The following is a 144179-nucleotide window of genomic DNA, read 5'->3' as shown; positions in this document are numbered from 1 at the left end:
CTGATACTGACATGATACTGACATGATACTGACCATGATACTGACCATGATACTGACCATGATACTGACCATGATACTGACCATGATACTGACATGATACTGACCATGATACTGACCATGATACTGACATGATACTGACCATGATACTGACCATGATACTGACCTGATACTGACATGATACTGACATGATACTGACCATGATACTGACCATGATACTGACCATGATACTGACATGATACTGACATGATACTGACATGATACTGACATGATACTACCATGATACTGACCATGATACTGACATGATACTGACCATGATACTGACCATGATACTGACCATGATACTGACCATGATACTGACATGATACTGACCATGATACTGACCATGATACTGACATGATACTGACCATGATACTGACCATGATACTGACATGATACTGACCATAATACTGACCATGATACTGACCATGATACTGACATGATACTGACCATGATACTGACATGATACTGACTATGATACTGACAATGATACTGACATGATACTGACCATGATACTGACCATGATACTGACCATGATACTGACATGATACTGACATGATACTGACATGATACTGACATGATACTGACCATGATACCAACATGATACTGACCATGATACTGACATGATACTGACATGATACTGACATGATACTGACCATGATACCAACATGATACTGACCATGATACTGACATGATACTGACATGATACTGACATGATACTGACATGATACTGACCATGATACTGACCATGATACTGACCTGATACTGACATGATACTGACATGATACTGACCATGATACTGACCATGATACTGACCATGATACTGACTATGATACTGGCATGATACTGACCATGATACTGACCATGATACTGACCATGATACTGACATGACACTGACCATGATACTGACCATGATACTGACCATGATACTGACCATGATACTGCCATGATACTGACATGATACTGACCATGATACTGACCATGATACTGACCATGATACTGACCATGATACTGCCATGATACTGACCATGATACTGACCATGATACTGACCATGATACTGACCATGATACTGACCATGATACTGACATGATACTGACCATGATACTGACCATAATACTGACCATGATACTGACCATGATACTGACATGATACTGACCATGATACTGACATGATACTGACCATGATACTGACATGATACTGACCATGATACTGACATGATACTGACCATGATACTGACCATGATACTGACATGATACTGACCATGATACTGACCATGATACTGACCATGATACTGACCATGATACCAACATGATACCAACATGATACTGACCATGATGGGCATGCCTGACACAGAACTCCCTACATGGGCATAAAAGGGACACAGACAGACAGACAGACAGACAGACAGACAGACAGGTACAACGGGTACTCTGACAAAGGGTACAACAGGTAATGCACGCATAACCAGGTGGGACATGCATCTCCACCTTGCATTGTTCCTGGTCTATTAAGATGTTAGTTCTGAGGTCATTTTTTTCTAAATATATTTTTGTGCCTTTATTGATAGTAGATAGTGGAGATGGACAGGAAACAGGGAGAGAGAGAGACGGGGAGTGACACGCAGCAAAGGTCGGCTGGATAGGGATTCGAACTGCATAAGAGCCTATATGTGGTATGCGCCTGGACCGCTAGGCCAGCGGGCGCCCCCCTGCTGTGACCCTATTGAGCTCCCCGGAGAACTGGGAAAATCAGACCAAGACTTACACAACCAACAACAGGGTATGGATTCAATATGTCTTTTCTATCATTTGGAAACATCTGCAGTCAACATTGAGGAGGCTGAACACCCTCGATATCAGAGAGAAATCCTCTGTAATGGTGCGTTCACACGGGCCAGATACAAAGATACAGATACAAAGATACACAGCATCTTTGTAGCTGTGTCGCTTTGTATCTGTGTTGCTCAACATGGTCGTTGACGTCATCTTCATCAGAGCTACAGTTGTAGTTTTGTATCGTTGTATCTGGAAGTTGAACCCAGCTCAACTTGAATTTGTAGCTTTGTACTGTATCTTTGTCGCTAGAGCAGGGGTCTTCAACGTTTTCAGGCCAAGGACCCCCTACCTGAGAGAGAGATGAAGCAGGGACCCCCTATATATTGTATAAAATTGTGTTTCAGATTCAACTTTTTTTGTTTACTTGGTCTGCTCTTTTTTCTCTCTACATAGATACCTCTTTGCCAAAAATAGCCGATCTACAAGCTCACAACGCCTCGCAGCGCGAGGCGTTGTGAGCTTGTAGATCTGCTATTTTTGGTTAAAGTTCTCCTCAGAAATGGGATGCTAGGGTTCAAGTGGATAAGGAAGAAAAAAAATCATATCACACAAAGATTTGGCGGACCCCCTGTAGTAACACTGAGGACCCCTTAGGGGTCCCGGACCGCCTGTTGAAGACCCCTGCGCTAGAGCTACAGCTACAAACGTCAAACGTATCTTTATATCTTCATGTCGCTGGCTTCTATTGTAAAATGAATGGTAGCATGTATCTTTTTATCTGCCCGTGTGAACGCACCATTAAAGTAACACTGAGAGTGTCTTAAATGGACCCACCGCCATCATCATAGCCTGTGATGATGAGGTATGCAAATGCAAATGCGATGGCTCCACCGCCTCCAGTTCCCCACGAGCTCTCATGTCAGTGCTCTATCAAGAGGAGGGGGGAGTGATGGCAGAAAGGCCTGCTGTTTGTTTAACATGTCAGTGGTACCATGTTGTGGAGAGTATAAGAGGGAGCAGACGGAGGAGTATGGGCAGGAATTCCCTCTAGAGAAGAGGACTTGTCGTCGCCCTCAATAGCTCCAGATTTAAGCATCGGAACATTGGACAGAGCGTCACGAAATTAGATTACACCAATTGTTTTGTGTTTTTTGATGTAAACACGGGGGCCCCAATGCGCTTTTATCCATCATTTTGCAAAGAATGCAATGTGCGTAGGCAAAGGAAATGGAGTATCCATCACACTTTCTTTCTGCTGCCCTTTACACATACACACACACATACACACATACACACATGCGCTCATGTACGCGCAAAATGCAAACAGACATACTTAAGTATGTGCCTCTCGTCTTGAGAACGGCACCCTATTTTGTTCTCATTTAATCCTTTTGCATTCAGTGAGAGGGCGAGTTTACAAAGGGCCTAAAGCTGTCTTGGGTCATTAAACCACATTTTCTCTTCTTTCAGAAAAATAACAGAGAGAGAAAAGGAGAGGGAGAGCAAGAGAGAGAAAGAGAGAGCGAGAGAGAGAGATTGGAGATTTCTGGCACTTCCCGCGACAGGGGGGGGGGAGGCTGACAGATTAGACAGAGGTTCCTCTCGGCGAGCTGGCTATATGGTGCTTCCAGAGGGTGGGCCGCTGCTCGGTGGTGCGTGGGGGCAGCGCGCAGCCCAGCCTGTCATCGTTTGACGGGCCTATCCGGAGGTGCGGTCACAGGCAGGCATGATTGATGATAAATATGTACTCACACAGGATCTAAATGCCAGCACACTCTTGGTGATTTAATCCCCTTTTCCCTCATCAAACATTCAGCCGCAGTGGATCGACTTTGTACGGCTGTGAAAACCCAGACCTTCCACTTCCCCCCCGAGGCAAACACCATAAGGCTGTCACGACTGCCGATATATGTCACAACAGAGGAGAGGGAATATGCAATGTTCTTTGATTACACACTACTACGGCTCGGGTATAGTGTAGATGCACTGTGTGCTGAACCGCACAATGTTTTTCCAGCAAAAACTCAAGGTGAGTTGATAGTGTCACATATTTTTTTTTATAAAAAAACTATTTGGTGTTTTTCTGCTTTATTTAGATAGGATAGTAGACAGGATGGAAACCAAGGGTAGAGAGGGGGGCAGAATCTCAGTGGTTCTCAACCAGTGGTCCGGGGACCACCAGTGGTCCTTGGTGGGGGGTACCAGGGGGTCCCCAGCGAAATTAGTTAACATAGCGTCACAATCATTTTTAACCACTTAGCTTTGGCTATTCAAAAATAGCAGATATACAAGCTCATAGGGCGGCACTCAAGCATGTAGATCTGCTATTTTTGAAAAATCTTTAAAGAGAGAGAGTGGAGATTTCTGGCACTCCGCAAGTGCGGAGTGAATATATATATTTTTTTTTTTAAAGCAAACATTTTTGACTCAAATCTTTGCTTCTGGGGGGTCCCTGGCACAAAACATTTTCAGATGGGGGTCCGCGGCCAAATGTATATCAATTTAGGGGTCCTTGGCATGAAAAAGGTTGAAAACCACTGAACCTGCTGGGGATGCTGTGACCACATGGTCAACACACCATCCGGTCACCCATACTGGTTGACCCCCCCCCCCCCCTCCCCCCACTTCCACACGTAATGCAACAGAGTTTTAAAGCGTAAAACTCTGTTTTAAGATGCAAATAACTCTCTCTGTGTCACACAGGAGACAAAAGAACGAAGCCTTCTGACGTTGACTTTTCCTTTAAACAATCAAATGCTAATATGCATTAAATTGTCCATGACAGTTTGCATTGATGTATCTTGGCACACAGGTATGGATGGCGTGGTGCCATCTCTTCAGCATTACCATTATACAGCTGGAAATCTAATTTGTTGTAAGATTGCTCTGAACAGACAAAACGCTCCCAGTGTCTGACTGACTGACTGACTGAGAAGACATTACAGCAGTGGCTGTTTGACAAGATTGCCCCCTAGTGGTAATTCATGGAATATATATTTATTTCCCTTTTTTCCATTTAACCACTTAAAACCTAGCATCCCCATTCTAGACATGTCTTGATAATAGGCAAACATCCATTAAAATAAGTGAACATTGGGTGAAAATAGCCGATCTACAAGCTCACAACGCATTGTAACACACGAATGAGTTGTGAGCCAGTTGTGAGCTTGTAGATCATCTATTTTCAGGAAAGAGATTTGGTGCAGAGAGGGGGAAAAAGAGAGCAAAGACAAAGTATAAACCCCTGAGGGACCCCCTGGTCAATTAATCCCCAGACCCGGTCAATTATATAAATATATTAATAAATAATGACAATTAAATGAGACATGTAATAGAATATCTGTTCTGGGCCATACATTAACGTTGAGTCTGTGAATGCTAATTTCATCATGAAAGTCGGACAGGCACTAAACCCAAGAATAAGATGGGGGTCTAGATTAAACCAACCACCCCCCCCCCCCAATCAGAACCACAAAGGGTTCATTGTGCTTGGATAGCATATCAAAAGGAAAAGAGGGGAGTGATTTTGGCAGTGATTTTCAATTACAGCTTGGCCCTCCTTGGGTTTCTGGAATCCCTCCAATATTGAACGTTAACAGTGACTTTAATAGGTTATATCAGTATTCCAATGATACAAGGACGGAGAAATGACACGAAGTAAGAGAATGTGGTTTAGAGAATGGATTACACTGCAAAGCTCTGGTCCTCACACAGTAGATCCTTGTCTAATTATAAAAAAAAGACATCTAAATTAACGGATTTGGACATTGTCTGGAGAAGAGATGCTAAACTGCAGAATATCTTCAACAGCAAAGGCAGGAGCCACTTCTATGCATCTAATTGAAAGGAGTAGTTCACCTATTTTCTGACACACCCCCATGAAGCATTGCATTCATGGAGATATTTGTTTTTGTCACATTCCTAAGCCAATAATTTGATGACAATAATAAAGATGCTTATGTATCCGGTAGGACACACAAAGTAGACTTGTGTCTCCTACCGGAGAGACTGCCAGTCATCGAATTAATGGCTTAGAAATGCGACAAAAACAAAGAAAATCTCCATGAATTCAATGCTTCATGGGGTGTGTAATTGTGTGTAAGTGATTCATTTTTTGGGTGAACTACTCCTTTAACATATTACTTTTGGTTATTAAATGCAATGAAAACAAGTGTACCAATATGAACAAATACACCATTTTACTCACACTTTCCTTTTTCTTTTACTATCGGCCTATAGAGCAATTTGATTAAGGTTTGTATCATAGGTCAATGCTTTGCAATATAAAGTGACTTTGATGTCAATGAGTCGATACAATGAAACCATTTCACCTCAGGAGAAAACCTACCTGAATCTCCACACACACACACACACACACAACCCCCAGATCAAAGACAGAGGTGGCCTTTGATCCATCATTGGGAATGACGGAGGAGAGATTACCATCAATCTCTCTCTCTCTTCCTTCTTCTCATCAATCTAGCACTCCCTAACACACACACACACACACACACACACACACACACACACACACACACACACACACACACACACACACACACACACACACACACACACACACACACACACACACACACACACACACACACACACACACACACACACACACACACACACACACACACGTGTCTTGATGCAACATGCAATCAATGCAGTCGCAACCCTCAGAGGACCGGCTCTCTCCCTCATGATCTGTGTGTTTGACTAATGTGAAATCTATGGTAAGGTTAGTCCATGTGCCCCCAGTGCAGTGGTGGAAAAAAACACTATTTTTTTACTTAACCCATTAAGACCTGAGGCAGCGTCTAAAAAAATTCAAAATCCTAACAATTTTTCGGAAAAAAATATAAAAAAAATATTTTCACGATTTTTCAAAAATAGCAGATCTACAAGCTCGTAGCGCGGCACTCGGTGCCGCGCTATGAGCTTGTATATCTGCTATTTTTGAATAGCCAAAGACATCTAAAGTGACACAGATGCGTTCCGGGTATCAATGGGTTAAAGGGATAGTTCTCCCAAAAGATAACTTTTTCTATCGATTAGTCACCACATGGGGACTTGAATGAATGGATGTTTTTTTGTTTTTGTCACATTCCTAAGCCAATAACTTGATGACCAGTGGACCGGTAGGCAGCGGTTCCGGTAGAAGAGACACAAAGGAGACTCTTTGTGTCTCCTACCGGAACCACTCAATAATTGTCTTAGGAATGTGACAAAAACAAAAGAAAATCCATTCATTCGAGTCTCCATGGGGTGACTAATCGATAGGAAAAAAAGTCATTTTGGGGGTGAACTATCCCTTTAGGTAAAAGTATCAATACATACTGCAATGTTGAAATACTCTGTAACAAGTAAAAGTCCGGAATTCAAAATTCACTTTTAGTAAAAGTACAAAAGTATTGGTATAAAAATGTACTCATCATACAGAATGTCGTCCCATTGTACACGTTTTCAAATGTATAAAATGTAAAAAAAAAACGTTTGAAAATAGCAGATCTACAGTACATGCGTCGCATCACGACGCATTGGGAGCTATTTAAAGTTTTCAAATAATTGCAGTGGAGTAAAAAAGTACAATATTTGTCTCTGAGATGGAAAATTAGAAAATGTTAAATACTCCAGTAGAGTAAAAGTACCTCAAAGGGATACTTACAGTAAGTACAGTACTTGAGTAAATGTACTTAGTTACTTTACACCACTGCCCAAGTGTAGACTAAACACAAGACCTTCACCAGCCATTGCAAGTCCTGTACACCACCAAGAGTATATATATAGATGATGTATGGAATGCCAACTACAGAGGTTATGCAGAGAAATGGAGAAGGAGAGCATGTCATTATGTTCCAAAATGAATCAATTTGTCCCCAAATGAGATACCCACCATTTGGAAGGGAAATACTGACAGCTCCTCTTACTAAATAATTGCAGAGCGCAAATGTGAAAGCAATTATGGTACTGTACATTTAGAGAAGATGGTAGATAACTTCCTTGACTGACACAATTATAACGGTGCATGGAGCCTCTATATTTTAGAGATACTGAATAAGCAGGTGATGATATTTTCATTTTCCAACAAAATGAATATACTATATGAAGTTGTTTGAAGTTTTGTTCTAAATCAAATTGAATAGTGGCCTCACAGATCCGTGATTTCATACCCCCCACTTTTTGAAAAAAGACAAAATATATATATTTTTTGATAATAAATTGGTAAAATCAGGCAAAAATAAGAATTAAATAACCTAACCCTAACCTTAAAACCGAAATAAAGTAACCAAAACATGAAAAAAACTAGGGTTGTGATATTGGCTTTTTTACCGATAACCGATATATCGATATTGTCCAACTCTTAATTACCGATACCGATATCAACCGATACCGATATATGTGGGGATTATTGTGATTAGGGTAAGCTCAAATTTCATATCACACACACCATATACAGTAAGAACTCCTGTAACTTATTTATAAAGCAAAAAAAAAAAAAAATGTTGTTTTTTTTTCAAAAACCGATACCGATATTTTCCCGATATCAATTTTCATGCTAATATCGGCCGATAATATCGGGAGGCCGATAATATCGGACATCCCTAAAAAAAAACGAACAAAATCCGCCCAAAAAACGCAACATTTTGAAAATACAAAATTTGTTTACATTTGACAGTTACAAATGTTTTTCACGCTTTTTCAAAAATAGCAGATCTACAAGCTCATAGCGCGGCACTCGGTGCCGCGCTATGAGCTTGTATATCTGCTATTTTTGAATAGCCAAAGTGTAAAGTCCACCGAAAGTCCATCCCCCCCACCTTCTGAGAGCCCGTGACGTCCCTGTTCCATAGTCACATTCTTGTCTTGCTGCCTGCATAGTATACAGTAGGTCCACCATTTTGATGCATACAATAGGGCTGGGAAATATACACATTTTATATTGATATTGTGATAGTAGATATGATAGATAGAGTAGAGTATGGGTAGAGTAGAGTATTCGTCAGGTAATTTGGATTTCATTATATCGTGATATGGCATAAGTGTTGTCTTTTCCTGTTTTTTTCTGTGTCTTGTATGCCTTACTTGATAGGACAGTAGTCTGACAGGAAATAGGGAGAGAGATGGGGGGTGACATGCTGCAAAGGCCGTCGGGATCGGGAGTCGAACCCACGACACGCTGTCAGGCTGGATTACCAGCCTAGGTGCCCAGACCGCCAACCGTCCGGGCCGTCTTTTTCTGGTTTTAATCATTCGATCCCCATTTTATTCTTTGAAAAACGTTCACTAATGTTCAAAAATAGCCGGTCCACAAGCTCACAATGCTTCGCATTGTGACACGCTGTGAGCTTGTAGATCGGCATTTTTTGCTATTTTCAAAAAAACAAACAACAGCGCCCATTGATTGCTGTTGCTTGGTTGGTCAAAAACCCTCTCAGTCCATCCACTACCATTGAAAAAAAAACCTCATTGCTTCAAATAGCCGATCTACAAGCTCACAATGCGTCGTATCACGACGCATTGTGAGCTTGTAGATCGGCTATTTTCAAAAGATTAGTCTACCTTTTATACATTTAAAAACTTGTGAAATGGGACGACATTCTGCATAATGAGTACTTTCTACTTTTGGTACTTTAAGTACATTTTTAAACCAATACTTTTGTTCTTTTACTCAAGTAAATTTTGAATTCTGGACTTTTACATGTAACAGAGTATTTCTACATTGCAGTATTGATACTTTTACAGTACAGTAACAAATGTGAGTACTTTTTCCACCACTGATGTTACGTAAGATAGTTGACACGGTCTTAGCAGAGCTGTATAAGAGAGTGATGACACTAGCGTTGACTCCCATTGTAACAATGGAAGGCGGAAGTGCTCTGTCTATCTCAATGAGATAGTTCCAATGTTTGGAACCGTAGCCCATAGGAGCCCGCTTTGCGGCGAGATCAAAGAGTGACGTTACTCTCTCTTCTACACTCTGGGTCTTACCTTAGGCCACTTGGGGTTGAGTTGCCGGGCCTTGGCAGCGTCGTCCAGAGCCGCCTGGTGCTGTCCTAACTTGAGAAGGGCCGCCGAACGGTTGCTGTAGAGGATGCAGTTCTGCGGGTCGGCCTGCAGGGCGTCGCTGTAGAGATGGACGGCGGCCTGAAAGTCCCCGCGTTGACACGCCTCGTTGCTCTGCTGCACCTTCTCCATGAACTCTGCTTTGCTGAGGCCACATCTGGTCGCTTCTTCGCCGACTACTATGCGACGGACCGGTGGTCTTCCCGCTGTCCGAGAACCAAAGATTGAAAGCTGCGGAAATTGAAACGGAAAAGTGTAAAAGATTGGCAAATGAATTAACCCATTAAAACCGGGAAAGCGTCCGTGTCATTTTAGTTAATATACTGTAGCATCACAATCATTTTAACCACTTTAGCCATATTTTATACTTTGGCTATTCAAAAATAGCATAGCTACAAGCTCATAGCGCGCCACTTCGTGTCGCGATTTTTGAAAAATCATGAAAATGTGTGCAAATCTTTGAATATATATATTTTTAAAGCGAACATTTTTAACTCAAATCTTTGCTTCTGGAGGTCCCTGGTTCCTTTGGGGGTCCTTGACATGAAAAGGTTTGAGCACCACTGGTTAATTGGAATTGTATAAAATGTATTGGTTGAACATTCTATTCAGTGGGATATGACCACAGAATAGTGGCCTTGTGGTTAGAGTGGTCAATCCCTGGTCGAGTCATACCAAAGACTATAAAATGAAAATTTTACCCAATGTCACTGAGCTTGCATTCAGCATCAAGGGTTCGATTGGGGGAAAAGTCCCTGCAACATACTAGCATCATATCCATGGGGTGTACTTGTAAAACAACCTGCCTCATGCTACAGAAACAGGAGATACTAGGCTCATGTGCTGACCTCTCGGTCACATGGCTCGGGATCGGGAACGGTTAATTCCCATGACTACTTACCTTAGCGGGACAAGACTAACTCCCTTAATACAGTAGCTACCTTGAAGGTGCCCTCCAGCAACTCCACCGTTATTCTGCCGTTTCTGCTTTGTGACCAAGAGTAGCGCTGACTACAGTTATACTGGTCAGCTGAGTGCTGATTTGTGTTACCATGGGAATGTGAAACAAAGTACTGTAGTAAAGCAAATTACAGGTGGAAAAATAACGTGTGAAAATGAAAGAAGAAGAAATATCAGACTGAATAAAATCCCTGTAATTTGATGTTCTTAAGTAGGATTAGGATTCAGCCACAAAGGACTATTATTTTGTAATAATCGAAAATGTGTTGCACATTAGCCTGAGGTTATTTGACTCAGCAAAAGAAACATTTAATGAGCAAAACATTCGCCGTAAAGATTTTCTTCTGTCCTGGCTAAAACAGGTTACTATTTCAAAACGTTCTTAGTTGTGTTGTTGAGTGACTCTTCTATAAAAATGTTCTAAGAATGAAAAAGTCATTTTGAAAAGAGAATTATTTGTGGGTTCATTAAGATAAACCAATGGCAACAACTACTTGTACTTCATACTTAAGTGCATCATTTTGAAAGTGAAGCAATCAACCCTCTGTTTTATATTCTGCAACAGGAACTACACTTAAATTAGGCATTACCCTAGGCGTTTATGCGATTCAAAATGATTCTGCGTGACATAGTATACCTTCAATGATATGCTAATCATATTAACATGCAATTAATCACTCACTTTTAGAGTTAATCCAGGCCTAGGGAGAGATGTAGCATGGCAGTGCTACATCTGCCACCATTGTTTCTTTATCAAATGTCCAATGTACTCTTACACCCCTTACTCAAAGAAAATGCACTTTACATTACATGCTGTTTTCTACAGGGGGTTTAGGCAATGAACCAGAGTACTTGGGTATCTAAACGCATAAGGAACCTCTGAGGGGGTTCAGCACTCTGATAACAGTTCTCCTTGTCTAGCTAACACCACCTCCTTTGGCACAAGACAAATTGTAGTAGAGAGACTTTATCTACTATTCTGCAGAATCTGCACCATTGCATTCCACCTCTGTGGAATGCGATAGGGCAGAATAATCACTCCAAGCCCTAACCCTGATACTTGGAGGCCACTAACCATAACCATAACCCTAACCAATCTCCACGTCATCACTGACTAAGTTATCGTCACCCACATTAATCAAAGTAGCTTCACTGGCCGAGGTATTCTCATACAGGGGCAGGCAGAAGAAGCAGAACCATTAGAGATCTGACTTTGTCTCTGTCTCTTTTTATTCAGAGAGCCGTTGATGTGCTATCTGCACTGTATCTCTGTTCAGGGATCCTCTGCCAGGTATTACTGAAATGAAAACAATCTTGAGAAGAAGCACATTGGTGGGGGTAGCTTCCATTATAATACCTCCTTCACACCACACCTCCTCACTCAGACTGAATTCTGGGATAGGGCATGCTTGGTAATTACTTCCAGAGGCAGAGAGGGTGAAAGAAGAAGCAGACATGAAGGCTTTTTTGGTATAAGGCAGAGTCAACGTCAAGCTACGGTACTACTGTAACTGTACCGTTCACTGTGTCTCTGTACTTGTATCTCCACTGCGACATTTCCTCTTCTTGTATTGTGTTATTCAATTATGAGCCAATAATGTAGTTACAAAGTCTCATACAATAACTATGATATACTGTTAAGTAGCCTAGATCTTTAAAGATTGCAGTACAGTAGCTATGATTCAAAATGTCTATGGTATTGTGCAATCGCGTTTACTGCCAGCACTATTTTACATGCTTTGGTACATTTTCACTGAATTACATCATATTAACTTTGAACGGTACTATGATATGCGGATATAAGGATACTGTTTAAAGACAGGAGGCAGTGATGGAGAAGAAGACAGCATGTCAGCCATGGGTAAAACACTGTGCTGCTCTGAGAGGGAGGCTGCACTGTGTTGCTGCACAAGCAGCAAGTGTTAACTGTTTGGGTTTGTGTTGTTTTGAGTTAGTTTAGAAGGGCTACCCACCTTTTAGACAAAGATAGACAACTACAGGCCACACCTAGAGTGAGAGTCCTAGACTAAAAAGAACATACAGTCTGTTTCTTTTTATAGCGGAGTGAGACGTCCGTCACATCCACTACCTTTAGTAAAGGACAATGAGAAAGCTCAGACATTTAATGTCTGCAGACTAGAGGCACAGGAGAGAAGCCTCTATTCTAGTGGGATTCCCTATAACCAGCCAGGGTTTCATGTGATTCTATAAAGGAGAGTATCTGAACCACTATGCCGTTGACGTGAACATGTTTTTATAGCTCTTCAGCCCTCTACACTTCATTGGCTGGGGTCCCCCAGGGGTCTGTACAACAAATCTATTCACCAAAAAACATGCCTAATGTTTGCCTTTTTTTACGATATGCCCAGAATAGGGATGCATGGGTTCATGTTTTAAAGAATTGTCAAAATAAATAAATAAAACAGTTTAGTGGTGTTTAGAAGCATATGAATAAAATAATACCAAAAGAAATGTCCTGCCTCCCCATAGTGCAGTTAGTTCATAAATATGCGATGAAGGGAATGTCCTCTGTGTGCAGTCTAGTCTGGCACAGTGCATTTGGGGCTGCCTTCTATGTGGGCACTGGGCCGGAAGGGTGGAGAGAGAGAGAGAGAGAGATAATAAGAGCCTACACCAATGGGGCTCCCTGTCGACCAATAAAGAAAACACCCTACCAACTTAATCATAAGGACAGAGAGGAGAGAGAGAGAGAGAGAGAGAGAGAGAGAGAGAGAGAGAGAGAGAGAGAGAGAGAGAGAGAGAGAGAGAGAGAGAGAGAGAGCGAGCAGTGGTTCTCAACCTTTTCTTATTGAACTGGGGACCCCCCAATAATCATATTTGAACTGGGGACCCCACACCCTGACAAGCACTTGGAATTGTCGGAGTTGAGGCATTACATTTAGTTTGACTCGGTTCCACAGATAAATATTGCAAAAACAGCCGATCTACAAGCCCCCCAACATCATGTGGGGATCTCCCGGGGGGTCCTGACCCACAGGTTGAGAACCACTGAGTTGGAGAGAGAGGGAGAGAGGGAGAGAGAGAGCAAGAGAAAGAGAGAGAGATTAACTCATCACTCCAGAAACACACACACGGTCAGACAATCATAACTGTCATCACTTCATGTCAAAATCTTGGAGCTATATTGTTCATGGCAGCACGCACGCACACACGCGCACACACACACACACACACACACACACACACACACACACACACACACACACACACAGAGCAGATGTGGTGTTATACAGTTCCAGGAAAACTATACATAGATAGACGTGTTTTTACCACTGTATCATCTTGTGAAACTTGACATATTTTGTTTGTTTAAAAAAACGTATATCAGTGCAACAACAGTGTCTTTATAGAGTATTGTATTGTCAGATACAATATATCCATCATATACATCATAGTACTGTGCTGATGCTGCTACTGCTACTATGCATGGATACAATGTATCCATATAGTCATTGTACTGTGTCTGCTGCTATGCATGGATAAATATATCCATATAGTCATTGTACTGTGTCTGTGCTGCTATGCATGGATACAGTATATATTGTACTGTGTCTGTGCTGCTATGCATGGATACAATATATCCATATAGTCATTGTACTGTGTCTGTGCTGCTATGCATGGATACAGTATATCTATATTGTACTGTGTCTGTGCTGCTATGCATGGATAAATATATCCATATAGTCATTGTACTGTGTGTCTGTACTGCTATGTGATGCATGACTGGAAAATCGATACAAAAGTTTACGAGGTTTTCGCAGGAATGGCTCAATTGGCATTTCCTGTCGATGGCCGAAAAACAGAACGTGACGTTTAAAAGTAAATGAATTGTTGTTAACGGTCTTAATTAATGGCATCATGCTTACACACACGTGCACCCAAATGTCCATTTTTGACTTTATTTACCTTTTCTTTCAGAGTCGCTTGCTTCTCCATCCTGGTCTTATTGAGTCTTTGGTTTGTGCAACGGGACTCACTTCTCATCCCATCATACAGTCATCTTGGTTTAGAAACGCACAGCTTTAGGACTGTTTGTGGTTCAAATCCTTCAAAGTATATGCACGTTAACAGTGTGAGAGTCGACGAACTGGGAGGAAATCCAGCAGAAAACGGGATGTTTTGGTGTTCCGAAGAAACTTTTCTCAAGGAAAGTCCTGCGCCATGTTGTCAAATCTTTTCCTTTTTTCTCCTTGCCCTTTTTCTCCCCTGTTGCCATAGAGGAGTTTCTGGCACAGATTTGACTCTAGTCCGTTATTCAGGGGAAACTATGGAATGCATTCATTATTTACCGCGTTCTACTTCTTATTATAGCCTAGCTGTTTATTATCAGATGTATGAAAAATATGTGTAATTTTATGAATTATTATTTATTTATTTGTATATAGTCCTAACACAAAGTAATGCGTCAGAGGTGTCACATGTAATTGGAAACTGGAATGTATTGATTATTTACCACGTTCTACTTCTTATTATACTGTTTATTATCAAATTTATGAAAAATATATGTAATTTTATTCATTATCATATATATTTTTTATAGACCTACCATATAAGGACGCTGATAGAGGTGTCAACAATGTAATTGTCTGGTGACATTCAAGTTCACCTGCGCGTGGCTGACTTGAACTCGTTTGCTTCAGTTCACTGCCAAACAAACTCCATTTGGGGGAAATAATAGACTATTTAACATCCATTTACGGGCCAGGGAACCTGTTTGAGAATTCACTCAGCAGGCAACCACCAAAATGATCAAATGACCCCCATGCCCCCTCAGCGGGGTGTAATGCAGGGAATGCCAATTTCAACTGGCAAAGGCACAAAGTGGAAAATATTACTACTAGCTAGCTAGAGGAAGAGAAGGCTTGTAGATTAAACAGTGGCCAGTGGCCACTAGAGAACGCTGTCACACTACTAAGTCCCTATAGCCTGACGTGGGCTAGCCATGGATCCAAGACGGTCATGATGACCGTCATGGATGAACTTCAACATAGTGTTTACACATTCTCTCTTTTTGACCCGTACATCTACATTAACGTTCACATTTTAAATATAAAGTGCTTAGCCCATGGCCATGGATGTTACAATTATGTTCGGGCCTCCAAAAGTACCCGTATCTTCCGTATTGTTCAATAAAAAGCATTTTAATCCGATTGGTGGCCATTTTCTCATAATGTGTTTGATTGCAATACACCTTCTTACCGATAGAGTTGCGCAGTTGAAAGCGTGGAGAATATACGGAGAAAATGGCCACCAATCGGATTAAAATGCTTTTTATTGAATAATACGGAAGATACGGGTACTTCTGAGGTCTCGTACATAATTTTAACATCCGGTGCCATGGGGTAAGCAACATTATATTTGAAATCTGAACGTTTATGTAGATGTACGGGCCAAAAAAGGAAAAAGTGCAAAGATTCCGTTGAAGTTCATCCATGACAGTCATGTATCAGGGCTAGATGTGGGCTATACGTACGACGGTGGCGCGCTCCAAAAGTAGCGGATCTGTATTCTGCAACCTCACTCAGGGAATCCATAGATGGGCCAAACTAATAGCATACCGACAACCGCGATTGATGGATTGATGGATGGATGGATGGATGGATGGATGGACGGATGGATGGATGGATGGATGGATGGATGGATGGATGGATGGATGGATTGATTGATTGATTGATTGATTGATTGATTGATTGATTGATTGATTGATTGATTGATTGATTGATTGATTGATTGATTGATTGATTGATTGAATACTTTATTAACGGTTTGCAAATACAGTGGTACAATTATACAATGGTGCTAAAAGGATAACACAAAAAGGGCTTGTTTCCATTGTGGTCAACACTAGTAGCAATAAAAACGTGTATGTACAGTAAACAGTTGGGGGGGGGGGGGTCTGAAAGGCCTATGGCCTATGGGCCTTGTTTATTCAACAAAATGTTTTATCATTTTGGTATATCCTAAAAACATGAGCTTTCTTTTTAATTGATTCAATACTTTAACAGTTTGTAAAAAGTACAGCATATACATACAATGATGCTAAAAGTATAACACAAAAAGCCCCGACGGCTTGTTTCCATTGTGGTCCTGTGTATTAAATTCATCAAGACATTTAAAGACATACAATAATATAGCCTACAAGAAATCATCAACACTAGGAGCAATCAAAGTATATATACAGAAAACATTGGGTTGGGAGGGGGTCATTTCTGGTGTCAAGCATAGAAAACTTGTCTAGGACCAGAGGTGCTCTTTTATGGCGGTTTTGAAGGGGGATATAAGCAGTCACACTTTTTGATGTCTGTTGGTATAGAGCATTCCACATTTTGGTAGCATAACAGTAGCCGAATCTGGGTTGAATGAGATCTGGTGTTGTCCCTGTGGGTGTCTCTCGCGTTATTGAAGTAGTTTGACAGGTACATGGGCCTTGAAGACCAGGCCCATTGCAAGTTGCTGTAGCCTATACTCTGTCCTCGACCCCAGTGGTTCTCAACCTGTGGGTTGGGAGCCGGGGGGGGGACAAACTATAGTATAAAAACTGGTCAAACATTGATTGGGCAAATTGTCAAATAATATAAGAAAGAGGCAACAATTTTGAAAATAGCCGATCTGCTATTTTCACAATATTTATCTGTGGAACCGAGTCAAAATAAATGTAATGCCTCAACTCCTACATTCCAAGTGCTTGTCAGGGTGGGGGGTCCCCAGTTCAAATATGATTATTTTGGTGGGTCGCGGCCTGAAAAGGTTGAGAACCACTGCTCTAACCCTGAGCCATCCCACCCTAGCATAATGAGCAGGGGTTAGGTGGGTCCTAGGTGTGATGTATGTTTAGTAGTCACCTGATCTGTTTGTTTTGAGAGGTCTGATGTTTTGCTTTTAATGCCTTTAGTACCATGAGGTGCATGCATAGTCAAAATGACATTGGATGAGTGCTCCAGTTAGTGTCCTCAGTGTATTCCTGCTGACCAGTGAGGAGATCCTGTACAAAAATATTGTTCTTTGGTTTACTTTCTTGATTACTTGTATTGCCATTTTTTCACTGGAAATATTTTTCTCTAAAATACAACCCAGGTAGGTAATTACTTCTTTCCTTGTGATAACATTGTCAGCCACTCTGACCATAAAGTCTTTGGCCTTTGTGAGGTTACGTAATTTGGGACCCAGCTGCATTCGCTGTTCTATCCTATGAATCTGAGGATGCCATGTCTAGGCACGGCCACATAGCCACATGCTGCCAGACAGTACCTAATGAAATGTTCACGAGTGCCCACTATCTTCAATTTATTCAATTATGAAAGGATTAATGAACCATTTCACTGCATGGTGTCTTTGAGTTGTGTTGCAGGGCAAATATGTTATAAACAACACATCCTATTTTTATATATTGCTTTTAAAAGGATCCTTGGCTAATAAGCCTTATGTGCCTCAATATATAATTGCCCTCTATAACGAAATGTTCAAATTAAAAACACCTTAAATATTTTCTTTATTTTCATCAAGGTGGACAATGCCCAGCGGAAGTTGATGATGTCATTTGTCCATGTTAGGTCCAGTCCTATGGAATGCATGTGATAATAAAATAATAAAAATATTGTTTTGATGCTCATATTAACCGTAGGAAGTATTATGTTTTTTTTTAGTTATGTAGGTTAAGTACGATTGTTTATTGCTGGACCACATGGACAAATGACATCATCAACTTGCGACCGGCGTTGTTCCCCTTGAGTAAAAGATGATGTATTTAATTAAATAAAGACAATATTGAAGGTGTTTTTCTTTTTTAATTTTAGTTACAAAGGGCACTTCTAATGTATTAAGGCATATAAGATGTATTAGCCAGGGATCCTTTTTAGTCCTAGTAACCAATATGTTTTAAGCATCTAAGCTTTTAACCTATTGCATTTAAAAACTGTTTTTTTTTTTACTCTATGTGCAAGCTATGGTATAGGCTACCTGAATTTCCCCTGAGGATGAATAAAATCTGTCTGTCTGTCTGTCTGTCTGTCTGTCTGTCTGTCTGTCTGTCTGTCTGTCTGTCTGTCTGTCTGTCTGTCTGTCTGTCTGTCTGTCTGTCTGTCTGTCCAAATCAATCAATCAATCAATCTATCTATCTATCTATCTATCTATCTATCTATCTATCTATCTATCTATCTATCTATCTATCTATCTATCTATCTATCTATCTATCTATCTATCTATCTATCTATCTATCTATCTATCTATCTAATAAAAAAGTGAACTATTGAATCCCTGAACAGGCCTGTGTGGTCAAGAATACTGCTCCAGAACCAGAACCTGAGTAGGTCCTATTTGTTGATTTTTGTTTCTTCTAAATCTCTGTGTTGTTATTCATGTCTTTACACTGTTTTGATTGACTCACTGCCTTTTGTTTTAGCCATTGTTTTTATGCCATTGTTCTATTTTTTGTGTTTTTTTTTCTGTTGCTCTGAAAAGCACTTTGAGCTGCATTTATGTCATGAAAGGTGCTATATAAATAAAGTTTATTATTATGTTTTGAAACATTTTGTTCACCAGTCCTTTCTGATTATCCAAGAAAGACCTCTGGACCTATTAGTAATAGTGCACCTGGTTGAACCTATAGGTCCAGGGGCCTTTCTTGGGTAACCAGAAAGCCTGGTTGTTGATGCTGGCACATGTCTGGCACAAGCCTACAGTATAAGACCTGATGTAGCCTACAGCAGTGTTTCCCAAACAGTGGGTCGGGACCCATTTGTGGGTCGCGGATCCATTTTTACAGGCTGCAAGTAAATATTGGTGTTTCCCAAATGTTGTCATTCATTAGTATTATTTTAAAAAATGTCCACAAAAATTCACACATTTTCATGAGTTAAAAAAAAGAAGAATTTCATAAATAAAATAAAAAGAATGAAAGAAATTCCCTAAATTAGAAAACAAATGTTTAAGAAGTATAGTGAAAATAGCAACGTGTCGCGAGCTTGTGGATCTGCTATTTTCACTAGTTTCACAAGCTCACAAGGCATCTTGTTGCAACACCCTATGAGCTTGTAGATCTGCTATTTTTGGCTAACCTTCCACCCACAGAATAGGGATTTGATTGATTGATTGATTGATTGATTGATTGATTGAATACTTTATTAACAGTTGAAAATGGTAGGCTACAGAGGTACGATATTACAATGAGTAGGGTTTTACTGTGTGCCTCTACCAGATCATAGGTCAGGCTCAGATCTTGAGCCTTTTCTGGTGTTAAGCTTAGAGGACTTTTCTAGGTGTGACAGAGATTAGTGCATAGGACCATTTAAAATGTGCAGACAGGATGCTGGGCTGGGTTTCAAGTGGTTAATAGTAATGCACTCTTTGATAATAAGCGCACATATAGCCTACCCAGCAGTAGCCTACATTTTGTTTGGGTCCGTCGGGGTTCAGTGGTTGCTGTGACATTTTGCTGTATAACGGCTGTCTCGGGTCACTAGGCCGAGGAGGAGGACTGTCACCCCGCTTTTGGTAGTTGGGATGTGGAGCCAAAATAGTAGCGACTCTTTAGGTAATGTCTCAGTGTCTGTAACTCCTTTAGAGGTGAGGAGGACAGCCTGTGACATTGTTGTCTGCCCAGTCCGCACATATTATGTAATAAGACTTCTGTTCTGTCCAACAACGACCTTTGACTTTATAAACAGCTATAAAGAGAGTGAAACTAAAATATTATATAATACTAGCATTGGATCAAGACCAGATCATAGATGTATTTGATCGAGTCTGACTTTTACTTTCATATCAATGATAGTCGTGGGCTTGTCGTGGCCGCACAGAAAGCCCGTACTTCTCCGTACATGTACCAAAAATATATAAAAAGTGCTGTCCCTGTAGTCCCGGATGTTAACTCCACATTCGGATTCAGTGTTCACTGTATTAGCCCGTATGTTTCAATAAATATGTGTTTTAATCCCGTCTGTGTCGGATTCTGTCGGAAATTCCCTGTATTCCTCAATAGGTATTAGTGACGGGGCGCATCAGGTGAAAGCCAGTATTATACGTGATGTAAACAGGAAGTAAACGAGGAGGGAGAAAAGGCGTTCAGGCACAGACGGAATTAAAACTCATATTTATTGAAGAATATGCACTAATACGCCGCGCAAAGATTCCGAATACCGAGTTAACATTTGGGGCAATCGGGTAAGCACCTTATATTTTGCATTTGTACATGTTTGGGGAAATACGGACTTTACTAGTGAAAGTCCAGGGCACTCTGGGGGTGCAGCCCAAGACTATCATAGATTATGCAAAATGTAAAAATCGATAAAATACATCTAATTTAATAAAATACAAAATACGAAGGGAAATATTTTATATCTGTCAGTTTTAGGATTTTGCTACGTCTTGAGCAATGAAATGTAGGCAATAGAGACACACAGCGTCTTCTACTCCCGGCCATTCACTCATTATTACTTAATCCTTTTATTAGATGGAATTTCATTTATTTCCACCTGTCGCTTCCGCATAGTAAACAGTAAATGGGCGTGGTCACGGAGTGCTCAGTGGTGATTGGTCAGGAAGTAGGGGTGCCCTTTGCCAAGCCCCCCAGCAGCATGTATATAATATTATGCACATAATATGAAGGAACAGAAAGTTTGGAATTATTACTTCTTGTACCTACTGTACCAAGACTTCTCTATTGTACCCTCAGCCATCAATAATCAGGTTGGTAATCATCTATTAACGTTTATTTTAACTTAAAAGTATTTTATAAAGTCTTGATTAATATTAACATAGCCTTTAATATTTTAATTCATCTCAATATTTTATTTCAATTCAACTCAATACTTATGATAAATTTGAACAAAAGCTATTTCTATTATTAACGTGATCAAGCATATTGCTTTGCATTGCTCTGAGATCACAGCATAATGGTATATCCTTGGATCGAGATCATTTATCTATCATAGATAGAAAGTCTGACTTTCGTAGCATAGATATGCAAATGTAAGAATCGATAAAATACATCTACGATAGTCTTGATCCAAGGCTAATATTTGTAGTGAAACAGTCAGACAATTATACAAGATGCTTGCCTTGAATCCATATGCCTGAATACAGCTTCTCTGTCTGTAAACCATTGATTGCTGCCTGGTGTGAGGCTGAGCACGTACACACATCTTCATCATTCACTCTTGTTGAGACATATTGGTCTGTTCATCTGTCCTGTACAGAAATGAAGATCAACCAGGGACCTCTTCATGTCGCCACCCCAGTGAGGGAGAGCCTTGCCCTGACCAAAGTGGCAGGGACCTCTGTTTTCCTCAAACTGGACTCATCACAGCCCACAGGGTCCTTCAAGATCAGAGGCATCGGGCATCTCTGCAAAACGGTGAGCGAATTAAACTCTCATTTCCCAGATCCCGTGAGTCAGAGGAGTGTATTGTTTGGTTCTGACCATAGACTGTATGGTTCTGACAGGGTGATGTCTGGCCCCAAGTAACACTTGGTTATACAATAGGGGCCCAAAACAGCCCAGAGAGAGGGGTGGTGGTGATAAACCAGCGCAGACCAGTTTAAGATTGTTGTTACTTCCAGTCTGAACTCTTTGTTTGTAGTGATCATCATCATTAGACAACAAGCGAGTGTTCTGTGTGAGTCATTCATTTATTTTGGTTGTTTCGCAGTGGGCTGAGAGAGGTTGTGAGCGGTTCGTCTGCTGTTCAGGTGAGCAAGCAAGTCAGAGGCTGAATGTTATGAATAACAATAAACAGCAGCATCAAGGCATTACATAAAATACAAATAAAGACAGTAGTCTTAGCAAAATTTAACATGCCCTGTCTTTGGCCCCCTGACAGGAGGAAATGCCGGCATGGCCGCTGCCTATTCTGCTCGCCAGCTTGGGGTTCCTGCTACCATAGTCGTTCCAAGTGTCACCCCAAACCAAACCGTAGAGAGACTCAAGGATGAAGGTGCCCATGTGATCGTTCACGGCAAGGTGAGCTCATCATGCATGAGTCATTTATTTTCCAACACATCATTCTGTTCAACTATGTTGATTAGATTATTTCAGATTACACTGATAGGTCTGTAAAGATAATAGAAAACTTGAGGAATGCATCTCAATGGCTTTTCTTTTAACAGGCTCTAGATGAAAGCATTGAATATGGCCGCCAGCTTGTGGCTAATAACCCCAGATGGATTTTCGTCTCTCCCTTCGACAACCCTCTCATCTGGTAATTAATTGATCTCAAGGTGTCAGTTCATCACAATTTCTGTCTGCATAACATTTACATTGCACGTACTCTGTGCACTTGTACAATAACTAGTCTATCATGACCAAGATACAGAGGTGATAATAAGTGATAAGGGAGATCCTGAAGTATTCCAATGGAAGCTATATCTAAATGTACACATTTATGATGGTCATATCTGTGTTATCGTGTCTTTTCAACGAAACACATTATTGTGCCATTGATAATAACCCTTGAATGGGACAATACTTCTTGAATGAGAGTGTAACATTAGCGTTATCTTATCATGGTCATTTGTCCTAGTGCTAAACTTGAAGGGATGCCAAGTACTGTAAAACAAAGCATCACGTACAGTATATATCATTAAGCCATTAAGACCTGAGGACGATTCTACAAATCGTTACGGTTACTTGTCAAAAAGTTATTACAGAACACAATCAGCCCTTTATGGCACATTTGAAGCACCAAATAAAAGTTACATTTTAAATGGCAGGTGGTAAAAGGTTGTTGAAATGAAAACGTTTAGCAGATAATGGTCTTCGGTACAACTGCATTTAAACTCGTTACAATACAAACAGATCTTTATTTTCCTAAGCACTGTTTGTTGTGTGTTTTTACAGGGAAGGTCACACGTCCCTTGTGAGGGAACTGGAAGATGACATGCAGGAGAAGCCAGGAGCCATAGTGCTGTCAGTTGGTGGTGGTGGTCTGCTGAATGGAGTCGTGGAGGGACTGCGTCGCGCCAGCTGGGCCGACGTGCCCATCATAGCCATGGAGACCGTGGGAGCGCACAGTCTCAACGCAGCAATGAAGGCCGGGGAGCTCGTCACTTTGCCCGAAATCACCAGGTAAAAAGGCCTTTTTATTTAGATGCGATATATAATACACAATATTGTCATAATTCAGCCTTCTTTCCCTCGTGACTTGGACTTTTTGTGGTGGAGTAACATTCACGTTTTTTCTCTGTAGTATCGCCACAACGTTGGGCTTGACGACAGTCTCTGCACAGACTCTGAAACTGGTAGGTGAGCACCAAGTCTTCTCAGAGCTTGTCACAGACCAGGAGGCTGTTACGGCTGTGGAGCGCTTCGTTGGTGAGTAGCAAGATGTTAGTCCACACAACACTTCTTTTATCTATATTTCAACAGAATACCTGAGGCTTATATCTATCTTCCTCCCCCTCTCTCCTCTCTTTATCTGCAGATGATGAGAAGGTCCTGGTGGAGCCTGCCTGCGGCGCGGCCCTGGCCGCCGTGTACTCTGGTATCATCAAAAGGCTACAGAAGGAGGGCAAGCTCGCACAGGACCTGGGCCCCGTAGTGATCGTGGTGTGCGGGGGCAACAACATCAGCATGGAGCAGCTGAGGAGTTTAAAGAAGCGGCTGGGTATGATCTAAGACGGGTTTTCCTCGGGTCATGAAGACCTTTCTTCTGTCCCACTCCATTCCACCATCGACTGGACACTTTCGGCTGTTAGATCTCTGTCTGCAGCACGTGCACTGTAGCTGTTGCAATGCAGTTCGCCTGTGACAGCGTCCAAGCAGGAGCTCTGTGTAGGGCCAAATCATTCCCGACGTAGTGTGACACTCTCCTTGATGCGGAGGCTGACTGACTGATGGGCAGGCCTGATGGACCTTACAAGAGGCCTGTAGAATTAAATAACCCTGAAGAGAGATGCTGCTCTGGCAGCGGTAGTCTTTGAATGACCTCTTCAAAATATTCAATTATAGTACAAAAAAAAAAAAGAATACAAAAATATATATTGTTAAGTTTATATGTATATACTTTGAGGTTGTATAGCCTACGTGTTTGTACTTGTATGTATTGCTCACATGTTTCTTTGTTCATGTAAAATTGTTTGCACATGTTCTCTTGTTTTTCTTTTGTACTTCATTAATTGTATTTATGTGAATAAATTATATTTCCTGAATGTTGTTGTCGCCTAGAGGATTTATTCTTTAGCCTTTTCCATGACAATCTCCTTCCTCACGACTGCAGTGAGGATATATAAAGTACCGGACATTCCACACTACGAGATTCTCAGCCACCACTACAATGCAGCGCTTTCATTCCTGTCTGCTTCCCATTTGTTTTATGCTTTCTGGAGCAAGTTATTGAACAATATAACATTCCAGATGGACTTTGCCAACAGCCAATTTTTTTTTTACTCTCTGCCTGAGCAGCGAGTTAGTAATATCTGGACACAGACATGAAGTATGGAATATGTACTCTAGCTGAAATGCCAAGTTGGCAGGCCTATCTAGCATATAATTATGTTATCTCTCTCATCCCCAAATCACATTGGTGTGACATTGGGGAGGTGATTCTGGCATCTAAAATATCATGAAGATTAAACCTGAAATAGTATTTTATTTCACAAAGTGAGAAATCCTAAAAACCACAGCAACAAAAGTTGACAAAAGAGACTTTTTATATTTTCCTGATGGGTTTTATATAATTTTTTGTTGTTGAAAATTTCAGTTTTTCAGACAAATACAGCAAGAGAGAGACAGAAAAGGTGCGAAATAGGGGTATATATAGCCTTATTTATAATATAAATGGTATGGTACGCACTCTTACTCTCTTTTTCCACTTGTTTCTTTCCCTTATTGTATGGTTTCGTCTCACAGTTTTGTCTCAAATTGCACGGCGCATACAGTATGTCGACTCAGCACATATACTCTCATAGGCAAAGTTCAATATGAAATAGCCTTGATAGACAGAGAGGACATATTTTCGCATCAATTTTAATCATTTAAGAAGATAAGGATGACAAAGTCTCCCATATAGTACAAACCAGCCTGTGACGCAAGTATGAGATTTTGTGAATTCATCGGGTACATCTTGAATGAATGTTCTGAGAAAGATGACCTCTGGTCTCTTGGGTTGTTTTTCCATGTGCCTTCACACACACAGTGCTCCTGTAGGAGTGATGTTGTGATGTTTGGCGTTGGCATTTCAACGGCTATGTGTCCCCCGGCCATATCAAAATGTACTTAAAGTACAAAAGTAAAAGTACTCAATATGCAGAATGTCCCATTTCACAAGTTTTCAAACGTATAAAATGTACAAAAATCTTTTGATGCGACGCATTGTGAGCTTGTAGATCGGCTATTTTCAAATGGCCGAAATGTATATATAGGGCTGAAGTGGTTAATGTATGTTTTGTAATAATAATGAAAATCTAGTAAGTAGTAACTAGTAACTAGTAGTGGAGTAAAAGTACAATATTTTGCCTCTACCTGATGTAATGGAGTAGATGTAAGAGTAAGTAAAAATAGCTCAAAATTTTACTTAAGTACAGTACTTGAGTACATGTACTTAGTTACTGTACATCACTGGTCAACATGCATGCTTCACTGCATAAATCTTATGTGTGGCTGGCTGACCAGAGAGAAGCGTGTTAATGGGTCAACCTCAGCTTTCAGAGGGACAGAACAGAGCACAAAACCTATCATTCTATTGGCTGGGTAGTTGGGGCTGTGACCCGTTCCTCCTCGTTCATTGGCCCGCAGCCCATTAAAGGAGGCCGGGGTGGAGGGGGTCCTTTTCATCGGGATGAGAGGAGTCAGCTGTGAAGGGATCAATAATAGAAGGGGACCCCCTTTTCAGACCAGACCAGTCTCGTCGTCAACATTCTCGAAAACAACACGTCATGCATTTATGCAACCTCGTACAAATGTAAACTGACCACAAATATGTCATCATTAATTAATTTTACGGTGTTGTTTTCCTTATGTTTTACACATTGTGAGGGAAACAGCACCCTAAAATGAATTCATGACATATTTGCGGTCAGTTACATTGTTTAATAAGGGAATAGTTTACATTCTATCACATTGTTGTATTCTAGAAATGTCAATTAAGCTTCAATTTGTTCAACAATAAGAGAACCACTGTACCTCGGTGGTACCACTGCTACTCTACTGTGTACATTTTCAACAGGTGCAATAATTCATATTTATTCATCTACCTACTGTAGGTTGCTATACCAACCTCTCCATTCTATAGTGTACTGTCTGTACATTGTACATCGCATAGTTTCCAGCTTGTTTTTGGTTGTCTTTATATTTGAGCATAATGTAAATAATTGAGCATGTTTCTATAGGGTTGCTGTCAGCGAAATGCACCAACATCACACAGAAAAAGCTGTCCTTGCGTGTGCATGGTGCAAACACACGGGACAATAGAAATAATGATGTTCTGGTTTAGGAGAATGGAGATGTACTGTACATTATTGTTTGTCCCATGCAAGTTTGAAAAGACCTGAATAAAACATTAACCAGACCATATCAATTCCCTTGGCTTTCTTTTTTGTTTATGGCATGCAACATTGAAAAATAAATCTTATTCATTCTAGGGACCATTCCTCTTGTAATGTAGCATTTAATGAGGCACAGAGTGTGTGCCATGGGGTAAATATGGGGGTGAGGGGGGCGGGGGGGAATTGTCGAGAGAGGAGTGTGTGACTGCGATCCAGCTCGAACTGGCCGAGCCCGGCCACTTGCTGCTCTCAAAAGGTGTCTGGTTTACAGGCAGTGTGGTGGTGATGTAACAAGGCTATGGGAACAGGGCCTTACATAAAAAGCATGTCCAAAAGGAGGTGAGAAGATAAAAGAAAGGCCAGCCTCGTTCTGCATTATCAACATTCAGACATTGTCTGCATGCTCATGACTGGACTGTTACGCAATTCCAAAGCCCTTTCAGGACGCAACAAATTTTATTGCCGCATATACAGTCAACACCTATTCTTTAAAAGGATAGTTCACCCCCAACTATCGATTAGTCACCCCATGGAGACTTGAATTCATGGATATCGTTTTGTTTTTGTCGCATTCCTAAGCTCAATGATTTGATGACCGGCAGCGGTTCCGGTAGGAGACACAAAGAGTCTTGTTTGTATCTCCTACCGGAACCGCTGCCTACCGGTCCGCTGGTCATCAAATGATTGTCTTAGGAATGCGACAAACCAAAAAAATATCCATGAATTCAAGTCTCCACGGGGTGACTAATCGATAGGAAAAAAAAGTACTTTTTTGGGTGAACTATCCCTTTAAATGTGAAAACAGCTGTGACCTGACTACACTGTGTTTTAGTAAATAAAACATTGTTAAGAAACATTAATTAATAAGTTTGTAAATTAATAGTACATTTTAAAACTGATCAAGTGTATTTTGTTTGGTAACGTGCAAAAATGGTACAAAACACGCCGGTGGTCAAACACGCCATCTGTACATCAAGACATTTCTTTATTGTGACACAGAAATCTCAAACGCCATCCGATTCTTTACATCTGTATAATCCATTTTTAGATATGTGTTAAGTTTCTGATGTGCAGAGGTAAGACAGTAAAAGTTAAGTTAATGCAACCATAAATAATTGTAATAAATATCAAGTAAATGTACAGCACACATTTTTCTTTATCGCAAACACCTCTTTGTATGGATATGTCCTTTTTATAGTCTTCTCCGCCTCCCAAAAGAGGAAAGGAGAGAGGGAGAGAGAGAGAGAGAGAGAGAGAGAGTGCTAGCGTCCTCATTAGCAGCGGTATACCCTTCAAGAGAACAAAACCAAAAACTAAACCAGCAAGCAATTCAACCATCCCATACATGTCCATCAATCAATCAACCAAACCGATCAGTCAAATCAATCTTCTATAACGTTCGTCATGTTCGTTAGTTTCAATCCAATCCAAGGAAGATGGCGTTTTTTTTTTTAAACTCACACAAGAAAACATGTTTCACCATGAGTAGTAGAGTCTGTCTGAGTACAAGACAAAAAATGTGATCGATTACTGGTCATTTGAAAATTTGTAAAAAATAATAACCCAAAACAAACCGGATGTCGAACAGACATCGTTTTGGTTTGCTCCATTTTTAGATTCTTTTCATGGAAGAGTAGTGCAAAGCAAACCAAAAAAAAAAAGAGGAAAATAATTATAATATCAAAAAATTATAACGATGATTTTGAATTAGCAATTAATACAAACTGCCATCAGACATAACTTATAAGTCTATTTACATTTGTTTGTTTTTCTGCTGTGTGTTTCTTTAACACAGCTGGAACATTTGGTTATGGGTAAAAGCAACAAACAAAAAAAACAAAAGAATCCTGTTCTCTCTGGACAGAAAACCTTTTAAAAGGCAGAACTTAAGATAAGCCAACCCCCCCCCTTACCCACCGGTTTGTGTGTGTGTGTGTGTGTGGATTGAGTATGACATGTTCGGGGGGGCTCGGAGCAGGGGGGGGGGGGGGGGGGGGTTCGTTGCACATTCAGTAGCAGTAGCACACAAGCAGTGCAGGGAGAGCAGCTCGGGAGAGACCGACGTTCCCCCTCCCATTTCACGAAGCAACACAGGTTTCCTAAACCCGAAATGCAAGTAATAGCAAGACCTGGCACCGAGCCGGGCTCTCCTGGGAATCCAGGCAAAGCCCCCGTGTCCCAAAAAGGCCGGTTTTGAGTCGATCTGACCTACCATGCCGCCACAGCTACTAGGATATTTAAAACCAAATAGCAATTTTCATAAACTAATAGATTAATATGACTTTTTACATGACTTAAATACCCTCTCTTCGGAGATTCGAATAAAATATATTCACGGTTTATATAGGCAGATAAGTTAGTTTTGTCCATTAGCAGTTCTTTTTTTCTTTACAGGCAGTAACTACATAATTTCCTATACAGCACTTTGTTCACATATTCCGCTTCGATAGCTGACGTGGTCAGAACTAGGCGGCGGCATCACAGAGTTTTCTTTCCTGTCCTGACAGTAGATGCACCTCCGTCTTACACATCACATAAAAGCTCGATTCATCCTATACGATCCAGATGAATTAAATCATTTGGAATTCCATTTCACACAAAAGCCAGCGTCTCCTACCCCCGTCTAGAGGAAGTTTAATGTAGTAAAGGCAAGTTTTCAGAGCGTTCTCCACAGAGGGAAGCGGCTAGGGGTAAGGAACTGGGAGATTAAAGACAAGCTTTGACACCACTGGCTAAGTTCTGCAACTGTGAGACTTGGTTAGTTACTCACGTTGAGAATGTTTGATTCAAGCCAAAGTACAGTTAGAGAGCACAGTGCACAGGAATTGAACTTAACTTTTACTACAGTGCTGCTGGCACAGTGTCACTCATTTGGTATCACAAAACTTGACTTAACCTGTACCACGCCCCCCCCCCCCCCCCCCCCCCTCCCCTTACTGTGAGAATGTCAGATCAACGATGAACCTCAAAGCCGCTCGAAAAACGCAGTGCAACCAGAACAGACACTCGGGGTGACAGTGTCAAGGGCTGGTGGAGATAATCTCCTGTGAATCTCCTTAGAAAATAAAATGCTTCATCTGTGTATAGTACTGTTGTTCAAATGAAGCACTGGCACATTGCAGTTACAAGTTTTGTAAAGAGAAAGAAATTAAGGAAAGCAAGTAAAATAAAAAAAATAAAATGAAAGAAGGTTGAGTGAGCTGTCTCAAGAGTTGGGCAGGGGAGAGGGGTTATGGAGTAAGGGGGACAGTCAGAGATTGGACATAAGCGTTGAAGCGGTTAAGGGGGAAATGTTGTCAAGTCCTTCCTAGCCGCTCAGCGGGTCCTCGCGGTAATGGATAGCATAACGCAGTTTCTCCAGCATCACGTCCAGGGAGGTGTACTGGGGCAGTTTCACCATGAACATGCAGGTCTCCACGCGGATGTAGCGCGAGTCCGGCGAACCTGGAGGACACAAAAAAACATCTCTTTGCATGAGCAAACATTTTCTGCTTCTCTTAATTAAGACCTGAGGCCGATTCTACAAATTCCTTCTAAATCAGTTTTCTGAAAAACGTATGATAATAATACATTTTATTTGTATTGTCCATTTCATTCACAGTATGTTGTTATATCAGTGGTTCTCAACCTGTTTCATGTCAAGGACCCCCTGTGAGCTGGAAGACCGGCTATTTTCAGCAAAGAGATTTGGTGTAGAGGGAAAAAAGGAGGGGGCCAAGTACAGACCCTTGGGGAACCCCGGTCAACAAAGTATGTAGGGTTTAGGTGGTTAAAAGACAGTTCTAAAAGAACAGTTTAAAAGGACACTACTATCGCTGACCATCTCCGTTCTATTCCTGCTTTCACTCTGTTATGAAATCCCATCACTGCCAAAATTCCAAAGTATTGTGAACTGTCACTGACTCGCTGCGGGCGTGGCGTTCCAGATGTGGGTGAGTCAGCAAAAAATCTGTTGACAACAACTCTGACTTATGCAATATCGGCCATAACAGCTACTGTATCTCCCGGAACTGACAAACAGATATGATGTCCTTCTTCCCCTTCATTTTGAGAACCACGGACAACACGTAGAGCACCATGCACGACACGTACAACACGCGTTTCTTCAACAAGTAAAATGATAGCCTGCAACGTGCATTCAAACCTGTAGTGTGAATGTGTAGCTACTAGTCAGTATGGTCATGTGATTTTAACCCATTCAATCCGGGAACGTATATGTGCCATTTTAGATTTTAGCTATAGCCATTATTTTATACGTTGGCTATTCAAAAATAGCAGATATACAAGCTCATAGCGCGGCATGAGCTTGTAGATCTGCTATTTTTGAAAAATGAAGGAAATTTGTGCAAATCTTTGAATATATATTTTTAAAAGCGAACATTTGTAACTCAAATCTTTGCTTCTTGGGGTCCTTGGAACTAATTTTTTAATAACCCGCAACCAAATACTTGGGGGGCCTTGACATTAACAAGTTTGAGAACCACTGATATTACAGCAACATACGTTTTTCAGAAAACTAATAGGATTTAGAAGACATTTGTAGATAGATGAGTTCCCGGATTGAATGGGTTAAGACATCCTGCTGCTGGCTAAATTATATAATTTAATTATATAATATAATAACAGCTTTAATCTGATAGGGTGTATCTGAACATATCTCTACCCTGATTCCTGCATGATAATGCTAATCTGCATTAATTACTTTTCTAATACACATACACTATTTTCCAGGACATTTGAACTGTTTTGTCATTTTCCATGACTGGAAAACTGCATACAATTTTCCAGGTTTAACCGAATGCGTAAGAACCCTGCGGAGTTACTACTACGTAACAAGTGCGGCGTGAGATAAGCTCATCTTGTTCTGGTGATAAAAAGTGGTTAACAGGGTCGGTCTCTTATCTCGAGCGGTTATGAAGCCTGTTCCTGTTAGGTCTAGAGGGAGACATCGTTCACGCTAGTGCACTGTATGCTGATAACACTCAGTGAAAAGATACACGGCGGCACGCATCGCAGTTGCTTTTCTCAGTTCATGCCTCCCTAATCCACAAAACCCACTCTGTATCTCTCCATAGAACAACACCAATTTAGAGACGCTACAAACAGTGCGATGGATAAAAATAGTAAACATGATGTTCAAAGTCTGTCTGGGAGGTTGAGACAATGCCCAGTAAGCAGGCATGATATAATCACTATCAGTGTTTTCTCACGCTCTCTGCACCGCCAGCACAAAGACGAATTGTACATCAGGCTCAATATTCAATAACTGCCTGTCTGAGGGAATTAAACTCTTGTCAAGTGCACGGCCGTTAACTTACTACACGAAGAAATCAAGCGACTACATGCCAAACACCCTGTCGCTGATGTATACAGTAGATCATTGGTTCCCAAACTTTTTCATGTCAAGGACCCTCAATTTGACACACATTGGCCTGCGGACCCCCTTTTGAAAATATACGCCATGGACCCCCATAAAAGACGACCTTTTTTTTTTACAGCCATAGCAGTGATTCTCAACTCTTTTTAGTTTCAAGGACCCCCAGTTTGATATGCATTCCATTTGCACACTCTTGGAGTTACAGACACATAAGGGTCAATTTAGTTCCCTTCCCAACAATCAATCATTTGGCTGGGGACCCCCTGGAATCCCCTCAAGGACCCCTGGGGGTCCCCGGACCCCACTTTGAGAACCAATGCAAAGTAGATGTATAGAATACCTGCAGTATAGATGCACATCCCGCACATTTTATAACCCCCATAAAAAAAACCATGAACATGACCATCCCCCATTGCTGCTCAGGTTAACGTTTTTCTTCCTTTCTTTTTTCTTTTAGAGGTTAGAGTGCATTTCTTGCTTGTATGTTTTAACCGTATTGCCCTGTCTCACACACACACACACACACACACACACACACACACACACACACACACACACACACAGGCCTACAGTACATGGCATCTGTCATTGTACCTGCTGCTCCGTCGGGAGGGGCGATCTTCATGGGGTACGGGGGGACGTGCGCCGTGTCGGGCCCGCCGTCCTTGCAGGGGCAGGTGAAGGGGATGCGCTCCTGGTTGCAGGCAAACTTGATGAACTTACAGAGCTCTTCCTGAGTGAACATCTCCAGGGCGCTCCAGAAGAACTCGATGTGCTGGTCCGTCTCCATCAGGCCCACCTGGTACATGGTGTGAGCCTATTGGGCGGGAGGGGGGGAGAGCACAACACACACCGGGGGGTTACACAGGGTTTAATGAGACTGATACTATAAGGTTCAAAGATAGTTTATAGTATATATTATAATAGTTTATACTAGTATATCACCCAGGGTCGCAATGGAATTTTGTCTTAGTGTGCTGAGGACAAACACAGGACAGGATATTAGGTACACATACAGTATATATGCCCTGCACAATGCCCACCTACTGTATATATGCAGTGATAAAATACACAAATCACATACAGTATATAATAGAAATAATAATAATAAACTATTTGTATACAGTATATGCCATGCACAATGCCACCTTACTGTACAATATATATGCAGTCACAAAATACGCAAATAACACATTTTCAAGGAATGATGATAATGGTATAAGTTAACCCCTTTCAACCTAGTATCCTTATTTTTGCCATGTTATCGTATAGGATGTCACCTAAATCAGTGGTTTTCAACCCTTTTCATATCAAGGTCCATTGTTTATTCAGCATTTGAGCCACGGAACCACCGTTGGATGAGATTTAGACTCTCAGACCCCAAGACATAGAATATTTTGTTATCGTTGGATAAGATTTTGTCAAATTAACAATTCTTCTACATTCTGTAATTGTGTATATTTCTTATAAATTAAGTAATGCAGATGTTTAACGATAGTTTAACTCTTGAGAGCGTAAAATGAAACCAAGTGGACCCGTAAGGGTCCGTTTGGTTGCATTTTACGCTCTCAAGAGTTAAAGATCTATAAGGGTCAATTTGGTTACCAACTCTTCCATCATTTAGCTGGGGGACCACCTGGAACCCCCTCAAGGACCACTGGTTGAAAACCACTGGCCTATATGATAGCATTTTCAACAATAGCAGATCGGCCATGTTCTCCGCAAGACACCATCATACGACAAAGTATAAAATAGGTCTTAAGCGGGTTAAAAAATGTCATTTATTTTACCCATGAAACACATTCCAAACTTGTGTAATCATTCATCATCATACATTAATGTGGTTTACCTTGAGGAACTCCAGGTTGATGTACGGTAAGCCGCAGGTGCGCAGCTCCACCTCTAGGGGGCTGAGCATGGTGAGCAGCTGCAGGGGGATGATGGAGCCCAGGCCGGCGCGCACGGCCGTCATGCACTCCACGTTCTGCAGCTCCCTCAGACGCAGCCCGCGCACCGCCCGCGCATAAACGTCCTTGTTCTCCCAGCTAACGCACACGCGCGCACACACACACACACACACACAGAGTTCAGACAAAGATGAAAAAGACATACAGCATGTATACAAAATCTATCAAAATCTCATCCTCAAAAAATGCATCGGAAGATATATTTGGCACCCTGAAAACCTGAAAAATATACAGGAATTCCTTATTTTTTTTACCAGCCGTAATATTTTGAGTTATTACATTTCTTTTTGGCATTTTCAGTATATTTGGAACTATATGTGAAATATATATATTTTTTACTGTATAGTCATTTAGAAGTTGAGCAGCATTTCATTATGCACACATAATACACATTAACCCATTAAGACCTGAGGCCGATTCTACAAAATGTCTTCTAAATCCTTTGTGTTTTTTGAAAAAACCTTTCATGTCAAGAACCCCAAAATGTATATGTATTTGGCCAAGGACCCCCATCTCAAAATATGTTGTTCCAGGGACCCCAAGCAAAGATTTGAGTTACAAATGTTCGCTTGAAAGAATATATATTCAAAGATTTGCACACATTTTCACGATTTCTCAAAAATAGCAGATCTACAAAGTGTAAAATAATGCTTTTTAGCTCAAATCTAAAAATGACACAGATGCTTCTCCCGGTCTTAATGGGTAAAGACCTGAGGCCAATTCTAAAAGTGTCTTCTAAATCCTTACAGTTTTCTGAAAAAAATATGTATTTGGCCAAGGACCACAATCTCAAAATATTTTGTTTCAGGAACCCCCATTAGAAAAGATTTGATTTAAAAATGTTTGCTTAAAAAAAAAAAAAAACATCAACGATTTGCACACATTTTCATGATTTTTCAAAAATAGCAGATCTACAAGCTCATCCGTAACTAAAATGAGTTACGGATTGCAGTGGTCTACAGACAAATATATATATTTATATTAAAAAAAAACATACAAGCATGCGAGAGCTCATCATACCTGACGCTGAGACTCCGGCCTCGCTGACACAGCTCCACATCCTCTCCCGTCATGGTGACGTAGGTGAAGGTGCAGCAGGGCCTGCTGGGGGAGTCAGGGCTCTCTCCTGAGTGGTGCTGAGAGGAGATCTCTGCACACAGGGCCTCCAGCTCCGCCTCATCGCTCACCTACACACACACACAGCAGGGTTGGGATTACCCACAGCGTTGTTATAGTGAGATATTCTGCTGCTGCTGCTGGTACTATATAACAGTGGTTCTCAAACTTTTTCATGTCAAGGACCCCCAAAATGTATTTGGCTGTGGACCCCCATCTCAAAATATTTCGTTCCAGGGACCCCCCCCCCCCCCACCCCCCAGAAGCAAAGATTTCATTTACAAATGTTTGTTAAAATAAATAAATATATATATATTCAAAGATTTGCACAAGTTTTCAAGATGTTTTACGGCTATAGCAGTGATACTCAACCATTTTAATTTCAAGGACCCCCCAGTTTGATATGCATTATGCCATGGACCCCCATTTTATGTGATTTTGATCTCCAGCACCCCCAATAAGTCTGTAGTATCATCAGTGTTAATTTAACTCAGAGAGTGTAGAAAATGAGCCAAATGTATACACTCTCTGAGTTACAGACACATAAGGGTCAATTTGGTTCCTAACTATTAATTTGGCTGGAGACACCCTGGAACCCCCCCCAAGGACCCATGGGGACTGTACAGAACTGATATGCATGCTTTTAGAATGGGAGGAACAACAACATTATGGGACCAATTACATTCACTGTCTTTGGTCCTGTGTGAAGCTTCGGAACTATTGGTCTGATATTGTAACAGAACTTTCTTTGGTGTTCCTTTTGATTTAAATCCCATGTGTCTTCTACTTGATGGTCACATTGTAAATGTCAAACACAGAAGGTTATTCAACTTGCTAACGTTCGCTGCCAGATAGAATATTCTTTTGTCCTGGATCAAGGACGTTGCTCCATCCAAAAGATCGTGGCATAATATTAAAATGAATTATATCCCTTGTGAATACATTACATGTATGTTGCCTTCCAAGTTGGACACTTTCTATCAGATCTGGGATCCATATTTAGTTTATATTGGACCTACGCTGTCCAACCACTGTGCTTGGAGGATCTCCATACCAGTATGCCAGCATTTTGTCCTAACTAAAGTCTTAGTGTCACTGGTAACTAGTGTTTTCACAAATGTTATTTCAATGTAAATGGTGTCTTTCCTTTCCTTGTTAGGAGGCTATCGATGGCCAGGAGGCGATTCCTTCGATCATGTTCTTATTTTGTCTTTGTAAACTTCATTTTTAAAATGTATTTTATAATGTTGTGTCTGATATGTTTTATTGTTTCTTTTTATGTTTATATATTGTATGTGTATTGAAAAATCAATAAACATATTTTGCACAAAAAAAAACATTATGGAAACAAATCTCTCTCTTACATTCTCAAACTTCTTGACGTAGTTGTAAGTGAGCAGGTCGGCCTCCTGTAGGTCCTGCTCCGGGTCCAGGGGCTCGCCCACCAGACCCTTCCAGAAGGAGCCCAGGAGGTCCAGGGGAAGCGGCACGTCGGCTCGTATGGCGATGCCCAGCAGCTGGCCGAAGAAGTGCAGCAGCTGCTCCTCCGTGTAGCTGATTGGGCACGGCGTCAGGATGTATTTACCCTGTGGGGGAGAAATCAAACACGTTAACACTGTGCTTCTCAAACTTTTTAAAGGAGTAGTTCACCCAAAAAATGACTTGTTTTCTATCAATTACACACCGCATGAAGCATTGAATTTTCATGGAGGTTTTTGTCGCATTCCTAAGCCAATAATTTGATGACCGGGGGAAAGATGCTAATGTATCCCGTATGAGACTCAAAGGCTGCGTTTACATGGACAGGTTTATTCCACTTCAATTCGGAATGAATGCTCATTCAGAATAGAATTGCTCATGTAAACGCATCGGTATGGCCATACCGGTCTGATCCGAATGAAATTTCATTCGGGTTTGAAGGGCTGGTATATACCGATAGAATCGGGCTACATTGCCCATGTAAACGCACTGGTATCAGACTGGTATACATTTGTTCTTTTGCGCATGTGTCATTGGCTAGCGCGGTGCTTCTAGCGGAGCAGATAAGTGCTACGATCTTTCAGTTGATGATAAAAGCGTGAAAATTGGCATGAGCAGTCTCCATGGGTCACTTGACAAGAAAATTGTCCGAGGCAGTTGTAATTTCAAGATGGCGGCCATTTTTCAAGATGGCCGACACCTTAGTGGGCAGTTAAGTGATATGATGGTTTATTTGGTGATACAAGCATGAAAATTGGCATGAGCAGTCTCTGTGGGTCACTTGACAATAGGCCACCCACAGCTACTTGAAATTCCAAGATGGCGGCCATTTTTCAAGATGGCCAACACTTTAGTGGAGCAATTAAGTTATATAATGGTTTATTTGGTGATACAAGCATGAAAATTGGCATGAGCAGTCTCGGTGGGTCACATGACAATAGGCCACCCACAGCTACTTGAAATTTCAAGATGGCGGCCATTTGTCAAGATGGCCAACACTTTAGTGGAGCAATTAAGTTATATAATGGTTTATTTGGTGATACAGGCATTACAATTAGCATGAGCAGTCTCTAAGGGTTGCTTGACAAGAAAACACTCACATCCACTTGAAATTTATATTTTCAAGATGGCCGCCCCCTGGATCCTCAAAAGGTACACTTCTTTTTTTATTAAGGACAATTATACGATTATTGTTATTATGCTAAAGAACAACTTTTAACACATCACAATACACTTGTGTTGATTTGTTGATCATAGATAGATTAGATAAGTCCGCACTACCAGGGCACACTGGTGATATATCACTGCTGTTAAACTCAGAGTGGGGTTCAATGTCAGCTAATTTAAAGTTAGTACCCCAAATGCTGTCTTATTTACCCCAAAACAATTAGATAGCCGCACCTGAATTGACAGGTTGTGCCAGCACCTGAGAGCCGAGCCAAGGTTAATGGGGTTTTAGTTAACCGGATGGTGTACAGATCGCACGGGATTGAAATGGCATTGGATGAACGATCGGACTAAGTGTAGGGTTAAGGCACGAACTTAGTTGTTTCCTATACATCAAAGTGCTTGGTAAAAGGTGGTAAAAGGATAAACCCTCGGCCTCTGCCTATGCTGCAGACATGGCAGAAGCCATCATAACAGTTGAGAAAACTAACTGGGACAGATGTTTCATTTGTCAGCAGGTCACCAAGGAAAAACTCATTCAGCCGAGTTTATTCAACATAGAGCACGATTGTACTGGTTATGATACCATTGCAAGAAATGTTCCATTATTTCATAAGATCAATGCTCTGTCTATCTTACTTAGTCTAACCCGACTAGATGAAGGTGATGGCATAGAAAGCACATTGACAAGAAACAGAGCAAAATATCATTTAAGCTGTAAACTTAGGTTCAACAACACAGAGCTGGAAAGGGCCCAAAAGAGAGCATCTACATCTTGATCTCTTTGCCAGAAAGCAAAGACATTATGACTTGATCCCACCAACTCAAGCAGCACTCAAAGAGCATGCCAAACGTGCTTCTTATGAGGCTGGACACGTGTGGGGACAGGCATTGAAGCGACATCCACAGATGCCGAGCCCATCTGACTGGGGATGGGTGGAACCGGACGAGAAGTGGAAAGTCTTTTGGACTCCACTTCCACCTATTGCAGAGAGTTGTTGGGAGTTGACCAAATGTGGGTGCACCAAGGCATATACTGGAAGGTGTAAGTGCTTCAGATATGGACTCAGTTGCACATGCCTATGTAGTTGCCCCTGCTAGAACCTATTTGCATGTTTATTTTGCCAGAGTTGTTCCCTGTTGTCCTCTGTGTTTTCAAGTGTAGCCCTATGGCTCGGCTTCCCCTCACCACATCAGTGCATCATGTTTTACTTTGTCACCAGTCTATTAGTGTGTAATGTTCAGTTGTTACTTTGTAACATTGCTTCCACTGCCTTCCACTGCCATACGTAACAGTGAAGCACATTTTCAGTTTAGTTCCTTAGTATAGTTTGTCATGGTTCCGTGGCTACTGCCATTCAGTATTAGCCATTGCTCAATTATAATTTTGGAGCACTGTCCGTTCAGCACCACAACTGTGCTAATCAGCACCACAACTGTGCTCATTTATTAGTCATGTTTTTTGTTTCCCCATTTCCCCAATCCTCCCTTGTGACTGTTACCTTGTCATGGTAAGGGAGCTTGTGTACCTCAGTGAACCCTGAGAGCTATGCCAGTGGGAGGCAACTCCTGACAGGTTTTACCAAACCGGACAGGTCGTGGGCGAGGAGTCAGACAAAACACAGTCAAACAACCTCTCTTGACAGAGCTTTTTGAGGAACCCAATACATTTCTATGAGAAAAGGTATCATTTAAAGATCCACATGGCGGGCGGCAGTCATCTTGAAATTTCAAGTGGTGGTTGTGGGGTTTCTTGCCAAATGACCTTTTGAGACGGCTCATGGCAATTTTCATGCTTGTATCACCAACTAAATGATTTCTTAAGCTTAACTGCTCCACTAAGGTGGTGGCCATCTTGAAATTTCAAGTAGCTGTGGGTGGCTTATTGTCAAGTGACCCACAGAAACTGCTCATGCCAATTTTCATGCTTGTATCACCAATTGAACCATTATATAACTTAAATGCTACACTAAAGTGTCGGCCATCTTGAAAAATGGCCGCCATCTTGAAATTTCAAGTAGCTGTGGGTGGCATATTGTCAAGTGACCCACCGAGACTACTCATGCCAATTTCCATGCTTGTATCACCAAATAAACCATTATATAACTTAATTGCTCCACTAAAGTGTTGGCCATCTTGAAAAATGGCCGCCATGTTGAAATGTCAAGTAGCTGTGGGTGGCCTATTGTCAAGTGACCCACAGAGACTATTCATGCCAATTTTCATGCTTGTATCACCAAATAAACCATCATATCACTTAACTGCCCACTAAGGTGTCGGCCATCTTGAAAAAAGGCCGCCATCTTGAAATTACAACTGCCTCGGACAATTTTCTTGTCAAGTGACCCATGGAGACTGCTCATGTCAATTTTCACGCTTTTATCATCAACTGAAAGATTCTGCCAATAAAAAGCATTTACCCGCTCCACTATTCTGGGTGGGGGGGGGAGAGGCGCAAGCCATGTGGAGTCTGGCGCTCCAAGCCCAAGTCGCAGACGCGCGTAGTTCTCCGCCGACCGGCTCCTCCTCCGGGTCAGCAGCAAATATAACAGGAGCTGATTTTGCTGCATTAAACTCATCAATAGCAGACCAATGGCCGTAGCCAGGATACGGTGTGCTTCCATTATCAAACCTTCTCTCTCTTAACTTGTTTTATTGTCTCTCTTCTCTTCTTCCTCATTTACATTACCTATATAGCTGGCAGCTTTGATTGAGTGTGAGCTGTGGCTTGTTATTATTTCTCTCTGGCAGCCGTGACTTAAGGCCTTGGCTACACGTACATGGATCTTTTACTAAACGGATATTTTAGTCCTCCGTTTTTAAAAAGAATCCCTGGCCACATGACAAAGATAAACAAAAATCCCTGTCCACACGTAGACGCAGAAACGCATCGATCAGCTGCATGTTTCAATTTTATATCAGATTTTATATTTACATTGATTTTATAATTATATATATGAGGGGCCAAATACAATAGCTGCATTATTTTAATAGCATACGTGAACAGCATACGTGAACATAAACGAAAACAACATTATTAGGGCTCAGCTGCAGCGCAAACAGTAGCCATGGTTCACATGACGCTGTCGAGTCTCTGGTTTATAGTGGTGTTCGTTTTTTTTTTTACATTGCCAACTCTCACATGTACATAAACGTTCAGATTTCAAATATAAAGTGCTTACCCCTGAGCCATGGATGTTACAAGGCAATCCGGACCGTGATAAGTACCCGTATCTCCCGTATTGTTCAATAAAAAGCATTTTAATCCCATCGCCAGCCATTTTCTTTTTCTGTTCTTTTATTTTGGTAATGTATCAGAGTGCAATACACCTTCCAACCATTGGTGTCGCATGGTTGAAAGCATCGGAGAAAATTTGGAGAAAATGGCCGACGATCGGATTAAAATGCTTTTTATTGAACAATACGGGAGATACGGGTACTTATCGCGGTCCGGATCGCCTTGTAACGTCCGTGGCTCAGGGGTAAGCACTTTATATTTGAAATCTGAACGTTTATGTACATGTGAGAGTTGGCAATGTAAAAACATCGAACACCACTATAAAGCAGGGACTCTCGGCACCGGGGCGATTGTGTTTTAGGACGACAGACCCCACATTCAATCTGTGTGCGCGCCGTGTGTTCTACTTGGCGCAGAGAAAGAGGGTTTCGTCACACAGTGAATGAGCTACTTTTCCCACCACTGTCTTATTATTAAGTATGACATTATTTAGCCATAAATGAGCGTGCCTTGTTTCATAGACTGTAAGTGTTGCTCTCTCTCTCTCTTCATGTATTATTATAATGACCATGAGCGGTCCGGTTTATGTATTATTGTACTATTTATTATTATAATGACCATGTGCGAATGCGCGATGACGTCATCGTTTCTCAAAATCTCCGGATTACATGTCCACACAGATCCACTGAAACGCATGTTTTGGAAAACCTTCACTTATTTATCCGTTTACAAAAATATCCGTTTTAGCGGCCAAAAACACCGTTTGCGTGTGGCTGAAAGGCCCAAACGCACACAAAAATGTGCGTTTAGAAAAAGATCCATGTACGTGTAGCCAAAATTGTTATTATTCATTACCAAGGCTGCCAGAGGTAAATAATACATATTTTTACCTGTCAAACACCCCCGCCCCCTCCCCCTCCCCCCGTCCCCAACCCGGCCCGAAGCACTCTGCGCATGACCAGAGTTCTATTCCGAATGAATGCTTTGCTCATGTAAACGATTGAGGAACAGGAATACTTTTATTCAGGTGCCATGTAAACAGTTGGGTATACATTTCTATTCGGAATGAGTTCATTCTGAATGAATAAATATTGTGCATGTAAACGCACCCAAAGAGTCTCCTACCGTAGAGACCGCCAGTCATCAAATTATTGGCTTAGGAATGCGACAAAAACAACAAAATATCCATGAATTCAATGCTTTATGGGGAGTGCAATTGATAGAAAATATTTTTTGATAATTTGGGAGAACTAGTCCTTTAATTTCAAAGACCACCCATAACTCTCAAGAGTTACAGAACCTGTAAGGGTCCATTTGGAACCCCCTCAAGGAACCCTGACGGGGATCCTTGACCCCACTTTGAGAACCACTTGCACTAACACATGGGCTTTCTGTTCCTTTGCAATTGGCACTAGGGCTGTCACGATTAATTGTCACTCAAATAATTGCGTGTGTTTGTCATTTATGGCACATATGAAGCCAATTAGGCTTCGTAATCAAACATTGCACATGGGGCAGATATGACAAATAACTGAAACATACAAAGAAATTATTGACAAATGCAATAATTTTATACATGTAAAAAAAAAAAAGCATAAATAGCTGATCTACAAGCTTACAACGTGCCACAAAGTGACGCGTTGTAAGCTTGTAGATCTGATATTTATGCTTTTTTAAACATTTGAAAATGTGTGAAAACTTTTCAACATGGAAACGATTATGACGATTATGCAAACATAATTGCGATTAGACGATTAGTAATAATTGTGGCAGGCCTAATTGGCACTCCCCCCAATTTGTAAAACTGTGGTTTAGGACAACAGTCCAAATTGGCTGAAAATAACTTTGAAGTGTGATTACATTTTAACGCTGCTAATGATTAACAAAAAAGAAGCCCCATGTTTTCATATGGTGGTCATTAACGAACCAGTAGTGAAGATTTATTTACGGAATGTGGAATTGTGTTTTCACTGACGTAAGTGATGGAACAGATATACAGAACCACCGCCTCTTCTCTCCTCCCAGAAGAGGAGTTCACTGAAGCAGCGCTAGCAAGCCTGACAGCTGTTTCTCAGCAGTTACTGGCCCAGCCCTGCTGTTGCACTATTAGCCAACTTGGCTTTTCCATGATGCCTGGAACATTGTAACTTAACATCAATTGTTTAAATCCCATAATCCCAACAAAGCTCAGCGGCGGTGCGTCATTTAAAGTTTGAATCAAAGTCGTAACTAACTTCACAAAATCACAAGCAACATCAGCTGGGGTGATTACTGCAAATGGAGCACATTGACTGCTCGCTGTGAATTGGTTATTCACTGTTTGTCATTCTATCACAGTGACATACTGTACTTGCAGAGTGGAATCACCCATCTTGCATTTTAATGACTATTAGTCTATTTCGAAAGGCCCAAACTATGCAAAACCACAAAAAAACACTCCCCCGTTGCTGTGATTGCCACAGTGCAGCTAGATTAAGTTACCACACCGACATAACATGGGTGAGTATGCTTTGGATATGGCAGCGATAGAGAGACACCAGTAGCTGCTGGACAGGTTAGCTCTCGGCAGTGTTCTTAAAACAATAGAGCCGATTCTGGGGGCCAACATTCGGTGAAAAGAGCAGATCTACAAGCTGCATTGCGTGTCTGTGTACCTTGTTGACCTGTGTCCCCTATAGGGATACATGTGCTTGGTGTGGATGTCTCTTTAGACTACAGTAAGTTCCCTGTCATCTCACTGGATTAGGTTTTAATGTTATTTGATAATTAATCTCATCCAATGAAAATAAATGTTATGGAGGAGATTATGTTAAAATACTATATCAAGTATTTCTTATTATATTTTAGGGTAAAACCATCTGTCCTCCATCACTGACTCAAATCATAAGGTGACAGCAAACTTAGAGATGCTGCTTCACTACCTCCCACTAGGACAGTAGTTCTTAAACGTTTTAATTTCAAGGACCCCCCATAACTCTACGAGTGAACTAAATGGAACCAAATGGACCCATAACGGTCAGCAGCTGATTACATTAAATAAATTCACACACCTACTCTATTCAGAACCAGGTCATCTTATCTTGTACCACATGTTGAAACTCTCAGATGGTCCTTGACTTTATTTAATGTCCCGCTTAATGTCCACTGGGCAAACCGATGTTGGTTTATCAGGTTTGTCTATATATAAGGACATGAATTTGCCCAATATTCTGAGACACTCTGTTTCAGAATGAAGGGCTGTGGGGCTGTGCTTGTTTTACTGTTCTGCCTGTCTGAGGCTGGGGCTCAGGGAGAGAGTGGATGGGTCAAGGAGATAGAGAGCCATGTTGAACCGGGTACCCTCTGGGCTGAACTGAAAGCAGTGAGAGACATGGTGCATAGCCTGGGAGCCACCGTGGTAGAAATGAGAGCAGAGACCAGAGAGAAACTGAGGAACATGGAGGCCAGGGTGGCAGCCAGTGAGGGAGAAGCCAAGGAGCAGAGGAACTTGGTGACTGATCTTCGTTTGGAGCTGAGTGTCACCAAAAACGAGATGGAAGGAATGGCAAAAGAAAATGCAGAAATGGCTGTGCAATTGGGTGCTAGTGAAAGCAAGGTGGAAGCCCTTACGACCAGACTGGGTGTCAGTGAGGGCCAGGTGTTGGACTTGGTAGACCAGGTGTTGGACTTGAAGAAGGAAAGTGAAGCCCATGGTGCTCAGCTGTCTACCATACAAACAGAGCTAACTGCAACTGAGAGCCAAGTAGAGGAACTGTGGAACAAACCAAAGGTGGCCTTCTCTGTTGGTTTGACTGATTCTGGATACGTTGGACCATTTAATGTTGACACCACTCTGGTCTACACCAAGGTCTTCACTAACATCGGCAACGCTTACAATCCAGTCACAGGTATCTTCACATCACCAAAGAAAGGAGCCCTTCAGATTTACTGCATTTAAAAATGCCACGGGGGAGTATTTCTGTATTCATATGTATAAAAATGAGCAGAAACTCTTTCGTAACATTGGCTACAATGCTGCGGGTTATGAATATATATCTAATGGAATGATCATAGAGCTGGAGGTGGGAGACGTAGTTTACATGCGTTTACCTAGTGGGTACAGGCTCTTTGATACCTCAGACAACCACATGATATTCAGTGGTTTTCTGCTCTATACTATGTAACACTGGTACCATTACATTATAGAGATGAGTGTTTGTTGGCCTCCATAAGGCTCATATTTATCCCGTCAATAAACCCGTATTCAAATAAACACGTATTTGGCAGTCCATTTGAGGTCCTGGAAGATGTGTGTACCTGTAGGACTCTCTCCACAAAACGTCCTCCATTTGTAAAAGGGAGCACGTTCCATTTATTTTTCCTAATGTCAATTATGAGCTCTTTTGTCTTGGAGACATTAACCCATTAAATCCGGGAAAGCAGCTGTGCCATTTTAAGATCTGCTATTTTTGAAAAGTCTTGAAAATCTGTTCACAAAAAAACGTATGTTGCTATATAATATCAGTGATTCTCAAACTTTTCATGTCAAGGACCCCCAAAATGATATGTATTTGGCTGCGGACCCCCATCTGTAAATATTTTGTTCCAGGGACCCCCAGAAGCAAAGATTGGGGTTAAAAGCTTTCGCTTTAAAAAATATATATATTCAAAGATTGCACTAATGTTCATGATGAGCAGATCTACAAGCGCATGCCGTGCTATGAGCTTGTAAATCTACTATGTTTTAATAGCCCAAGTTAATAATGGAGCACCATTCTGACAGGTTGTGCGTTTCATCTCTCTAGGCAGACTCATCTCCGTCTTATATCAGTCCAACTACCGTGATGTCATCCACAAACTTAATAGACTGAAAGAACGAGCCCAATCGATGGTCTTGAAGGGCGGAGCCAAACCCAGGCGCTGGATTCCAGCGCCTGGGTTTGGAGCACTCTGATCGGTTAGGAGATAACAAGGTCCTAAGACCAGCGTTCCTGCAAGGTTCTCCCAGGCTTTTTTTCTTTTGAAACAAAAAAAAAGGCATGGGTTTCCGAGGCTACAAACTTAATGACTCCCTAGTCAACCGAGGTTCATTGTTTGGAAAGCAACTGATAAGTTGGTCAATACAGTTCTGTATATAAAACAGCACAGTGGATGATGTACAGTCTTCTACGTCTTGTTGTGCAAATAGATCCCAGTGAGTACGCTCAAAACAGTCCTGTAATGGAGTGTAAGCCCCCTCAGGCGTTATTATGTCCCTCACACAGGACCTTGTTTTGCTGAGAGGTCACATGCTGGGAGGAGGAGGAGGGATAGATAGTCGGACTGACCTACTGTAAAGTGAGGAAGGGTGGAGACTTTATAACCTTCCTGTGTATTTTGACCCCTCGTTGTACATGTTACGTCATGCTGGTAGAATTTAGGAGCATAGTTTTTCAAATTTGCTCTGTTAAAGTCTCCCGTAACAATGACAATCTTGTTTGTTTCTTTTGTATTGTCTTTTTTCTTTTCTTACATTGGTCACTTGGGGTATATAACATGTATCCTTAGTTGTTTATACATAAACGTGGACTGCAGATGCGAATTAATGTAAAACTGCTCACTGATCCTAAATGTTTCATGGAAAAAGTACATAAAAATAATAATTGCATAAAAGACAACAATAAAAACTCCATCGGGGTGAGCAGCTTGCAGTTTACTGACGGCTGTTCGCAGGATGTTCAATGCTATCTTGGTGTTGTCACTTGGTGGAATACACACAGCAACAACAATAACAACCGTAAACTCCTGTGGCAAATAAAAGGGTCAAGCCTCAAGGCCATTCATTGCCTGCCTTTTATTTGCCATTGTGTGTTCTTGGGAGTTGTGGAGGATGAGCTGCATTTTGTTCTTCACTGTCCACTGTACAATGACGGAAGAAACTATTTATTTGAAAAAAAATCCAGGATAAGAATCCAGATTTGTTTTGGATGTCTGAAAGTTGTAACTTGTATTGGCTGTGTTGGCTGTTCACTAGGGAAGTTTTTGTTTTAGGAAAATTCATAGAGAAGGCATGGCAGTTGCTTTGGAGAACTATGTATCCGTAACTTACAGCCTGGGCACTCAATATGTTCATGTATTACTGTTTGTGGTGTATTTTGGTGGATGTACTGTATATTTTGTGAGTGTCTTGTAAAGCCTGTGCGGGCTGGGCATCTTGTGGACACTATAATTCTATCTATCCATCTATCCTTTGCACATACACAGGACATTGAGTGAACCAAAACAAGCGCACCCCTCTCGAAACAATTGGCTTTGTAATAACACACACACACACGCTTTATATTCCCCCACGGTGCAGAATAGTGAATACTATGTGGGTTTCTGAAGGAGTGCTGCTGGTTTACCTTGTTCCGGTTGGCTGCAGCGCTGGGGCAGGGAAGCAGCAGGGAGAGAGCTGAGCTCTGGAGCTCTTTACACACCTGCCACAGGAAGTGTCTGAAGGAGCCGCCTGTGGGGAGACACATGTTTATTATCACTATATCTGATATATCGTTACTGTCAATGTGGAAAACTGAACCTCATGTCCAAAAAAAATTAACTGTAGTATGAACAGTGGTGGAAAGTAACTAAGTACATTTACTTGTACAATTTTGAGGTATTTGTACTTTACTTGAGTGTTTCCAATTTCCAATACTTTTACTTCTACTCCACTACATCTCAGATCCAAATATTATACTTTTACTCTACTACATTTAGTTACTTTGTAGATTTAAATTATTATTACAAAACCTACATTAACCACTTCAGCCCTACATTACATATTTTGAAAATAGCCGATCTACAAGCTCACAATGCGTTACGATGTGACGCATTGTGAGCTTGTAAATCTGTTATTTTCAAAATTGAAAACTTGAAACGGGACATTCTGCATAATGAATACTTTTACTTTTGGTACTTTAAGTACATTTTGATGCCAATACTTTTGTACTTTTACTCAAGTAAATTTTGAATTCCGGACTTTTACTTATAACAGAGTATTTCTATATTGCAGTATTGATACTTTACTTTTACATAAGTAAAACATTTGAGTACTTTTCCCACCACTGAGTATGAAGTAGGGCATTCATTTATGAAAAAAACACATCAAAAGTGGAGATAAGAATTTTCTGTGAGCTGGAAAAACACAAAAGAAAATCACAATCTGATATGGAGTCTGGGCTGGAAAAGCAGAAAACGAAAATCAACAAAACCACTTCCCAACTAAAGGTAGTGTTAAGGCAGCAGTGAAATGGAGAAAACAGAGGGGTTTTGTACTGACTTGTACCGTGGACCTCCTCTCCGGTGAAGCGGATGTTGAAGGCGTAGGTGGGGTCTCCCCCGCTGGCCAGCTTGACGCACAGCTGAGACGAGGGCACGCACGCTAGCTGACGAGCCGCCTGGCAGAAGTACGTGTTCTCTGAGGTTCGAATCTCTCCTATGGTGCACATACGAGACACACACACACATATATAGATCGTTTATAAAACGGTTGTCTGGTTTTAGCACAAACAACATAAAGTGGCATTAAAGGGATAGTTCACCCAAAAAATTATTAAATAAATAAATGCCGACCTCCAACAATCTCCAGAGGGTCCAGTGTGATCTCTGGAGCGGCGTGGTCGGCCGTCCGCTGCACGGTGGCGTTCAGCACTCGGTTCATTACCGTCACCTTGGTGTCATAGAAGACTAGGCCTGGAACAAGCACAGCACACAAAAACAATAGTATCTGAGTCACTCTTCTTTCTTCCGGTTCAGACATCTTTGAACGGAATCCTCCGTGATAACATTTGACATGTAGAGTATACTGTACATGTCAAATGTTATCACGGAGGATTCCCACCCATTCAGGTGAACACGCTGATACAGCAGCAGCCAGCACTCCCACCTGACCTACATAGTTTGCTTTAAAGCTGCATGGAAAGCTGGACGGACCTCACTGGCATAATCTGGACACAACATTTTCTTTACCGTACGCAATGAAATATTTAATTGCGTTGACTTGATTCTTAATCAACCGTGTAATAAGCAGGATTCAGGCTGACAACATGCCCTAGAGTAGTCTTGACGATCTTGCAGGCTTATGCAAAGGCAAAAATGTAATTTAGATAGCATGTTATATAGACAGATGCCAGGTTCATTTGAAGAGCTGGCATCCTATCCTATGTGTAAAGTTGTAATGTACAGATTTTTGTTGTTGTTGATATTATACTGTTTAGACTGATGATAGGTTCTTGGTTTACCTATGATCCTATATACTATTTCTATGCATTTGATGTATTACCTTGTGTTTTCATTGCTTACTGTAAGTCGCTCTGGATTCAAGAGCGTCTACTAAATGCCAAAAATTGTAAATTGTAAATAAGACATTCATTCACCCTGTCAAGTCCGCTGTTCATATCTCACGAATTGCAGCTTTAAGCTTCGCGTCAGGTGCCTTGTGACATTGTGTAGATGTTGCCATTTTCCAAATCGGGGGAATTATCCCCCCTGACCTCTCTAGATGTGTGCCGAGGCACATTGTAGATGTTGTTTCCACTCACCTTTGGCCTCACACAGCAGCGCTGCGATGCTGTTCTGATAGGTGAGTGTTTGCCGGAGCTCCACCAGTGGAAGGAAGAAGCTCTCCAGGGTGTTGTTGAGAGACTGCAGCAGGGCGAAGCGCAAACGCAGGCTCTCCACAGGCACGTCTATGGAACACAAACACCACCACAGACATAAATCACGCTGTGTAAACAAGTGTGCAGAGTAAGCAAGCTTGCAGAGGGGTAAAAACTAGGGCTGTCGGGAGCTCCCGCTGGCCTAGCGGTCCAGGCGCATACAGTACCACATATAGGCTCTAAGCCTGACAGTGTGTTGCGTGTTCGAATCCCGTTCCTGACGACCTTTGCTGCGTGTCAATCCCTGTCTCTCTCTCCCTGTTTCCTGTCATTCTCTACTACTATCAATAAAGGCAGAAAGGCCAAATAAAAATATCTAAAAATCTAGGGCTATCGCGATTATGAAATTTTACTTGACGATTAATTGTCAATGAAATAATTGCCATTAACAATAATTGCCATGATTATGACAATTATGCAAAAGAGAATTGCAATTATCTCAAATATTTGCGATTAGGCGGTAATTGTGACAGGCCTAGGTAAAGCGCCAACGTGCTGCTTACTAAGGAGACAGGTCACGCGGGGGTCGGCGGCGTCGCTGGGGTCCAGGTAGACTTCGTGCGGGTGCAGCCTGGCCGGTGTGATGGCCAGGTGACGACACAGCCTGTTGATGTACTGGACCAGCGCCACGTCCATCTCCAGACTCCACTTCCTACAGGCCTTCTGGGCATGGCGAGTGTCTATGCACGTACACCTGGAGCACAGATAATATGACATTTCAGTGGCTGCTGCTTACATATAATAGTTCAGGCAGACACAATTCGTGAATAGATTGAAACATTTTATTAATAAAATGCAAATACAAGTGTGAATATTAAATTTGATGTTGGAGATCAGGCTCTGCTGATGTTTACTTACTCCCTGCTCAGCACATTAGAAGAAGACAACCATTTAAGAGCAAGGATACATACTGTACATCAGTGGTAACCAACCGGTCGATCACAATCGACACATCTTCAAAGTGTGTGTGTGTGTGTATATATACACTATATAGAAAGATATAGATAACAAAACCCCCTAGGGGAAAACGGAACCCTTATGGAAAGCCGAGCCCACTGGTGCTGGTTTGGTGGTTGGAGCAAACCAGTGCATACCAACCCTCAGTGACACTGACAGCAAGAGGAACAACAGTGAATGAGGTGAGTCTAAATAGATCGCCAAATTTGCTGCTTGACGTCAGTGTTGAAGACATATACATCGGTCACATAGCATGCATGCATGCATGTAAACTTCCGGTGTGTATCTGCCTGAACTAGCTCGCAAAACTACGCATCATTTTGTGAGGACCTGAAACAGGACCAGAATTCTTCGTAGTGTTCTTCAATTAAGAGCTCGCACTATGAAGCCACAGTAACTGTGTCACCCGTACATAATGGCCCAGTTTTATCTATTTGCTGTCAAGTACCTCATTTAAATAATAGGCACTATACATCAAAAAGAAAATACATTTACTTTAAAAAAGAAAGAAAGAAAAATGTATGGCTTTCTATGAAGCCCATGTCTATGATGCATTATAAACATAATTATAATGCATTTTCACAAGTACTCATGGTGCTTTATTATAACAATAAACCATAAAATATTTATCAAGCATTTTATAATTACTATTAAGGTCAAGTATAAATGCATTATAATCTGCCTATAACAATGTGTATGAGAATTATAACACACACTACACAAAAATTAGTGACCAGCAATTATGAAGTATTTTATGATACTTGGCCGTATAAGTCAAAAATTCTTTATAATGTGTTATGATTATTGTCATAAAGCATGACGAGTCCTTATGGGTGCTTATAACTATAATTATACAGCATTATAAGCAGATTGCAGTGGATTATAACTATATTTCTGATGAATTGCAGAAAGGGGCTTCATAGAAAGTGTTACCAAATATTATTGCCAAGAGTGCACACGCAACTGAACACATGTACAGGCGTTTTCCCACGTCATCATGGGTACTGTACGTAACACACAATCACGGCACGTGTCAACGAGGAATGTTAAATATGAGTGGGTTGGGGTCGGGGTTGAGGTTGGGGACGGCCGTGGTCTCACCTTTCAAAGTGCAGGTCGTAACCACACGCCAGAATGGCCCTCCACACGCTACGGATGTCCAGCTTGGCGCGGTCCACCGCAAACTTATGGAAGCCATCTAATGTGAGGTACTTCTCCTCTGGGACTGGAAGAGAACGCAGAGACAGTGGCCTCTGAGATGCTGGGTTTGTAAAAGAAACTCAAATTTAACAGTACAGTAAAATATGTATTATATTATTATTCTTTAACCCATTCAATACGGGAACGCATACTGTGTCATTTTAGATTTTTTGCTATAACCATTCAAAAATAGAAGATATACAAGCTCATAGCGCGGCACCAAGTGATATATATATATATACTGTATATATATACACAATGTGAAGCTCATAGCGTGGCACTTGGTGCTGCGCTATGAGCTTGTATATCTGCTATTTTTTAATAGCCAAAGAAATCTAAAATGACACAGATGCGTTCCCGGATTGAATGGGTTAAAAGGAAATATCATTATGCAACGAATTGAGTTTGGTGCCTAACACATTTCAAGCCCAAAGGAAACAAAAGTCCAGAGTGCAGTTAGTGACCCACAAGCTGGTGAACTGTGTGAAGCAGTGGTTCCCAAACTTTTTAGCTCAGGACCCAAAAAGAGAAATTAGACGTTTGCCCCGGGACCCAAACTAGTGAAAATAGCAGATCTACAAGCTCACAACGCGTGCGTCGCGCCGCGAGTTTATAGATCTGCTATTTTCACTACTTCTTAAACAATAAAAAAAAATTGAATTCTTTAGATGTTTTGACTTCATTTATAAAATACTTTTGGAAAAATGTTGGAATCGTTTTTAATTGATGAAAAGTTGTGATTTATTTGTTCTAACTTTTGAAACGATATCTTAATATATTTTCTTTAAATGCAGGAAATGAAAAAAAGAGGAATATTTACTAGCGACCCATAAAAATGTGTCCCATGATCCAAAGATGGGTCCCGACCCAGTGTTTGGGAAACAGTGGTGTAAAGAACCTTGGAGGAGAACCATTTTGTAGAGGATAGAAACCTTATAGACAGTTTGGTACACTCAGATTGCCTCCATACTACCAACTTCCATAAACCATCTCAACTGTTGTTGTCGTCACCCTTACCGGAAGGTAATTTATTATGTGGTCGATGCACACAATGCCAACACACAACTAAGTGCATTTCCTTCTTCCATCCTGTAACAGGAAAAGAGTACAAGATTCTGGGCACAATTTTCTGTATAACTACTATTCATAACGTCATATTATGACTCCAGTAGTAGTTATACAGGAAATTGAGGCGTATTATACCTCATCAAGTGTCATTGTGGTAAAGCACGCATCGGCATGACAGCTAGAACTTTGAAGACTAGAATGGCGGAACACCCGTTTTTCTATAATTAGAAATGATAACAGTCCAGTTGTCCTTCATTTTGCACATACTGTATGAAACATCCCCCGACCTCACACTGATATACTGCTATTGAGAAAGTTCACATTTGAAAGCACAGCGGACTCACCCAACCCATAGATATAGAAACCTAGATACCTCATTGGCCTCTGCAGTTCGTTGGAGCAACTGGTATCGCGGCCGCCATTTTAGAGAAGGCAAGCTGACACTCAAAGTGACTACTGGCCAATCACAGCGCTCACAGCGTGTTGACTACTGGCCAATCACAGCGCGTCTAACTGACTTTTGCTGCGCGGCTGCCTCTTACGAAAAGACCCTCCTCCATCTGCCTCTGATTGGCCTACCAAACGCCCCCTTCTGTGACTCACGCGGAAGCTTGCCTACTCTAAAATGGCGCCCGAGATACCAATGTCTCAGAGCCGAAGGAGGCGTCTACCTTTATATGTCTATGACCCAACCTACTGCTAAATCTCTTAATAGACGTTTTATAATTGACCTGTATGTTTTATACTATTGTATACTATATGTAGTTTTGTAACTATTCTATGGTGATTCCTAAACGCTGTACTGTATCAGTACTTTGTGCTCACTCATTCCCCAACACAGCGGCAAATTCTGTACCGTAAAAATAAATATTTTAACCACCTTTCCACCTGGCGTCCATATTTTGGGCATGTCATTAGGCTCTACACAAAAAAAAATATATATATTTTTTTTTTAAATTTTTATCGGCTATTTTTGACTCCCGGCTACAAAAACTAGTACGCCTTGAGATTTTTACTTGACCATTGCTGTGTCTTGGCCACTACACGTTTGAAACCATTGGTCTAGAAGAATTAAACCATTTTTGGATAAACAAATTAGATCTTGATGCCTTGTGTAGAAAATTCCTAGTAGAAGCAACTGAAAAAAATGACTTTGTTTTCTACTGGTAACGCTGTGGGAACAGATGTAGCCCCAAACTATGCAAACAAGGTTTGCAACCACCAAAATGCCATAATGCCTTGCTGCTCTCCATTAGAATGCTTGCTAGAAATACTGTCTGCAGCTGAATCCTATTTTAGCACTAACCTCGTTCTCTCGCTATTTTTATTTTTTTAGACATCTGTTAATTGAAAAGAATTTTAAGGCATCTTGTCAAGTGTGTCAAACATGTCAAGACACACACACACGCACAGAATACGTTTTTCTTTGTTTTTCTGTTACCGTTTTTTGGGTGGGACTATAATCCTGAAAATGTGTTTGGTATGTATACTGTATATTTTGTATATTTGTACATCAATCTGAACATATAGGACCTCATGGGGACATTTGTATACTGTAGGATTGGGCTCATTGTCTCATATATAATGCCTGGAAAGAAAAAAATGTGTCTGTTAGTAATATCCAAAAGATTTCTAAATGTGTACAACCAAGGGCGCCGAAACCGTGGGTGCCCGGGGGCTAAAGCACCCACTGTGGGTGAGGAGCACCCATTGGGTGCTGGTCAAAAAAAAAAAAAAAGTTTAAAAAAAAATATATTTTTCAAAATCAGATCGCCTGGTTCAGATCGCCACTGAACAACCGAATTAACCGAAATAAAGTTACAAAACCCCCCCAAAAAGTCAATTAACCGACCAAAACCCGCAATTTTTTTTCGCGCACGCGCCTTGTTGGGCACCCGCTAGAGCTTATAAATATCGGCGCCCCTGTGTACAACTATAGACAATGTTATGTTATGATAGCTGAGGGAATATTGAAAAGGGTGAACGTGTGCACGTGTGCGTGTGTGTGATTGTGGAAACACCTCCAACACAGCTGTGGACCATCATGTGATTATGGGCTGTATTTCAGCACTATGTTAGCCTGGGATCCAGCCTGATTCACTACGTTCTGCGGATTTTTGTGTCGAGAAAAAAAAGAATCTGCCGAACGTAGTGAATCAGGCTGGATCCCAGGCTAGCACTATGTCACTTTATAGTTGGAATGTCTTGAGAAAGGTCCTTGGGAAGACATTTTTTCAATAAATCAATGAAGAGGTGATTAAGTGTGTGCGGGAAATTAACTTTTTTCTTTTCTTTGGAAATTGGTTCTTTGGCGATAATGATTCCCTGCACTATGGAAGAGACACGCCGTGTTGCTTTGTATTTATCCTACATTTTAAGCCCCTTACAACGTTCCTAGGACACGACATGGTTCGCTTAAAGGAGCACTTCACCCATTTTCAACCTTACCTTCATATACAGTTCACACTAATGCTCATTATAAGAGGGCAGCATTTCTGTCCTCTCGCTCTGTGTTTCAGAGGTGGGCTGTAGACAGTTCTGAAACCTGCCTACCAATAACATCATAGATGGGGATGCCAAGCTAATGGAAACTAAAGCCTTTCTCTTCCTAAAAGGTTAGCACACACACATAAAAGCGTCTGTTACTGCAATTCTTTTCCGAACCGTCCACAGCCCACCTCTGAGCCACAGAGCAAGTAGAGACAGAGATAGAAATGGTGTATTCTTATAGAGAACATTGGCGCGGACCAATTATACGAGGATAAGGTTGAAAATGTGTGAAGTGCTCCTTTTTAACACTTAATCCCGAGTGTATACTTCATACGATGGTGTTTGCGAAGCCTTTAATGATATGCCCAAAACAGGTATGTCAAGGTTAATGTGGTTACATTGCACAACAGTGTAGCTTGCTGAAAATCTGTGATAGCTAGAACAGTGGTTGTCAAACGTTTTCATGTCAAGGACCCACAACTTGACACTAATTAGCCCACGGACCCCCATTTGAAAAGATATGCCAGGGACCCCCATAAGAGAAGGTTTTGCAGTGATTCTCAACCGTTTTTATTTCAAGGACGCTCAGTTTGACATGCATTAGGCTACGGACCACCATTTAATGGCATTTCTATCTAGGTGTTAATTTAACTCAGAGATTGTACAAATGGACCCATTAGGGTCCATTTGGTTTCATGTGTACACTCTCTAGAAGCGCTAGAAGATTCCCACGTTTTCAAATGCAGTCGTGGTGAGCCAAGCAAGAACAATGGCTGAGACAAAACAGACAACAAACATAAATAGACAACATAACAAGGACTCCTCAGAGCATGTCTGCAATAGAAATACACTCATTAAAAAAATTAAGAGCTTGTGGCATCGGGGAAGGAAATTCACTATATTAAATCTACCTCAGGAGCATTTAGGGGAACCATTGTTGTTTCCCCTAAATGCTCTAATCTGCATCATTATTTAACCTCTTTATTATACCGTCTGTCCGTAAATGAAGATGTGACAGTCTTGTTTTTAATTTGATGTCTGTGTTTAACTAAACGGTGCAGATCGTGGCCTTACCTTCAGGCTTCTTGGCAGGAGATTTCTCCACGTCTTTCTCATCAGGTCTTGATTTCTCAGGAGACTTGGGCTTCAGAACTGCCTTCTTCTCGCTCAACGCAGTCCTGGCAGAGACAAACACACTGGTATGATTACAGACGCAAAGCTCCTCAAAGCCTGGGTGTTCGAGTACCGAAGTGAGCTTGATTGAGTCACTAAGTTACAGAACGTATTTGCTTAATTTCTTCAGGTCACAGGTTTTTAAAGTAACAAATTTGCTCAATTATACCAAGTCCAATTGGAAACATATCTGGCAAAGCGTGGAAGAAAAAAAAACGTGCTTAATATAGCAGTGTGGGGAATAACACCTCAGATTTAAATAGCGCTTTACATGGGAAAGAACAAACAAAGAGAAATAAACTTTATTGGGTAAATAATCAAATAAGTAAAAACAAGGGGGGTAGGTAGGGGGTTAGCAGGGGAAATCAAGTCTGAAGAGGTGGGTTTTGAAGGCAGTTCTGAAGGATGGGAGGGTGGGGGCATCTTTGATGTGGTTAGGGAGGGGGCAGCAACTGAATATGCCCCATCTCTCTCTCTCAGTTTCGGCACTTGGTACTGGGGGTCTCCAGGAGGTTGGCATCACTAGAACTGAGGGAGTAGGAGGGGACATGATGATGGAGGATGGAGAGGTATGGGGGGGGCAGGGGTTGAATGACTCACCTGACACTGTTGAGCACAGATTTCTCCTTTGTGGGAGGCTTGGTGATGGGTCGTTTGGTGCTCACCACTTTGCCCTGGTGTTGTTCTTTGCCTGCCTTACTATACTTGTTCTTGTTGGGTTTGGGAGTGCCATACTTTCTCAGAATCTGTGGAAGGGACACTTTTGCTTATTAACTGGGAAATAATGTTGTGTTCTGACAAAATGTAAATGCTCTGACAATACTAGAAAGATTACAATAAGATAAACATAGGAAAATATAGCAGGGCATTCTTATAATCCCCCACCAGACAAAGCAGTGGTTGTGATTCGGTTTATAGGGTCACAGCGACCGACTTTTGGTAAGCCACACACCGCCTTCTCTGCATATAACCACATACCAATTGGTATATATTATACACGGGCAACTGGCGGCCCGGGGGCCACGTACGGCCCCCACCTTCACTTAACTATATACATATATACATATATTATTGATTTCAGCTGTTCCAATTCCAAACATGACCCGCATTAATTACTTCAGTCTATACTGGTTGTTTAATGATTAGTATTAAAATGTTATGGTCTTTTTTATGTCCAAATGAATTTGTATTTAAGTTCATAAAGTAAACATAAGTATAACTTGTGCATTTGAAATTAAATAAAAATGTTACTTTTCCAATTAGAAAATAGCAAAAAACAAGAAATGACTAAAGTCATAATTTAGCCGCGAGCGGCAGGCTTTTTTTGCCCCAATCTGCCGTTGAGAAATTGAAATTAAAAAAAAAAATGAAAAAAAAAACTTTTTGAAAAAACATTAAAAAAAAAAAAAACTTAAAAAAAAAAATATATGTCCTTTTGAATATGATTTGACATTCATATTATTAGCAGCTGTATTGTGTGTGTGTCCCCCCCCAACTACTCAAGTTAAAGTATCAATACTGCAATGTAGAAGAACTCTGCCAAAAAATGGCATACCTCAATATGACATTTTGCGGCTATATTATGACTTTGTCATGTCTTGTTTTTGTATAGTGCTGTAACATGTTATGGCCTAATCACTGTCATTCAAGCATAAATGTCTTAACATTAAAATAAAAATAAGTAACCGGTATAGGACTAGGCTACCTATTGTGGTACAAAACAAGTCCTTCTGCAGTGAATTACAACATTAGGATTGTGCAGAATTCAAGAAGCTTTATTTGTTACTGACTCATAAAGATACAAGCAGCGAAATGTTGTTGGAACTTGTACCACAGATGGTTCTACATATAATTGATATAATGAAGAAAAGAAAATATTAAGCAAGAAAATAAAATGGACAATAATAACTAAATAAAAATAGCCTACAGATATATACAGTTTTAGGAATACTCTGGGACTTGTCTTAGACAGGCATGTCATCAGTGGTGTAAAGTAACTACATGTACTCAAGTACTGTATTTAAGTACAATTTTGAGGTATTTTTCACTTTACTGTGGTATTTCCAGTTTTCAGTACTTGTACTTCTACTCCACTACATCTCAGAGGCAAATATTGTACTTTTGCTCCACTACAATTATTTGAAAACTTGAGTTACTAGTTACTTTGCAGATATAAATTATTACATTATAAAACATACATTAACCACTTTAGCCCTATTTTATACCAAGGCTATTTGAAAATAGCTGATCTACAAGCTCACAAAGTGTCGCATCGCGACACGTTGTGAGCTTGTAGATCTGCTATTTTCAAACATTTGTGTACTTTTACTTTTGGTACTTTAAATACATTTGGATACCAACACTTTTGTACTTTTACTCATGTAAATTTTGAATTGCGGACTTTTACTTGTAACAGAGTACTTCTACATTGCAGTATTAATACTTTTACTCAAGTAAAACATTTGAGTACTTCCACTGCTCCTCAGAGTTAAATCAACACTGAAGCCCTGCGGCTGTTGTAAGTCACAGATGATTAGAAGATTCTCCGCTGGCCGACTTTTTATGACTTAATGACTTTATGACTCTCAGCCTCTCACTCTGTCCTCTCACTATTACGGTTAGCATAGCATGTTGCTAACACATCAACAAAGCAACCACAAACTTTTCGCTGGAGCTGGTGTGTGTGTGTGAGAGAGAGAGAGAGAGAGAGAGAGAGAGAGAGAGAAAGAGAGCGTGCGCGCGCGTGTGTGTGTGTGTGTGTGTGTGTGTGTGTGTGTGTGTGTGTGTGTGAGAGAGAGAGAGAGAGAGAGGGACTTGGGAGAGGGACAGATGGAGACGGAGGGGGGGGGGGTGCTGCGAGGGGAGGCGGGTGCTGTGAATGTCGGCCGTCCATTGGCCGTCCATGGGCTTTAAAGTAGTGTCTCCCCATTGGCTGTAAAGTAGTGAAGGACAGCCAGGACAGCCAATAGACAAATAGGTGTCCCGAAAACATGTCGAAAACATGTCGTGTCGCGACTGACGATGTCTGAGGCTGTCTGTAGAGCCGCAGCGCTTTCAGCTCGCGGCTAATAACCGATCTACAAGCTCAAACGCTATTTTTGCTACTTTTGAGTGACATAGTAGAATGACGAGGTAGGACATTCATTTACGAAATAAATCAAGTTAAAATATGGAGAAAAGGGGTTTCTAAACGACAGCAACAATATGCAATATGGCCCCCTGGAGTGAGTTTGGAAATATAGTGGCCCTCTCCATCAAATTTGCCCACCCCTGGTATATATATATAATATATTAATAGCCACAGAGCGAGTAGAGACAGAGATAGAAATGTTGCATTCTTATAGAGAACATTGGCGCGGACCAATTATACGAGGATAAGGTTGAAAATGTGTGAAGTGCTCCTTTTTAACACTTAATCCAGAGTGTATACTTCATACGATGGTGTTTAATGATATGCCCAAAACAGGTATGCCAAGGTTAATGTGGTTACATTGCACAACACAGTGTAGCTTGCTGAAAATCTGTGATAGCTAGAACAGTGGTTCTCAAACGTTTTCATGTCAAGGACCCACAACTTGACACTTATTAGCCCACGGACCCCCATTTGAACAGATATGCCAGGGACCCCCATAAGAGAAGGGTTTGTAGTGATTCTCAACCATTTTAATTTCAAGGACGCTCAGTTTGACAGTTTGGAAATATAGTGTCCCTCTCCATCAAATTTGCCCACCGCTGGTATATATATATATATATTTGATGATGTTTTAAATAACCACAACCATAATGTCTTGCTGCTCTCCATTATAATACTTGCTGGAAACACTGTCCATTCTGAATCCCGTTTTACCACTAACCTGTTTCTCATTAAAAAAAAACAGTGCCCACAACACTTTATATTTTCCTACATACCTTTCAGTTTGTGTCACCTTTTCATGGCGATAAACACACCTTCTTCCAACATATTATTAAAAATAATGTCCAACTGGATTCAGTACAGTTCATAATTTGGTTGGAAATGTGGTAACCTTTGTCATTTTATAGCGGCGGCGCTGGATCGTTGGGATTGAACGATCTATCCTATTTAACCCATTAAGACCTGAAGCCGATTCTACATGTCTTCTAAATCCTAACAGTTTTCTGAAAAACGTATGTTTCTATATCAGTGGTGGTCAAAATTTTCATGTCAAGGACCCCCAAAATTATATGTATTTGGCCGCGGACGCACATCTCAAAATATTTTGTTCCAAGGCAAGGACCCCCAGAAGCAAAGATTTGAGTTAAAAATGTTCGCTTTAAAAATATATATATTCAAAGATTTGCACACATTTTCACAATTTTTCAAAAATAGCAGATCTACAAGCTCATAGCGCGGCACTCGGTGCCGCGCTATGAGCTTGTAGATCTGCTATTTTTGAATAGCCAAAAGTGTAAAATAATGCTTTTTTAGCTCAAATCTAAAAATGATACAGTTCCAGGTCTTAATGGGTTAATACCTGAGTTAGCTGATCCTCCAGCACTTTCTTGGGAGGCCTGATGTTGGTGAAGAAAACGTGCAGCAGGTTTCCAGGGGTCTGGGAGTTGATCTGCTCTTTGCTGAGGAAAATGTCAGACACTTTAACTGGCTTGGCTGGTGTGAGGCTCAACATCTGTTCGGAGTGAACGCAGCTCTTAAAGATGTCCGTCAGGATATCTCGAGCCCCTGGTACAAGCTTGTCCCCTTGGATTAGAAAAACAGGATAATTTAATAAGGTTTTTGTTATGAAGAGTTCCTTTAGGCATTCCTGCTTTATTTAGGGAGAGGAGGACCGAATAAACATGAATGTTGGGATAGGACAGAGGGTAAATACTGTTTATCCCATTCTATCCGGGAACGTACCTGTGTCATTTTAACATTTCTTTGGCTATTCAAAAATAGCAGATATACAAGCTCGTAGCGCGGCATCGAGTGCCACGCTACGAGCTACGAGCGATTTTTTTTTAATCGTTAAGATTTGAGCACATCTTTAGTTTGAATAATATTTTTTTTGTTTTGTTTGAATAAATATATATCTTTTAAAGCGAACATTTGTAACCAAATCTTTGCTTCTGGGGATTCTACAAAGGTCTTCTAAATCCTAACAGTTTGTTTTGAAATAAAAACGTACTGTATGTTGCTATATATAAACTCTTTTCATATCAAGGACCCCCAAAATATGTTGTTCCAGGGACCCCCCAGAAGCAAAGATTTGAGTTACAAATGTTTGCTTTAAAAAAGAAAAAAAATATATATATTCAAAGATTTGCACAAATATTCACGATTTAAAAAAAATAGCAGATCTACAAGCTCATCGCTGAATATCCAAAGTATAAAATAATGGTTAAAGTGGTTCAAATCTAAAATGACAGATGCTTTCCCGGGTCTAAAAATGGATTAAAGTGTATGGAAAGAAGGGAAGTATAATAAAGACCTCTGATGGACTTATCGACGAAGTAGTCTTCGAGTGCAGAGCTGCCCTGTGTATCGAACAAGCTTTGGTTAACACTGGAGGCGGTGAGGATCTCCTCATTGGTCAACTCCATCAACTCCTCTTCACCCTCCAGACTGGACAGGCCAATCAGGTCGCTGCTGTTGAAAAGGCTGGCGCGGATCTTCTCCACTTTAGCCCGGGAGCGAACCTATACATGCGAGAAAAGAGAAAAGACATGGATGTGAGGACTCTACACGGCCTTAAAAAGTTAAATGCTGTTTTTCCTACAAGCTGGTAATTACTATCATGCCAATGAGTTACTGTTAGGCATGTAACGATTTATCGTAAATCGATTAAAATCGATTCAAACTGGTGACAATTTAAATCGATTTAATAAAAAATGTATCGTGATGCAAACAGCAGGGGAAAAAAAGGAAAAACAGGATCTTTGTAAACTTAGTAATTTGGTATTTGTGTGATATGAGGACAGTGGAATTAAAGACATGGCTAATTCTTCCATTTCAAAAGGACTTCAAGCTTAACTACTACAGAAGAGGATCAACTCATTGACCACTGATCTAAACAACCGATTTAAAAGTGAAAATGGGAAATGTTTAATTATCACCTGCATTTTCCATTATAATGGTCCACTGCATTGGTCACACATTTGTTTGTTTTTTTGTTTTGTTTTATGGCTCACCTTTACACAAGCTATTGTGTCAAATCTAAAACCTAGTAAACCGGCAGCAATGGTTTATTATTCATTGGACAATTATGAGAACCCTGATGAGTCTTAAAACCTGTCTGAGGCTTGTGTTCCGTGGGCCCAGCAGACACCTATATGTAAGGCTGTGTCTAGCAGTGTTCCTGTGTCCAAAATCTCTATAATGAACTCTTTGAGTTCATTGAGTTGAATACTTTAGGACCACAATTTGAGTCAACCTTTTAGCATTATTGTATAACTGTACCCACTGTACTTTTTGCAAACCGTTAATAAAGTATTCAATCAATCAATCAATGAGTATATATCATTTTGAAAATGTTCACCCATAGAGACATGCCCAAAATAGAGACGCCAGGTTGAAAGTGGTTAACCCATTAAGACCTGGAACGCATTGTGTGTCACTTTAGATTTCTTTGGCCATTCAAAAAAAAATGAAAAATCTTGATGTTTTTTTTTTCAAAAAACTGTTAGGATTTAGAAATCATTTTTAAGAATCGCCTCAGGTCTTAACACATTCCCCGCCAGAGTTTTTTTTTTTAATTCCCCCACTGCTAGCATTTTTTGAGTTTTTGTAACCTTTTTTAACCATTTTTTAAGTAATCACAACATATTTTCCGTGATCACCGTCCTCACGGTGATCCCCTCATTAAACACACACAGGAGTCTCGTAGAATCGTGGAAAAAAATAATCCGATCGCGGTAATCCGTTCCATAATTGCAGCCAGTTGAAAATAGCATGTTTCACCCAAAATAACATGGTAAAAAAAAAAGTACACAGGAGCCGAGATACAGGATTTTATGGAGTGAATGGAGCTAGAAATCTTTGGATCGTGATATCTCTGGTTCTGTGTGGATAAATTAAAAAAAAAAAATAAGAAAAAAAAAAATATATACTGTATATATATTTTGAAAAACGGATATTGTTGGCGGTAAACGGGTGTATTTTTAAACAACGGGTATACCCGTGTTCGGCAGGTAATGTGTTAATGGGTTAAGCAACAATGACACACAAAACCCACCTCAATCACAGCATAGCCCTTGATAGGCCTGGCCATGATGGCGTTACTGTCCAGCGAGGTGACCGTGTACATGGAGCCCCCGTCGGACACCGAGGCCGTCTCCGCACTGTCCAGAGGCTCTCCCAGGCTGCCCAGACTGCCCAGGCTCCCCGTGCTGCACAGGGAGATGTCCAGGCTCTCCTGACTGGACACGGTGTGGGGGTCCAGGGGTCCCCCCTGCGCCGGCGGGTAAGGGACGGCCGAGGCCGCGGCGCCCGGGGCGGGGGTGAGAGGCGGGGCGGCCGGCGACGACGACTCCTGGTCCACGGAGAGCTCGCTGGCGGTGCGAGAGACGCCCTGCGAGGAGCTACAGATGGACGTCTGGCTGGTGGAGGCCGAGGCGCTGACGCTCATGGCCGGCGTCGCGCTGCTGGAGCTGTCGGGACTCTCGGGACCCCCGTTGTTGGGGAAGGGGCGCTCGGGGTGCTCGGGGCCCGCGCCCGCCTTGCCACATTCCGGAGGGCTGCACACCACCACGGTCGCGGCGGCGGCCTTGGGCTTCTTGGGGTCTTCCTCCTGCAGGGGGATGAAGATCTCGTCCTTGAAGAGCCCCCCGTGGGCGTTGCAGGCCCTGCGGATGGCGCTGCGGACCACCGCCTCCTCCAAGTGCGTGGGGATCCCTGAGAGCACGAGCAGGCGGCTGTGCGCGGTGGGGCCGACCAACGCCTGGCAGGCGTCCGTGACGGCGTCGCTGGTCACGCTCAGTCCCTGGGGGTAGGCCTGTCAGAGTTATTGCATGACCGTCTAATCGCAATTATTTTGGCATAATCGTCATAATCGTTTCCATGTTGAAAAATGCTCACACATTTTCAAATATTAAAAATAGCAGAAATAGCAGATCTACAAGCTTACAACGCGTCACAAAGTGACGGGTAACAAATTACTAAACGACAATAATTTCTTTTTATATATTTAAGTGATTTGACATAGTATCTGCCCTGTGCAATGTTTTATTACGAAGCATAAAAGGCAAACAAAAATAATGTTTATTCACGTTCCAATGTTCAATGGCCAAACACACAATTAAATCGTTAATCACAATTAATTGAGTGACAATTAATCGGCAACTTTGTAATGGTGACAGCCTTACCTGGGGGTCCTTGTTGGCGAGGTGTCGCAGGATCATGAGCAGAGTGAGTCCGCGGTGGAACCACAGCATGTCTTCGGGCTTGCTGCCCGCCATGTTGAGCAGGGCGCCGTCGCTCTCCGACAGGCGAGTGCCTCCGCTCCCTCCACGTTTACCATGAGAAGCCGCGGCCGCCACGGCTGCCGCTGCCCTCTCGCGCTTCATCTTGACCTTCTTGCGCTTAGACAGCAGGCTGGGGCTCTGGGGGGTCTGGCCCGGGGAGGACGAGGACGACGAGGACGAGTCGCTGAGGTTGGGGGCGCTGGTGGAGGACAGGGCGCCCACCGCCGAGCCGCCCACGTTGAGGGGCAGCGTGACCTCCGCCACCGCCAGACACACCTCCATCAGGGCGTGGAAATAGGTGGAGAAACGGCTCTGTTCGGCGCCCAGGGCCAAGGCGGCGCCGCTCCCGGAAGAGGAGCAGCCGCCACCCGCTCCCCCTCCGGCCCCTCCTCCGGCGGCCGCCGCCCAGCCCTGGGTCTCGCGGTCGTAGAGCTTGCGGAGCTCCGTCTGCAGGGCCATGAGCACGGCCAGGCAGGGGTTCAGCAGCAGGGCGATGGAGCTGGACAGGCCGGCGGGGCTCTTGCGCTGCTCCAGGTGGTGGATTTTGCGGAAGAGCTCGGCCAGCAGGTGGAAGGTGAGTTCCTTTATGGAGGGGGCCAGGTCGGTGGTCCACAGCAAACCGCCTGAAATAAAATGAAAGAGACAGAAATTATTTTAATTATATTAATTATTTTTTTTGATTGATTGATTTAAATGAACACAGTTGGATTTTACTGTGTACAAGTCAGTGTTGATTTCGTCGACTAAAACTATGACGAAAATCTTTCGTCGACTACCTTTTTTCACTGTCGAAAACTGTCTGTATTTTCAGCATGCAACCAAATGTAAAATCAGCCATTACGACGCCATCAAGGCCCGCAAAATACATTTTAGTCGACTAAATCAACTGTATATTTAGTCGACTAAAACTAGACGAAACATTTCAGATGACTAAAATATGACTAAAACTAAATGGAATTTTATTCAAAAGACTAGGACTAAAACTACATCAAAATTTGCTGCCAAAATCAATATTGGTACAAGTACCATTGTACACATAAATTTGCAGATAGCATAGAGTGCATTCCACCCACCTAGCAGCTCTACCACCTGCAGCAGTACAGACGATGGCACTGTATCCAGCTCCTCCTCGGACCGGTCGTCTCTCTCGCCCAGCTTCCACGTCAGCAGCTGCTCGGCGAACGCCAGGGCCAGAGGGAACTCCAGCGGCAGGGAGTGCAGCACCATCACAGCACCAGGAGGGGGCGACACTCCTGAAATGAAAAGACAAATGTGACTTACTAAACACTTACGCCTCATTATCCCCGTCAGGCCGGAACGGCTGGGGCCAGGGATTATGTTTTCGGTCATGTCCGTGTGTCAGTGTGTCAGTCTGTGTGCCAGCAAATCTTCGGTACCGATCAGCATGAAATTTTGCGCTCACACTCCCCGTAGTAGGTCAAGGAAGAACCTCTGCCCCAAATTTTTCAAATTGGCCTCATGGTGGCGCTTCACGTTTTTGGCCTATAACTCTTGAACCGTAGGTCATACAATCCTAATATTTTTTTCCCCTGGATTCCTTGGATCATGTTGCAACTCCCCATTTAGGCCCCAAAAAGTGTGTTTTGTGCCAAAACACACTTTTTGTTACTACCCTACAGATTCTGCCCAAACTCATGCAAATCAATACACGTTATCTCTCTTGTCACGTGATCAAGATGTATCCGATCAGATTCCATTCCGATTGGCTACGATTGGCTTTCAAAACTTATAAGAGGGGGTCTTTTGGGCCCCCCCCCCAAAATGAAAGACATCCGTCTCCAAATGGATGGTGGATGTTATGGGAATTTGTTCTTGAACAGGGTAGGACCCTCACCTAGTTTGATGTGGACCTTATCGGTGGGGATGATGACAGCGGGGTACTGGTTGGTGGTGGGAGGGAGAGTGAGGCCTGTGTTGGTGGGCGAGGCGTCCAGGGGATAGCACATGGCCTCCATCAGGTTCAGCTGTCCGTTCCTGCGTACCTTGTGACCCAGGCCGTACACCATGACCCGCGCCCAGGGAGCCTTGTATAGGCTGGAGCTGACCATGTGGGAGAAGACATGCAGAGAGATGAGAAACGGCAATAATGAACAGTGGTGGAAAAAGTACAAAATTAAAGTAACTTAAGTAAAAGTATCAATACTGCAATGGAGAAATACTGTGACAAGTATAGGTCCGGTAATCAAAATTAAAAGTACAAAAGTATTGGCATCAAAATATACTTATACCAAAAGTGAAAGTACTCATTATGCAGAATGTCCCATTTCACAAGTTGTCAAATGTCTAAAAAGTATAAAAATCTTTGGAAAATAGCAGATCTACAAGCTCACAACACGTTGTGAGCTTGTAGATCTGCTATTTTCAAATAGCCGAAGTATATATATAGGGCCAAATTGGTTAATCTAAATTTTGTAATAATAATCTAAATCAACAAAGTAACTAGTAACTTCAAAGTAGTCTTCAAATAATTGTAGCGGAGTAAAAAAGTACACTATTTACCTCTGTAGTGGAGTAGAAGTAAAAGTAACGAAAATTACTCCAGTAAAGTAAAAGTACTTTTTTTTTTTTTACTTTAGTACAGTACTTGAGTAAATAAAAGAATAGTTTATAAAAGAATAAAGTCTGCACACTGGGTCATGCTCCGAAGCTTAAAAAAAATATTTTGGTTCCTTTACACCAGGGGGTTTCAACTGATTGTGAACCAATGACCACCGCCCTGACTAAGAATCAACCTGGGGACCACTGTTGTGTTGGGTGGGGATATGTGGGCTAATTGCTTGAAATGTGCTAGTGGTCCAGAGCTCAAAAAAGGGTTGAGAACCAACCACTGATCTATTCCTCTTACTTTATCCAACCTTCCATATTAAACTCATGTTACCATGTTACTAACTGATACTATGCTGATTTGTAACATTCATGAGTGAGCAAACACATTTCCTAATAACAATGAAACTTTATCTTCTTGAGATTCTAACTCCCTTCTCTGTGCCAGTTCTTGACCTCAGACTTCCCAGAAACTGACTTCATTGACTCGTCATCTTCGGTCACCAGGGCATTTAGCGCATTGCTTCTCAAGTAGTGGTCCATGGACCACTAATGGTCCATGGCATGATTACAGGTGGTCCATGTCTGTCTTTTCTTGGGTAATAGTGGTGGTCAGGGACAGAGTCTTATGTCATTTTGTGGCTCAAACTTTGCCCTGTACATAATACCGTTACATAATACTAATATTCTTCAGGTATGCCAGTGTGGCAATACCACTCTCACAGAGATACGTCATTACAAAAGGAAAATTACATTGAGCTTTTACTGTCTGGAAACACACCCAGAACTTCACAAGGGACTGTGTTTCATACATGTGTCTCTTGAAAGAGTCTGAGGACCATGAGCTGATCCTCTTCTGTAGTAAAGCTTGAAGTACTTTTGGAATTGAAACACAAGCCTCCTCCAATTACCACTGATAATGTTTTTAATTCCACTGTCCTCATATCACACAAGTACCAAATGACTAAGTTTCTCCCCCCCAAAAAAACAAACTTCACTGTATACATTACTGAATGGATGACCAGGGACCACATGAAATACCTTCACGGACCACCAGTGGTCCACGGACCACCAGTTGAAAACCTCTGGTGTAACGGAACCAAAATAATCTTTTAAGCTTTAGAGCATGACCCAGTGTGCGGACTTTATTCTTTTTGGATTCTGACCTGAGCCCAGCACCTGGTTTTCAGTGAGTGGATGACGTGCGTGCTTTATTGTTTGTTTCAATGACACATGTGTAAACTGCTGTTCGTGGCGACTGAACGTGGCTCATGGACTCACTCTTTGCGACAGCCCAGTGTGCTCTCCTTACAGGACACGATGACGAACGCAGCGCCCGGAAAGCTGACGTCCATGCTGACCTTTGACTCCGACACCGGGAACTCCTCTGATGTAAACTGCTCTGGTGCATTCTGGGACAGATTATTGGACACCATGTCAAAAGCAGGTTTCACAGCAAAATCACTTCTAATCCAGGTTGTTATACCAAATAACCAATACTTGATGTTAAAAAGAAAAAAAACACATTTTAGTTAACTGAAATAAAAACAGTACCCGTATAGTGTGTTCACAAAACTAACTAAAACCATAGTGAAAATGTCCTCAGTTCTGGTATTAGTCAATTGATTTCATACATAAGCCTAATATAAAACCTACAGCATCCGCCTTTTTTATGTGACTTTTTATTACAATTTCTTCTTTTTTTTTACCTCTTTGAATCTCGTCCCTGACAAATACACAGTAAGAATTATTAGCTGGCAATGAAAACGTTGGTTTATTACAAGCACTCTCCTGGATTTATCTGGATTCATGTAAAAAAAAAAAAAAGTGCTGACCTGCAGAAAACAGCAGATCTGCTTGGTGAGCTCCAGCAGGCTCTCCTCCCCCTGATGCAAGGCACGGGTGATGGCCACGGTCAGCCACTCTCGGATGGGCTGAGCGTTGCCCTGGTAGAACAGGTCCGTGGGAGAGCAGCTCTGGCCCTGCAGGTTGTGCAGCAGGGACTGGGCCAGCAGGATGGAGCCAGAGCTGAGGGTGCCATCTGCAGGACGAAAACGGAATCGCAGCGATCGTTCAGCACACACGTCCAAACATCTGTGCTTTTCAAACTTCTTAATTCAATTCAAGGACCTCCATGAAGCACAGTTCACAGAGAGCACGAGAACTATAAAGAATAAAATAAAATAAACTATAACGATTGCCGTGAACGATATCGTTTGGATCACTTTCAGCACGATTTTTATGCACGATCAAAACGTTGACAACCATTCAAAATCCGTCAGGTCATGCAATGTTTTGATGAGGAGACAATTATGAATAGCTAACGCTAGATGGTAGTAGGCTAGCCAACATTACCTCAGGTACAACTATTTCACCTCCTTATGATTAATAATCAGTCAGATTGTCCATATGTCCTACAGTATTGCATGAGTCAATCAGCTCCACTGAAAAGGAGATCCCTCTCCCTCTCTCCCCCACTCCGTGTGGGCTCCGACACAGGCTCACACAGCTGGACTGCGCAGGTGTTTGGTGCTACTGTTTACATATCATAATAATAATAATACATACAATTTACATATCGCTTTTCTGAGTTCTCAAAGTCGCTTTACAAAACAGAAACAAAATAAAAACAACTTTATTAGGAAACAACTAGATTAAAAAGTTAAAAACTATAGTAAAGGTAAAAAAGGGGGATTAGGCTTAGGTAGGGAACTCTGAGAACCACGGTTTCTAAGTACTTCACTGCATGAATTCACCAAGAAACAAAATTCACTGGTTTACCGGGCAGAGGCGGAGCCAGCAGCTGATTGGACAGAAGTTGAAGGTGTTCCAACGTGATGTCACGGATGGCAGGGATGTGGAACAGCCGGGTGAAGGTGTGGGGGCTCTTGGGGGCGTAGATGTTGAGTAGGGCCATGCGACAGTACAGCCGCGCCAGGGCACTCTCACAGCGAAGCAGCTCCCTAGAAGCCAAGCAGTAGAATTCACGTTTATCTCATCATTCATACCTTTTTTTTGATTGATTGAGCACTTTATTGAAAATGTATTCAAAAGCAGTGTTGATTTCGTCGACTAAAACTATAATGAAAAATGTTCGTCGACAACCTTTTTTCATTGACAAATTAAATAAAAACTAAGCTACGATGACTAAAACTATGACTGATGAAACTATGAAAAATATTGACAATTTCGTCAACAAATAAAAACTAGACTACAATGTCAGGGAGGGACTAGTGGAGAAGAGATCCAGTAGAACTAAGACAAGTCATTTTATGTTTGTTTGTGCTCTGGTGTTGCGCTCTGAAAATAGCAGATCTACAAGCTCACAACGCGTCGCAGTTGTGGGCTTGTAGATCAGCTATTTTCAGCATGCAACCAAGTGTAAAATCAGCCATTACCACATCAAGGCCCGCCAAAATACATTTTAGTCGACTATAATCTTATGCTATTTAGTCGACTAAAACTAGACAAAAAATAAAACATTACAGATTACTACATGACTAAAACTAGATGGAATTTTGTTCAAAAGACTATGACTAAATCAAAATTTGCTGTCAAAATCAACACTGTTCAAAAGGATAAACACACAAAAAAGCCAGAAGGCTCGTTTACATTGTAGTGCTTTTTGGGGAAGTTCCATGCCTGGTGCACATGAATTCCATGAGCATATACAGTGTACGAGCACCCGTTACCTGTGAATCTGAATGTTGCTGCTGTCAAGGGACACCAAGCCGTTGGCTGCGGTGCGTCGAGATCCTGCAGGAGGGCGCTCCAGCATCTCGATGGGATACCAGTACCGCACCAGTACCCCCTCGCTGCGCAAGTACGTCTCTACCTGCACAAGCTCATTCACCTGGAGGCACACACACACACACACACACACACACACACACACACACAGATGAATCACTGATGTCATTCAGGACTCACAGTTGACCATTAAGACATAGAGTACCGGTAGTAATGAACCAAATCCTGATGTCTCATGTACTGCACTTACAGTGTCCACATCCAGAACCACCCCATGCAGTCCAAAGGTCTTCAACATGCCCCGGATGGCAAACTTGGGCAGGGCTGTTCCCCCTGTGGTGGTGTTAGTGTTGTTGCTGTCCGGGCAGCGGATGACCACAGTCAAGCCTGGGGGTTTATCAAAAACACATCGCACAACACATCAGATCCTTTGTTTTTTTTTTATTCAAAAACATCTCCATAGTTAAGGATTCATCTATAACAGTCTGAAATTCAATAGACTAAAAATTGTTGTTTCCAATGTTATGGTGCGCACATGAGTTTCCACTTTTCACCTGGCGTCCCTATTTTGGACATAATCTTTATAGGCAGAAATCTTTCAGTTCCACATTATTTTTTTATTTGGTTCATTAGTGCAGAGCTGTGTGGGTGAGAGATACCTTTTCGGACTTTGTCGATTGTAAACTTATTGGCCTCGTCCTTGATGTCCTCTATGGTAGGCAGGTAGAGATCTCGAGGAATGCCACCGTTCTCTTCGTACAGGAACTCCACCGTCTGCCGTGCGATGTCAACCATGCCTAGAGCCACGGAAAGCAGAGCAGTGGTTCTCAAACATTTTCATGTCAAGCAGCGCCAAATTGATATGTAGTATTTGGTCTTGGCGGACCCACATTTGAAAGAAATGTTATGCCAGGGACTCCCATAAATAGTAGATTTGTCATGATTTGTCAATGTTTTTCGAAAATAGCAATTGGACAAGCTCACAATGCGTTTTGTTGCGATGCGTTGAGAGCTTGTGACCAGTCATGGGAAATCACCCTCGTTCCACAGTGAAGTTCCTTATACACCAGGGTTTTTTCCCCCGTGTGTTGTCTGTGTATAATGTCTTCAGTACATTCACACAGAACACGAATACTATGCGGCTATAAAGTGACAAGCAGAATTTGTGTAGAAATTCCACGCTTGACAGAATTAACTCGTAGACAAGCACACACACGACGCCGAAACATTATTTTAATGCATTTCACTGGTGCTTTAATCATATTCATTGCATCATTTATCAACTTCTTGCCAAATCCCTTTCATGTGGAATGTAATCCTCCCTACCCCCCCCCCCCCTTCTTCCTTCTTGTTATGATTTGTACGAGGCTAATTAGTTTCCATCTCCATTTTGTACAGTAACTGTGCTCTGACGGTTAGTGTAGTGTGACCACACATCAGAATGGTTTAGACAGATTACACAACTGGAAGCACAGCAGAGGTGCTAAGTGGCAAGAAGTGCAATTCAAACAGTGGAATAATAATCAGCCCAGAGGTTATGCATAAGGGTTTGACGGGAAACAGGGAAAAATAGCTGGGAAAATAGCGGTTTAGAGTAACAGGCATGAATCATTAGCTTCTTTCAGTTTGTTCACACCAGCGAAGTGAAAGTGGTAAAAAAAAAAGAAATGCGAAGAAATTTAATTAATTGACTGACTGCTTGACTGCTGTGCGCTTATTGAATGGTTATGGAAATAATGATGTAGTGCCACTTGACAGTGAGTGTTGGGAAGCGGCATAATAGCTTTTTCATTGCATTCACGTCTACACAAATTTGCAGGCCCCCTAGTAAGTACAGTGCATAGGTATGCAACACATTAAACTAATTAGAAATAGGTTCATTTCAGTTCTTTAAAATCCAATCGTTATTCCAACAAATAAATAATCCCTGACCCCTGGCAAAATTCCTCCACATTAAGCAACAACATAATGCTTTATAACGTAATCACACTAATAAAGTGACTAAACTGTAACGTAACTGTAATAATGAAAGTGCAATGTATAACTAAAACTTAACCACTCCAACCCCGAAATACCTGAGCCTTCTATTGAAGAGTTACGTCAATGAGGGGGCAGAAACAGTGCCGGTCACGTGGGTTCATGTAAACTCGAAATAGTGACAAACGCCCATAGACTCCAGTGTATTCCGTAAACTTCCGGTTGAGGGCTTTGTCACTATTCCCCAATAGAAGGCTATGTAGAAGGCCTGGCCCGATGAAGTGAACGGAGGTGACGCAACTCTCCTTATATGGCTCAGCCGAATACTACTCACCCAGCTGCAGCGCTCCTTTGATCTGGTCCAAGCCGGACTTTCTCTCGGCCTCGTTGCGGAAGCGCCTGCGAATGGTCGGGAACACTTTGGTCTCCCACGCCTTCACCAACAAGGCGTAGTGGTCCTCCTGATAGGTCAGACAAAACGTTTTTAACACGGTGAAATGAAGACCGGCCGTATAGGGTGATAATTACCGGGCTGTTAATGGCCGTCAAAAAAACAAGATGGCGTCTCACTCTGGGGGCATCGTCGTCGTCTTCGTCGTCACTCTCGTCGTCGGCGATGGGGGGAGGGTGGGGGTCAGGGCCGGACGTGACCAGGTTCTCGTAGCTGAGCTCCACCTTGTAGTGGCTCGACAAGTCACTGTTGTACTCTGTCCAGACAAAAAAGAAGGACAAGCAATATATATATATATGTTTTTTTTTAACGCATTCAATCCGGGAACGCATCTCTGTCATGTTAGATTTATTTGGGCTATTCAAAAATAGCAGATATACAAGCTCAACTCAAATCTTTGCTTCTGGGGGGTCCTGGAACAAAATATTTTACAAATGTTCGCTTTAAAAAATATATTGAAAGATTTGCAAAATGTTCAAGATTTAAAAAAAATAGCAGATCTACAAGCTCATAGCGCGGCACTCGGTGCCGCGCTATGAGCTTGTAGATCTGCTATTTTTGAATAGCCAAATTAACCTAAAATGACACAGATGCGTTCCCGGTCTAAATGGGTTAAATGCAACCAAATGGGGGGAAGCACGATACACAAACAGTGGGAAAGGAGGGATGCGATTGACTTTGTAGTCTAGAAGCAAACAGTGAGATGAAACCCTCCGTGTCTGCAGTTTTTATCTCACTGTTTGCTTACAAAAACGGTGAAACTGATTGAAAGTCATGCGGTCCACTGCACACGTTGACTCACAAGTCCCTTCGATAAGGAATACTTTAAGCGGTTCAGCAAACACAAGAAAGGAACAAAAAGCAAAAAGCATTCATTGTTAGAAGCAAGAGGTTGGTGGTGGGAGAGAGACGTACGTTGCTGGGCAACCGCTACGGCGGCGATCCGACAGGGGGGGCCGTGGGAGCCAGAGTCAGACGCCACGCTGGCACCGGCGTCGTTGTCACTGTCTGAGGCCATGGCAAAGGGGAGCGCTTCAAAATTAGCGCTTATCTCCTCTGCGAGGTCTACACACAGGTCAGCAGCATTCCGGTGCGCTTGGCCCTCTGCGTAGGCAAACGGACGGCACCCGAAGTTGGCACGAATCTTTGTATTCTAGAAGAGAAACATCATCAACATTATTTGAATGCGATTAGCATTTTGGATAGAAGACTTGTAATTGTTCTAGTCTTGTGATTTTTTTTTTATCCTCTTCATGTGATGTAAAATCTACAGCATTGGTTCTCAAAGTGCGGTCTGCAGACCCCCAGGGGTCCTTGGGGGGTACCAGCGGGTCCCCAGCTAAATGAGTTAATATAGGGTCACAATAATTTTAACCACTTCAACCATTATTGTATACTTTGGCTAATCAAAAATAGCAAATATACAAGCTCATAGCGTGGCACCAAGTGCTGCGCTATAAGCTTGTAGATCTGCTATTTTCCTTGCACAAAATATTTTTGAGGTGGGGGGGTCCGCAGCCAAATACATATCATTTTGGGGGTCCTTGACATGAAAAAGTTTGAGAACCATTGATCTACAGTATGTTGTGATTTGCCTGGTGAGGTACAGACAGGAAATGTTGCCTTATTTTGGGGGCTCTACTGTCTATTGCTAAGTTGGGAATGCATGCCTATGTATCCGATTGTCTGCCTGTGTCCCTTTTATGCCCATATATGGAGATCTCTGTGTCTGTCTGTGTGTGTTGTGATCCCTGATGTCATCAGTACATGGGTCAGATCGGCCGTTCTGGTCTGGACAACGGGATCTCCATATATGCCTATACTGTTACGTGTGTGCATATAGGTCAGATCAGTGGTTCTGGACAACTGACTTTGTCCTCGGCAATACACACGCCGACTTGAGACGCGCGAAGGGATAGAGACCATCACTCACTCGAGGCTCGCACACAGAGATTTTGTGAACTTATATAGAAGGATTATGTATGTCGTTTCAACCAAAAGGTGACCCACCTTCTTTTGGATGTGAACCAGGGGCCACATTCCCCCAGCTACATCCTCCAGGATGGGGGTGAGTCGCTGGCCACAGTACGTGAAGTACACCCTCCCTTTAGGGGCCTGGCCAGGGGGCGGTGGGGTTCCTTCTGAACGCTCCCAGCCTATTCCAGCCACATCCCCTATGGGCATGAAAGCAAAGAGTAACCGTTGTGATTCCCAAACAATGGCACACTTAAAAATATATATAGGTCAGCTAGAGCTTATACGATATGAACCTTTACTGATGAGGTGTCATTGCAGCAACAGCAGTTAGAATGAAACACAGGAGAGTAAGAGACAAGAACTAAAACCAAGAAATAAAATAAAGATAAAATAAAATACTGAGATGTGAGCCCTAGATATCTGAATGAGTGAACATATGTGCATGTACAGTATATGTCTATCAATAAATATAAGGTGAATATATGAATGAATATATACATCTAACTCTATACATATATACATCTAACTCTATACATCCATTGCCAGGGAATACAGTTAATCAACAGTGAATATGAGAATGAATATAAATATGGTCTGTCAACAGACCTCCAGCATTATCTGGATGAATGTACAGTATGTACAATCTGCCAACAGCCTATCAGAGTGTATATACACGGTATGTAAAGTCTCTCAACGGTTATCCTTAACAAACATCTGCCAGAGATCTGCACATCCTAGTAGCCTATGTGCTAGTGCACCAGAGTCCATGCAGGAGTCAGGTAGTCAAAAGTTGTTATGTGTTATGGAAGCAAGATACGCATGGAGAACGTGCTTTTATTGAACGAGCAGACAGACGCCATTCCTACTTTTTAAAGGATTAGTTCACCCAAAAAATGACTTTATTTTCTATCAATTACACACCCCATGAAGCCTTGAATTCATGGAGATTTTTTTGTTTCGTCTCATTCCTAAGCCAATAATTTGATGACTGGTGTATTTCCGGATACATAGGCATCTTTCCGCCGGTAATCAAATTATTGACTTAGGAATGCGACAGAAACCTAAATAAATCCATGAATTCAAGTCTCCATGAGGTGACTAATCGATAGAAAACATTTTTTTTTGGGTGAACTATTCCTTTAAAGAGTAGCTTTAAATCAAATCCATAAGATAATGTAATATGGATTCATAGGACCAAATATATAGTGGAGAGAGGGAGAAAAAAAAGGAGGAAATCATAATAATAATAAAAAACATTAAGACATTTTGGTCTGCTGTCTCACCAGGAAGCAGAGCCACGTCCAACCTCACACTCTTCCACTGCAGCAGACTGGAGCCATTATAGTGCACTGCCCTACCGTTACTGACAACATACACAGAGACAGGACAGGGGATAGATGCAGACAACAGGGAGAGAGAGAGAGAGGAATCCAGGTCAGCAATCAGGTCAAGAGACAGAGCGCTAGGAAAGCTAGCTCTATAGGAGTCAAGAGCTTTGTCGATTTTATGTGTGCATCGGGGGGTGGGGGGAGTGGGGGGGGGGCCTACTTGTGGAAGAGACATGTGCCGACAGGGTTGGTCCACGCTCCGTCTCTCTTCTCCGCTTCGGTGGCGAAGCCGAACGACACGATGGGGCCGCTGTCATCCTCCGAGTCTCCATAGGAGACGATCTCTATCTCCCAGTAAAAGGAGGGGGCCTGCGGGGAGGGACAAAGACATCTCTTGTGTTCAACCTTTTCTCAATTAGCATTTAACAAAGGCAAAGAGTAAATCAAATCAAACTTTTGTTCACGTATGTAGCACAGTTCCTATATTAACCCATTCAGACCGGGAACGCATCCATATGTCATTTTAAGATTTCTTTGGGCTATTCAAAAATAGCAGATATACAAGCTCATAGCTTAGTAGATCTGTTATTTTTGAAAAAAAATCACAATTCGTGCAAATCTTTGAATATATGTATTTTTAAAGCGAACATTTGTAACTCAAATCTTTGCTTCGGGGGTCCCTGGAACAAAATATTTTGAGATAGAGGTCCGCGGTCATATATATAATTTTGGGGTCGTTGAAATTTATTTTCAAAAAACTGTTAGGATTTAGGAAACATTTTGTAGAATCGGCCTCAGGTCTAAATGGGTTAAAACAATGCTCTCTCCAGTAATTACCTTAACCCCGGCGTCCATAGTTTGAACAAATCTTCAACAATCTTCCAAATGTTTCATTGTATTTCATTATTGTCATCATCAAAACATTTCAAAAATAGTGAAAGCAACATAAGAATAAAGCAAAAAACAGACAGAAACGTAAACAAGGTACCACGACCGTAGTGTGTGTACCCACCTGAACTGGCACAGGCGAGGTGGCGTAGATGAAGGTGCCTCTGGGCAGACCTCCGCCCGCGCTGGGGTCTGCCAGGAAGGTGACGGAGGTCAGGCGGGAGGAGAACATGCAGGCGCGTACCGGAGGGAACACTCTGGACGGACACCAAGTGATCTCCTTGGGCTGACGAAGGACAGAGAGAGAGAGATGGATTAAGGAACGCTGGCAGGCTGCTTCCCCAGAATACAAACGCCTTCCCATCCATCAAAAATATTTTGTATATCTACAATTAGATTTGCTCAATCAATGGACATGTTTTTTTCCCTGTTTTTTCTCTCCCATACCTGACGGCGGTCTGTCTGCAGGGGTGGGGGTGGCGGGCGGGCGCAGTCACGGTAAAGCATCCTCACTCTCTCGCACTGTGCCTCCACCATACCGAGACGCTCCCCTACACAAGAGGATGCTGTTATGTTACACAACACACAGACTGTAATATCTATACACAACCTCCAGACAAACAATACAGTAGTGTAGATGCATCAGATCTGGCAAAGTGAATGCTGTAGTACAGTGGTTCTCAACCAGTGGTCCAGGGACCACCAGTAGTCCTTGAGGGGGTTCCAGGTGGTCCCCAGTTAAATGATGGAGAGTTGGTAACCAAATAGACCCTTATAGATCTTTAACTCTTGAGAGCGTAAAATGAAACCAAATGGGTCCATTTGGTTTCATTTTACGGCAGCATGGAACAAAATATTATCCCACGATAACAAAATATTCTACGTCTTGGGTCTGAGTCTAAATCTCATCAAATGGTGGTCCGTGGCTCAAATGCCGAATAAATGATGGACCTTGATATGAAAAGGGTTGAAAACCACTGCTGTAGTACATTAACTTATACTATGACAGTCTAGCTCTATACATTATGTCAAGAGCCAGACTGATAAAGAAGTTGAACGTTCTATGCATCACCATTTCATCTTCTTTGGTACATCTGATTTATAGCGTTTGTGCACCTGTTTTTAGCAAATTCCACACAGCCAGACACTAAATTCTGGATCATCCTGGTTTGAAAGATCTAGACATCAGTGGATGGATATACTGACACAATTCATGCAGGAAAAGGTATATACGACGATGTTCCACCCTGAGGTCATACGACTTTATTCATTGTATGTGTTTCTAATCTTCTCTAGGTGTGGAGATGTCTTTCTCTGTTGAGAGGTGTGTGTGTGTGTGTGTGTGTGTGTGTGTGTGTGTGTGTGTGTGTGTGTGTGTGTGTGTGTGTGTGTGTGTGATGGGTTGCAGGTGTGCTCGGCCGATTCCTTCCAGCGGTGAGTTTAAAAGGCCGGCTTTCCTCAGCTCCTGCGGGCTTTCCTTTCTCAACTCTCAGCCAGACTGTCAGCTACCCTGTCACTCACTTTGTGTAATGTTTGAAAGACGTGTTCATTGATTTTTAACAGCCTGCGTTGGTAGGGTACTGGGTAGCCTTTATGTTGACCTTGTTTTCTCCTGTGTTTTGATTCGGTGCCAGGTTAGCAACTTGTCTTTTGGTTTCTTCTGATTTGATAAGGTTTGCTCATGTTTAGTTTTCTTTTGGTTATTGTTTTGGCTGTTAGCCCTCATTGAAGATACAGGATTTGATCAAAAACCTTAAAAAAGTGGACCATTCTTTGTTGCTAGTGGTTCTTGTGAGCTGAGAAGAGGGGAGTCCCCGGCCTAGGTCATAACGGGCTCATTCCAGCAGTAGCCGTTTTAACAATCTGATCATCAGAAAGTTGCATTAGGTTCCACAATGACTAGGCTGCAACTGTGTGCAGAGTCAAACTACTCTCTCTCTCTCTCTTTCTCTCTAGTATCTATATACGAATATTATCAGTATGTCATAGCTAGTATCTACAGTATATGTATATTGTCAGTATGTCATGATAGCTCACCTGGGCTGCACTCCTTTCTCTCTAGTATCTATATTGTCAGTATGTCATAGCTCTCCAGGGCTATCTAGTATGTATATTTTCAGTATCTCATATAGCTCACCTGGGCTGCACTCCTGGGCCACCAGGTTGAGCACCTCCACGGCTGCAGGACACTGCTGGATGAACTCTTCACAGAAGGAGCTGTCCTCCAGGAGCTGAGCCATCACAAGGCACGCCCTGACAAACACCACACCACACTTATTACGTATCATATTTTACATTCAAATTCAGCGGAATCTAATCGAGTGATCTCGATTCAATCCAGGAATCTAGATCCAAGTCAGTTGAATCTATAGCTAAGTCCCTTTTTTAATTTCTAATCTGGATTTCTGTGTGTTTTGGTGACTGCTGCTGAATTACCAAAATGCACATCTACCGTATTCACACACAGATATTTGGTTGAATAGTTTTATTCGTTTTTTTCTTTTAAATGACCGTACCTGGTTCTGATCTCAGCCAGCAGACGCACTGCAGCCATGACAGGGCTGGAGCCGTCTCCAGTGGCAGGCAGGGAGGTGTGGATGGAGAGACTGCCCTCCTGTGGCAGGAGCATGGACTGCACCGCCTGCACCACCTTCTCTGTGATGGACAGCTTGTAGAGGGGGAGGGCCTGTTGGGGGGGGGGGGGGGTACAGGGATAGATAAGAGGGGAAAGAAAAAAGATAACCGCTCTATGATTTCAGATCAAAAGAGGGGGGGGATTGCCGGCAGCGTTACAGTCGCGTTTGATGTCGGCGGGGGGCCAGTACCTCAGATCTCGGTGTGCAGAGACGGGATATGGGCACCGTCAGGATGTCTGAGGCTTTGCAGGCTCGCCTGTATTCGCAGGAGGGGAACTTGACGGTGGCGATGCCCTCCTGCTCGTTGATGGACATGACTACCCCGACGCTGCCCAGCACTCCTTTACCAACCACCTGCAGGGGAGGAGATCAAAAGGAAATCTTTTAGAAAAGGAAGTCTTTAGTCTTTAGATTCCCTTGGTTTCAGAGGAAGACGGTTTTACATAATGCTTTGATTTCAGAGAGGAGGTGGGTGTGTGAATTACAGCACGTTTGGGCCGACATCTAGCTACGAGGGCATGTACCAATTTGTCTCACTCTCTCTCACCCACCTGGACCTCCGATCCGATCTTGATGGTTTCTTTGAAGCCTCCGAGGGCACAGAGTGCAGCCACGGCCTGCCTGCCAATGGCCTGCAGCTTAGCCAGCTTTCTGCCACTGCTGCTCCCGTTCTCCAGGATGCTCTCGGCGTACTTCCCCAGCTGAGGTATAAACATCAGCGCTCGGGAGAGGACCTAGAACGACCCCATGGTGATGAAGAGGGGTTAGCATTGAAAGAAAGAGCCACCATACAGTGACAAATACAATTCAATATGAATAGTCACACAACCGTTTTGGCAAGTGTCACCGGAGACACTTGTTTTAACCCATTCAACAAACCGGGAAAGCATGTGACCTGTGTCACTTTAGATTTTAGCTATGCATATAAATAGCAACAGGATTTAGAACAGTGGTTCTCAAAAATAGCAGATACCCATGGCAGATATGCCCCTGGACAGACATCCCCCCTCCCCCCAATTTAACTTGTAAGAAGTAGTGAAAATAGCCAATCTACAAGCTCACAACGCGTCGCTCCGCAAAGAGCTTTTAGATCTATTATCACTGGTTTGGGTCCCGGCCCTCCGGGAAGACCAAATAAATATTTCTCTTTTGGGTCTCGAGCTAATATGTTTGGGAACCGCTGGTCTATGCTAGTTGGATGCCCAGTCTTTACCCAGCCAACAAAAAGACAGCTTCATTGACATTCCCCACAAAGGTCTGACCAACTCTTGTTCATACACGTCCTGTTACCAGGTAGAAACATGGCTCAGGTTGGCAGAAGACTGATGGTGCTGCTTTACCTTTTCTGCAGTGCTGGTCCAGATCTGAGCAGTGTTGGACTCGGGGGCAGTGAGCAGGCTATGCAGCAAGGCAATCACCTCAGCAGCCATGCTGTTGGCCACATGGCCGCTGATAAATGGCCTGACAGGGTCTGTCCTGCAGAAGCAGCACATAGAGAGAGAGAGAGAGAGAGAGAGAGAGAGAGAGAGAGAGAGAGAGAGAGAGAGAGAGAGAGAGAGTCAGAAATGGTCACAAGCACAGCCAGGGAAGATTTCAGTCTAAATAATTCAGCTGTCATGTCCATGTATCTGCTAAATCAGTGTTTCTAAACCCTTTTAGGCCATGACTCCCCAAAATAATCTTATTTGAATTGGGGACCCCCTCCCCCCCACCCTGACAAGCACTTGGAATTGTAGGAGTTGAGGTATTACATTTAGTTTAACTTGGTTCCACAGATAAATATTGTGAAAATAGCTGATCTACAAGCTCACAACGCCTCGCAACACCTCACAACCCCTCTTGTAGTGAACACCACATTGAGGTGTGTGCGGCTTCTTTCACAAAATGAACACATAGTAACTTACTATTGATGGCTAAATAACTCTTATCATGGGATTAACCGTCTTGTTGTCTCTCTCCATTCACTCTTGTTGCATGACAAAAAGGGTCTCAAAATCACATTTATTTTTGTGGAAAAAAACTAAAACAAAGAAAGCAGATTATGGCAGTATATTTAAAAAATGAGTCATGTTACCTAGTTGTGGGAAAGTGATATGGCTCTATACATATTAAATTACGCTTCGAAATTTGAAAGAAGATCTCTAGCGCCACAGAAATCGACAGATCACCCATGTCGGTGTAACACGAGTGACGATGACAACGTACGTTTACCAGTAAAAAAATACCAGGACTGTTTTTTTTTATATACAGTATATTGGCAGAATCTTCTTTCTTTGCATTCATTTATGTAAAATATGTACAATCAGAGTGAATGAAGAGAGAAACAATGCTACTTCCCGTTCCTCACTCATGGACCACAGGACCTATTGATAAAGGTGATTGACACCCGTTTGACAATATTTATTTATCAAGATTACTGACAATATTTGAAGTTACATCATGGCCAGGTAGCTACACGTACAGTATACAACCCAAGGTTCTACTAGAGTTCAACATCACTTTAACCCATTAAAACCGGGAAAGCGGCCGGATCGCAGGCCTTGCGGTCCAGGCATAGCGTGTCGCGGGTTCGAATCCCGATCCCGACGACCTTTGCTGCGTGTCACCCCCCATCTCTCTCTCCCCATTTCCTGTCAATCTACTATACTATCTATATACTGTATAAAGGCAGAAAAAGCCCCAAAAATATCTTTAAAAAAACAGGAAAGCATTGTGTCATTTTAGATTTTAGCGTTGGCCATTAAAAAATAACAGATATACAAGCTCACTTCGTGCCGCACTGCGAGCTTTTACATCTACTATTTTTGATCATTTTTGAAAAATCTTGAAAGTGTTTGAAAAATGTTGAATAATTCTGAATTACTAAAAAGTTGTGAGAACCACTGATTTCGAAGGCTGTTGTAGAATCGACCTCAGGTCTTAATGGGTTTAGACATGTTTGTATGAAAATCCCTTCATACTGCAGTGGTTACCTGGCCAGATCTGCATTCCTGTCCCTGCAGACAGCGGTCTGAGCGGTCTTCTTCTTGTCGCCTGTGGTGATGCCTCCGGCAGCCTCCTGGGCCAAAGCCTCCACAGGCGGGCCCACGCTCACTATGAGCCCAGACTGGGCCCACTTGTTTGCCTTCCGCAGGGCAGCAGACGCCTCCTCTGTGATCACCTCACAGCTCCCACTCTGGGCAGGTTGAGAGAGAACAGCAGGGGGTTAAGGGTGTAGATGCCAGAGTTTTGGCTCCGAGTCCTAGACTGCCGTTTACTGTTTTGACTATTTTGTAAAATATATATTTTTTTAAAGTTCAAAGGTTTCTGATCAACTTCAAAACCTTTGATTGGATTAAAGTTAATCCAATCAAAGAAAGAAACACAAATAACCTTTTCATAGATAAAAAATAAACAACCACTTATTTTATTTAAGGTTTATTCAAAGATTTTCAAAACTAGCCGATCTACAAGCTGTGTCACGTTGTGATTTTGTAGATCTTCTATTTATTTTCCTTTTTAGATCTGCTATTTATTTATTTATTTTCCATTTTAAGACTTAAAATCAGAATTCTTAAATTAGAAACAGAATACCCAAAATAGGGACATCAGGTTGAAAGTGGTAAAAAAAAATCTAAACACATCGGCTACAGTGAAATTACACCAAACAGAGTGGCGATATCATTTTGTTGAATGCTTGCATACAATGACAATAAAAATGACTGATATCGATGTCAAATAATGGCCAATATATTGGTCTGGCCAGTGCCTGGCGCGATTAGGGTGTTTCATGTCTTTATGTTCTTGGGTCATAGCGAATCCTCTCACCTTGGTCATGTCTCTGTCCATCTTCACGACCTTCTCCATGTTGGCTCCTGTGCCCAGGCGGAAGGGCCGTCCCTCTGAGCTGCTGCATGTCAGAGGAGGAGACAAGAGCAGCGACGTCAGATAAGCACTGACAACGTTGGCTTATGGGAATTTAGAACACTGATATGTACAGTATATCAGAAGCTGTCTTTCTCTTAACCAATGGGCCATCCACAACAAGTATTAAAGATATTATTTTAAAAATCGTCAACTCAAAAAAGCTATCACAAAGAACTGGTTGCAGAGAAATTGTCCTACTATAGGCCTATTTGTCCATATTGTGAGACAGTTGCATCTTCTAGAGCAGATGACCTATTCTCCAAAACGAGTTGGGCGAAAAAAGATGGGGGAAAGGTTAGACTATTTAGGTAACGAGCCAGATCCCTTGTGAAAGTTGGGTTGCATCCTTTCTATTGTATCTCAAATCCTGTAAACATGTTTCTGTTATTAATACTGAATGTGCCATGCTTGATGGGACATTCATGCTTGATTGTCTGTGTGTTTTTTGCTTCAGTTTTTTTTATTTCTTGTCTATTTTATTTCTTGTATTATGTCTGTATGCCTTAAAAAAATAAAAAATAAACTAGAAAAAGTGCTCCTCGGAGCACAGGTCTCCGCCAGGTCAGGTACGTTATTGTGGCCTCCTGGTGGCGCTATAATAGGCCAATGTGAAAGGGGTGCCATTTGTTCAAGGGCTTTTCACTGCAATCGGACACTGCATTCATGATTTGAGCCATTTTGTTCCAAAAATATGTTTTGCAAAATTAGACCTGCTGGTGGCGCTATTACAGGCCAATGTGAAAAGGGTGGCATTTCTTCCTCGGCTTAAAAGAAATGTGCGTGTGAAATTTCACGGAAATCGCAAGCTGCGTTCATGATTTGAGGCATTTTGTTCAAAACGGACCAATCCTGCAAACTTTGGAAGCCAATCTTAGGCAATCAGGATGGAATATGGGAAATCGGATAAATCCGTGTTGATCACATGACTATAGAGATACTGTGTACCGATTTGTGTGATGTTTGGACAAAATCTGTAGGAGTAGTATCAATAAATGTGTTTTGCACATATTAGCCTCCTGGTGGCGCTATAACAGGCCAATCTGAAAGATTTGGGCCAGAGGTTCTGAATTGGCATCCAGGGAGTGTGTGTGCACAGTTTCGCAGCGGCCGGGCCAACGGTGCCAGAGATTAGCTGCTAACGGACGGACGGACGGACGGACAGGGGGTAAAACATACTCTCTCGCCATGACTTTCAGCCTGGCGGAGACAATAAATAAAGAGTTAAAAAAAAACAAATCGTTCTAACTCAAGGGGACCCTAAATACCCTATAGACTTCGCTGAGCAGAGGTCCTCTAGGGGTCTTCTTGGCTACATGGCCCCCTACATGGCTACATGGTCTCCCTCTACAAACAAATCTCATCGCTGACAATAGTCAATCTATAAGCTCACAACGCACCGCAATTGCCTATTTTCACCCTAAATGTTCATCTATTCTCGCCAAATGTTTGTATATCATGACATGCCCAGAAAAGGTACGCTAAGGTTCATGTGGTTAACGATTATGTTCATGATATTTCTGACATATGGTATGTACCATACGTCAGAAATAAGGCACATTCTGACATGACAGTGAGGAGAAAGTGACATGAGAGAGGGAATGACATACAACACATCATTACTGTCATTCTCTTCTGGTGGTCCCTGCCTGGCACAGAACATTTTCAGATGGGGGTCCGCGGCCAAATATATCAATTTGAGGGTCCTTGGCACGCAAACGTTCGAGAACCAGAAAGCATTTGTATTATCTGCCTCAGATCTTAATGGATTAAAGTGAATCCAAACCTGAGTAGTGGTTGTAGGACCTCATGAGATGACTGGTCCTCTCTCTTGTGGATAAAGATGGACAGCTTTCCGTCCACGGCCTCCCCCTCCTCCCCGCCGTCCTTATCGGATTTCAGAGCTCCTTTGGAGCTGGCACGGGACAGGCTGGTGTCGGGCTCCGAGGAACTTGGTGACAGCAGTGTCTGGCAGCCTGCCACAGAACATTACACATCATAAAATGACCCCCTCACACATGGCTGGGCCGCCATATCTCTACAATAACCCTCCCCTCTCAGCACTAGGCCCGTCACAATTATTACATAATCGTCTAATCACAATTATTTGAGACACATTTTCAAATATTGAAAAAAGCAGAAAAAAGCAGATCTACAAGCTTACAATGCGTCACTTCGTGACGCATTGTAAGCTTGTAGATCAGCTATTTCTGCAATTTTTACATGTATACAATTATTAAATATATGCAACAAAGTGATTTGTCATATCTGCCCTGTGCAATTTTTGATTATGAAGCCTAAAAGGCTTTCATACGTTCATACATTCATATGTTCCAATGTTTCCAAAAGCCAAAAACACAATCAAATCGTTAAATCGCAATAATTAATCATCAATTTAAATGTGTAGTCGTGACTGCCCTAACCCTAACCCTAACCAGCACAAAAATGAATTGGAACAAAGACAGAATACCCCCCTGTGTAGTTGCACTCATTAAAGGGTATATTTAGGGTTGTCCGATATTGGCTTTTTTACCGATAACCGATATACCGATATTGTCCAACTCTTAATTACCGATACCGATATCAACCGATACCGATATATGCGGGGATTATTGTGATTAGGGTAAGCTCAAATTTCATATCACACACACCATATACAGTAAGAACTCCTGTAACTTATTTATAAAATTTTCAAAAACCGATACCGATATTTTCCCGATATCAATTTTTATGCTAATATCGGCCGATAATATCGGGAGGCCGATAAAATCGGACATCCCTAGTATACATATATTTTTTGGAAACATAATTTTTAACTCAAATCTTTGCTTCTGGAGGTTCCTGGAACAAAATATTTTACAAATGTTCGCTTTAAAAAAATATATATTCAAAGATTTGCACATTTTCACAATTTTTGAATAGCCAAAGAAATCTAAAATGACACAAATACTTCCCCGGTCTAAATGAATTTCTATTGAAAACATTTTTTTGATTGTTTGTCTTTTAGTGCAAAGACAGAGAGCAACAAACCACGTCAAATTCCCTGTGTGGGTGAATGTACCAATGAACTGGGTCCTGAATGATACCATGACTGTGGGGATCTCATTACCAAAACATGTCCAGCTGAAGAGGCCAAAACTAAAGTACCTGGCACGACGTAGTCCGCCAGCTTGGCCAGCAGCAGGGCGGCGATCCGCGAGGCGGGGTCGTTGGCGTCCTGCTGCTCGGCGTCCAGGGTGTTGATGGAGTAGCTCCAGGACGGCAGGGCCACGTTGCCGCAGTCCTCCACGCTCATGAGGGGCAGCGCCGCCCGGCACAGCTGCAGGATGATCAGCACCAGCTTCGGGGAGGGCCGCTGGTCCAGCAGCAGAGACAGGAGCTTAGACACGCAGGCGGGCTGGCTTAGGATGGCTTTCCCTATGTGGCTCCTATAAAAAGGAACAAAAACAAAATGGTAGATTAATAATGAATTATTATAATTACTGCGGGTGCATCGGTGGGTGAATGGATAGTGTGACGACCATATGGTTGCAAAATCTCTAAGGTTTGATTCTTATCCTCCGCGGTTGGCTGACATTTTGAGAATACTTTCTTTCTTTAACCAATTAAAACTGAGAAAGTGTCATTTTAGATTTTAGCTATATACATACGTAGCAACACAAGTTTTTCAGAAAACTCTTAAGATTTTGAATAGTGGTTCTCAAAAATACAGGATCTACAAGCTCACTGCGTGTCACTTTGTGCGAGCTAGTAAATCTATTTCAAAAAATCTATTTCAAATCTTGAACATTTTGAAAAAAAATACTCTTTTTCTTTAGAAGGCATTTGTAGAATCAGGCCTTAATGGGTTAATGAAACAAGCCATTAATGTTTCATGATTATGTTTTCTGTACTGTTTACCTGGACAGGTCATTGACATGTTTTCTGTACAAGTACTGACAGAATGTTTACCTGGACAGGTCATTGAGCAGGCTGAGCACGTCCTGCAGGGCATCGTTGCCCGCTGCCTGATTGCCACAGCACTCTGTGGCACGGGCCAGGTGATTGGTCAGCAGGCTGGACACCTGCCGCGCCAGACCAGAGTGCACTGCGTCGGTCGAGCCACCTTTGAGAAGCAACAGGGAGATATCAGAGATTGTTGTGAGCTTTTACCTCTGCCATTTTTGTTTTGTTGGTTTTCTTTTAAGGCATGTCCAAAATAGGGACGCCAGGTTGAAAGTGGTTAAGTTCTTGTGCTACATATAAATCCTAGGTCTGCAGTTCCTTCCATGACTCAGCATCTGCAACTTGCATCTTCTAAATATGATTCTGTCTTCATCCCACGTTGTTGGCAGGATGTACAAAATGTGTCTTTGAGAGAGGAACACTAGAATATATTTTTTTGAATAAATACTGGAAAAAAACATCACAGACGCGTCAGAAAAGGCGTCAAGGTGGCTGTGGATCAAGCGGGGAGATCTGTGGACCACACAAGCTACTTAGACACAAGCCTGATCAGCCCCGGCTGGGTCGCCTGGGCGAGGGTGTATGATGTTGCGAGACCCGAAACACCCAGTGAACCCAGGATACATCACTGAGGATGTGTCTAAGTTGCACCAAAAGTGTTTATTAAAACTGGGTTATTTGTGGGATTTTTTTTAAAGCCACAGTGTCTTTACAACAAGCAGCCAGAATGAAGCTGACATACCTTCCACTTTCTCCCATTCGATGCAGCGATTGGCCAGCACCTGGAAGGCAGCCCAGGCCATGGTGGCCACCTTCTGCTTCTTGGTTTGTTTCTCGTTGGAGCTGCATTCCCTCTGGCCGCTGAGGCTACACAGACGGTCCATGAGCTGAACCAGACCACTCCGTACCAGACACTGCTCCTCACTCCTAGGAGAGCACAGTAGGGGTGGAAATCATTTAATTGATTAAAAAAATATATTGATTTTAATAAAATAAACCATTTTGGTGGAAGAATATCAGAAATTCAAAAGTAGCGAAATGTTCAGATCTACAACACGCTCAACAGGTTGCTATATGATGCACTGTGAGCTTGTAGATTGGTTAGTTTAGCTATTTTTGCACGACACAAGGTTAATGAGACTTATACAATAATAAACCAACATGCTTCTCGATCATTCAAATAATAAAAAAAGAAAATAATCGATAGTTGCAGTGCAGAGCCAACACATATGAAGAACATTTTTGAAAAATCTTGAAAGCGTGAGAATTACTAAATGAATCCTCTCTTGCCTGGTGTAGGGTTAGATAAATAAGAAATAAGAAAAACATGAATCAAATCAATTCTCTTGCCTGGTGTAGGGGATTGTGCAAAGCATTCCGATACTGTTGGCACAGGCGATGGGATAACGAGCGCAGAGAGAGACCACAGAGGTCATGGTCTCCCCAAAGGCCTCCTGCACCTGCTCCACCATGCCACCACAGGTCAGCTCTTCAATCCTGATGAAACGCATCATAATAAAAAAGATGAAATCATTAAAAAGAAATACTCCAAAGTTTTCACAACGTTTGTCCCAAAATAATTAGCATTAGTATAACATATATATTTGACATCTAAGTATTGCGTGTTGCTCGCACCTGGGCCCGCCTTGCAGCACCATTGTGACCGGCCCCACCAGGTGTGTGACTCCGCCCACTCTGACGGCGGCGGTGAGCAGCTCTCTCATGTGAACCAGCGCCTGTTTCCGCGTGCTGCCACGCCTCCACCGCGTCTGAGCCGCCGACAGGAAACTGCTACTGGACACCTGAGGAAGCAGTGGTCAAATTGTTACATTTAAGTACGCTTAAATTATGTTGCAAGTAAGTACGTGGGTCGAAAAAGCTTATTGTCGGTATCAGACCCCTTGGAAATGGAATGCAGAGGTGGAGCGCCACACCTACAGTACCATCAACTGCCAGCCCTTCCCGCATGATTTGCTGCACCCAAGCCGTGCCACTCATACGCTGAATTGGCGGTGCTCGGGATAGAACCCATGACCTTGTGGTCCAAAGGCGAGAGCTCTACTGACTGAGCTACCCAGACGCAAATGTTGTGACACAAAATATTATAGACCCCCAGCTTAAAACGGACAAATAGCTACCGAGCGGACGGCAGTATACTTACAGACTGATCAGGCGTCGTCCCGATGAAGGCAAAGAGCTGTCCCAGCAGCACGCTGTACGTGGGCTTGTCACGGCTGTCCTCGATGGCCAGTGACTGCAGCAGGGTGAAAGAACTGCTGCGGTGACTGGTCGGGTGGTGTCGCCTCCTGGAGATGTTGAACATGCACATATTAAGGGGGTGGTTCCAACAGTAGATGAGTGGGTAGAGAGGCCGTCTGGAAATCGAAAGGTTGCTGGTTCGACCCTTGGCTTGCCCAGTATACGTATCGAAGTGTCCCTGAGCAAAACACTTAACCCCTAACAGCTCCCCCCCGTGTGCTCTTCTGAGCAGCCGTCTGCTGGGTTTCTTTAACCAATGTTATTTTTCAGGTAGGATTGTTGCAACAAGAAATGCAACACAGGTCTTTAAAGGGATGGTTCACCCAAAAACGTCCTGTAGGAGACACAAAGGAGACTCTTTGTGTCTACTACCGGAACCCCTGCTCGTCATCAAATTATTGGCTTATGAATGCGACAAAAACAAAAAAATATCCATGACAAGTCTCCATGGGGTGAGTAATCGATAGAAAAAAAAGTCACTTTGGGGTGAACTATCCCTTTAAGGAGGATACAAACCCAGGACATTGAGATTGTGTGGTCAGTGCATTAAATGGCAAAAAAAGCCAACAGAGCTATCACGTTTTATAAAGTGAAGATTCTTTTTGGCAGAGATGTTACAAAAATAAAGAAATAGACAAAGACAGATACCTTTGAGTGGCGTGCGTAAACTCTAGGTCCTGGTTGGCGATCATCTCCAGGTCAGAGGGAGCAGACATGCTGCGTAGGAAGACTGGCTGTTTTACCATGGGGTTCGTCGTCTTGGCGTCCGACACCGACTTTGAGGCTGGGACAGTGGATGAGGAGGACATAGAGGGATTAGATAAACATTTAAGCCTGATTTAGGGTACGGTCACTCACAGGGTATGTATGGTGACTTACATGCACATTCAATGCTGCGAAGCATTGTCGCATCACGTGCCATCACATTTGACACGACATGCGTTGGCCACTCCCCTTCACTCACGCATGTGTGACCGTACCCATATGCTTCATTGCGCGCTAGTGGTGTGTGCCTTAAACAGCCAGTCAGCAACCTCGCGACGCGTTGTGAACTTGTACATTAGCTATTTTAAGTGCGCAACAAACCATTACACTTGACTCTGACAGACTCTGCATCAAATCTGGTACTCGTTCTTCAAATAATCAATATCTCATTCTTCAGTAAGACACTTCAGACACCTTGCAAGATGCAAAGATGCAAGATTGCAGTTTAGCTTCAGTTTCATTTTCATGGTCAATGGTAAATTACTGCATGAGACAAAAACAATTAATCTAAAAAATGCCACAATAAGGTTTCAGTTACCAACAAACCATTTAACCTCCTAAAGACTAAAATATACCTGGTCCTGGTGTGCCAGCGGGTGTGCTGTTCAGACTCCTGCTGTGAGGGCCGATGGTTACGTGCAAAAGCAGTTCAGTGCGATTCATCAGGCTCTTCACCAGAGCTTTGGTTTTAGCCAGTGGGGTGCTACTCTTCATGTGCATGGAGTTTACCTCCTGGAAAAACTTCTCCCTGTTGGGTGCATCGGATAAAAAAGCGGAGACTGAAGTGAGTCGTTCTTCCTGGTAATTGGGACGCTTAGCTCAGGCCAAACGCACCCCTCACCCCCGTCCCCCGGTTAAGCAGCTGTATTAATTTGAATCGATTTACCTCAGTGCAAGGACAACATTCTCCAAATCGCTGAAGTCGAGAGGGACCTCCTTCAGCGAGCACAGCAGTTCCAGCTCCTTAATTTTGTTCTGGTAAATGAAAACAATAAATCATGAAGCATCAGCGCCGCCACGCTGCACATAATCTCAGGAGAACGAGTCGCGGTGGCATGCGCGGTGACAGCGGGCATACCTCAAAGAAATGGTAGTCATGGAAGAACGGAGCATTGTTCTCCAGCTTTCCCTGCTGGGCCTCCTCTACCTCATTCTGCCACTTCTGTTCCAGTTCTGCTACGCTCTGAAAGTCAACACAGGACACAATTGGAACCAAGGATGGAATGTTCTAACCCACCTTCAATGCAACTACCACTTTCTTTTCTATATAGCCCCCACTTAGTTTTTTCACACACCTATCATATTCTACTGACAATTTGCTTACCCATTTATTTTGTGGGGAATAAGTAACCAAATACTAATAATACACTAATAATAAACTATGTTACTTGTATATAGGAAACTGAAGGTAGAGAGGGACCAACATGCAAAAGTCTCCTTCCAGAATCAAACTGGGGACATTGCAATGATGTGGTCGATGTACTATCCACTCTGCAAATAAATGGGAAGACCAAAAATCTGAATTTTGGGTTGAACATTTTTGGTTGAAATCCAGCAGTTTCACTGAGCATTTCCTCTCTGTCGGGTGGATACCTCATATGCAGGGGTGCACATAACTTTTTAGGTCTAGTACTCAGAAGAGCTCCTGGAGATGTGACTTGGTGCGCAACAAATAAATGGTCCCGTCCCAGGGGGGGTCAGCACGGTGCCCACCGGACAGTTTTGGGCGGGGGGGGGTGCAGCTGCGAGAAAAAAAGAAAAAAAAGGCTGCATGCACGCAGCGGGGCAATGCGAGGCGATGCGAGACACACACAATCACTTGCAGCATGCATCTCTCCCCCTGCGCCTACTGGCTGTACATGGGGCCGACGGGTGGTTTAGCGTGATTTTGTGAGTGTGGCTTCAGGAAGTAAATTCCTAGCCTCGATCTCCAGGCTTTTATTTTTTAGTTTAGCTAAAAAATAAAAGCTTGGAACTTCCTGTCCCAGCTGTTGGTACGCAAAAGCGCCTCACGTCATCTGATGTGGTGCTCATTTTTTATTTTGGGTGCGCATGCGCACCTGCGCACCAGTTATGTGCACCCCTGCTCATATGTCCAAAACTGTTACTTTTCAGGATTCAAATTCATATTATCAAAGTATCAAAAGTAGCAGACCTACAAGCTCAAAACGCGTCGCTTCACGCCGCGTTTCGAGCTTGCACATCTGCTGCTGTTTTGACACTGTAGTGTGATCAAGTAGGGCATTCATTTATGAAAAAACACAAAAAGTTAGAATATGGAGATAAGAGGTTTCTGCCCCGACAGCAAACGATTTATTAAAACCACGGTACACACACAACGCTGTTTGTTTACCTGCAGCTGTCGCTGCATGGCATTGATCTTCTTGAAGGTCTCCGCCATGATCTTACAGACCAGGTCGTACTCCTCGGCGTGCTCCTCGCGGTACTGGAAGTTTACCAGCGACTGAAGGCCGTCCACCAGCGTCAGATGCTTTATGACGCACGACACTATGACCTCCTCCATAACGTCTGGCCTGATCACCTCCCTGACAAACAGGATTAAAGTTCATTAAAAGACCTGAGGCCGATTCTACAAAATGTCTTCTAAATCTTAACAGTTTTCTGAAAAACGTGTGTTGCTATATCAGTGGTTCTCAAACATTTTTGTGTCAAGGACCCCCGAAATTATATGTATTTGGCCACGGACCCCCATCTGAAAATGTTTTGTTCCAGGGACCCCCAAGAAGCAAAGATTTGGGTTAAAAAAATTCACGTAAAAAAAAAGATTTGGACACATTTTCACGATTGTTGAATAGCCAACCAATGTGCTATATCTATATAGCTAAAATATAAAATGACACAGATGCATTCCTGGTTTTAATGGGTTAACATACCGGACACGGTCGGGAATAATGCAGACAGCATTTTGTACACCCTTCGGATCACAAATCAAAACATTCTTATTCTATGCATGTCATTAATCATTATAGGCTGAAAATGATCAAAACGCCTATTAGGCTCAATTTATAGTCCACTGTACGCTGGTGTCGTGCGGTGAAAATAGATGATCTGCAAGCTCGCAACGTGTCGCAATGCAACACATTGTGAGCTTATAGATCAGTTATTTTGTGCAGCGTGACACTGTCACACATAATTCAGGCTCAAGTGGTTAAATTAACACATTTAACACGTCCATGAACAGTACATGATCCTCTCTTACTTAATGCTGGGCCGGAACTGAGGTCGCGCCCTGCCGGACACCTCTCGTAACCTTCCCATGATGCCCGGAGGCAGGCGGATGCGGGGTAAGTCGAAGTAGGCCCCCGGCATGAGGCCCGGGGGTGGGATGAGCACGTCAGAGGGGTAGGTGAACTCCCTGTCCTCGTCGATGGTCAGCGGTAGGGGGGAGGGGCTGGGCGTCAGAGCTGGAGAGATGGCACCGTTTGCCTCCACCTGCCATTGGCACCTGAATACAATCACAAGGCCAACAGTTTTTTTGTTGTTGTTGTTGAAATAGCAACCATTGCATCAAATTATATATAATAATTAGGCATGTGACGATTCACTAAACTCATGATACGATTTCAATCACGATACTAGGTTCACGATATGATTTTTCACGATTTTTTTAAACACAAAATTAGTTTCCAGACAAATGACCGAAAAATCCACAAATCCAGTATTTTCTTCTCTTTTTTTAATTGTTTTTATGTATGCTTATCCTCTTTTCAATACAGTAGTAAATGACTGAAAACTCTTTTTCTTTATCAATTATCTTACAAAGATCCTGTATTTCCTTTTTTTCCTGCTGTTTGCATCACGATACATTTTTTATTCAATCGATTTAAATTGTCACCAGATTGAATCGATTTGAATCGATTTACGATAAATCCTTACATGCCTAATAATAATAAACTCTATTATATAGAATTTTATATATAAAAATAATGACTTTTTTTTATAAGTCTGACTCTTCTAATAAACTCTTCCACATTTCATGTAGGGCCCTGCTAACCTAACCTAACCTAACATTTAACATAACATCAGCTAAAGCTATATTGAATCGCCCAGAGCTTTATGGGTTCTGCTTCTTACATTACAGTGCATGGTTTGGCCCAATCAATATTCCTTGCTTCAGTGAAGGCTCTGTGCTATTTTTTATTTATTTATTTTTTTCATTTCATTTTTGCTGCGTCACCTTTGGAGCAGCTTTGAGCAGAGCAGATCGTGGCAGGCCTCCTCCTCTGGCGTCACCTCTGGCCCATTATACAGGATGCGAAGCATGGAGCAGGCCAGCACTGACAGACCCAATGCCAGGTCTGCCAGGAAGGGAAGGCCCCCAGAGACATCCTCGGACGACTCCTGGAAAAAACAGATGGCGGTTATCAGGATAAGCTGATGATGACGCTGATCTGATGACGTTCTGCAATGGCATTATCGTCATAATAGGAAGGCGGGTACAGATTATGCTTGTGATATTTCACCTGAGCTCTGACGGTGCAGGAGAAACCCCACATGGCTTTATCGGGGGTGTTGTGTTCTCGGCCGCTCCGCATCTCGAAGGAGAACGTCACGGTATCACCCTCAACCTTTAGTGCAAAAAATGTTTAAATATGCTGTAGAAAGGGCTGTCACGATTATGACATTTTAACGATGTAATTGTGTTTTTGTCGTTGAACACAACATTATGAATAAAAATTACATTTCTGTTTAGCTTTAAGGCTTTGAAGTTGCACAGGGCAGATATGACAAATAACCTAATTATACAAAGAAATGACTGACAAATGTAATTATCTTATACAAACTTTCCACAACTTTTTGAAAATGTTTGAAAAAATATGAAAATCTTTCGACATAGAAACAATTATGCAAAATAATTGCAATTTTGTAATAATTGTGACAGGCCTAGCACTTCCAGACTCTTTATGCATTGGATTGTGTAGCCGTCTTGTCTGATTGAATACATTTTTCCAAAGCTTCTCTTACCTTTACCAGGTCTTTGGGCCAGCCTGTCCCCAGAACGCTGCGACTACCGTACCCCAGCGTGTTTCCTCCGTACTCGGTTACCTTGCGGCTGTTGGTGTTCGGCCCAGCGTAGATTACCAACTGAAATATCAAACACGCCATTCAGTAATTAATAAGGGATTGGTCACACTTGGGCAACATTACACACTAGGGTTGCTACGGTGTCTGGTGTTACACAGTGCGTGCACACCGCTTACATAATTTGCCCACTGATAACAGTTAAAATAAAATGTATTCATGAATAAAAACCCACTCGGTTCAGTTTCATGGGAATGTTCTTTTAACATGCTAAGCGTGATATCAATGCTTATTACACGGCTTGGTTGAACACTTGATTCTGATTGGTCAATCGCTGAATTCAGAGGCGTGTTATTTCTGGATAATGACGATGAGCTCTATAACAGACCGCTTGTCTAATCAAAGACTCAGAGCACCTGCTCATATCAACCTGCGCTGCTTGATTTTATGCTGTATCCAACATGACAGCCATGTAAACAAATACACCATGTCATTTACAAGTTACAACTAAACGTTGCTCTCAAGAATGTTTTTGAAAACATTTGAAGCTTGAAATAGACAATGCAGTAACTAAAAATGTATTCTATTTGATCCACTACACTTCCTTGTTTTCCGAGGCGACCGTGTCCGCCCAGGGCAACACTTACAGTGATGTTGCTAGGTTTTCAATGCAATGGGTCCTGGGATGCAAGGGTGGTCTTTTAGATGGGTCCCAGGGACATTTTATGGGTCCCACAAAAATGCACAGCGTTTAACTCGTGTTTCATCTTATATGGTTATATTCATGTAGAACATGTATCTGAAAGAAAAGTACACAATTCCAAATCCGACAACTAGTACTTGTAGTACTTGATTTTTTTTTTTACATTAACCACTTGAATCCTAGTATCCCTTTTCTGAGGAGAACTTTAGCCAAAAATAGCAGATCTACAAGCTCACACTTGTGAGCTTGTAGATCGGCTATTTTTGGAGTTATAGGTGTGTAAAGGGAAAAAAGAGCAGCAAAAGTTTATCTGAAACACAATTTTATACAATATAGAGGGGGTCCCTGCTTCATCTCTCTCTCAACTAGGGGGTCCTTGGCCTGAAAACACTGAAGACCCCTGCTCTACAGGGAATTATTTGATATCTGGCTGCACGGAAAGACACAAGAATCACAGCTGCCATTAATTAGTGCTGTTCAGTGTTGATTGCCTAGTGGTCAAATTGGGGTCAACGAGCCATCTTAACTTGCTTTGAAGTTGGGCTGTAAGTTGCGCAGCACTCTGACTCTCTCCCTCTAGCAGCAGCTCGCAATGCCCTGAGACAGAGAGAGAATACTTCTCCATACGCGGTGTTTTACCGAGATTTTTCTTGTTTTCTGCACTATGCCTTGTAATCCGCGGACGGCTTTGAAATCCACGGATGGCCTTCAAATCCGCGGTAATTTCCGCTAAATTGTAGTGCGTCCCATGGACGCAACGAGGGTGCCGTGAATGCGTCCTTTTTCAATATGGTGCGTCAGAGACGCAGGACGCAGGCCTATGAGCATCTCTGCACTTATGGAATACTTTCATTGCCGTAAGCAAGGAAATACTTCGTTTTGTTGTTACTTTTGGGTCAATTTATTTATTAAGTAGCCGTGTAATAAGCGGGATAATTGACGGGTAGCTACTAGCTGGTCATTATTGAAAAATAAATCCCTTCAGGGTGATTATGCACCGACACGGCGGTATAAAGTGAAAGTTACTGTTAAACCTATTAACAGTCACTGGGGAGGAAGAAAGAAGGATTTTACATTTTATTTGAACTAAGTAGGAGATTATACCTCCTTGAGTATAAGTGCTATATTTACTTCACAACTTGCTAGGTATTTCCTGTTTGTGTCTGGCTCGGACACCTAATCAAGATGCTAATCAAGTTAATTAAAGCAGCCGGCACCACATTGAAAGACGGCACACAATTAATTAATTAAAGTAATTAAAGTAGTCAAAGTAGTCCATTATTACCAGTATATTAGCTGGTAAAATGAGTTTATAAGTTGGTGGGAAGATCTCAAACCGTGGATTACATAGGACCACAATAGGACTACACTGAAACAAGTCCCAAGGACTTTTTTGTGTTATCCTTTTAGCTTTAATGTCTTACTGTGCTGTTGAAATTTCGGACTAATACAGTATTCAATGAATCCAAAAACCCTATCACACTGTATTTCATGGCTTCAAGACATAGGAACATATTATTTCTCTGGTGTGTGTTGAAGAGAGCGTGTGTACCTTGTCGTAATCGTACTGCGAGGAGCAGCGCGAGTCGAAGCGCAGGTACAGACAACGCGCTCCCGGTATGTGCACCGTCTCTTTGAACTTGTAGTTGTCTCGCACCGGGTGTACTGTCTCCACCGTCTTCCCTGCAGCCCACGGCGCTGGGATCTTCAGCCCCGTCAAGAACCCCGGCTCTTCCCGCTCGTCAAGTATTCTGAAGCTAAGGACACATTTGACACCATAAGAAAATGATCTTTTATTACACACAAGCCATGTCTTAACTCATTCACTGCCTGAATTATTTCTGGCCGCGTTTGCCCACTGCCAGAGATTTTCATTGAAAAAGAAAAGTACTCAGGAGCCGAGAAAAGTTTTAAGTTAACAAGGAAGTGGATGGGAGTCTAGATCTTCGAAAAATCATATCTCCTTTTTTTCTCCATATATATATATATCTTTTTAATTATTTTTTTTAAAGTCTGGAAGTCGTTCTAGGCAGGCAGGGCTTATGGGACAAAAGTTGTTTTAGTCGTTCTAGGCAGTGAATGAGTTAAAACATAATGCTCTTTTAGATTCAGAAGATCTTACTTGTCTTCAGAGGTGGATGCTTTCGCTCCCTGTGCGAAGGAGCCACCCATCACTGGAGACACGTCAGAGAAAAGGGGAGACTGGGTCTTCAGTAACAGGGCAGTCTAGAAAGAAAATACACTGAATTAGGAGCTGTGTCCACAGGAAGTGTTTTGAATAATAAAAAATATATATATCTTAACCACATCAACTCCAGCATTCATATTCTGAACATTAGCAAAATAAATCCCCCAAAAATAGCCGATCTACAAGCTCACAACTCGTCACATTGTGACGTGGTGTGTTTTACTAAGTCTCTACAGGTTTTAAGTGGTTAAGGGCAACATCCATCGTTCAGAGGGACTGTGAGGAGCTGCGGTCGGCCCCACCCACCTGGCTGGTGTAGAGGACGAGCTGGACGAGCTGGGGCATGAGGGCGTCGGCCAGCGTCAGGGTCTGCAGGTTGGGGTGCATCAGAGAGGTGAGCAGCACGGGCAACAGGTGGCCCAGCATGGTGGCTTTGGTTACCTGCTCCAGGCCTTTCAACCTGGTGGAGAAAAAAAAAACGGAATATCGTCGGCGTCAGGGAGAAACCTGTATATTCCAAAGTTACTTTTCAGGATATTGGGGGGAATAAAAGAACCTGTGTTCCAATAGATCCAATTTAGTTGTTGTTTAGTCACAAGCTCTAGGTTAATACTTTTCACTGGTTACAGATTTATAAAAACCCACATGCAGACTTAACCACTTTAGAAGTAGCCGAAATAGCACTACTTTTACAATGAAGTACGGCATTAATTCATGAAAAAACATAAAGTTGAAATATGGAGATAAAAGGTTTCTGCCTGACAGCGACAATATACAGTTGTAAATAATCCAATTAATTAGTACATTATTGTTATTCACATAGAATCACTTTTAAAAAAAATCAAATCTTCTCTTCTGGGAGTCCCTACTAGTACAAACCCTTTTCAGAAGGGGGTAAAAAGCGTTATAAACAGCTAATAAAGAAGGCAAAGGGGTGAAAGAAAGGAGAATTACCTGGTTTCCCTGTCAGTGATGTCACTGTTGATGAGAGCGGTGGTCACCTGTTGCAGGGTCTCCAGGACCTCGTCACAGCCCACCAGAATCTTGGTGGCCAACGACAGGATGCTGCTCTGCAGCTCCTGGCAAACGACAAACACTTCCGTAACACAAATCGACACCGAAGCTGTATTCGTACTTTTTGGGGAATTACTACCAAGCAGCATACACCATACAAATAAAGAACAACTTCAGCCTCATGTCTAGGGATAAAGCTACTGAAACTAATGAATAAATAAATGTAAAGATTGTGTTGTTCTTTAGATCTCTCATCAATACCCGCCCGCCACGATCAATACTTACAAACAGCACGTTTGACTGGGAATCAGGAGTTGTAGTAAGTATTGCGGAGGTTATTGATACGACTGCATTAAACACAAATGATTACACCGTGCCATAAAACAGTGGTTCCCAACCCTTTTTTTCCCATGGAGCTAAAACAGCTGATCCATAAGCTCACACCGCGTCGAAACTCAACACATTGTGCACTTGTAGATCGTCTATTTTCGCTATTTTGTTATTACTGTGCGTCACAGCGTGTTACATGTAGGAGTTGTCTACATGTATGTTAAAGGTTCAGGATAATAGATGAAAGCAAATTATAATTTTGTGGAACTTTTGAACTACCTCCAAACAGATAGACAGAGAAAACCCCCACCCCAAGGGGGGCTCGGACCCCAGGTTGGGAGACACTGCTATAGAAGACCATCCTGTAACACTTTACTTAAAGGTCGGGTCTATAATGCATTGTAACCACATTTATAATGCATTATAATGTGCTTATAAGGCATTATAAGTATAACACTTGTTATAATGTGTTATAATTATGCATGACAACTTATAACAAGGTTGCTATAATTTAACAACCTTTATAACCTTTAGAACTTTATATAATGTATAAGTGCTGGTCATAATGCATTATAAACTCAGTGGAACAGCACATTATAACTACCAGGTAACACTTTACTTAACCCATTAAGACCTGGAACGCATCTGTGTCACTTTAAATTTCTTTGGCTATTCAAAAATAGCAGATATACATGCTCATAGCGCGGTACCGAGTGCCGCGCTATGAACTTGTAGATCTGCTATTTTTGAAACATCTTGAAAAAAATATTTTTAGATTTTTTTTAAACATTTTTAAGAATCGCCTCAGGTCTTAATTGGTTAAAAGGTCGGGTCTATAATGCATTACATTCACAATTAAGACCCGACCTTTAAGTAAAGTGTTACCGAACATCCATGTCCCATGACGTCATACTCTCACAGATAAGAGACACAGATGAGAGATAGAGAGAGAGATAGAGGAAGACAGATAGAGAGAGACAGAGAGAGAGAGAGATAGAGAAAGACAGAGAGAGAGAGAGAGAGATAGAGAAAGACAGATAGAGAGAGAGAGAGAGATAGAGAAAGACAGATAGAGAGAGAGAGAGATGGCGGGATGGGCTCTACATGGACAGACAGTGGTAGGGGGACTTTTTAAGTTTGTTTACCTGTACCTTCATTGTTTCCCCCTGTAGGGAGTTGTCGCTGTCGTCGCCGTCGTCCGGGCGGATCAGAACAGAGTTGCTGAGGAGGTGGTTCTGAACGGCCATGAGGTAGCGCAGGCTGGGTGAGACCACCTGCACGGTAGGGATGCAAAAACACAGCTTCCAGTCAGTCTGAATCGGGGGTGCGGCGATCAACCGCTTAAGCCAAAACATTTTCTTTGTCGTGTAATAAACATGTGGTGAAAATTGCCAATCTTCGAGCTCACAACATTGTGAGCTTGTAGATCTGCTAAATGTTGTGCTCTTTTCAAATTTTCGTGAATAGTGACACCAGGTTTAAAGTGGTAAATTGGATGAATGACCGGCAGAAAATGTGTAGATTTCAATTTCAGTGATCAAATAATCGGTTTAGTGACGTATCATGTAAACGTTACTAATAGGTGTGACAACTTCTCCACAATTTGAATGCTTGTCTTTGTTCTACATTAAAAAAGTTAAGTTACAATATTTTTGGGTAAATACATGTGACAATTTCGATATGTATGTTTGGCCTAAGATAGATATAAACTGTTATGAGTAATTCCCATCATTTTGTACATTATTATCTAATTGTACTGTCATGTCATGGTCTAAAATGAATTTTACGTAAAGTCCAAATATGGAGATAAAAGGTTTCTGCCCGACAACAGCTACGATATAGGGTTTAAGTGGTTGACGACAGAAGGGCAACATGGATGACATTAGAAGGGCGTTGGGGGACGGTGTCTGATATGGTATGCATACTGGGACAGTGGAGAGGAGCTTCTGGAAGTCGTCCCTGGCCACCGTCTGGCATTTGGTGATAAGGACGCACGACTCTCGCACGACCGTCTTCAGGATGTAGTGCAGGAGCTCGTCACTCAGTCTGCAAACGAGACAAGACAGCAGTGTGTCACAGCAGTCATGGTATCAGATCATAGGACTCCAAATTTAATTTGGTTTTCCAGAGTGAATTAAGGCCAATTTGTACGCCCGTCACATGACCTGCATTCCGGCAACAACTACAACATACATAAGTATTTTCAACTGGAAGAAATGTCAACATGCAATGGATTCCGGCAAAAATAAAATGTCACGACTGGAAAAACGTTGTATGGCCAAGTCCTAATGTGCGATTTGTGAAACGGTGTGAAAAAAGTTTGAAGGACTAGTTAGGGGCCAAAAAACGGGCAGAATAAATACATAATAATAAATAGTGAAGATAACAGTAGTGTGCTTCACCTTAGCGTGCCCATAATTATTATGATGTTTTAGTAATATTGTTCCTGCTGTTTCTCTACTGCCAACCAGGTGAATAAATCATAGGTTGAGGCTTTAATTTTTGCTTTTATGAAATATCCCAGACCATTAGGGTTTTTATGATAGATGCTTCTGAACATGATTGCTAGTTTGACCACTTCAAATGCTCTAATCTTAAAATAATAACCGAAAATCGCCTATCTACAAGCTCTCAATGCTCCGCAGCTGTGCAACACGCTTCCATAGAAGACATGCTGGCTTCTATGGAATGCAAATGACTGGAATCAGTCATGGCGACTGAGAACTTTAATCCATGAACATGTAAAAAGGTCGTGTGTGCCTTTAGAACGGGATGAGCTGCTGCTGACCTATAATGGTCGTCTTCTTCGCTCCCAAATCGATTTTTCTGCAGCTGGTCGGCCAGGTTGTTGAGGATGACGTCTCGAAGCTGCGACAGACCAGTGTTCCTTTCACCTGAAGATTATACACACACACACACACACACACACACACACATTTAACCACTTTCAACCTAGTGTCCCTATCTTGGGCTTGTCATTATAGGCGAAAATCTTTTCCCGATTCTGTCAAAAAGTGTGAAAGTACACCGCTCTACAAGCTCACAATCCCACGTTGATGTTGCGACGTGTTGTGAGCTTGTATAACGGCTATTTTCGCTACCTGTGACACCTACATAAAAACAGGGCTCAAGCAGGTCAAGAAAAAACAACACCACCATAAATAAATACACACAGAAGCTGTAGAGAGCTCACCTTCTGTCAGAACCAACTTCAGCAGTTTGTTGAGCTCAGCCTCCCCCTGATACAATGTATTCAGTCCAGAGCTGGAGGGAAGAGAAACAGACCATTTGAAACAATGTTACAGGCCGTGGTCAGACAGATCATTATTATTAACCCATTAAGACCTGAGGCCGATTCTAAAAAATGCCTTCCAAATCAGTAGTTCGCACACTTTCAAGATATTTCAAAGTTTTTCAAAAATAGCAGATGTACAAGCTTGTCCATCGCGAAAATCTAAAATTATACAGATACTTTCCCGGTTTTAATGGGTTAAACAATGGTTAATCCATGGACCTCAGTGAATTGGGTAGGGCTGGGCAATATATAGATATTACATACAGCGATATGAGACTAACTATGAATTGTCTGGGATTGTGGATATCATATTATCGTGATTATCTTAAGATGTAAATATTTTGTGAAAGCACCAATTGCCATCCACAAAATATCATCACAACATCGATAGAGGTACATGCGAAATTTGATTATGACCATATATAGTGATGTGTTGATTCTACCTGATGGCCAGGCACACCTCTCCCTGGATCTCCTCTCCTATCTGATCCACTGGAGCCATGAGCAGCTGCCAGAGCAGCAGGCCCGCACGACGCACGCTCTCCCGGTTCTGTTCCGACTGCGGGTTGAAAAACCTAAACACCACCTGGAGAAGAAGCACAACAAGTTTAGTAGGACCAATAGAAAAACTGCCCAAAAGATGAAGGGTAGATGTAGATGTATTCAACTATCATGGTATTCCCCAATGCATATGATAAATGGTAAAATTAGTTGAAAATATAGAGCTTCTATTTTCTAAACTTAAATAAAACCATTGTTAAGAATATGCCCCTAATAAGGACGCCAGTGTTAATGTGGTTAAACCGTAACACCTTATATTGCTATAATGCAAAATGCATTTGGTGGGCACCTCAGTGTTAAATTGGCTTAATTTTCAAAAATGTTAAAGAATAAAATATTTGGAAAATGTAAAGTGTACATGATCAGACCATGCATAAAAAATTGACAATTAAGGTCTAATATTTCTACAATTGCTAAAAAACCTGTATATCCAGTCATTTTGGGGCATAAACAAGAAGTTGAAGGATACATTTCCGCTCCGATATACCGTGCATGTTCACATCATGTATACTTTACATACCATTTTTCAGATATAATTAATTTTTTACATTTTGGACAAAATAGCCAATTTTACGTCGATGTGCCCCAGTGCCCACCTATCCTGTATCCTGCTCAACAACAACACAAAACAAAACCAGAAGGTAGACCAGCAGATCTCTTCCTCGGCACGCACTGTGTGCTCAGTGACTGACCTGAAAAACCACCAGGATGCATCGGATGATGCAGGTGTCTCCGTTGACCATGGCCTTCTCCATGATGTCACAGATGCTGCTGAAGTGGCGTGCCTCTATGGGGTGCTGCTTGCCCAGCAGAGCGCCCAGCGGGAGGCTGCTGCTGCTGGCGGCCAGCAGGTTGAGCTGGTGGATGCACATGGCCCCTACGTGATGGAGCAGCTGGTTGATCACCTCCCCCGTGGCCACCGTTTCCTCTGTGGGAACCAGGGGGGCAAAGGGTTTTAGGGCAGTGGTTCCCAGACTGGGGGGCTCGGGAGTGAGTGGGACCCAGCCAGGGTGGTCCCCAGATTATTTTGGGGGAGTCCCCCTGATGATTGGCTTAATGTGCAACATAGTTTTCGCACTCGACAGTGAACAAACCAACATACAGTATACAGTAAGTGTATACAGGGTATCTGCACATTTTTACAATTTAATTACTTTGTTAATATCAAATTGGTCAAAGTTTCTAATATTACATAAGAAAGAGGAAACATTGTGAAACAAGGGAACCAGGAGACCTGGTACTGCCAGACCCCTAGTGGTTGAAATCTGGCCTGAAAAGTTTGGGAACCCTTGGTTTAGGGGTGCGACAGTTAATCAAACTAATCGATTATTATCAACTAGAGTTTCGGGGGGCTACGCCCCCCTCAACCCCAGCCGCGCACGGGGCCCAGCGTGGCCGCGTGTTTATTGGGGTAGTCAAATTGCTGGAGTAAAACTGTGGAAAAGTAAAAAAAAAAAAAAAAAAATGTTGAAAAAAATATATTTTTGATGTTTGAGGGGGACCCCCGCGGACCCCCTGCTGGTCGACGGCCCCCCTGTGGAGTGTTGGGCCGCGCGGGGACCCCCCTGGAACATGGCGGACCCCTTCGGTGTTTTTTTTTCATGAAGGTGGTTGCTTGTTTCTGGCGCTTGTTTTTAGAGAACCTGGCATGCCAACGACTTGGCAACCCGACTTGTTTGTTTTTGTGTTTGGGATGAACATGGCACGTGAAGGACGGACATAGTGAGACATGAGTGAAGTGAAAGTAACGGCCTGGGTGGAACAAAGGAGGTACGTAAGAAGGGGGGGGGGGGAGGAGATGGGCAGAGTGCAATGGCGGCGCAAGCCAGCGCATGCTGCCGCACGTTACACCAGAAATGGTGCCTGGAGAAAATGGTGACCAAAAAAAAAGTTTTGAAAAAAAGGAAAAAACCCCCGCAGCGGCTGGCAGCTGTTGTGGTGATGAGGTCGTGCGCACGGTAAACGGTACGAAGCTGCCTCCCCTTCCGTTTTGTCCGACATTTGGTGAGTAAAATTAATTATGTTGCGCGGTGGAAAAGCTGTAGTGAGCAGTGAGATGTCCCCTACGCGAGGCGTAAATTCAGCGCGGCCGCCGTGGCGAGTCAGTTGCCGACATGTGGTCTGGCGGTGCGTTGTTTATTCGATAACAGAGCTGTGGGGTGTGGACACCGAGGGTGCGGAAGTCGGTCGCCATTTATATAGTTAGATTATAACAAAAATAATGAATTTCAACAACTTGAATCCCATACGTTGTTGAGCATGAGCCCCTCATAGTGACATCATAGTGACCTTAAGTTTTCACCTTTGACAACCTAATCAGTTGGAGATTGTCTTCCTCTTCCACTGATAAACTGAGACTCTGGTGTCTGGTGTACTGATTGACAATATCAAGAAAGTTATTTGAAGCAGATGGCACACCGAATTGGACATTACTGTTAGTCTGGACATCGTTGCAATGACCTCTCTCTGTCGGGAGAGGACATACTTTTAAACATACATTTAAAAAGAGGAGGAAAAAAAAGAAAGAAAAACTAATTATGGAAAGGTCTTTTGATTAAAGCAAGTTTTAAAAAGTGATTTAAAAGAAGACAGTGATTAATCAAGCCTGAGCTCATCAGGCAGGTCATTCCAGAATCAAGGAGCCCTGACAAAAAGGCCATGTTCGGTCACCCTTTGTCTTCACACTCCACTCCAGAACAACCAGCAGATTCCTGCCTGAGGACCACAGGCTGCAGAGTTAATAACTCTAAAATGTAATTATGGTCCAGGCCATGATGAAGTGCCTTAAATATTATCAGCAAAATATTAATATCTCTCCTAAAACAGACAGATAAAGTGATTATAATTATTGTGACGCTATAGGTAACTACCTTTGCTGGGGACCCCCTGGATCTCACCCAAGGACCCTTGTGATGATTGAGAACCAATGGTGTATGTCACTATTTGAAACACAAACTCTGCTTGTGAGTGAGCAGTGATGTGGGGCTGTGACCAGTAGACATTATTGTCTGAAGCGGTACAATAACTGTGTATCTGCTGTTCAAAGTTGCTAGTGTAATAATTCTGCAGGCCTTTACGGGATGGGCCTTTAACAACTTAAACCCGCTAGTGTTAGTGAAATTGACTTGAGATCTAATACTTGGACCACTTTTTTTTTCTCGTCTAAACCAAATCTCTGAGGCCCCAAAACAGCAGATCTACAAGCCCACAACACGTCACGTTGCGTTGCATTGTAGGCTTGTAGATATGACGTTTTTGGCTAACGTCCCCCCCAGAATATGGATGCTGGGATTTAAGTGGTTAAGCTACCAAAGTCAGTCACCACTGTCACCGGTTTCCCTGTGAAACACATATAAAACATGATAGCATAAAATAAGCTACACAACAAAATGTTACATGACTTATTGGTTGTTTACCTTTGGGTTCTTTAATAAGATGGCTGACGCCGAGCCTATGGCACAGGTGATGGAACGCCTGGTTCCCGGGGTTGCACCACTGGTCCATGTAGTCACTGGAACAGGTCCACACCAGGTTGTTCAGAGCGTCGTAACAGGCTCCTACAGACACCCAGCATAGAGAGAGATAAATGTCACTTATACATCCTGTAAACACCAGACTGCTTTGCCTTGTTGAGTTGTGACTGTAGCCCTACAGGTTGAACCCATTTAATCCGGGAGAGCATACGTGTCATTTTAGATTTCTTCGGCTATTCAAAAACAGCAGATCAACAAGCTCATAGCGTGGCACCGTTTTGAAAAATCGCAAAAAATGGTGCAAATCTTTGAATATATATATATTTTTTAAGCGAACATTTGTAACTCAAAACTTTGCTTCTGGGGGGTCCCTGGAACAAAATATATTCTGATGGGGGTCCGCGGCCAAATACATATAATTTTGGGGGTCCTTCACATGAAAAAGTTTGACCACCACTGACATAGAAACATAATTTTTTCACAAAACTGTTAGGATTTAGAAGACATTTGTAGAATTGGCCTCAGGCCTTAATGGTTTAAACATGAAACCAAAACTCTGCAAATCTGGAGCTTACCGAGTCCTGCTACCTGGGCACCCCTGCCTAGAGAACTGCCAGGGGCATCGATGAGGTCGGCACGGCTGCTGAACTGACCGTCGGTCAGGTTGAACACCAGACTGGAGGAGAGAACTATAACCAGGACGAACAAAAACATTCATTAACTCAAAGGCTGCACCAAGCCATTACCGACGGACGGTGATTTTAGTCTGTGTAAGCTCTCTTACTTTTGAGGGAGGACAGGCCGCTGGTGCCTCCGAACAGAGAGCGCGTAGCAGAGCTCCCGGACACACCGGGAGGCGAGGCGAGCATCACCAGATATGTGCCACAAACGTACATGGGAGTCTTCCTCAACGTCTTCAGAGGGAGACCACAGCTGGTGTTGACGGCTGTATTGATAATACAACACATGCGTGTCAAACGAATTCCAGGATTTCATAGATGTCAGCAGTTTAGAATGAAACATAAGACCAATTTCACCAGTGAGGGATTCAGTGCATGAGATTTGACCGATGAGATTTGAATTTAAGATTTACTACTAAATGCTACATTTTCCAAAGATTTAAAGGCTTTATTTGTCACATACTCACACGTGTATGTGCAGTGGCAGACTCCAGTAATTAAAGTACGTAACTAGAAAAAGTGCTCCTCGGAGCACAACTCTCCGCTGTTGGGAATGTTGGGAATGTTCTATCTGTATAAGTGTCCTATCCGTCCTGTCTGTATAAGTGTCCTATCCCTCCTGTCTGTATAAGTGTCCTATCCGTCCTGTCTATGTAAGTGTCCTATCCGTCCTGTCTGTGTAAGTGTCCTATCCGTCCTGTCTGTGTAAGTGTCCTATCCAATTGTTACAGTATCCGCCATTTCGTGATTGTTCCTGTCTTACCTCACTCTTACCAGACTTGTGTTGGGAATGTTGGGAATGTTCTAATTCTTATGTTCTAACTGTCCTATCCATCCTGTCTGTATAAGTGTCCTATCCGTCTGTATAAGTGTCCTATCCGTCTTGTCTGTATAAGTGTCCTATCCGTCCTGTCTATGTAAGTGTCCTATCCCTCCTGTCTGTGTAAGTGTCCTATCCCTCCTGTCTGTATACTGTAAGTGTCCTATCCGTCCTGTCTGTATACTGTAAGTGTCCTATCCGTCCTGTCTGTGTAAGTGTCATATCCCTCCTGTCTATGTAAGTGTCCTATCCGTCCTGTCTGTGTAAGTGTTCTATCCGTCCTGTCTGTATAAGTGTCCTATCCGTCCTGTCTGTATAAGTGTCCTATGCGTCCTGTCTGTATAAGTGTCCTATCCGTCCTGTCTGTGTACTGTAAGTGTCCTATCCGTCTGTGTAAGTGTCATATCCCTCCTGTCTATATAAGTGTCCTATCTGTCCTATCTGCCAATTATGTATCAGCCATGCAGCCATTTCGTGATGGTTCCTGTCTTACCTCACTTTGACAGTGGCAAAGACACTGTCAAAGTGACGCCATGTATTTATACAGTATTTCACCGTATTGTCACGTGTCACGTGAGGCTTGACCAATCGGTGTGTCATATTTAGAAAGTGAAAACAATACTCTCCTGCGGACAGTAATAATAAAAGGTAAAAAATAAAAGTTGTAATACATGTCTAAGGTAATACAAGTAATAAGTCATACAGTCATACAGTAGTAAGTAATAAAGTTTTAAAAGCCTAATAAATGTTGTTGAGTGACCATTAACTACCCAGCAAGCACAATGACGTCATGATGACGTTATGATGACGCCCGGTCATCACCCCGGTGACGTTCAGGACTAGGCCAGATCACAGCCCATATGGGGATGATCTTTACGTCATTTACAGGACGTCATCACCGGGACATCATATGGACATTTGGACAGCAGTTTTGGGTGATGAGAATGTGTTTAGATGACGTCCTGGAAGTTACGTTTTTGTGGTCAGGATTAATTTTGGTTTATTCTGGGCCAGATCTGACTTGTCTTGGTTTGACTTGATCTAGCCCCAATCGAGACGTCACTGATTGGTCCGGGTCCTGACTGTGCTTGCTGGGTAGGGTAAAGTACATTAAATTTTGAATTGCACCTTCCCTGGGACCGAAAATATACAAAATATATACAGTTTAGAATTGCACTTTCCACACAGAATATACATGGTTACATATAACTGTATTCCAAGACTTTTTAAGGCCTGGAAAGTTGAAAACACAATTTAAGACATTTTAATGCTTTTTTTCTCCAGGACCTGCAGGCACTCCTCTGTTATAGTACAATATTAACACTAGACATATTGTATGAATTACCGGATTGCTCCTCCTTGACTGTGTTAGTAATAGCAGAGCCTGTGAGAGCGGCCAGCGTGGCTGAATGGGAGGCCCGGAAGCGAGACATGCGGCTCAGCAGAAGCTCATTCAAACACTTGGAGGACTCGCCTTCCTTCCGGGCGAGGATCACCCTCTCCTGCAAGATGTCTGCCACACACAGCCCTGTCTGGGTCTGGAAGAGAGGGGAGAGCTGTGAGAGACGAACCAAGATAGGGCTGCACATTTTATATCGAACTAATCGATGTAATTGATTAGAAAAAATATATACATTTTATAAAATAATCAATGTTCAAAAATAGCAGATTTACAAGCTCACAACGCATTGCAATGCAACATGTGACGAGCTTGTAGATCTGCTTTTGTTTTGCTACACGGTTGTACGACAAAGTGTAAAATAGGGTTAACCTTTTCAACCCTATTTAAAATTTGGCTATTTGAAAATAGCATATCTACAACGCGATGCGACGCGTTGTGAGCTTGTAGATCTGCTGTTTTCAAAAGATTTTTAGACATTTTAGACATTTGAAAACTTGTGAAACGGAACACTCTGCATAATGAGTACTTTTAATTTTGGTACTTTAAGTATATGCCAATACTTTTGTACTTTTACTCAAGTCAATTTTGATTACCGGACTTTTGCTTCTAACAGAGTATTTCTACATTGCAGTATTGATACTTTTACTTCAGTTTAGTACTTTTTCCATCACTGAAAACATCCAGACCTGCTGAATCGGGTAAGGGGGGGGTATTGGTTGTGCTGCTATACTCACCGACAGGTGAAAGACATCCATGAAGACAGAGTGGCCTTTCTGGGTCTTCTCGTTGAGACTGGCGGGGGACCACACCCAGTACAGGTACGTCCCGTCTGAGCACAGGTGCAGGGTGGTCATGCTGCTGCCCACTGGGAAGTGGTGAGCTGGCATGGGTACAATCTGGCACACCTGGAAAAAGTGCACAGAAAAAAAAGGCTTCAGAAAATGTCCTAAAAATGTACATGTATGGTGTTGACATACTGTAATATACTGTATGGTTTCTATGCCACAAAACTATCCATTTAATATTTTTGGGGATGACATACTATGACCTAACATAACACTATGGCTTAACTTCATGTCGTGCTGGGAGCTTGTACATTTGATAATTTAGACATTTTTTAAAAACATAAACCTTCTCTTCTGGGTGTCCCTGGCACAAAACCTTTTCATACGGGGGGTTCCAAATATATATCAATTGATGTGGAGGTCCTTGGCACGAAAAAAAATTGCATGACTCATCATTTCTATGTTCTCCATGTTCCATGAACCTGTGTTAGAGTTCTCAACTGGCCTGAAAATGAAGGCCCGGCGCTAACTGGGCTGGCCAGAACAGGGCCTGGTCCGAACAATTACCATAATTTTACCCGAAAAACCCGAAAAGTCATTATGTCACGCATCCAACAAGCTTTGAACTGAGTAGATTGGATTTTCGATATTGGGAGTTCTGGCCATTTTCGCCAGTTTTATTTTTTAATAACACGGGCTAGGAAGGTCGGACGGCGACAAACTAGATTACTGAGTAAAGTTCACTTTGAGCTGCATCCAACACAACAATGCCATTTCCGTCGGCCTTACTGCTCTAACCTGTGTGCAGCCTGAGACGCTCAGGCAGGAAGCTGCTGGCTGTTCCTGAATCGAGGCTGAAGACAAAGGGTGACCGTGCCTTTGTTGTCAGGGCTCCTCGACCCTGAAAACGACCTGCCCGAGGAGCTCAGGCTTGCTAAATCTGTGTCCTCTTTTGGGTCACTTCCTAAAACATACTCTCCATAGGGGTGAATGTTATTTTTGGGGGCATTTTCAAACCTTTATTTCACAGCGACAGGGTTGAGGGTCAGAAAATGGTAGTGGACGGACGCACATGCGGCTAAGAGCCTCGGGTATAGGCTTTGAACCTGCGGGTTGGCTGTGCAAGGACTGAGCCTTAATGGTATATGCACTCTAACACTTGAGCCACCAGCCAGTGTTTTTGTTATGTTGTTTCGTTAAGATCTTTCTCGAGTTTTATGAGAAGCCCTTTATAACTTTGTTTCGATATAGATAATAATAATCATTATTTTAATTCTTTGTGACCAAGTATTAATCAGGCTTTAGCTGCTTGTGCGGAAGGAGTTCGTACCTGGAGGGTGAAGGGGTCGATGACCTGGCACAGCTGATGAGGCTTGCCATCAAACGAGGCGGGGCGGTGGAGGAGACGACCGCTGCTGAACACCACCCAACCGGGCTCCAACTCCTCGTTTCGACAGTACACGAAACCCCTAAATGAGACAGGCAGCACATTGAATGACTTTTCCTCTTAACACACATTCAACAAACAGTAGAGTAGACGTGTTCTTTGAAGGCTTTTTGATAAAGATGGCGATCTTCAGAGTGCAGAGATACCGGACACGCTGTCCTTCAGGCACAGACACACACTGATGTAAAGTAACTAACTGTAAAGTACATTTACTTAAGTACTGTACTTAAGTATACAATGTTGAGGTATTTTTACTTTACTGGAGTATTTACAATACTTTTACTTCTACTCCAAAACATCTCAGAGGCAAATATTGTACTTTTACTTCACTACAATTATTTGAAAACTTTAGTTACCAGTTACTTTGCAGATATAAATTATTATATTTTAAAACATACATTAACCACTTTATACCTAGGCTATTTGAAAATAGCCGATCTACAAGCTGACAACGCGTCGTGAGCTGTAGTTCTGCTATTTTCAAACATTTTAGTACTTTTACTTTTGGTACTTTGGTACTAAGCATATTTTGATGCCAATACTTTTCAACTTTTACTTTAAGTACATTTTGAACACGGGCTTTTAATTGTAACCGAGTATTTTCATATTGTGGTATTGCTACTTTTACTTAAGTAAAATATCGGAGTACTTCTTCCACCACTGCAGACACACACTGTTCTGCATGTGGTCTGCCACTAAACTTAAAAAAGGGCAACAACAACGCATTATATGTCAAGTCATAGCAAAGCACCTACAGTACCTTATGAATAGAATCTTTGTGTCACATTTCGCATTACTATCATGTTACTTCCCATATAACTTCTGCATCCTGCTTGTTCAGATCAATACGTGTGTGTGTGTGTGTGTGTGTGTGTGTGTGTGTGTGTGTGTGTGTGTGTGTGTGTGTGTGTGTGTGTGTGTGTGTGTGTGTGTGTGTGTGTGTGTGTGTGTGTGTGTGTGTGTGTGTGTGTGTGTGTGTGTGTGTGTGTGGCTACACATGGCTGCAGATACTACTTACATGGATCTGGGGATAAGCTTCTAACTTTGTTTTGTCAGACAATTTGTCAGACTACATTTACCGACTGTCAAATGCAGACAGCGTTAGTGACAACGATGTTTTCTAAACAAACGTTTACTTAGTTGCTACGTAGCGTGAGGCTGGTATTGGGACGAGAAAACCACTGCACTGCATATTGTACATGTTGTGCCATGTTCTTGGCACAAGCATGTAATCCAGGTTTAGCGTGTGTTGTATAACTTTCATATAAACTCATAGCTTCATTATGGGATGGAGGTGGTTGTGTTCTAGGTCAGTGGTTCGCAACCTTTTCAGCCCCGTGACCCACCCCCCAAAATAATTATATTAGAAACTGGGGACCCCTAACCTGATAAGCACTTGGAATGTGGGAGTTGAGGCATTCGATTTAGATGCCTCAACAGATAGAGATTGTGAAAATAGCAGATCTACAAGCTCATAACGCCTCGCAACGCGACAAGGCGTTGTGAGCTTGTAGATCGGCTATTTTTTGTAGATCGGCTATTTTCACAATATATATTTTCACAAACTATATTTTATGATATAAATCGATAGATAGATTACTTTTGATGCCATAATCTGGGGACCAGACAAAATCATATGACCCACAGGTTGAGAACCACTGTTCTAGGTGTTAGACCCCAATCGTTCTTTGGAAGACATAATGTTACTAGCATACAATTTTAATGTTGTAAACATTACGTGGCCATTTGAATCAATTATAGTCTTGTATAGGTAAGCCAATAAATACACAAGTAGATTCATGAACTTATTGAACTTTGGCCCACGGTTTACAATTTTCTCTTCCCAAATCAAACCTTTTTGAACAAAGACAACTGAAATCACGAGGGCCTTTGACTGTACATTGAGGGAAAGAAAGCAGTGTGTATGACATGAAGTGACTACACCATGGCTCCCTGGGAAAGGGCCAAAGGTTAAAGGGTATTTTTAGCATCTCACAAACACACACACACACACACACACACACACACACACACACTTGTATTACTATACTCGTGGGGACATCAACATTTTAGGACAGCGATTTTATCAATGCCATTTAAATAACAAAATACCATTTCTAACCCTAAAGCAAAATATAGCAGATCTGCTATTTTCGCTGCACAACACTGGCGTGCAGCTAATAATAAAATCAGCTATAAATCAAACCCTAACGCTAACCTAACCTCTAAAAATGCCTAGTTCTAACCCCAATCTTTTCCTAATTGTAGCCTCATTTTAACCATAAAACTACTATTTATATTGTGGGGACCAGGGAAAATTGGCCTCACAATGTCCATTTCTCCAATTCTACTCTACCTGTTGTCGACTAAAACTATAATGAAAAATGTTCGTCGACTACCTTTTTTCACTGACGAAAACTAAATAAAAACTAAGCTACGATGACTACTAAAACTAAGACTAAATGTAGTGACAATTTCGTCAACAAATAAAAACTAGACTAAAATGTTGAGGGACTAGTGGAGAAGAGATCCAGTAGAACTAAAAGACAAGTCATTTTATGTTTGGTTATGCTCGGGTGTTGCGCTCTGAAAATGGCCGATCTACAAGCTTGCGACACGTTTGTAGATCAGCTATTTTCAGCATGTAACCAAGTGTAAAATCAGCCATTACGACGACATCAAGGCACCGCCAAAATACATTTTAGTCAACTGTAAATTTAGTCCACTAAAACTAGCAAAAACTAAAACATTTCAGGTGACTAAAATATGACTAAAACTAAATCAAAATTTGCTGTCAAAATCAACACTGCCTCACACGTATATAGCAATACAAGTAGACACATACACACACACACACACACACACACACACTTTCTTTGGGTCTTCTCTGAGTGGTGCTGCAGATACAAGCAGTCAGGCGGTGGGGGGTGAGAAGGGGGGTGGGGGTGTCGTGTCGTATTACCTCAGTGTCCCATGTAAACCAGAGCCCAGCTTGCTGAGTCCTCTCCCAAAGGAATTGGTGGTGTACAGATAGAGGCCGTCTGTGGCCAGACAGCGCCCCAGGTCTGTGTCTGCAAGACAAGGGGAGAGAGAGAGAGAAGGCAGGTTAGTGACCTGAAGCATTGGTTCTCAAAGTGGGGTCCTTGAGGCGGTACCTGGGGGGTCCCCAGCTAAATAAGTTAATATAGCGCCACAATCATTTTAACCACTTTATTATTGTATACTTTGGCCATTCAAAAATAGCAGATATACAAGCTCATAGTGCGGCACCGAGTGCCGCGCTACGAGCTTGTAGATCTGCTATTTGTGCAAATCATGAAAATTTGTGCAAATCTTTGAATATATATATATATGTATTTTTAAAGCGAATATGTTTAACTCAAATCTTTGCTTCTGGGGGGTTCCCCGTCACAAAATATGAAATGGGGGTCCGCAGCCAAACATGTATCATTTTGGGGGTCCTTCACATGAAAAAGGTTTGAGAACCACTAATGAAGGATCTGTGAAAATAGCAGATCTGCGACGCATTGTGAGAGCTTGTAGATATGCTATTATTGGCTAATGTTCGGCCCCCAGAATATGGATTTTCCGGGGTTAAAGTGGTTAGCAAAAGTGCTATTTTAAGATCGTTAATCGCAATTATTTTGGCCACAATAATGGTGAAATTAAGTTTTCATATCGTACCGACAATAACGGTGCAATAACAGGAGAGAAAGGGTACAAAAAAAAAGGTAGATGCCATCGATCTGACAGCAGGGACAATCTGACTGCGATTATTGTCAGACCGCTTCACGGTTCCTGAGCCGCTCCAGAATTTGATAGCGCAGAGAGAAGCACAGTCAAGTGTGATCTGTGGTTATTATAGAAAATTGCTGCACTTTTCAACAGCTGCAGCAGCAGGGCTAATTACTAATCACATCAACCTCAGCACAGAGGAGGAAATGGCCAAATGTGTCAGGAAGCACTCGTGCGCGCCCATGCGCACACACACACACACACACACACACACAGACACACACACACACACACACACACACAACTATAAGTAAGTAAGTATTCTCAGCATTTAAGTTATGATTGAATGATAATGATTATGGCGCTATATCAATCATGATTATCAGTCAGGATATTTTAGGAAGAAATTACTTTGTGGACAACAGGCTGCCATAACAGAGGCTCTGATTAAAAAAAAGATTATCAACTGCATTAAACAAAAATGTTAATGTATCATTGCGCAGTTGGGCAGCGCTAATAGACACCGACACTAAAACAAAATTGTTGAACTGCTTTCATATTGGCTCTCCAATTCTAAGACACCTTATGGATGCACACCCTGATCGGCTTGCAAAGCTCTCCAAGGTCAGCTGATCGATAGGAGAAAGAGAGCCACGCTCCCATCCCCTCCCCTATGTTCTGTACCCTGAACCTCTCACAGTTGCAATGCTTCCGATTTCAACACAAGCACAAGGCTCACGGATTAAAGCATTCATTTTAGGCCAAGTCCTAATCTGCAATTTGTGAAACAGCATAAAGCCCCCCCCCACACACACACACACACTAACACTCCGTTTCAATTAGTACAATATGTACTAATTGAGTGCACAACACCAAACTAAGTATAAATCATCCTTTAGCGAAAGCCTAGAGTTAGCCAACAGAAAGAGAAGGTGAACTCTGTGGAATCCAAATGACCCGAGGACCTTAATCCAGTGGTTCTCAACCTGTGGGTCGCAGGGGGAGTCCCCAAATGTTTTTATTTTTTTCTAAAGGGTTTCTAAAGTGACAATTTAACACATTGGGTGCCAAAACCGTATATATACTTCTTTTCAAAAACTGACGTTGAGTGCAAAAAACGTATATATAAGTTTTTTTGGGGAAAAAATGTTTTTTTTCTCAAATTTTTTTTCCCCCGATTGTACGAGACCTCTATGTGTGTAATGAGGGGATCACCGTGAGGACGGTGATCACTGAAAATATTTTGTGGCTACTTGAAAAAGGTTAAAAAATGGTTAAAAATCCAGGCACTCAACGTACACTTTTTTAATAAAACTCTGGCACCCCAAGTGTTTTTTAACACCTAAAAGAAAGGATTTAAAAAATAAGTCAATAATAACCATTACTGCATCAAAAGAAATGAACCAACTATAAAAAGAAAAGAGGCAAACATTGTGAAAGTAGCTGATCTACATGCATACAACGCCTCACGTTGTATGCATGGAGATCGGCTATTTTCACAATGGTTAAATGTAATGCCTCAACTCCTACAATTCCAAGTGCTTGAAAGTGCTGTGGTCCCCAGTTCAAATATGATTATTTTGGGGGGGTTGCGGCCTGGAAAAAAAGGTTATGAACCACTGCCTTTAATCCATGAAAGCTACAGCCAGGCTGAATGAGCTCTGTAGAGGCAACGTGTTCTGCTGGTCAACTCCTTAATGGAAGTCCTACTGGTGGCATTCCAGACAAAAGAGGAGGCATAAATAATCGAAAGGTGAATAAATAAATAACAACAGCGTTTGCAATGTTATGAGAACAAGTCAGACAGGCCTCTCAGTTAACTCCTCTTTGCACCCAAAGGGCCAGAAAAATAACTATCCAAGACATATCGTCACTGTCTGGCAGAAATGAATGCCCGGTTTTGGACATACAAGGTTTTCAAAAAGGCGAAAAGGGCAAATGAGGTAAATAATCCAACAAGACGAACGTGCCAAAGAGTGCTACCTACCTTTGCTCTCGGCCCCTCCAGCAGAACTGTCAGGTGTGGGGAGCATGTCCTCGAAGCCCCACGACACACTGTGTTTGCCCCCCAAGAGGCAAGACGGCGAGCCCGGCCCTCCTTCCAAGACCAAGAGTCTAGAGGAAAGAATGAAGAAAAGGTTATACATAGTAACTAGGGGTGCATCAGTTCATCGAACTAATCGATTTAATCCATTATAAAAAATAATATAGCTAATTGATTATTTAATACAGCAATCGATTCATAATCGATCCCTATTCAGGGCATGTCATTATAGGTGAAAAGCTTCAAACGTTTTTAAAACAAAAAACTATAGATAAAAATAGCCGATCTATAAGCTCACAACGCGCCGCATCGTGTTGCCTTGTAGATCTGCGATTTTAACAATTTAACACCATTGTGTGAAGATTGTGTGAAGAAGTATACAATAATGCTTAAGTGGTTAATCGTCTTATTGATATATAAAAATCGAATATATTTAAAAAAAACGCTTCCCAATTATTCGATTGATAGAAAAAGTAATCTACACAACAATCGCTAAGAAAAGAATCGATAGTTGCAGCCCTACACATACAAAACAGATGACTCGGGTCCAATAGCACTCATGTATGAGTAAACTAACATGAGTAACATAAGCCTCACCTGTAGAGCACATCAGCCACGGGGAGCTGGCCCAGGTCTGTCTGTTTCTGGAGCAGATGAACAGTGTGGATGAAGGTCTTGAGGGAACCCCTGCAAAACACAACAGCCAGGCATTAGAACAACAAGTAGGCCACAAAATGAACAAATGAACGGGAACTGATATTTTTGGGTTAACCCATTCAATGCGGGAAACGCATCTGTGTCATTTTAAGATTTCTTTGGCTATTCAAAAATAACAGATATACAAGCTCATAGTGCGGCACAGAGTGAAACAAATATTTTGAGATGGGGGTGGGGGGGGGGGGTGTTGTGGGAAGTTTGTGAACCACTAACTGTTAGGATTTAGAAGACATTTGTACGTAGAATCCATAGAAGCAAAAACTTTTGTTAAAAATGTTCGCTTTAAAAAAATATATATATATTTTCAAAGATTTGCACAAATTTGCAAGATTTTTCAAAAAGGATTGCAGATCTACAAGCTCGTAATCTACTATTTTTGAATAGCCCGATGACATCTAAAATGACACAGATGCTTTCTCAGAATTAATGGGCTAAAACAAAAATGGTACTGTTAAAACGTTAAACCGGCTCAGTGGCCTTATTTTTAGAGTGTTTGCCCTGAGAACTGGGAGGTCTCGGGGTTCAATCAATCCCCAGCCGAGACATACTGTACCAAAGACTATAAAAATGGTACCCAATGCCTCCCGGCTTGGAACTTGGTCAGCATCAAGGGTTGGATTGGGGGGTAAGTCCCTGCGAAAACACTAGCGTCATGTCCAGGGGGCTTACTTGTACATCAAGCTGACTCACGCTACGGAAACAGGAGATAGGCCTGACTTATGGGTCACACGGCATGGGAACAGTTGGTTACATATTTACTTTAATCTGATAGTGTGAGTACATTTTATTTCGGTCCATTTAAAAGAGCAGATATGCATTCATACAGTTAAGTCCACTAATGGTAGTGGCACCGAAAAGGTGTAGGCTGAAGCCGAAGATTATTTTGCCTACCCCTTTTATAAAAGAAAACGTAGTAAAACAGTTAACTAAACTGAAAAAAATCTAAGCAAAAGACTTAGCTTTTGCCTAGACTATTTGAAAAGTAACAAAAGTTTCAAAGCAAAACAAAATAACAGTTTCAAACGCTATAGAGTGTTTGTTCAGTAATATCTCTCCAGCACTTTAGTAAACAGAAAATCAATACCAATTTTATTTAAAGAGAGAACCCCAGACGGATCATTTATCAAGTTTGTGTTCCATTTCCAAATTTGGTCGGGAACACTGTCTGTTAACTAGCTAATAGACTGGGTTTCTTAATAGAAGTGATGCTGCCAACCTTGATCAATAGGACCACTGATTCTACTATTTCTATTTTCTCATGGGTCCATTGTAGCCTTGTGGCCTGGCTTGTAAGTTATTGATAAGGAGTTGGACTTAATGCTACAGTATGCCAACCTAGAATAATAAGCACTAAACTAATGTGTAAGTTTCTATTTAGTGTCCAATCTAAGTGTGAGTCATTTGTAAAAAAAAAATATATATATATATATATATATATATATATATATATATATATATATATATATATATATATATATATATATATATATATATATATATATATATATATATATGGGCTGTTTTTGTTTGTTTCCTTTTCATTTTCTCGTAAAAACCTCATATAAACCACAAAATTACACCAACAGTTTGGCACCATTTAATTTCTCATTTTGAATGCTTGCATACAATAAGGGATTCTGATTCTGATATAAAACACACATTGGCTCTCATCCCACAGTGAGTACCCACCCGGTTCGATTTCTTTCGCTCTACACTGTATATACCTATCAAATAAAGGCTAGGAAAACCTCCTAACCCAAATAAATAAACAAACAAACAAACAAACAAATAGCAGATCAACAAGCTCACACCGCATCGCGACGGGCTGATGAAACGTGAAATACACTGCATTGAGGGGAACAGGCCAGTAAGATAAGTTATTTGTGTGAGTCATGTTCCACCATTGGGGAGACAATAAATAGAGGTGAGTCAGTCTTCGAAGGGGAATGTCCTCATGCTGACTGACTGGGAAAACACATCATCAGCTCGTGATGCCACCACAACGACAAAGACAAAGGAAACGGGACGGTCATGTTGTTGTGCACTTCACTCTCTGGATGCTTGTCTGTCATATAGTGAAATGTACCACCTCAACGCCATCAGAGGGGGACAGACCAGACGTTTTAATTAGCTACCGCCGTTGGTATGGGCTGGATGCTTCCCTCCAACAATGAGCTCCGGGGGCCTCTAAAGAGGCCACACAAAGAGTGGAGAGGGTTCTGGGTTTGACACGTCTAGTACTGTTGTTGTCACCAACAGAAGCTGGAGAGCGTAGGCAGAAGAGACAGACGAAAAAAAAAAAAAACAAGAGCTAGGAGACAAACACTAAAATACAAGACCCCTAGTGGCAGAGTTGGAGCTTAAATGGATAGTTCACCCCCAAAATGACCCAATAGTTTGATGACCGGCAGCGGTTCCGGTAGGAGACACAAAGAGTCTTCTCTGTGTCTCCTACCAGAACCTCTGCCCACCGGTCTGCTGGTCATCAAATTATTGGCTTAGTAATGCGACAAAAACAAAAAAATATCCATGAATTCAAGTCTCCATGGGGTGACAAATCAATATAAAAAACGTTTTTTGGGGGGTGAACTATCTCTTTAATCCTATTGTAATTGCTCCGGCTTCTTTTGTAAATTCTTTCATAAAAGCAAAAAGGCAATGCAAAGCCTGAATGAATACAACAGTTGTGGCGGTGTAGTGCCAATTGTGGATTACAAATGACCAAAACAACCAATCAGTCCAGGAAATTCCATCATTGTGGGTGATTGCAGTGCTGTATCTACGTAGCACTAGTGCAAACTCTTTCACTGCATTGGCAGCTGCAAGAGAAACACTAAACTAGACTGCAGTGTTTTGTACACATTCACTCAATGACACGTCTTACAGATGCTAAAAAATACTAAACTGGTTGGAATGATTAGCGATCGAGGATGCAGCGTGTTGTGAGCTTAGAGATCTGCTATTTTTGGACACCATCGTACGATTAAGTATAACATATCAGACTTTCCACTTTTCTTAATGTCTATGAAGAGTTAAAATCAGCAGCCAATGTTTTTGCTCTAACGACTGAATTAAACCTAGGAGTGCTTGGCTGTTTGAAGGCTAGCCAATGTTTACACACACCAAAAAAGACAATTCCAAATCTTTTCCCGAACTGGAAAAAGTTTTTTTCCTAATTTCAAAAATATTTCCAGGAATTTCATAACCGTGGGGACCCTGGGGACAATGAGAAACCTAGAAAGTCACTGACTAAACCCATCTGGTGTGTTTCCTGTTGCTAGTACGGCTCTGGTCTCACCTGGCACAGGCGAGCGCTACGAGGGCAGCGGCGGCGTTCTCTCTCTGCCTGTGAGCCTGGAGATGCAGCGTTTGAGCGTACTCCTGCGGCTGCCCTTGGCTCATCTGCTGCTGCTGCGCTCCGTCCTCCAGCCAGGAACAGAGCAGGCCCTCGAGGCCGTTGAGGCAGTCGGCGGGCTCCTTGCTGAGGCTGAGCGGCTGGCAGTCCCGCAGGCAGGAGAGCAGCACCTCCGCCGTGACCCCGCAGAGCGCCGGGTCGCTGCGGGTCTGGGACTGCAGGAGGGGGAAGACCAGCAGCAGGCCCACTCGGGAGGTGAAGGGCGCCTGCTCCGGTTGCTGTAGCAGACCTTGGCGTTTGAGCAGGGCCAGGGCTTCTTCGTCGGCACCTCCGACCCCTTCTCGCTCCTGCTGCTCCTCCAGGGCCAGCTGTCGCTGCGCCCCCCACAGGCCGCGCAGGGCGTTGAGGCGGTACTCCAGCAGACGCGCGTACGCATTGCTCTGGTTGCCGCAGACGGCACGCAGACGCTCTGCGAGCTCTGCCGGGTTCTTCGTCTCAAACGTTAGTATCTAAGCAGAGAGACAGACACAGGGACGTTAACATCAGTCACAACAGATGAGTTAAAAAAAACAAAAAAAACACACGTAAATGTAGGCAGAGATCTTTAAAATGATGACGACACTGTTGAGTGCATTCGCATCATCATAATGACTGTCAAGCATAGGTCTGGTCTGACTTGACACAAATCCAATTTGCTAATGTCAAGAGTGCAGACTCACTGAGAGATAATATGACGCTAAATCAAATAGGAGAGAGAAGCACCGGACTGGACTATTTGAATTTCTCCGACATGGATTTGAGATAAAAAAAACTAAGAACTGAGTGAAAGTTCACCTCGGTCTGAAATATGAGATTCATTCAAACTGCAACAGCTACAACAAAGTGGCTTGGACAAAAATAGCTTTCCACTGGTACAGTATACCGACCAAAACCATAATCATGCACAATTTATTACTCAATTATTACTATTTATTAGCCTTATTTATGCAGCAACCCGTGTTTACCAAAATGATCACCGTGAAGTACAGCATGCAATTGACATTTCCATATTGAAAAGGTCTTGTTTGTTGATATAACAGATCTACTGTCAATCAGTGATCGTTTAGCCCTTTAAGACCTGAAGCCGATTCTACATGTCTCCTAAATCTCAACAGTTTTTCTGAAAAACGTAAGTTTCTATATCAGTGGTTCTCAAACTTTTCCATGTCAAGGACCCCCAAAACTATATGTATTTGGCCACGGACCCCCATCAAAATATTTTGTTCCAGGGACCCCCAGAAGCAAAGATTTGAATTAAAAATGTTTGCTTTAAAAATATAAGTATTCAAAGATTTGCACACATTTTCATGATTTTTCAAAAATAGCAGATCTACAAGCTCGTAGCGCGGCACTCGGTGCCGCGCTATGAGCTTGTATATCTGCTATTTTTGAATAGCCAAAGTGTAAAATAATCCTTTTTAGCTCAAATCTAAAAAAGACACAGTTCCAGGGCTTAATGGGTTAGAAAACGACGATGACTTGAGAACTTGTGTGTACGTACATCACTGCCGCTATATGACACAACAGTCACAGATAGTGAGGAATTATTTGTGCTAACCTATCTGGAGAGAGAGAACAATATGCTTCATATGCACTTACACTTAGGCAGCAGCATTTCACATATTGATTACACTGCATGGCCCAGGAATCACAGACTAGAAAAAAAAAACACCCCATCCATTATGCCATTTAGCCGGCAGAATCTGTATTGATTCCATTTCAGAAATGCTACTAATGTTACGGTAACGGTCCTTAATTGGACACTGGGCCTTCTCCACCTCGCTCTGCACAAAAGGCTGCAGCATGTGGATAAAAATAGTCCAAATCTCAACACCCAGTGGGCTAATGACACGGGATGACCTCGCCAATCTCCTATTTGGGTACACAGATATTGGCCACTATAAAGAGTGGGCAGGACTAGTACACTGGTTACCAGGCCTCCTGAGTCAGAGGTTTGTTCACATACTTAGATATGAGCTCTTTTCTTTTTTTTTTCATAGACCAAGGTAGACAATACTGCATTTAAGTGGCAAAACAACCCAATTACCTCATACTTTATTGACTTTAGAATATAGAATTCATATTCGGTTTCTTTTTTAAGATTTTTTTTTAGGCTTTCTTTGATACTGATAGTGTACAGTGAGATGGACAGGAAACGGGGAGAGCAGCAAAGCATCGCCCGGGACTTGAACCAATGCGCGGTCAGGCTACATTAGAGCCCAAGAGCCCGGACCACTAGGCCAGCGGTCCGGGCCCATATTTGTTTTTCATTCAGCGTCATGCAAGTTTCAACCCAAAATAATTATTAGCCAGCAATTTACCCAGCATTTTTTTTGTTTTAAACCAAGCTATCTTTGTCCACAGACCTGACCCTCTTTCCTCACAGGCTGTAGTAATGAGACATGCTGATGAGTCCTCATTTCCATATTCCATATTTCAGCTCTAAAGCTAGCTCTAACTTTCTCACTTGTCCTTTTTGATGTATCATTCCATTTTTGTGTACAAAACTTAACCCATTAAATCCGGGAACGCATCTGTGACATTTTAGATTTCTTTGGATATTCAAAAATAGTAGATATGCAAGCTTGTAGATCTGCTATTTTTTTTTTAAGCGAACATTTGTAACTAAAATCTTTGGGGGGTCACTGGAACAAAATATTTTGAGATGGGGGTCCGCGGCCAAATAGATATCAATTTGGGTGGTCCTTGACATGAAAAAGGTTTGAGAACCACTGATATTATAGCAACATACGTTTAAAGAAAAAACAAAAACTGTTAGGATTTAGAAGACATTTGTAGAATCCCCAGAAGCAAAGACTTGAATAAAAATATCCGCTTTAAAAATATATATATATTCAAAGATGTTTCTATGAACCACATCACCGTAAAACACACAGTATCTTAGGCTAGCCGTGCCTTTCTTCAGACTGCAGGCAAATCTGATTTCTTTCTCAAATAAGCTCTTTAGGACTAACAGTCCACAGTTAATTGCAAGTGATCAGATTCGATTTGTTTTCAGACACCGTCGACCTATCTGCATTGGTTGCTGTGGAAAAGACATTGCTAAAGCAACACATTGAGAGCTAGTAGAGCGGCACTCAGTGCCGCGCTATGAGCTTGTATATCTGCTATTTTTGAATAGCCAAAGTATAGAATAATGGCTATAGCTAGAAATCTAAAATGACACAGATGCGTTCCCGGATTGAATGGGTTGACACAGGTCAGCCTTATCCTGAAGGTAAGTGAGTGGTGACAGTTAGACACCAGAGAGCAAATGTTGCAAAATACCCACAGGCTTTCCCAACAACACAGTCTGTTGAGAGGTTTTCACCACATAGCCTTCATTTAAACATTGCAATGGCACTGCTTCCAGGTCTCACCATTCCAAATATCTCCAAATTGCTATTACCATGGTGTAATGAGTTACAGTCCTATGAATTAGGACTGTAGGATGAATTGGATAAGTCATCTGTAGCCTCTCGCTGGCTGACCAACTTAGTGCAGCTTGAGGGGTGAAGACAGTGTTTGAACTTTGACATAAGGTTTTAAACATGACGATCATAACAAATTAATAACAGAGAATAACACTCTGCCGTATCTTGTGTGCTTCTTCAGCAACTCCATGGTACAGTCCTTATGTTTGCTATAGAACTGTTTGCTATAGAACTGTATAACTTTTAGTCAAAGTTCAAAGGCTATGTATGCACACACTCCTACCTCACAGTGCTGAGCTTTGCATCGGGCAAAACATTTGCACAAATCATATATTTGGGTCTAGATGTGCAAATTGAAATGCTTAAAAAAATAAGTACATTTTTATTAGATGAAAGTGGTATGGAATTTCACTAAATCTCAATGTTCTTTTTTGAACAATCACCATTCCCCAGTTAAGAGGATAAATAGGGCTTTATCGCATTATTAGAAGACTCACGTCATGCTTCCTGACTGTACCTCATGGCCAACACATCCAGTGAACATGAGCAACATCCCTTCACAACAAGGTGTGGAACAGAGGTCATGCCATGTCTATTTTCCCAGCATAATGCTGTGGACGTGCCATTGAGTTGGTCTAAAACAGTTATGCACACAAATAGTAACATATTGGTCTGTGTTTATCTGTTTTATAGTTTTTATTTTGATTTAACCTGTATTTCCTGTATGTTTTTGGGTGATAATTCAATCCGTTTACTGTCATTTTTTTGTATTTGATGGACTGCACAGGAGGAAGCTTTTACGTATCTGTTCACGTACCAACTTTTGATGCTGAATGCTTCTGTGAAAAATCCAATAAACAAAGTTTAGAACAAAAAAGGTAACATATTGTTGCAACATTATCTGCTATAGTATAGAATGAATCCCTTGGTATATTTAACCACATGAACCCTAGCGTCTCTATTCTGGGCATGTCATAACAGATCTACACACTCAGTGAGCTTGTAGACCCCCCGGGGTTAATTAAGTATATAGGGCTTAAGTGGGTAAAGTCTCCAAAAGGACCTACAGTAGCATGCCAATACGGTATATATCTCGTACCCCAAATAAGTGCTATATGAACTGTCAAACATCTCAGGTTGCAAAATAATGTTGTTGTTTTCATATTGTTGAAAGCACATTATGGGCCGCAGGCAAAATCATTTCCTCTGTAGGATTAGGATATGCATATGGCATTTGCAATTCTCATTTGAATCAGATCATGCTCAATTGAGTTTTATTCACGCACATAAACTCCTCAGCAAACTTACGATCACAATATTTATTAGCCCATCATTTTTAACCTTTCCCATATCTATATTGTGTGTTCCAAAGTCAATAGCTGGGATTACTGATTAACTTGACGGCAATATTGTGGACGAAAAAACAGCTTTTCTGTGATAATTGTTGGCCTCTCTGGGCCATAACTGTAAAAACGTAACCATTTGTGTGTTGTGTACCCTACAATGTGTGGCATGAAACAGAAAGCAAGATGGCAGATAAGAAGCCCTTAAAGAGGTGCTGGTGGTGAGAGGTCCTCAGACATTCTCCAAATAGCCAACAGTTGTGTGACTCCAAATAGGAGAAGGCTCTGTGGTTCCACAGAGCTAAGGCAACTGACAGGTATTATTCATGAGACATGCTGTGTTCATGAACTTCCTTCATCTAAAAGGTATCCTGAATAACAAATGTAGCTATGGCTTAATCTTATGAAAAGATATAACATGAGGACAATTTTACAAGGCCTGTGGAGTATCTGACAACGGTGACATTATAAATTATGTATAAAGAAGGTGTTATGCACCAGATATTCATTCATGCGCTAGGCAGCCAAGCAGACATTAATATATGACCACCACCAGACAGGGATACCATCTAAAGGCTGTTGATTGGGATGGTACTATAGGATCATCATGGCTACACATCATGTAACGACAGCATCCGGCAAGCACACCACAGCTCATAGCAATACTTCCGGTCTGTACAGTTTACCTTCAAAATAAAAGATTTAACATTCTTCTTTTCACAAGAGTCGTTGTAGCCCTGCCAGACTGCTACAGTACCTACACTTATTTAACCTGGATTTTGATATATGTTACAAACATTTAGCATATTAGGATCCAATAGATTGATACCTGGGGAGTTGCTGAAAAGTATGGAAAATATGCTCGCATTCGATAAAGCTCAATTACACCCAATGTGCAAAAGACATTGATGAGCGGCTCACAGCCTCAGCCTGATGACCTAAAAATCTAATATCTCCCTCTGTCTATAAGAGAATTCCCTTTAGTCTAGCGGTTAAGATGTTGGCAATCCCCGCGGGAGACCCGGGTTCGAATCCCAGACGTTACATATAAACAAAGATATTGCCAGGAGTTATATTTTTTTTTTAAATCTATTCCGTACTTTTGTGATCCATACTTTCACGCGTAATTTCCACATAGTTGTTATTAGTATTTAATTGAATCCACTTTCATTTGTTTACGGTTCCAATGGTCACCTTTTATTTTGACACCCATGACAGGAAATGAATACAGCACAGTAGAGTGACAGTTACAGTAGCAGGGTTGGCAATACTAGCTAGTATCCTTATCACTGTCTGTCTGTCTGTCTGTCTGTCTGTCTGTCTGAGGGCATGCAGCAGCATGTTGACATGACACAACCAACTGTAAAACATCCACGTTTCTCATCAATCATGTGTGGTGTGTGGAACCCACCTCCTGCTCGGTGTGGTGTCCCCCTGCTCTGACATGTACTGTATGTGTGAATGATGTGTATGTTGAATTAAAACCACCTCCTCCTGCCAGGAGGAGGTGGTTTTATTTCAACATACACATCATTCACACACTCCTGCTTGGTGTCCCCTTGTTAGTGTGTAATAATAACCCACCTCCTGCTCTTATGTATGTGTGTGTGTATGTTATAGTGTAACCCACCTCCTGCTCTACGTACGTGTGTGTGTGTGTGTGTGTGTGTGTGTGTGTGTGTGTGTGTGTGTGTGTGTGTGTGTGTGTGTGTGTGTGTGTGTGTGTGTGTTGTAGTGTGTAACCCACCTCCTGTTCGGTGTCGCCCTGCTCTGACCCCCCTATCTCACTGGGCAGCTCGGCCAGATCCGTGACCCGAATCAGCCCGTCGTGGAGGAAGATGGTCTCTTCCTTCACGGAGAGCCACTGGGTCGAATCCACGGCCCCAGTGGATCCCATCGCTGCTCCTCTCTCCTCCTCCTCCTCCTCCACCTCCTCCTCCTCCTCCTCCGATAGAGAAGATACTGATGCTAAAGGGGTCGAACATTAAAAAATAGAAAAAATCATGAAGTGTCTGGGAAAAACACACACAGGAACGCCTGAGCTAGCTACTAGCTACAATAACATATCTATCGGTCGCCCGTCCACTTAAAATGATGGTGTGTATGTGTATGTACTAGTGTGTGCGTGTGTGTATTCATGTGTGCATGTGTGTGTGTGTGTGTGTGTGTGTGTGTGTGTGTGTGTGTGTGTGTGTGTGTGTGTGTGAGATGTGATAGACTATGTTGCTAACGCTACGGTAGCTGCTAACGCCTAGAATAAAGATACCAAGGATTCGTCAGTGACGGCACTAGCGGAAATACTTTCGTTTGACCACTTTCGCACAGCACTGGGGCTCTAAATCTGTCAAAAGAAAAAAAAGGAAAATAAATAAATATATATATATATATATATTTTTTTAAAGACAAACAAAGAAGAAATAAGAAAAGAATCAAAAGTAAATCTACTTAAAATATTTCATAAAAAAAAAATCCAAAATAGCAAAAGTGTTTCACAAAAATCTATTCCGTACTTTTGTGGTCCATACTTTTACTGCGCGTAATTTCCATGTAGTTGATAATTTAATTTAATCCACTTTCAAAAGTAAATCTCCAAAAAAGATTTCATAAAAAAACAAAAAATAGCAAAATAAAGTTTTGCAAAAGCATGTAATGGAATGATCCATTTAATAAATCTCACAAGCTCACAAAGCCTCACATCGCAACACGTTGTGAGCTTGTAGATCTGCTATTTTCGAATAGTCTTTTTTGCGACCCGAATAATGATGTAACATTTTTTTGTCAAGCAAAGAAAGGGCCCCATGAAATGAAACTCATTTTCTCTCACTCACACACACACACACACACACACACACACACACACACACACACACACACACACACACACACACACACACACACACACACACACACACACACACACACACACACACACACACACACACACACACACACACACACACTTCCGGTTGTTTGTGTGAAGTCACCGTCGGCTCCTTGAGATCTTTATTCCAGGCTAGCGCTGCTAACGTTGTGGGCGTGACACACTCTCTAATATTTAATAAATCCGTTATTAAAGACGCACCGTTTAAGAACGACTCATTTCCCCCCGATGAAGACAGGATGGCCACCAAACCCATTCATATGGAAGATGAAAAGTGGAACAGCTGCCGTTAGTGTGCGTCCAAACCATGAGATTAATGGCTGGTTTAAAGATAATGAGAACCTCCCAGTTGTCAGAGCGACGCCATGTTTCTCCAAGGCCAAATGACTGGTCCCAGAATGCACTGCGTGCAGCAATAAGCTGTCAAAAATCAATACAAGTGATATTCTACCACTGAATGGCTATTTATATGTAACTATCTATATGTAACTAATAATTACAGGTAGGGCAAGTGATATTTTTTGGTCAAAACAAAAAGTGTTTGTGAAAAGCTTAAAGCACTAAATTCTGATAGTAATCATTGTTATACACTATATAGGGTTTGTTCTGTAACAGGGGTCTCTCCATGTCTCTCCAGCTCTTTAATAAACAGAAAATACATTTTCAGGTAGGTGACAAAATGTCAGCCAATCAGGAGAGAGTACCTACTGTATCAGCTCAATTTTTATAATGTTCCAGTTAAAATTTTGTCTGCTCATTTTTTTGTGTCATCACTTCCAATTTAATTTGTTTAATCTGTATCCTGTCAGAATTATTTATCCTGAGATTGGATAAAATTGGTATCCTGACCTGGAATGCATTTTCTGTTTAAGAAAGAGCTGGAGAGACATGGAGACTCCTGTTACTGAACAAACACTCTATAGCAATAAAGAGTCCAATCAAAATATAGAGCTATTTAACACTTATTTTAACCAAAGAAAATCACTTACCCTACCTTTAAAATAACAATATAACATTTCCATTGTGCCCACTCTTCCTAGTGCCCAGTCTTCTGGTGCCAAGATTTCCCTAGAGTGACCACTCTTCCAGGTGCCCACATTTCCCTAGTTCCCACTCTTCCTAGTGCCCTGTTATCCTGGTGCCCACTCTTCCTAGTGCCCAGTCTTCCCAAAAATATGGTGCCCAGATGTCCCTACTGGCCTACTCCCTAGTGCCCACCTATCCTGTATCCGAAATAACGACCATCTTTTGCCTTTTCCTGATTAAAAGCTGGATAATAATAAAACAGTGAATATCTATGACTCATATTTTATTGCGGGTTTATAAAAATGTAGCAAATTATAGGTTATTTTGGAAAAGGGAAGAATAACTTCGAATGATTTACATTGCAAATCCTAGGGCGCCCCCGTGTGAGCAATATAAATAATGCACTTGTCTGTTATGTCCCAAAATGTATTGGAAAAATTGTTTTATTGTGATTTGAGTTCATAAGTTAATAACAATAACAACACTTATGTATAAATATATTAAATATGCATCAAAGCCCTTCATTAAAAAAGTATGTGAAAGGTGATCGGGTTGATTTTCAATACAGATCTAAATAATCTGCCATTTCACAGATACAAAAGCATTTAATGAAATTAACATAAAACATGTGAGCTATCAATTCAAATGATATGCTAAGCTCATCATCCTCTCTTCCTCGGATGAAGAATCTTTAGACATCGCTTATAAAGACGAACGGGAGTCGCTCTTTTCACGTCTCTGTCCAATCTCTGATCTCCAGCTGTGCTTCTTTCTTCTATCTTCTTTAGTGCTTGGAAGAGTCTGGAGGCTTTAGAGAAGCCAGCAGCACAGCTACTGTAGAAAGAAATGAATAGAAATATCAATTGAAAGACCCTTTCATTACAACGTGTCAGAAAACAAGAAAAAGGAAAGACACACAAAAATATACAGTCTCAGCTTAAAACCTTTTTCTGTTGAAGCAGTTTTTCTCTTTCTTTGGCAGGTTTAAACAGTTTTCAGAGACAAAGTCCATCAGGAGAGACCGAAGAATATTGGGCGTCCTGAAGTTTTCAATCTGACCAGCTAACCTGTAAGAAATACAAAAAGGATTTCACTCATGCCGAAATAGAGGAACAACTAAGGTGAACATTATAGTGTGTGTGTGTGTGTGTGTGTGTGTGTGTGTGCGCGTGTGTGTGTGTGTGTGTGTGTGTGTGTGTGTGTGTGTGTGTGTGTGTGTGTGTGTGTGTGTGTGTGTGTGTGTGTGTGTGTGTGTGTGTGTGTGTGTGTGTGTGTGTGCGTGTGCGTGTGCCTGTGCCTGTGTGAGTGTGTGAGGGAGAGAGAGAGAGAGAGACACAGAGACAGAGACAGAGAATGGAGAGAGTAGTTCAATGCAGCTGCCAAGGAGGTCACACCTTCATTGTGACCTTTTCAATCGATATTACTATCGTTACTGTCGGGCAGAAAACTCTTATCTCCATATTTTTACTTTCTGTGTTTTCTCGTAAAGTAATGCCCTACTTGATCATACTACAGCGTCACACAAAAGTATCAAAAGTAGCAGATATACAAGCTCGAAACACGGCACGAAGTGACGCATGTTGAGCTTGTCGGTCTGCTACTTTTGCTTTTTTATTTTTTTATCCTGGAAAGTAACAGTTTTGGACATTATGAGGTTTCCACCCGACAGAGACGATATATGAGGTAACCTGTACAGATTCATAAATGTCTCATACATTTGTGCTTCTTTCTCACCGGCTGGTGCAATCACAGTGATAGACAATCTTTGACTCCATGTTCTGTAGATTATACTTCTTTTCCAAAGGTTGGATTTTGTGTTTACAATCATCCAAATGTTTAAGTGTTCCACAAAGTGTCAGATTATCTGCAAATAAATAAATGTATACAATAAAACATTGATTATGTGACAAATTAACCAATACTTCTATAGCCAAACTATCTAGGTTCTGAAGTATCTGATGAACCTTCTTCTAAAACTTTAAGATGGCTTTTTCTGCTTTCAATCAAAAAAGTGGCTATATTGCCACTTTTTTGCTAGTGGTTAGTGGATACTTTTTGCCTATACTGTACCTGTTGGATTATGGTGATATTTTATACATGAATGCACCAGAATCCCATCTTTGTACATTAGACACACTATCATGCTGCTTTACAATTTGTAAACAAACAACAATCATTCCTCAATCATTCCTCACAAAGTGCTTCTCTGTGAAGCACTTTGTAACTCTGTTTTGAAAGATGCTATATAAAAAAAGCTGTATTATTACTATTATTATCATTGTGTATTGTATGAATTGTGAGGTCAGTCATCTCTGGCCATAAGAAGACAGTCATTGTATGTGTTTGTATACAAAGCTATCTTGGCTGGGGCAGCTACCGACTTACATAAGTACATCACTCTTTCAACAACGTGGACAATACAATCTGGGATCATAATAAAATGATATCTCATATATCATGTTCCCACTGTGAGAACTGAATTTGGGAAACATGATGTATAAGCTAAGAGAGTGCTCTCGGAATCTACAACAAAACGTTTTGAAGTTACATTCCTTATAATTGGAATTAATCATTTTAATGAACAAATTGGACACCCGCTTGCCAAGGGGTGCTCATGTTTTAAAATTGTTTCTAGTTTTCATTTTGTTAAATAGTTTTATTTGCATTTTATTTGTATATTCTTGTTTTTATTTATTTATTTATTTAAATGTTTTTATATGTGACATTACGTACAGTATGCTGCCTGCTTGGCCAGGTACAACTAAAATCTCAATGTGGTTGTACCTTGGTTGTAACCCAATTTATAACGTACTTACTCTGTTTCACACTGAATGTTTTGGTCTCTTATCAAATTTTGTATCAGCGTTTTTGAGGAATATAACTGATGTGAATACAACTGATGCCATATTGGTCATAATATTATAAGCCAGGTAAATGTAGGGTTAAACCACCATTACAGTAGGTCACTTCACAGCAACAGCGGTTGTTCTCATGTAGTGTTATGTAATGCACTTAGGTTAGACTCTCCCTCCATGGACAAGGCACTCAGGAATTTGATACCTGTTATCGCAGCCATCTCCTGGTTTGTCCCATCCCGTAGTGGGTAGGTATTTGTCTGCTTTGGGAAGTTTCCACGCTGAGCAACTGGCATTGTTGTTTGTGTTGAAAGTCCAGGACTTAATTTGATTCTGATGGGTTTTGTAATAGTAGTAGTAGTAATAGAAGTAATAGCAGTAGTAATAGTAGTAGTACTACTACTACTACTAGTAGTAGAATTCCAGAGGATTGCTGAAGTCTTTTCTGTGGGTGACACTTTTGCTGTTGATGTGTGAGATCTTGCTTTGCGGTCCGCACAAGGCTTACGCCGGGACTGAAACGTGTCACCCCTCACAGGCAGCCTGGGCCCACAGCGTTGCCGTTTCTTTCCAGTGGCGGTCATTGTGGTCGCCGTGGGGAACGCTGTTTGTGGCTGAAGTGTACCTCTCTGTGTCATGGGTGAGGAGCTTTGTGGCGTGGCTGCTTTCTGACGTGGCTTAATGGTTACCCGTGATGAAGCTTGGCTTTTGTGCTTCCTCCTGGACCCCTTGTTTTTACCTGATTTTCTTCTATTTGATACAGTCGTGTTGAATTGAAAAGCACCAGCTGTGACTGCTGTCTTTGATTGTGAAGTCAATGTGGCAGTTGTCTGTAACAGGGATGCAGGTGTCCGAGTTGAAGGAGCAGAGGTTGCTGTTGCGGAGGTTTTGCTACTTCTTTTGCATCCTTTCCCCTTCCTCTTTTCCCACTGGACAGCATCACCTCTGGATGGAACCCTAGGGGTGCATCTGCCAGAGGGAACAGATGGCTTTCGGTGTTCGCCTTTGGGTGGGTTTCTGTTCTGAGAAGTCCGGGGCCTCTCCATTCCATCACGCGCTCTGGTTCTTGTTGACTTGTGGCTGGCCCCAGTGACATCATATTTGGTAGAGTTATAAGGCATGGGCTTTTGGAAGACAGCATAAGGGGCCTCTCCGGCTACCTTGCACCTATACCGTGTAAATAAACAAGTTAGAAATCAACCCTGCCAAGACAGAAGCTCTTTCATAAACTGCTCTACTTAAAAAATATATATATATTTTCACTTTGCAAATATTGACCACGTTCCACACATATTTGTTTAATTCAGACAGAGGTAAACATGGTATCGCCATTTAGAGTTATACACTGTCATTTTATGCACTGCAATTAGCATTTTTACTTCCACGGTAATTATAGCATAGAAAAGATATGAAGACTCAGAGGGAGGAAAAAGAAACAAATTATAGTGCAATGGAAAAGGTAGGGAAAGAGTTTTCCAAAACACTAATAGTAATACCATAGTGTAGTGGTATAGGCAGCAGGTGGCTTGTGGGCCAGAACTGGTCCACCAGTGATAATATCTGGCCTGGCAAAATATTTTGTAAATAGTTAAACAATATATCACTGACAGTCCCACATACACTGTAGGTAGGAGGTGGATAGTTAAATGCCCATTGGCTTTGTATTGATGCAACCTGGTAGCATGAATGTATAGTTCTATTTCCATTCTTCTTTGAATGTTCCGTTTTCACAATCAACTTTTTATCAACCTTTGGATGAAAAGCGAAATAAACTGTCTCCGGATAAAATGTTCTTTCTTTAAACTTTTTGATGAACTAAATATCCTCTGAGTGCCACATTCGCGGATGGGGCCTGCACAAAATGAATGCACAAGCATTTCTATCTGCACCTGTAACATTTGATTACACACATCTCTATCCGTATGCAGTTATTATACCACACACATCTTTATGTATTACCTTTTATAGAAATGTAGTTATTACTGTATATATAAGGTTGAATGTTCCTGTTCCTAAATTAACCATTGATTGTGTTCTGGCCCACCATCTCATGGCTTAGGAACAACTAGCACAAGGCCAAACTTGCTTGCCTCCACCTGCCATAGTGATTGATTTTGACCTATTTCATTGATACATTCCTTATATTTAGTGTATATTTATTTACATCCAGTACTGTACATACCTAATCAATGCGTATGCACAAAATAATTGTATATGATAACACTGTTCACTGTTGTTTGTTATTGCAGTCGTTGTACGTTCGTTGTTGAATGTCAGTACAATGTGAGTTACTGTGAACCGGAAGTCAGATTTCTTACATAATGTAAAAGCAATGTTTGGCCAATAAAACACAATTCAGATTTTGATGACTGCTCAGATATGGCTTTGTTAGTATACTACCAGAATAACTTGGCAACATATTAATCATTACACAGCTTTGATAAGAAAGAAAGATCCCAAACGGATAGACATTGATAGGGGTGGGAACAGAGCAGGGGTGTGGATGCATGCCCCTGGGCATTGTGAGGGAGCTGGCAGTGTCAGACGTGTTATTACAAGACAGACAAACTGCTATCTGTACAGTATATCATCTAGCCTCTGAACCTTTCATTCCTCACTCAGTCAGTACCCAAAAAGCATAAGTAAGTAACAATTTGTCCTTACAATCCCCACCAGTACATCTCAGTGCATCGTCTCTGCCGTACGACGTGAAAGCAGGGCACCCTGAGGATGTTGAAGAAGCTGTAACCCACCATGCTGGAGATGGGATCGTTTACACTGAGGAGGCACTGCCGAAACCTATAGAAATGGACAGAAGATTGAGAAGAACCAGACTATTCAGTGTACCATGAAACAGAGTTAATAGGAAAGATAATCACGGGGAAAGTAGAAATCGTGCTGGTTAGAAGTTGATATGTGAAGGCAAGCTTCTCCATGTCATGCATACCTGATCCACCTTTAGAAAATATTGAGCTTAAGGGACCATACCCGTACCAGTGTTCTGGCATGTTTAGCTTATTGATCGTATAATTGACAATCTTCCAAAGCATACCGTGATTTGTTTGGTGTTCAAGGTAGACAAAACATTTAATTTCAGTCTGAAAATCTGCTTGCAGAGACTTGAAACTTGCATGAGATAGGTAATCCAACACACTCAATTTCACTATTCTGTTATCTTCTGTTGTGTTCTTGTTGTCATCATTTTAATATGACTTGAATATTTTTGGTGAAAATAGTCCCTGGACAAAATATTGATTTGTACACAAAATTAAAACATCCATAGCTGCAGCACAGTGATGTTTTATATATATATTATCTAATAATGTATTATTAAACAAATGGAAAATCAAAAAATAAAGCCATTGGCTGAAATTGTGATTAAACAATAACATGTATTAGTGACGCATGGTCCTTTCCGTCGTATTTAAGAGATGTTGAAAGAGATAGGTAATGCATTCCTTTAACCTGGCAATTTAAAAAAAGGTGCATGACATGTTCACTCTTGACATCAAAAGTTCATGTTGAGGGCTGAACACATGCCCACGTATAATAGTTAGTCAATTTGATGTCTGAAATTAATTGATGGGAATGTGTAATGCATAGAGTTTTCCCTCTGGCTGAATTAAACATGAAAGCCTGTGATATATTGCAAAAACATACAGTTCACTAAGTCAAAAGTTCTTAGACATTGTTCTTAGTTCATTGTACAGACAGTATACTGTATTCTGTTCCTGTAGTAAAAGTAGGCTATTATCACGTGCTGCATATGGACCCTCCTTGTTAAATCCATTTCTTGGCACAATGCCAGAACCATCTGACACAAACTTTCCTATAGAATACTACACACGTGACTCTCCTATTTCACATAGACAGATGTGGATTATATTAAATGCCATAATAACCAAACCTATAAACGTGACATTGTTCAGACAGGTCTTACTGTAGTCTCAGTTATTGCTTGCAGAAGGTTGAAGGAAGGGTCCCCTGAGGGGTTGAGAATCTGACATGCACTGGTGTAAAGTAACCAATTACATGTACTCAAGTACTGTACTTCAAATTTTGAGGCATTTTCAGTTTACATTTTTCAATACTTTTACTTTATACCCCACTACATCTCAGAGGAAAATATTGTACTTTTACTCCACTACAATTATATGAAAACTTTAGTAACTAGTTAGATTTTGTTGATTATTATTACAAAACACACTTCAGCCCTATATATATTTTGGACATTTGAAAATGGCAGATCTATACAAGCTCACAATGCGTCACAATGCATCGCAATGCGACGCATTCTGAGCTTGTAGAACGGCTATTTTCAAAAGATTTTGCATACATTTTGAACTTGTGAAATGGGACATTCTGCACAATGAGTTATTTGACTTTTGGTACTTTAAGTATATTTTGATGCTGATCATTTTGTACTTTAACTCAAGTACATTTTGAATACGGGACTACTACTTGTAACAGAGTATAGGCCTATCTACATTGCACTATTGATACTTTTACTTAAGTTAAACACGTGATACTTTTTCCATCTGATAACGTGATGCATAGCACACTCAGTCAGACTCACCTCTGGTCACAGTCACAGTGTGAGACAGTGAAGAAGTTGGAGTTGAAGACTCCATAGTTCCTCCTGAAGGCATGGATGGTGCTCTTACAGTGGTCATGCTCACGGCAGCATCTGTCTGCACTCTCAAACATCCCTGTGCACAAGAAGAAGGAGTTGGCTCATAATCTGTTCACAACATTTCATGGTAATAGCTCACTGTTAGCTGCTCAAGGAATTAATGATTTAGTTGACACACTTTCCCCATTTTGATATTTGTTTCTGCGTGTGTGTGTGTGTGTGTGTGTGTGTGTGTGTGTGTGTGTGCGTGCGTGCGTGCGTGCGTGCGTGCGTGCGTGCGTGCGTGCGTGCGTGCGTGCGTGCGTGTGTGTGCGTGTGTCTGTCTGTCTATGACCAGCTAATCTCCGGCACCGTTGCTTGTTTGCAGCGAAACTGTGCACACACACTCCCTGGATGCCAGAGCAGAACCTCTGCCCCAAATTTCACATGGGCCTGTTATAGCGCCACCAGGAGGCCGTTCTTTGCTAAACTCATTTTTTTGACAGTACTCCTACAGATTTTGTCCAAACATCGCATAAATCGGTACACATTATCTCTATATAGACATTAAACGAAACAGGTCTTTCAGATTTTTCATATTCCATCCTGATTGGCTAAGTTTGGCTTCCAAGGTTTGCAGGAGTGCTCCTTTTTGAACAAAATGCCTCAAACCATGAACGCAGCGTGCGATTCCCGTGAAATTTTGTACACACATTCCCACTAGGCCGAGGTAGAAATGCCACTTGGAACTTTTCAAATAAGCCTAATGGTGGCGCTAAAACAGGCCGATTCACGTTTTTACCTATAACCGCAGCGATCTGCGTAAATCTCTGTATGCACTCCCTAGAAGTCAAGGAAAAACTTTTGCCCTGCATTTTTCAGATCTGCCTTTTATAGCGCCTCCAGGAGGCCGACTTATGTAAAACATTTTTTTAATATTACTCCTACAGATTTTGTCCAAAGATCACGCAAATTGTTACTACACATTATTAATAGTCATGTGATCCAGATCTCCATATTCCATCAACATTGCTGGCCCACAATAACGTACCTGACCTGGCGGAGTCCTGTGCTCCGAGGAGCACTTTTTCTAGTTTATTCTCTTTTAGGCCTATTTTACGCAATCGAATATCTCAGCATTCCACAGGTTTGTCGTACTGGTTTAGCCACAATTAATGCCACATTTTACTGAGACAAAATAGGCTATAATTATATAGAGAAAGACACATTTATCTCTTTATGTGCTCACTTAACTCACGGGTGCGCACACACACGTCCAAGAGGGGATTTTACGCACAGTACGCAGGTAATGAGATCATTATGCATGGCAACAAGACAAGTCCACGACTCTCTTACCCAACTGCTCGTATCCCACGGCTGTGCTTCCAGTTCCACACCACAGCGTCCCTGGAAACAACCACGACCGCTTCCTCCGGGATTTGACCACCGATTGCGGACGATCATCATCAACCCAATTAAAGCTCCTTCTTCTTTCCCCTGGCTTGGTTAACTTGGAGTCCAAAGCGCAGGGACCGTCCTCGGCCAGCAACACACTGATGTCGAAGGCATTGACTTGCCCTACTCCAGTGTCTGTTGATGTTGACTCTGTTCCATCATCGCACAGAGTGAGGTAACGGCTCGTAACGGCCGGATCGTCGCTGATGGAGCATCTCACGAGTCGCATGTCTTCTTCTGACCACACGGTCTGGTATAACAAGGATCGATGGTCACCTGCCATCATCTCCTCCCGTAGGAACGTGAGTCGCGTCAGGCCGTCGCCCAAGGAGCTGGTTCTGTGACAGAAGAAGTGATGATCGTGTGAAATGTCGTGCGCGTCTCCATGCGTATTGGACAAACTGAGTCCTAATAATAAGGATGTGATAATAATAACAGCCGACTCGGCTCTGCGGTGCATTTTAAAGCAAATGTATTATATTTTTCGTCGGATGAAGAGAATAATTTTGTCCAAGGCAGTCATTTAATGTGAGTTTCTTTCATCTATAATGCCAGTTGTCCAGCTCAAATTGGCTGAAATTGCCATTAAATCTAATTCCCGAAATGTCTAATTAAATACTCGCTGAAATTAAGTTCAGAAAAACTATCCAAAAATCCGAAAAAAAACACCGAAATATTTAACCTACAGTTGCACTCATTTATCTGCACGTGCGACTAAGGAACCGATGCTGATTGATGGGACAGGTTTATCCCACAGGCTGGAGAAATATGATGCTCACCTCACTCATAAAGTTGAACCCACCTGCGTGTGTGTGTGTGTGTGTGTGTGTGTGTGTGTGTGTGTGTGTGTGTGTGTGTGTGTGTGTGTGTGTGTGTGTGTGTGTGTGTGTGTCTACATACAGTGGTGGAAAAAGTAGGCTACTCACATTTTTTACTTGAGTAAAAGTATCAATACCATGCCATGTAGAAATACTCTGATACAAGTAAAAGTCCAGAATTCTAAATTTACTTGAGTAAAAGTAGGCCTACAAACGTATTGGTACCAACAATGTACTTAAAGTACCAAGGCTACTCATTGTGCAGAATGTCTCATTTCACAAGTTCAAAATGTATAAAAAATCTTTTCAAAATAGCAGATCTACAAGCCCACAATGCATCACATTGTGGGCTTGCCGAAATATATATGGACCTTAAGTGGTTAATGTATAGCCTATGTTTAGTAATACAAATCTAAATCTAAAAAGTAACTTACTCAAACTAACTTTTCAAATAATTGTAGTGGAGTAAATGTACAATATTTTCCTCATCAGAGATGTATGGAGTAGAAGTAAAAGTACTGAAAATTGGAAAAACTCCAGTAGAGTAAAAATACCTCAAAATTGTACTTATAAGTACAGTACTTGGGTAAATGTACTTAGGTACGTAGTAGTGTGTGTGTGTGTGTGTGTGTGTAGTGTGTAGTACTGTGTGTGTGTGTGTGTGTGTGTGTGTGTGTGTGTGTGTGTGTGTGTGTGTGTGTGTGTGTGTGTGTGTGTGTGTGTGTGTGTGTGTGAGTGAGTGAGTGAGTGAGTGAGTGTGTGTGTGTGTGTGTGTGTGTGTGTGTGTGTGTGTGTGTGTGTGTGTGTGTGTGTGTGTGTGTGTGTGTGTGTGTGCGTGTGCGTGTGCGTGTGTGCTGTGCGTGTGCGTGTGCGTGTGTGCGTGCGTGTGCGTGTGCGTGCACGCTGAGCAAAATTGATTCTGTATGAAATCAGACGGGTGCAGCAGCTATTCTCTTTTTGTTTTGCATAATAGCTTTATACTTCTTACCCATTCATTTAGCCATAACCTCAAAGTCTTGCCCGGGGGGCTGAGGTTATTCAAATGTTAGGACTGCCTGGCACCATGCCAATAAGGTGTTATGTATAATTACCCCCCTATATATAGAGTGAATCCAGAAACGTGTCTTTACATGGGCAGGGGAGCATGTTCAAATAAGATGCAAGAGTCAAACACTGACTGTAAACAGAAGCAAAGCAGTATGAACACACTTTTAAATGTTCCAAATGCCAAAAAATATATAGCAATACTATAAGGCCCTTAAACTTTGGAACAACTTGGGTTATGCGTATGAATGAACTTACAGTGTGTGCAAACTCTGTATAGTCCTATATTTTACACAGCCTAAGTTTGGATTAGTGTCAGGTATTGTCAGGTATGATTTTGTCATGGTGGGGGGACAAGAAAAAGACCATCTGTGAGGAAGTGCACAGTATGGTATGGTTACTTAACTTCTATATGGAATTGCCCGTGGATGCAACATTTGCTGAACTGTTGTGCTTGTGCAGGTGTCGTATATTAGCCCTTATTTGCTATATTTTATGAACGGTATGCAAGTAAAACATCTGATATAAATGTAACCTAGCTAAGTAAGCGGAATCATGAGTGACACAGACTGGTGTTCGCATAGGTAATGAAGGGCCTCAGATAGCTGTGAAGTCTAATTTACATTGCCTTTTGTTATCTTGGAGACACGAAGTCTAAAATGATCAAAGAACTATTGGTTAACAGCCGGTGGGGGATTCTCCCCCATCCCACCTGTTTGTCTGTATTCAAATGCGAATGGACAGTTTAAAAGATGAACTAAAATGTTACTCATTGCTACGAGTACTGGTAGGACGTGAGGCTGCTTGGCTGTTAGGCCAGGGGCTTCGGCTCCTGGCTTCTTCTGCTGTTGTACTTGATGCTGAAATAAATGATCAATGATGGGAACTCTGGGTCCGCGATGTCCTCTCTTCTCCTCCACTACTTTTGTAACATCTACCAGCCTGCTAACCCGCATTTTGGGCCTCTTCTGACACGTCACAATGGCGAGC

At 41.9% G+C, this 144179-nt stretch overlaps 4 protein-coding genes across 14 annotated transcripts in view; 1 reads left to right on the top strand and 3 right to left on the bottom strand.

The window, feature by feature from the left end:
• Positions 1-14916, bottom strand: part of ttc28 (tetratricopeptide repeat domain 28) — a 400474-nt gene extending 385558 nt beyond the window's left edge. Inside the window, exons 1-2 of the mRNA XM_084056166.1 lie at positions 14773-14916; positions 9811-10116 (exon numbers count right to left, since the gene is read on the bottom strand). Coding sequence (XP_083912292.1) covers positions 9811-10116; positions 14773-14850 — 384 coding nt within the window. The 5' untranslated portion in view covers positions 14851-14916. The remainder of the gene's footprint in view (positions 1-9810; positions 10117-14772) is intronic.
• Positions 14917-22060: 7144 nt separating this feature from the next.
• Positions 22061-24475, top strand: LOC311043724 (L-serine dehydratase/L-threonine deaminase-like; the record flags this gene model as incomplete). Its single annotated transcript, XM_084055079.1, has 7 exons — positions 22061-22216; positions 22512-22551; positions 22683-22822; positions 22969-23060; positions 23699-23926; positions 24048-24172; positions 24282-24475. The coding sequence occupies 7 exons, from the start codon at positions 22061-22063 to the stop codon at positions 24473-24475; spliced, it is 975 nt and encodes a 324-aa protein (XP_083911205.1).
• Positions 24476-28308: 3833 nt separating this feature from the next.
• hectd4 (HECT domain E3 ubiquitin protein ligase 4) lies at positions 28309-130414 on the bottom strand. 11 transcript variants are annotated; one of them, XM_084054975.1, is made up of 78 exons: positions 130246-130414; positions 123626-124191; positions 120208-120297; positions 119554-119681; positions 116794-116902; positions 113715-113853; positions 112334-112504; positions 111543-111735; positions 109482-109643; positions 109273-109386; positions 108641-108781; positions 105917-106152; positions 105107-105249; positions 104562-104632; positions 104157-104262; positions 103294-103414; positions 102514-102642; positions 100979-101103; positions 100331-100484; positions 99959-100062; positions 99389-99593; positions 97077-97196; positions 96575-96679; positions 96289-96452; positions 95311-95556; positions 94444-94636; positions 93169-93273; positions 92977-93065; positions 92666-92838; positions 91974-92109; positions 91228-91372; positions 90702-90868; positions 90417-90563; positions 89809-89993; positions 89073-89226; positions 88269-88549; positions 86908-87097; positions 85026-85107; positions 84191-84393; positions 82559-82694; positions 81770-81952; positions 81408-81572; positions 81099-81268; positions 80720-80835; positions 79030-79148; positions 78707-78868; positions 77915-78063; positions 77650-77729; positions 76400-76563; positions 75305-75542; positions 74509-74645; positions 74273-74399; positions 72621-72758; positions 72212-72348; positions 71904-72064; positions 70993-71174; positions 70047-70252; positions 69493-69623; positions 67502-67707; positions 66720-66899; positions 65548-66269; positions 64419-65177; positions 62676-62883; positions 61722-61945; positions 57829-57974; positions 57130-57233; positions 53515-53586; positions 52399-52558; positions 50844-51034; positions 50224-50370; positions 49256-49375; positions 48963-49118; positions 48049-48152; positions 37167-37388; positions 35707-35873; positions 34569-34764; positions 33314-33536; positions 28309-30786 (listed from the first exon to the last, which is right to left on the bottom strand). In XM_084054975.1, the coding sequence occupies exons 1-78, from the start codon at positions 130393-130395 to the stop codon at positions 30650-30652; spliced, it is 13587 nt and encodes a 4528-aa protein (XP_083911101.1). In that variant the 5' UTR covers positions 130396-130414; the 3' UTR covers positions 28309-30649. The 11 variants fall into 11 exon arrangements, with proteins under 11 accessions (XP_083911101.1, XP_083911108.1, XP_083911105.1 ...); XM_084054982.1 differs by having other exon boundaries at positions 52399-52522; XM_084054979.1 differs by having other exon boundaries at positions 64419-65165.
• Positions 130415-132849: 2435 nt separating this feature from the next.
• Positions 132850-142061, bottom strand: LOC311043734 (uncharacterized protein). The gene is made up of 7 exons (XM_084055092.1): positions 141229-142061; positions 139837-139969; positions 137925-138059; positions 135466-136427; positions 134140-134269; positions 133350-133472; positions 132850-133239 (listed from the first exon to the last, which is right to left on the bottom strand). The coding sequence occupies exons 1-7, from the start codon at positions 141785-141787 to the stop codon at positions 133068-133070; spliced, it is 2214 nt and encodes a 737-aa protein (XP_083911218.1). The 5' UTR covers positions 141788-142061; the 3' UTR covers positions 132850-133067.
• Positions 142062-144179: the final 2118 nt, after the last annotated feature.

Source organism: Gymnoscopelus microlampas (genome assembly GCF_963454915.1).
Source record: "Gymnoscopelus microlampas genome assembly, chromosome: 4".
NCBI classification, from domain to species: domain Eukaryota; kingdom Metazoa; phylum Chordata; class Actinopteri; order Myctophiformes; family Myctophidae; genus Gymnoscopelus; species Gymnoscopelus microlampas.
Note: the sequence above shows the minus strand (reverse complement) of the source record. Positions and strands in the feature narration are given on the sequence as shown.

Excerpts from the sequence above, each read along its gene's own strand:
- hectd4 (XM_084054975.1), bottom strand. The coding sequence starts at position 130,395 with ATGGGATCCACTGGGGCCGTGGATTCGACCCAGTGGCTCTCCGTGAAG. Across the intron at positions 93,066-93,168 it reads ATGACTACCATTTCTTTGAG|AACAAAATTAAGGAGCTGGA; the intron begins GTATGCCCGCTG and ends TTCATTTACCAG. Across the intron at positions 85,108-86,907 it reads GTCCTACAACCACTACTCAG|CAGCTCAGAGGGACGGCCCT; the intron begins GTTTGGATTCAC and ends TCTGACATGCAG.
- LOC311043734 (XM_084055092.1), bottom strand. The coding sequence starts at position 141,787 with ATGCACCGCAGAGCCGAGTCGGCTGTTATTATTATCACATCCTTATTA. Across the intron at positions 138,060-139,836 it reads CACTGTGACTGTGACCAGAG|GTTTCGGCAGTGCCTCCTCA; the intron begins GTGAGTCTGACT and ends CCATTTCTATAG. Across the intron at positions 136,428-137,924 it reads GAGATGTACTGGTGGGGATT|GTGCAAGGTAGCCGGAGAGG; the intron begins GTAAGGACAAAT and ends TACACGGTATAG.